Source organism: Henckelia pumila, chromosome 2, assembly GCF_033568475.1.
Source record: "Henckelia pumila isolate YLH828 chromosome 2, ASM3356847v2, whole genome shotgun sequence".
Lineage (NCBI taxonomy): Eukaryota > Viridiplantae > Streptophyta > Magnoliopsida > Lamiales > Gesneriaceae > Henckelia > Henckelia pumila.
This window is the reverse complement of record NC_133121.1, coordinates 77,120,052-77,264,230: the sequence shown is the minus strand read 5'-3', so window position 1 is coordinate 77,264,230 and position 144,179 is coordinate 77,120,052.

The window sequence follows — 144,179 nt, the reverse complement described above, 5'->3', positions numbered from 1 at the left end:
ATATTATCAATTTTAATCGTAGGAATTTGATACCCATATGGAATCATTCCATATAAAATTTTAAAACTTCCGCTGCACCGGGTATCACTTTCTTTTTCGATCCGGAGAACGACCGTGTTCCAACAGAGAGCAGTTCAATGGCATAAAGGTATACTGACTTCATGTACTACAGTTTGGTGATGAAAGTAGTTCGGTGACACGAGCAGTTCAGTGACGTGAGCATTTTACTTAGCCAGTTTTTCCCAGTTCGGTTCAGTGATGCATTTTGGATATGCGATTTGACTTAATTACGCAAAACACCGAAACTTAAATTCCTTATTCTTGGTGTTTGACAAAACTTAGCTCTTGAATTGTTTTTGTCTTTTAGTCAAAGCATCTTTAACACTTACTGAACTGTTTTCCCCTTTTTGACAAACACAGAATATACGATGAAGATCATTGGTCTTGGGAAAAATTTCATTAAAATCGTCAACAAAGATAATCCAACAGACAGGTGTAGATAAAATAATCGATGCTGAATTCCTATCGGTGACTGGAAGAATGTATATAAGTTCGAGGTCCTCGACTGGTAGGAGTCGGTCTGCTGGACTGGCCCTGATGGCTTCCTCTAGGTTGAGTAGATGAAGAACTGGTTTGATTAATCAGAATATGCTGTGTGAGAGAAGATAATGTCTTGATCTGATTTGAAACGACATTAAAATTATCAGTCATGGTTTCTTGCAGAATTTGAACTTGAGCGGAAAGATTATCCACTTTATATTCAAGCTTTTCATGAGACTGGTGCAGTTGAGGTAGAGAAGATGCAACTTGATTGAAACTGTTCAAAGATTTGAACAAGATGGTAAACTGTCTTTGCAGCAGCACTACCTCTTTGGTCAATGATTCTCGGATGACTGAAATTTGATTTCCCATTTGGCCTTCATCATTTGTGATCGCTTGAATATTCTCAGAGATGTTCTTTGATCGAAGATCATTGATATACTGAGCATTGATAATTTTGTACTTGTGAAGTGAAGTTGTCTGCTATAGACTAATGCCGAACTGATCTAGCAAATGGCTAATTTGAAGAGCTAGCCAAAAGATTGCTTGGTTTCAAGCATCATGTTCTGAAACACCTTGAAGAGAAAAACTACCCAATTAACCTTGATATTGTGAGGACCTCGGGTTACTAATCTCGTCTCAGAGCAAATCATGATTAATTAAACAATTAATCATATCAATTAAAAGAATAAACTGAACAAGAGCAAAAGAAATTTTTTTTTAAAAAAACTCAGATGTCTCGCTCGAGCGGTGAAACTTGCCCGCTCGAGCGAGCAACAAACCCTGCTCTCGGGTTTCTGGCAAAAATGGCCGTGCTCGAGCGGCTAAATTCACCCGCTCGAGCGCACGTGCCCTGTCCAGAATTTTACAAATTCATCTTTTGTTGTCCAGTTCTGAACTTTCAATCTCAACAATCCAAAACTCAACCTGAATCATGGTTGATCAATTTAGGAACATGCATATAATCATATATAAAGATTTGAGCATATAATCATGCGATTCTTACATCAAACGGATAACGTAAAAGGCATTAAATCACAAGCTACACCAAAAGTCATAAGTGAGCTTCAAGTATCAAGTCTTCTACTAGGTTTGATGTACTCTAATACATATTCGTTCAGCTATAACCCGAGTCCTCACGTGCTAAGTCTCGCTCCCAAGCTGTCAATGTCATCTCAGACCAGCTCCTGCCCCATCTGTTGTGATGCACACATACAAAACAAAACAACTGCCGGATAAACTCCGGTGAGAAATCATCTCAGTATAAGCGACATATAAAGCGTTAAATAAATCATAACGACTCTATTTAAATCGACTCAACAAATAGAGTAAATAACGCTTCTATCGATCGATCGAAAATTGATTCATTCAATTTCGTTGCCATCAAGATTCGTAAATGATCTTGACATGGATATCCATCTAACGTAGCCATTCTGGGCTAGAAAATAAGGTTAACCGCAACCTTGGCATAGAATCAATTCAATATAGCCTCGTATCATAATCGTATCAACTCAAATCAAAGATCCACTACCTGAGATGGATCGACAACATCAAAATCAAATCAAAGCAATAAATACGTATGTGATTTTGGCGGGACAACTCAAGAATAATCGATCTTGAGTTTCAAACTCCCTGACTCGCGATGTCGTCATTATACCTTCGTATTTCCTCTGTTTTGAATGCTTCAAATATGAAACATAGCATCAAAACATTCATATCAAGCTTCATTCTATTCAATCATTTTAGAATCGAGTCACAATCATCAATATATCTTCAATCAAATTCATTTCAAACCTCACTTCATCTTCTTTGGTTCGAAAGTCTTGAGCCGTTAGCCTTCAAACTAGTCTGAAACTGAGAAATAAAATTGCTATATCATCGATAACATCTAAAAGAACATCTTATCTCAGTCATAGGCTATCAAAACGGCTTCAAATCATCAATCGACGGCGTAGCGATTAAAAATCGGTAATCGACATAATATCGAATTCGAATCTCACTTATTTAACTTCATGAACGTGTGATATATCAGCACTATAACCTCATACACCAGCATATCAAACACAATCAGCTGCTATAACTCTGTATATACATGCTGGAAATCATAACAAGTTCATTCAATGATCAATCTTCGATTGGGTTTCGAATATACGAGGTAGAAACGTTCAAGAACATGAACATACAATCAAATTCTGATCTCTATCAAATTTCAATCTTCGAAACATGCCGAAATAAATCAAGACTTACATCAAATCGAAGTCCTCGTTGCAAGGATTCCAGAACTCTTTTTGGAATTGAAATCGGACGATCGGATCAAAAGTTACGGCAATTTGAAAAATCAAAATGCAAAGACAAGAAAGAGCTCTCGGCTCTCTGTTCGGAAATCTTCAAGTTTTCTGAATGAAATTATAAGTTATACACGTATCAACTCTGATTAAATCGGATAGTTATTGCATAAATTGCAAGTTAGTCCCTAAACCTTCGTAAATTGCAATTCAGTCCTCGGCCCTCTTTTTAATTCAATTTCAATACAAAATAATTTAAGAATATTAGAATTTAAATCGAAACTCTAAATATTCCCAAATTAAATATACTTGGATTAGAATTAAATAAATTCGGATTAATTAAATAATCCCGGCCTTTTGCATTTCAGCTCTTGAAACTTCGATATTTTCAAATCAATCCCTGATCGGGTTGTATCTTCAAAATTAATCTTCTTTAATTCCCGAAACATGGAATTTAATCTTAAATTCTATAAATATTCAAATCGCATATTTATTCTTTTAATTTAAGAATTCTCGGAATTTAATTCTCAAAATCCGTCAATTCTCAAATTAAATATTTTTGGCTCGGAAATTAAATCTATAATTCCCCTAACTTCTCAAATCAATATTAGCCCATAATATTGAATTTAATTCTCAAATCCCATAATTAATAATTTAATATTTCTGGGCCTTACAAATATACTTCATGATAGCTGTCATTACTCGAAAATTCTCCACTGTCAGTTTGGAAAACGACCCGGCTTTAGCAAGAAGGCTCTTGGCCACAACATTAGCTAAGATTTGAAATTCCATCTTCACTTCTCTCTTGAATTCGGACATGCTCACTGCTTGATCGAAGTTCGAAAAAAATGTATGCATCTCATTTAGATCATGATTTGAGATAGTGTTGAAGTCACAGATGCCTTCAGTTGGGAGATTGAACACTTGAGCAAAATAAGCTTCATCGATTGTGAGCTGGTGTCCAACAATAGAAAGTCTTGTCAGACATCATTCCATCCGTGATCCAGCAATAGAAAGTATTACTACTTGAACTGCTCAGAGAACTGTTTGAACTGCTCAAATTTGAACTGCTCAAGGTTGAACTGCTCGAATCCTTGAACTTCCTGAACTGCTCAACTGATTATTTGAAATACCAAAGCATTAAAGGTTTCTTGTCTTCTCAAGAAGATTATTAGTTATATATTAAGATTTCCAAGAGAGAATTTATTAATCACATTAATAAGCAGCAAGGATTAATTCTCATCTTGGACATTGTCTCACATTTATGAAGACATTTATGAAGACTCTCGAAAATATAACAAGACAGATCAGAAAGAGAAATCTAAGTCATCAGAAAGAACGTTGAAGAATATGACTATAAATAAGAGAGAACAACTTCAATCAGAAGTTAGTGAAGAAATTAAAAAGAACATAAGAAAGCTATCTCTCCGAGCACTTTGAAGTTACATAAATTATTTTCTCAAAAGCCCACAAATATAAGATACCTATCAGATCATCTCAAAGGATCATCATAGGGCGTCAAGACAACTTTCAACTGCTCATTCTTGAAGTGTTGAATAATATTTGCTCAACAGATTGAATCTACGGATTCATTTAAAGCTTATATTCGTTTCACTTGTTGCTGTTAAGACTTTGTGTCTTATTTGGTGATGTACTAGGAGTTTCAATCTAGGCAAATGATACGTCCTACGATTGAAGTGAGTTGTATACAAAGGAGTGTATAAACCAAAGTTTTCTAGTGAATCCCTTCCTTAAGTGGAATAAGGGAAGACGTAGAAGCAGTTTGCTTCGAACTTCCATAATATCTTGTCTTATTCATTTTATCTGCACAAGTTATTTTCAGTATCATATACATAGATATCACAAAAGTACTTGGACTGTTTATCCGCACTTTTCTAGTAGTCCAAACTGCTTTTGAGAATATTTGAATTAGTCTTGAAAACTAACATTGTTGGGACTGCTCGCGAAAATTCTTTAAAATTTATTGAAAAATTATAAGTGTGTATTCACCCCCCCCTCTACACACAAACCATATCCTAAAAAGTGGTATCAGATAGGGTTTTCTTTATTCATTGATATCACTGTATTCATCGTGACATCTGCATTTAACAAGATTCCTATGTTTTCTAAGAAAGATTATGATGATTGGAAAATTCGTATGCAGAATCATTTATCAGCACAAGATGATGACATGTGGTATGTTGTCATAGATGGTCCTATGAAAATCACAAAAATCAGCACTGCCCAACCATGTCTAGCGGAGAACCTCAAATTTTTGAAAAGCATATATCTGAATGGACAACAGAAGATAAAAAGAAAGAAAACCTTGATAATGTTTCCAAGGATATTCTTTACAAAACGCTGGACAAGAATATGTTTAACAAGATCAAGAATAGTACTACTGCAAAGGAAATTTGGGAGAAGCTTATTCAATTATGTGAAGGAAACGAACAGACCAAAGAAAATAAGGTCACTATTGCTAACCAAAAGTTTGACAATTCTAAAATGAAGCCAGGGGACACAATGGATGAGTTTGAGAACGATTTAACAATATTATTTGTGAACTTATTTCTCTTGATAAATGTTACTCTAATCGTGAAATTGCGTTGAAGGTTATGAGAGCTTTGCTTAGAGAATGAGATGTAAAGATAATCGCCATGCGTGAATCCAAGGATCTAAGCAAGCTTGAGCTACATGATTTATTTACAGATCTTAAGGCTTATGAGTTCGAACTTGGAATAAGAATTGAAGAAGAACCTTCAACTGCTCAACCTACAAAAGGACTAACCACAATTTTTGCATGTTCACCAGTTGAAGATGTTTCAACAAATAAGGCTACAAAAAAAATTAGTAATGAGGCTATGTCGTTCTTTGTCAAGAAGTTTGGTAAATTTATGCGTAAAAATCAGTCAAAATTTTCTACACTTTATTATAAAAAAGATCACATAGATGATGGTCCTTCGTGTTATAACTGTGGCAAGAAAGGTCATTTTATTGCAGATTGTACCATGCCCAGAACCAATGAAAAGAAACAACTAGTTGAGAAAAAGAAAGGAAAGGATGATAGAAGAACTTTCAAGAAGAAAAGAGAGCAAAAAGTTCTAGTGGTCGATGATTAAAAAAGCAAATGGGCTAAATCAGATTCAGAATCATCATGCTCAAAAAGTTCATCAGATGAGAGTGATGATGAAAGAATACAATGTATTATGGCCAAATCTCAACCAGAAGAAAAACGTAATGAGGTATTTGATTTTGGATCCTCTGAATTTATAAGAGAAGATTTAGTAAATGCTTTACACGAAATGACTAAAGATTACATGAATCTTACTAAATCATTCGAGGAAGTAATGACAGATAATTCTAATTTCAAAGATAAGTTAGGTGATTCTAGTTGCATGTAACTAAAATAATTTGACAGTCTATAAGAAGAGCTAAATCTGTTGATTACTGAGAAAGAAAATATGAGAAGAATGCTCCGAAATTCTCTAAAAGAAAACCAAAAGTTGCTTGCAACTATTAACTCTTGGAATAAGTCTTCTGTCTCTTTGGATAAAATTCATGAAAATAAAAAATAGTCAAATGATAAGACTGGACTAGGGTTTGATACAAATGCATGTGTTGTTACTGAGAACAATAAAAAACTGGAATCAGATAAAGGAAAAATAAAGTTTTTCAGATCTAGTACTGTATATGATCATGATATAACTAAATTTGATACTATATATGATCATATTATATTAAAAAAGAATGCAATATTTTATGAAATCAAGTCTAAACATAAAGGTATTGATTATGAAGAACCTAGAACATCTCAGTTGAATTCAGAATTGGTTAGAACTTATAATCTGTATGATCAGTCACATTTTGTTTTGAAAAAACCACTTATGTACAGATCAAGTGCTCATAAGAAATATCATGCACAGTTTTTTAATTGTCGACTGGTTCAGAAAAGGTACAGGCTAGATAATAAGAATCCAAGGCCTATGCATCATAATGTCAAATCTAGAATTGCATATGATAGTCGAGGAAACAATAAATCTATAAGAATTTTTTTGAAAAAAAAGGTAGATATGTCAAAGTAATCCAAATGTGGGTTCTGAAAAGACTAATCTATCAAGGACCCAAACAAGATGAGGGTACCAACGATGATTGTTGAATAACAGGTTGGAAAGACCACCTGGTTTTTAGACAGTGGATGCTCAAGACACATGACCGGAAATAAAGAGCTACTGTCTGATATAGTTGAAATCAAAGTTCCAAAGATTACTTTTGGGGACAACTCAAAAGATAAAGCTTGGGTACGGGTAAGCTTATCCATGGAAATATTGTTATCAATGACATCCTGCTTGTTGAAAATCTTTGCTACAATCTAATTAGCATTAGCCAATTATGTGATAATGGTTATGCTGCAAAATTTCTTCAACAAACTTGCATGATAAAATCTATGTATGGTAATGTTATATTAACAGGTTTGAGAGACCCAAATACTTATAAGATAAACTGACATCACAGTCGACCTTCTTCTCCTACATGTTTTATTGCACAAAAGGACAAACAGTGGTTATGACATAAGAGATTAAATAATCTCAATTTCAAGTCATATCTAATTTGAGCAAAAATGATTTAGTTAATGGGCTGCCCAAAGGAAATTTTATCAAAGAAAAGATTTGTACAGCTTGTCAATTAAGTAAGCAGATAAGATCCACTTTTAAAAATAAGGGTTGTAACTCTTCCTCTCAATGCTTAGGATTATTGTATATGGATCTCTTTGGTCCTATTCCTATAAAGATTTTAGGAGGAATGAGATACACTCTTGTCGTGGTAGATGATTATTCTAAATATTGGGTCATTTTTCTACAATCTAAAGATCAGACATGTGTTCAATTGATCAAACTCTTAAACCGACTGCAAAATGAAAAAAAATATATGATAAATAGAATTCGAAGTGATAGGGGTACCAAATTTATAAATAAAACCCTAACTTCTTATTTAGATAATCATGGTATCAGACATGAATTATCAACTGCCCGGACACCTCAACAAAATTGTATAGCAGAAAGAAGAAATAAAATTTTAAAAGAAGCAGCCCGAACCATGATTGCAGATTCTAATATATCTCAAAATTTTTGGGCTGAAGCAGCTAACACTGCTTTTTATACTCAAAATAGGTCAATGATTAATAAGAAACACAATAAAACTCATTCTGAAATCTGGAATGATAAGAAACCTGATGTTTCTTATTTCAAAGTGTTTGGTTGTCCTTGTTATATTCATAATAATGGAAAAACACACTTAACTTATTTTGATGCTAAATCAGATGAAGGCATATTTATAGGTTACTCAGCAGTTAGCAGAACTTATAGAGTTTTTAACAAAAAATTAACTGTCGAGGAAACTATTCATGTTGTATTTGATGAATTATCTTCATGCGCTACATCTAGAGATATTAATTTGCATGATCTAAGTCACAAACTTGAGAATACTATGATCGAAAAGGATGACGAAATCAATTGCTCAAAACAGTTATACAAAAATTTTTATATTCCAACTACTGAAGTTGAAGTTGAATCAGTGAAAATATGCCTCCACAAAATGATGAACCAATTATTATTGAAGAAGAAACAGTGCATCCTGAAGAACCTATTCTAAACAACCCCATTGAAACAAATCTTAGATGGACAAAGATCATCCATCTGAATTAATCATAGGTGATCCCACTGCTCCATTCAGAACACAAAGACAAAATATAGATGAATTCTTACATGCAACTTTTATATCTCAGAATGAACCTAAGAAGATTGATGAAGCACTAGCTGACGCAAGTTGGATTGATGCTATGCAAGAAATTAACCAGTTTGAATGAAGTAAGTATGAAAATTAGTACCTCGACCTGAACATCAAAATAGTATAGGTACTAGATAGGTATTTAGAAATAAACTGGATGAAAATGGAACAGTGGTGAGAAACAAAGCTCAACTTGTTGCTCAAGGTTATAAACAGGAGGAAGGTATCGATTTTGATGAATCATTTGCACCAGTTGCAAGACTGGAAGCTATAAGAATCTTTCTTGCTTATGCTTCATTCAAAGATTTTAAAGTTTATCAAATGGATGTCAAGGTAGCGTTTCTAAATGGTCTTATTCAAGAAGAAGTTTATGTTGACCAACAACCAGGTTTTGTCAATCCAACTCATTCTTATTTTGTTTATCAATTAGATAAAGCTTTATATGGTTTAAAGCAAGCTCCTCGAGCTTGGTATGATACTCTTCTTAAATTTCTCGTTAATCATGATTTTGTTATTGGTACTATCGATAAAACTCTTTTTAAATACACTAAAGGAGATCATATTTTGTTAGTTCAAATATATGTTGATGATATTATTTTTGGATCTACTAACCCAAATTGTGCCAAAATTTTTCCAAACTCATGAAGGATAAGTTTGAAATGAGCATGATGGGAGAATTAATATTCTTCTTAGGACTGCAAGTCAATCAACTAGACAATTGAATATTTATTAACCAGTAAAAATACTCTAAAGAGCTTATCAAACATTTTGGAATGGAAAACTGCTCGTCTATCAGTACACCAATGAGTGCATCCATTAAAATGGACAAATATGAAGGGGGAATTCTGGTTGATATTACAATGTATAGAGGCATAACAGGCTTTCTATTATACTTAACTACTAGTCGTCCAAATATCTTATTTGCCGTAGGCTTATGTGCGCATTTTCAAGCTGCTCCAAAACAGTCACATTATATTGCAACTAAACGTATTTTAAGATAATTTAAAGGAACTTCTAATGTGGGTCTTTGGTATCCCAAAGACTCAAGTTGTAATTTAATAGGTTACATTGATGCAAACTATGCAGGTAGTAAAATTGATAGGAAGAACACCAGTGAGACTTGTCAATTTCTTGGAGATAGATTAATCTCTTGGTCTAGCAAGAAAATGTTGGAAAACTGGCGTTCAGATCAATCACGATTGATACCCGGTGCAGCGGAAGTTTAAAAATTTTATTATGGAACAATTCCATATTGTGGGTATCAACCGTTCAACGATTAAATTATAAGTGTGTGTAAAATTAAATAACTATTATTAAATTTTACCTTCAATCTCGAATCGAGATTATTGGACTCCAACAGATTTCTCTGCTCTTGTTGTCTCTCCCTGGAACCGATGAACTCCTTCAATCAGGTCCACGAATGGAGGTTTAATCCCTCTGATAGATTGCACTAGAAAATCTATCAGAAGTTTTCTGCGAAGAGAATAACGAATTTGATTCGCTTATTCCAGACTGCAATTCAAAATCACAGACCGGAATTTCTCTGACAGAGAGAGGGAGGGGTCGGCCGAAATATTCTTGAGAGGAGGCTAGGGTTTCGAAATTTTGCTCTCAAAATTATGACCAGTTGTGTGTAATTTCTGTACTGCAATAACTTATTTATAATGCAGGCCACTAACACCTTAGGGCCCATTAGTCATAAGTTGAGGCCCGACAAGCAAAGCCCGCATGTTCAGAAATTAATATAAAATTCATCGTGACTCCAATTGATAAACCGATTTTACCAATGTGCACAGAAACCATTTCTGCACATTTTAAAGTCAAGATAAATTTTCCTGAATCCGAATTCAGTGGTTTCCAAAAATGTACATCCCCATGTCATTTTAGGAAATCCTACTCCCTTACTCTTATTTAAGAAGTCCAACTTCTTTATTCATTAAATTTAACTCTTTAAATTTAACTATCTCAACGGGGATTAAAACTCCATTACACTGTGTGACCCTCAATGGTTCAGGGATACAGCTAGCCGTGGGCTCACAACTCCTTGTGACTCGGAACAACGATTTCCGACTTGCCCAACGAATCATGGTAAAGCGCCTAGCAACATCGCCCCATGATTCCCTAGGTATCACTGATAGTGCCTACAAGAACCAGTAGATTTTGGTTAGCGTACAGTACGGTCCCTTCATCCATATATCCCGATCGAATCAACAACCATTGGTATATCGAGAGTCGCTCAAGATTCGATAACTATGCAATACATCTTGAAGATCAAATTAGTGACATCGCATGTGCTACTAAGAAACCATTTCTTAAATCACATCAAGTACTCTGGCCAGAGATTCGTCACACTAATATCTCCTCAGATCGCATAGGATATCCACACTCGCAAGTATGTGGTGAATCCTTGACAACAATGCATCGACTCCTATATGTGTTGTAACTGTACCCAATCCCGACACCTGATGACCCCCATAGAGTCGGTAAACGAGTCAAAGCACAGTACTAGCATATAGAGTCTCCATGATGTTTCAAGTAGTAAGGACTAATGGTGTACAACCAAAACCGCGGACTTTATCCACTCGATAAGTGATAACCACTTGGAAAGTCCGGATAGGGTAGTTCGATTATTCATCCTATGAATATCCATTTGCATGCTTCGAACATCTCCATGTTCCCTACCAATGAAACGTGGTACTCCGCATCGCAAATGCTAGTCTCAAACTCGAGCGATCCTTATCCTTATTATCGGACGGCTCAATCGACTAGGAACAGTTTAGAATATACAGTGACTATAAGATGTATTTCATGATAGACATCCCCATGTTCTACCACATCTTACATACACTATAGTATATTCAAGGTCTTTATCAAAACAACAATAGTATATCACAATATAACAATATGAAGAAAGATAAAGTCATTGCCATTAATAAAAGTGTAAATTATATTAAACAAAAGATCGTTTGTACAAAGAGTCATCAAAGCCCATAGCCACAAGTTGGCTCACTGGGCACCCACTCTTTCAATCTCCCACTTGCCCTATAGCCAACTAGTCATACTACGTAGACCCATTGCTTCGCGATGTTTGTCAAACAATGGTCCTGGCAAGGGCTTAGTAAGCGGATCAGCGATATTGTCTGCAGAGGCCACTCGTTCGACAGTGATGTCTCCTCTTTCCACAATCTCCCGGATGATGTGGTATTTCCTCAGTACGTGTTTGGATCTTTGATGAGACCTTGGTTCCTTTGCTTGAGCAACGGCACCCGTGTTGTCACAGTACACCGGGACTGGACCAACAAATTCAGGAATGACGCCCAACTCTTGGACGAACTTCCTCATCCAAACGGCCTCTTTAGCAGCAGCTGATGCTGCAATGTATTCAGCCTCAGTGGTGGAATCCGCTGTGGTGTCCTGCTTGGAACTCTTCCAAGAGACAGCACCGCCATTGAGCATGAACACAAATCCAGAGGTTGACTTCGAGTCATCCACGTCACTTTGGAAGCTAGAGTCGGTATAGCCTTCCAATTTCAGATCTCGTCCTCCATATACCATGAACATATTCTTAGTCCTTCGCAAGTACTTAAGAATGTCCTTCACGGCTTTCCAATGCATTTGACCAGGATTAGCCTGATATCTGCTCGTGACACTCAGAGCAAATGCTACATCCGGTCTGGTAGATATCATCCCATACATGATACTACCTATAGCTGACGCATATGGTACATGTGTCATATTCTCTATCTCTGCATCAGTCTTGGGACACATAGACTTGGATAAAGAAACTCCATGACACATGGGTAGATGTCCTCTCTTGGACCCATCCATTGAAAATCGTTTCAATATGGTGTCGATGTAGGTTGATTGAATGAGTCCTATCATTCTCTTAGATCTATCTCTATAGATCTGTATCCCAAGAATGTAGGATGCCTCACCCAAATCCTTCATCGAGAATCTACCTGATAACCATATCTTTGTTGACTGCAACATCCCTACATCATTCCCAATGAGTAGGATGTCATCAACATAAAGTACTAAGAATGTCACAGCATCCTTAACTACTTTCTTGTACACGCACGGTTCCTCCGGGTTCTTGATGAAACCAAAATCTTTTATTGTTTCATCAAATTTCTGGTTCCAACTTCTTGATGCTTGTTTTAGACCATAAATTGATCTCTGAAGCTTGCATACCTTATGCTCGCTTCCCATGGATGTGAACCCCTCTGGCTGCTTCATATAGATTTCTTCCTTAATGTCTCCATTAAGAAAAGCAGTCTTCACATCCATTTGCCATATCTCATAGTCATACCATGCAGCTATGGCAATAAGGATTCTTATGGACTTGAACATTGCAACTGGTGAAAAAGTTTCATCATAGTCAACTCCTTGTTTTTGAGTGTAACCTTTCGCCACCAATCGCGCCTTGTAGGTCAATACCTTACCATCAGGCCCAAGCTTTCTCTTGTAGATCCATTTACACCCTATTGGAACAATTCCATCATGAGGATCTACTAAAGACCAAACTTGGTTTGTATGCATTGAATCCAATTCAGACTGCATAGCTTCAAGCCATAAATTTGAATCCTCATCAGAAATTGCTTCCTTGAAGTTTCTTGGATCACATCCAATGTCGGGTTCATCTTGATCCCCTTCAAGAAGAAGACCATATCGAACAGGAGGTCTAGAAGTCCTCTCGGATCTTCTAGGTTCAGCCGTGTCCAGTAATGGTTCCTGAGGCGTAGGATCGTTATTTTGTATTTCGGGTTGTTCTCGAACTTCTTCGAGTTCCATCATCTCGCCTTTCTTATCCAATAAGAACTCCTTCTCCAAGAAGGTGGCATTCCTAGAAAAAAACACCTTTGTTTCAGCAGGATAATAGAAATAATATCCGATTGAATTCTTCGGATACCCTACAAAATAACATAAGCTGGATCGACTATCCAACTTATCTCCCACTGTCCGCTTCACGTAAGCAGGACATCCCCAAATCCTCAAGTACGAATACTTAGGAGCTTTGCCATTCCATAACTCGTATGGTGTTTTGTCCACTGCTTTAGTGTGGACGTTGTTCAACAACAATACCGCCGTTTCAAGCGCATAGCCCCAAAACGAAGGTGGAAGCTCAGTGAAGCTCATCATGGATCGAACCATGTCCAACAAAGTTCGATTACGACGCTCCGATACACCATTCAGCTGTGGTGTCATAGGAGGAGTCCACTGAGAGAGAATCCCATTCTCTTTCAGATAGTCCAAAAACTCGGTACTCAAGTATTCTCCACCTCGATCCGATCGAAGTGCTTTAATACTTTTACCTAGCTTGTTTTCTACTTCAGCCTTGAATTCTTTGAACTTTTCAAATGCTTCAGACTTATATTTCATTAAATATAAATACCCATACCTTGAATAATCATCAGTAAAGGTAATGAAGTAGGTGTGGCCATGTTGAGTCCCAACTCTAAATGGACCACAAACATCTGTATGGATCAAATCCAACAGATTTTGACTACGCTCAGGTTTCCCCTTAAAAGGAGATTTAGTCATTTTCCCTTTTAGGCAGGATTCACAAGTAGGTAGAGAGTTAATATCAGACATATCAAACATGCCTTCTCCCACTAGCTTGTTCATCCTCCTTGAGGAAATATGACCTAGTCTAGCGTGCCAAAGGTTTGCCGGGTTTTGACTATCGATTTTCCTTTTGTTTGTTGTCGCCGGTTTATCAATATAATTTATTGGAACGTCTTTTAGTTTTAAGTTGTATAGATCGTTTTCAAGTTGTCCATTTCCAATCAAACATTCATTCTTGTAAATATTGCAAATCCCATTCACAAAATTGCAAGAATAACCATCTCTATCTAGCATAGAAACAGAAATAATGTTTTTAATTAAATCCGGAACAAATAAAACATCTCTTAATAATAACTTAAAACCATTCTGCAAAGTTAAACAAACATCTCCAATGGCCGTAGCTTCAACTCTGGAACCATTCCCGAGCCTCAGCTGGGTCTCACCCATTCTAAGCCTGCGACTTCTTGTCATCACCTGCAAATCATTGCAAATGTGAGATCCACATCCGGTATCCAATACCCAAGAAGTAGTATTAAGTGAAATGTTTATTTCAATATAGAACATACCCTTTGCAGTTCCCAACTGCTCTAGATATTCCTTGCAGTTGCGCTTCCAATGACCCGGATTCTTGCAGTAATGGCAAACATCCTTGGATTTTTCCATTTTTGAAGCCTTTGTCTTGTGCTTCTTCTCGGGCTCGACTTTCTTGGGTGGGGCAGAACGTTTCTTGCCCTTCATACTTGGCCCCTTCTTAGCAGAAGATGAGGAGCCCACCAAGAAAGCTGGTTTATCCTTCTTTAGTGTGGATTCATATGTCACAAGCATATTGACCATCTCTTCAAGGGTGGCCTCTATCTTGTTCATATTAAAATTTACCACAAATCCGTCAAACGAAGAAGGAAGAGACAGAAGCAGTAAATCCACGTTGAGTTCATGCTCCAACACCAAATCAAGGGTCGCTAACTTCTGTATGAGCCAAATCACTCGTACCCCATGATCACGGACCGAAGTCCCTTCACGCATGCGACACGTCATTAGCTCCTTAACAGTGGCGAACCTTTCAGCCCTCGATTGAGCCCCAAAAAATTCCTTGAGTTGAGCGTGAATGTCAACAGCATTCACGGTGTCCTCAAATCGCCTCTGGAGTTCATCAGACATCGAGGCTTGCATATAGCATTTGGTCTTGATGTCATGGTCCCACCATGCATCAAGTTTGGCCAATTCCTCCGGACTTACGTCAGCTGGTGCTTCCTTAAGAGGTGATTTCTCTAACACGTAGAGCATCTTCTCCGAAGTCAAGACAATCTTCAACTTCCGGAACCATTCCGTATAGTTTGCGCCAGTTAACTTGTTTTGTTCGAGGATCGAGAATAAAGGATTACGCGAATTCATCGTATGAAATACTGAAAAGAAAAACAGACATATATCAATGATTGTTTAAGCAATTTACTAAGACATAAAATAGGCGAATTTAATTTTATAAATCTCACTCCCACTATTTTAACGATTTCACTACCCTCTAGTGAAAACGGGAAACTTTTTCCTTAGTGAGAACATGGAGTCCAATTGACAAACTTATGGTCCCGAATAATATCAGCCAACCATAATTCTCAAAAGGTAGAGCCCAATTGCTTCCAAAGCAACCCCCATGTGTTTACCTCATGTCCAATAAGGGCCCAATAATATGACGCCGTTTAAAGTGACATGTCAAGATGACCCATCAATATTAAGTTGTGATGGACGGTCGCCATGTGGATCCCCCAATAATATGAGCCGATCCCATGGGAGTTCCACCCAACTTACAACATTTGTCGATCCAATGTACAGCTTTCCGAGGAACGGGCCCCCCAATAATATGAGCCGGACCGTATCCGCGGGTAGCATCTTATACATTGACCGTTGATGGAAGGTAGGAATATTTAAACAAATTTAAATTTCCTTTATTTATCTTGATATCAATTTTAAATCATATTTAAAATGAGGGATTTTTTATTATAAAAATTTGTCTCATCAATTTCAAATTATTGCATGCTTGCCGGATTCACGCAATTATGTCTAAAACATGCATACAATCATAATATCATATATTATATAGGATGATCGATTCCATTTCTAATTGACCCGTGGTTGCCAATCACGAGTCTTAGTCCAATCCTAGGTAATATGCAGTATGCAATGCAATCCTATTACATGTGCTTCCAATTTACATTTCTTATGTCTTTATTGTCTGCTGGGCCCACCATCTTCAAATCTTGATCTCCCACTAAATCTAATGTATTTACAATAAATAGCAATGACAAGTAGGGGATACATTTTAGGGGGTGGGAACGGGCCATAAACCAAGCCCACTTTTATTACATATGACATTCATACTGGGCCATAAACCAGACCCATTAATAAAACCAACAACAATAAAAACAAATGTAAATTCCTAACATACACCTACAAAATTGGTCATGGCAATCGATCATCCTTATCCAATAACATTTAATTCAAAATTAATTTATTGGATAACATGCAGTGGCAATTCAAATTTAAACAGGATAAAATCATATTTTATATATAAAATCTCATTTTACATATAAAATCATATTTTATCTCTTTATCAAATAAAATCATATTTTATCTACAAAATCCAATTTTATGGATAAAATCATATTTTACTCAATATATTCATAAGATCAAATCTTATCATCAATTGTACCAAAATAATTGATTTCAAAATTCAATTTAAGGATAAAATATTAAAATTTTCCAAAAATTCAAATTTATCCAAAAATCAATTTTAAAGTTTACGGACTCGAACAATTCGATCCGAAATCTCGTGAACCAATCAAAAACAATTTTTGACCGGACCAAAAATAAAATTTTAACACATTAAAATTAATTTTAAATAAAAATTTAATTTTTCCCGCGGGCCGCCCGGGACACTCCCGGGCCGGCCCGCACCCGTGGGCGCGGGCCGGGGCAGCCCGGGACAGTCCCGGGCCGGCCCGCACCCGTGGGCGCGGGCCGGGGCAGCCCGGCTGCCCCTTTAGGGCAGCAACAGTTGCTGCCCTGGCGGCGCCTGGTGCCGCCCCTGGGCGGCGCCGTGCGCCGCCCTGGGCGGTGCCGAGCGTCGCCCATGGGCGGCGCCGTGCGCCGCCCTGGGCAGCGCCGAGCGCTGCCCTGCGCAGCGCCCTGCGCTGCGCTGGGCAGCGCCGAGCGCTGCCCCTGGGCGACGCCGTGCGCCGCCCGGGGCAGCAACAATTGCTGCCCCACCGGGCAGCGATCCAATCGCTGCCCGGGTTTTGCCCCGAAATTTTTTTTTTATTTTTTATTTAAAAATATTTATTTTGTTTCAAAAACCGAGACTCAAAAATTTTTGTACAATCGATTAATTTAATCGTTTGATCTGAGCAACCTGGCTCTGATACCACTGTTGGAAAACTGGCGTTCAGATCAATCACGATTGATACCCGGTGCAGCGGAAGTTTAAAAATTTTATTATGGAACAATTCCATATTGTGGGTATCAACCGTTCAACGATTAAATTATAAGTGTGTGTAAAATTAAATAACTATTATTAAATTTTACCTTCAATCTCGAATCGAGATTATTGGACTCCAACAGATTTCTCTGCTCTTGTTGTCTCTCCCTGGAACCGATGAACTCCTTCAATCAGGTCCACGAATGGAGGTTTAGTCCCTCTGATAGATTGCACTAAAAAATCTATCAGAAGTTTTCTGCGAAGAGAATAACGAATTTGATTCGCTTATTCCAGACTGCAATTCAAAATCACAGACCGGAATTTCTCTGACAGAGAGAGGGAGGGGTCGGCCGAAATATTCTTGAGAGGAGGCTAGGGTTTCGAAATTTTGCTCTCAAAATTATGACCAGTTGTGTGTAATTTCTGTACTGCAATAACTTATTTATAATGCAGGCCACTAACACCTTAGGGCCCATTAGTCATAAGTTGAGGCCCGACAAGCAAAGCCCGCATGTTCAGAAATTAATATAAAATTCATCGTGACTCCAATTGATAAACCGATTTTACCAATGTGCACAGAAACCATTTCTGCACATTTTAAAGTCAAGATAAATTTTCCTGAATCCGAATTCAGTGGTTTCCAAAAATGTACATCCCCATGTCATTTTAGGAAATCCTACTCCCTTACTCTTATTTAAGAAGTCCAACTTCTTTATTCATTAAATTTAACTCTTTAAATTTAACTATCTCAACGGGGATTAAAACTCCATTACACTGTGTGACCCTCAATGGTTCAGGGATACAGCTAGCCGTGGGCTCACAACTCCTTGTGACTCGGAACAACGATTTCCGACTTGCCCAACGAATCATGGTAAAGCGCCTAGCAACATCGCCCCATGATTCCCTAGGTATCACTGATAGTGCCTACAAGAACCAGTAGATTTTGGTTAGCGTACAGTACGGTCCCTTCATCCATATATCCCGATCGAATCAACAACCATTGGTATATCGAGAGTCGCTCAAGATTCGATAACTATGCAATACATCTTGAAGATCAAATTAGTGACATCGCATGTGCTACTAAGAAACCATTTCTTAAATCACATCAAGTACTCTGGTCAGAGATTCGTCACACTAATATCTCCTCAGATCGCATAGGATATCCACACTCGCAAGTATGTGGTGAATCCTTGACAACAATGCATCGACTCCTATATGTGTTGTAACTGTACCCAATCCCGACACCTGATGACCCCCATAGAGTCGGTAAACGAGTCAAAGCACAGTACTAGCATATAGAGTCTCCATGATGTTTCAAGTAGTAAGGACTAATGGTGTACAACCAAAACCGCGGACTTTATCCACTCGATAAGTGATAACCACTTGGAAAGTCCGGATAGGGTAGTTCGATTATTCATCCTATGAATATCCATTTGGATGCTTCGAACATCTCCATGTTCCCTACCAATGAAACGTGGTACTCCGCATCGCAAATGCTAGTCTCAAACTCGAGCGATCCTTATCCTTATTATCGGACGGCTCAATCGACTAGGAACAGTTTAGAATATACAGTGACTATAAGATGTATTTCATGATAGACATCCCCATGTTCTACCACATCTTACATACACTATAGTATATTCAAGGTCTTTATCAAAACAACAATAGTATATCACAATATAACAATATGAAGAAAGATAAAGTCATTGCCATTAATAAAAGTGTAAATTATATTAAACAAAAGATCGTTTGTACAAAGAGTCATCAAAGCCCATAGCCACAAGTTGGCTCACTGGGAACCCACTCTTTCAGAAAAAAACATCAATTGCAACCTCAACTGCTGAAGCTGAGTATCTCGCAACAGGAATTTGTTGTGCCCAAATTTTTTGGATCCAACAGCAGTTAAGGGATTATGGAATCCAGTCGGCAGAAGCTTCTATCTTGTATGATAACACTAGTGTTATTGCCATCACTTATAACCAAGTGTTTCACTCAAGGACAAAACACATTGATATTCGACATCATTTCATTCGAGATCATGTCATGAAGAAGGAGATCAGACTTGAACATATTTCCATCGACCTTCAGACTGCTGACATTTTCACAAAACCATTACCCGATGCTAAGTTTTCATTCTTTCGAAATGCTCTTGGCTTAATTGATTTATCTTAAATCACATTAATTTAGGGGGAATATTTTAACTTTATTTATTTTTGCAGAAAAGAAACATTCATACTTGCAAATAACAGTAAAGCACAAAACATAAATTTTATTTCATTCAATAGAAATAGTGGAGATTGCTCTCTCCACATTACGTTTCCACATATTTATGAAGGCAGAAAATCCACCTACATAAATCTGGGAATACTCATCGGAAGCACAAATTTTATTGAGCTCCCTCTGCTCTCAAAGGAGCATCAGGAGCAAGACTCCATTAGGCTTGAAAATGTCTTCAGAATTGGCTGTGCCTAGTAGCCTTTTGAATCTTCTTTACCTTGCCCTCAGCATCCTGGTGATAGCACGGGACTCAAATGGAAATGGATGGGATCGGAATAGTAGTAGCCTTTCAATCTGGCACCAAGTTAGCACTGTCTTCACAAAGACAAATGCTTGGTATCGAGCCTTTCGGCTCTCCAAAACTGTATGGTTAAACGCCGCAGCAAGATCATCAGAAGGGGCACCTGCACCATTCATTCTCTTTTGTGTTTATTTAACAAGGGTTTTCAAGATAATGATCTTCGAAGGAGTTGTGTTGTTTTATAACCAAAAAATTGGAATACAAAGAGTCTCATGCCTGTCCCATCCTCTTTATGTCTCTTCAAGACTGATTATTTCGAAGAGGCACATTGATTTTCGAAAAGTATTTCGATAACTCGTTTTTAAATGATTTTCATATTAAAGGATAATTGCAATTTACCCAATAATAATTTTAACATCAAGTACAATAATTTATTTAATGATGGGAAGGTTTTAAAATCTCTTTTAAGTGCCTATTTTCAAAATTTTAAAATTTTTGCACACGTCATTGTGTGTGGCCCACCAAATCCTCTATATATTCAAAATGTATCTCATTCATAGATCATGCTCACAAATTCTCATTGCAACTATTTTTCTTATCTTGTCATTTTATCAAACACTTTGTGTGCATTATCTAAGTTCAACTACATGACATCTTCAAATGGATTTCTATTCCAATGCATTATCTTACGATTTTGAGGCTATATGAAGTGTCACCAATGACTCCATCAACAAGATTTTGGATATTCTTAAGGCTTCAGGGCTCCAACATTTTCTGTCCTGTGAATCCAATTATTCGACAGAGGTGGTAACCGAGTTCTTAAAAAATGCCTCAATCAAACATGGAAGTGTTTGCAGCAATGTTCTGGGAGAAAACACTATTTCTCAGAAATTTTTTGAAGATTCACTTCATCTGACTGCTGCTAGAGTTCAAAAATTCTCTTATGTTCCTAATGGCAACATGGACATTTGGACTAATAAATTCTCCATTACTGGAGCTCCATTCAAGGCTCCAGGATACAAGATGGACTTAAAAATGGAATATCGATGGCTAGCAAATATTGTCGCCAAAAGTTTATTGGAAAAGGCTGGCACATTTGAAAAGGTCACTCTTGAAAAACTTCAAGCCATGGTGCTCATTGCTTAAAAATTCTAGGTCAACTGTTCGGATATTCTCTTCCACATTCTTTTTGAAATGGTGCGAGGTAATCATCAATCTCAGGGCTTTGCTATTCAAATATTCTATTTGTTGAAATTGTTAGGTGCAAATGTGATTTTGGATGAACCACTCAATCACTCAAAGATTATGAATGATGCATTCATAACAAGTTTTATAAAGAAATACACTATTACTGATGAAGAACTACTCCAAATTAAAATTGAATAGGGAGAATATCAAGAAGCAGTTTCATCGGGTAAATCTAAGTCTCTTAAAAAGCAGAAGGGACCAATTAAAAGAAAATTGGTTATTGTTGAATCCGATGATTAAACCATCTCAGATGAAGCTCCTCTTATTTCTGTTTTTACAAAGTAAAAATCTCCAAATACTACTTCAACCCTTTATGTTCTTGCAAAAGATGCTACTATCGTTATACCTGTTGATCAACCAGTTCAAAAGAAGTCGTTTGCTAAAAGGCTCAAATTGGTCAAGCATATTTGAGAACCAATTCGCCCTGCTCCAATTCCTACCAGCTCCAATCTTTCAGGGATCAAGATTGTTGAATCCAACATTTCTACTTTGACTTCTGGTATTCCAGAATTAAAAGGAAAAGGAAAAGAAAAATTTGAAGAAACTCCAATTAAACCCACTGCCATCCAATCTGAAATTGATCTTACCATCTCCATGGTTGATCAAATTGTTGAAAATAGGATGATTCTTTTTTAATCAATGGACAGATCACAGGACAAACACTCCATTTTCTACCATTTTACAGAAAAGGATTCTTCGAAAGTTGAGCAACTTAGAAAACACAATTCTTAAATGGGCTGAAACCAAGAAGATAGCTGAAGCTATGACCAAAAGAGATTTTATTCATCAACAGCTCGTGGAAAGTCTTTTAATACATTCTCCAAAGCAAGAGGGAAAATTTTGTTCCAACTGCTCCAACTACTGTTAATGATGGAGCTGTGATTTCTCAACTAGAAATGTATGCTCATCATATTTCCATGGTTATTCAAGTGATGAGAGGTGATTTCCAGTTACCTTTGTTGAAAATTGTAGAACACATTCATGTTGTTCATGATGAAGGAGAAGAAATGATGAAAGAATTTGAAGAATGATTTTTAGACTCTGAAGAAATTGATTCGGTTATAGTTCCATCTGAACAAAATGATGATCTCAAATCATCAAATCCAAATTCATCTGTTTCAAAATCTATTGGTCAGGAAAACATTGCATTTGGTGTTATTGAAGAAAGATCTTCAAAACGAGATATTTCAAATGTTGAAAATCTCATTGCTGGAACATCAACTGTTGAAATTTTTTACCATAAGTTTCAATGTATTCTGTTGATGAAGTTGTTCAATATTTATTTAAATTATATCTACCTGGAAAGAATAATGTTGACAGTATGGAGATCCATACAGTGGAATATATTCTTATTTCCACTGCACAGAAGTCAGACAAATCTCCATCCAGTCCTACCAAGATAATTGATGATCCCAAGATTATTCAATCTCCCGTACTTGAAATAACATGTAGTAGCCCGAACCCTAATTGAGTAATTAAAGGATTAATGCTAATTAAATAAATTGGGGATTGGACGGATCGGAAGCTCCGAAGGGACGATCGGAAGCTCCGATCGGGATCGGAAGCTCCGATGAGGATCGGAGGCACCGATGATATTACGTCATCCATGACGTGTGGCTGGATCGGAAGCTCCGATCAGGACCGGAGGCTCCGATCACCCCTATCCGGAATCAACAAGTGATATTTTGACACGTGGCAGATCAGGATCTTCGGAAGCTCCGATGGCAGGATCGGACGTTCCGATCCAGGTTCGGACGTTCCGATCGAGGATCGGAGGCTCCGATCGTTGTCTATAAATAGAAGGCCGAGACTTCATTTCTCCTTGCCAATTCCGGATTTCCTCTCTATTTCTAGTCATATTCGAGCTGTTCTAGTCTTCTTAGGCTTGGTCCGGAGGTCGGAGAGACGTTCGGTAGTCGTAGCGGAGTTGTGCCCAAGTTCTGGAGGCATCGACATCAAAGGGCTAACGACGGACGAAGGTATAGCTTTTGCTTCCTATAAATATTTAGGAGTATGCAATAGCTTAGTTAAGGCTTTTAGAGCACTGTAATGATAGTAGTATCATTTCGCTATGTAGGCGGACTTTAGGCTTGGACTTAGAGCTGGTAGTGCCTACCTGGTATTTTGAGGTACGAAAGTACTGTTCGAGATATCCTGACTGAGTATGCATGTATTATATGACTGCATGATTTATATGCCATGATATTATGCTGCATTCATTTGCATCTTGCTGTATCTCCTTCGAGATGTCTGTAGTAGGGTTGTACCCTATCCTGTTAGTGGATGGACTTCCATCGATTTGGGTCCGGCGTATCCACAGTTATCTCGGTATGGGAGCCACCTCCTGAAGCGACGGCACAGCGTGCTACATACCAGGGCCCGGTCTGTCTCTGTTATCTGATCCTTGACCTCGAGTCTATAGGGAGTTCACTTTGCATGCATGTATACTCATACTCTCGCACTGAGCGTTTTATGCTCACGTCTCGTACTTTGTATTTTCTGGACACCCTATTCCATGGGGCAGGTTTGCGATTGGACGAGGAGGGTGGATCCAGGAGGGGCTAGTCAGTGGTTGGCCAGCTGGAGCTTCGTCTAGGCTTTATTACTGTTGTTTGGGTTTATACAGCTATTCGATTTGGTTGTATATTATTGGATAATTACAGATTCCTTTTCTTGGGATTGTATAATGTTATTGGTTTCCGCAGTTTTATTCTGATATCTATTTTATTAAGTTAATTGCATGCATAAGTTCTGTTTAGTAGGTGATCCGGGTAAGGGTCACTACATAACAAGAGATCCTTCTCCAATAATTCCATATCCTCCTAAATCTGCACATTTAGAAAGACCAGAGACTTTAGATCAACAGGGTTATCTCATCAATCAGAGAATCTTGAATTAGAAAATCTACAAGATAAGGTACCTATTTTAATAGGTAAAAAATTGCTTTCTTGCCGCCTTTTTACAAAACATGATTCTTCACCTGAAGAAATTCCAATGTCAAATCATGATGTGTATTCTTAATTGGAGACCATTTGACTATTAGTGAAAGAAATAGAAACAAGAAATACTTCTGATTCTTATGCTATGGCCAACTTTCTTCACAACATTGAGAGAGAGCTCACCAAAATAGTGACCATGGCAATTGACAGTAGAGCCAAGCTTTGACATCTTGCTCATCAAATGGCTGTCACTGTTGCTGATTTATCTTCCCAAATTCAGCAATCAAAAAAACAAATTGAGGCTAAGATAAATCAGATGGAAGCGAATTTCGGTACTCAACTTCATGAAATTATACTTCATCTACAGAAGGGTGTTGACAAAAAGGGAGAAGAGAAATCAAAGAAAAAGGCTAAAGACGGTAAGAAGAAAGATGGAAGTAGTTTCGAAAAAATCAAAGCTTCATGGTTTCGGAATTAACTATTTTGATAAAACTGCTTGATGATATAAACTACTTGATAATATATATAATTATTTTTAAAATGATTTTATATAAACTGTTTTGTCTCTTAATATCTTAGAAGGGGTTCACAGGTTTTGTCATCGCCAAAAAGGGGGAAATTGTTAGAACCTTAGTTTTGGTGATCACAAATTGAATTGCCAAATCTTTTAAAACAAGTATAAGTACTTGAACTGCTTGAACTGCTCGGATTGCTCAAATTTGAACTGCTCAATGTTGAACTGCTCGAATCCTTGAACTGCCTGAACTGCTCAACTGATTATTTGAAATACTCAAAGCATTAAAGGTTTTTCGTCAGCTCAAGAATATTATTAGTTATATTTGAAGATTTCCAAGAGAGAATTTATTAATCACATTAATAAGCCTGAAGGATTAATTCTCATCTTGGACATCGTCTCGCATTTATGAAGATTCTCGAAAATATAGATAGATCAAAAAGGAAAATCTAAGTCATAAGAAAGAATGTTGAAGAAGATGACTATAAATAAGAGAGAACAACTTCAATCAGAATTTAGTGAATAAATTAAAAATAACACAAGAAAGCTATCTCTCCGAGCACTTTGAAGTTACATATATTTACATATATTATTTTCTCACCTAGCCCACAAATATAAGCTACCTATCAGATCATCTCAAAGGATCATCAAAGGGAGTCAAGACAACTCTCAACTGCTCATTCACGAATGGTTGAAGAAGATTTGCTCAACAGATTGAATCTACGGATTCATTTAAAGCTTATATTCGTTTCACTTGTTGTTGTTAAGACTTTTTTTCTTATTTGGTAATGTACTAGGAGTTTCGATCTAGGAAAAGGATAAGTCTTACGATTGAAGTGAGTTGTATACAAAGGAGTGTATAAACCAAAGTTTTCTAGTAAATCCCTTCCTTAAGTGGAAGAAGGGGAGAAGTTAAAGCAGTTTGCTTCGAACTTCCATAATATCTTGTCTTATTCATTTTATCTGCACAAATTATTTTCAGTATCATATACCTAGATATCACAAAAGTAATTGGAATATTTATCTGCACTTTTCTAGTAGTCCAAACTGTTTTTGAGAATATTGGAATTAGTCTTGACAACTAACATTGTCAGGACTGCTCGCGAAAATTCTTTAAAAATTATTGAAAAATTATAAGTGTGTATTCACCCCCCCTTCTACACACATACCCGATACTAACACTCTCAACTGTTGTTGTATCCAGAGTAGTTGGACACAACAACATCCTACAACTAAGTACTCTGCTTCAGTTGTGGAAGTTACAATGAACATTTGTTTCTTGCTAAACCACGAGATCAGTCTGTCTCCAAGAAACTGACATGATCCACTTGAAATTTTCCTGTCAAATTTGCACCATGCATAATCTGCATATGAATATTCAACTAAATTGAAAGAGTTATCCTTAGCATACCATAACCCAACATTTTGGGTTCCTTTGAGATATTTTAAAATACGCTTGTCTTCTAATTAATGAGACTGTCTAGGGTCAGACTGAAATCTAGCACATAGGCTAACTGCAAAAACAATATCATGTCTGCTAGCAGTTAAGTAAAGTAGTGAACCTATGAGACATTGATACAACTGGAATTCCCTTTTCATCTTTGTCAAGCTTAATCGATGAGCTCATAGGGGTAGTAGAAACTGAGCAGTTTTCCATGCCTAACTTCTTGAGAATTTCTTTGGTGTATTTGGTTTGACTAATAAATATCTCATTCCCCAACTACTTAACTTGAAATCCAAGAAAGAACATCAATTCACACATCATGCTCATCTCTAATTTGTTCTGCATTAACTTAGAAAACCTTTTGCACAGTTTGTATTTAGTTGACCCAAATATAATATCATCAACATAAGTTTTAACAAGAAGATTATGATTATCTTTACTGAATTTAAACAGCGTTTTATCTTCTGTGCTCATGGTGAAATCGTGTTCAAGCAGAAACTTAGTTAGAGTATCATACCTAGCTCTCGGAGCCTGTTTCACTCCATAAAGATATTTTTTTAAATGAAAAACATGATCAAGAAACTGATGATTCACAAAACCAGGAGACTGCTTGACATAGAATTCTTCTTGAAGATTGCCATTGAGAAAGGCGCTCTTGACATCCATTTGAAAAATTTTAATGTCCTTGAAGGATTCATAAGCGAGGAATTTTCTAATTGCTTCCTGTCTAGCTACTGGAGCATAAGTCTCGTTGTAATCAATTCCTTCCTACTGCATATGTGAGACCTCGGTTCTAAAAAACTAATCTCAGACTAAACAACGATTAAGCATACAAGATCCAAGATTAAAAGCAATTAAAAGTTTCTCTTTTTTTCTAAAACGCCTCGCGCTCGAGCGAGATAAATATTTTGCGCGCGCACAGGCTACACATCCAGAGCCCCGGCCGAAGGATCGCGCCCGGGCGAGATACATCTCTCGCGCGCGCGCGGGGTAACAAACCCGAGCCTCTGGGACTTCCTCGCGCGCGCGCCAGGTACCCCCCTCGCTCGCGCGCAGAAGGCCTGGGCAGAAATGCGTAACCTAACAAAATTTATTCCCGTGCTCTCTTTCAACATGAATTCAAATACATACACAAAATGGGGTGTAGATAATACACGCAATATCAAAATATGCTTTCATAAGGCCTAAAATAAGCAAGGAGTCTAGATCGATAAAAGTTCCAAACATGCTTTGATTCATGATTACAATCCGAATACAAAACAAATTTGAATTACAAAACATAACAAGTTCGAGTTCTAACATGCTTCAATCTTAAACTAGATAAACATGCTGATCGACTTCTAAACCAATTCCCACAACTAACTCTCCCTCTTGATGCTAACCAGGTCTTCGCTGACTTGATCCTGCTCCTCCTGTTGCCAAGTACACATACAAAATAAAGCAACAACCGGATAACTATGGTGGGAATGATACTCTCAGTAAAAGCAACATAACAAGCAATACATGTAATATAACAACAACATGCTTTCAAGAAAACATAATCAAATCAAAACGAATGATATGCATGTCTTTAAAATAGGAATATCAACTCTGATAAACGAGGGATTGCTGCTGTGCTTTTGGAATCCCGAGGATGAGATCAAGTAACAACTCACCGACTCTCCCAATCGAGGTGGTGCCACGTATCCCACTCCCCTAGACTTTGGTTTTACTATAAGGAGTATGCTGACACTAGGTGAACCTCTACACCCAGGCCACTCACAGTATAGCCCCCAAAACATCTAAACAAAAAGGGGCTGTTCTGCCCGATGAAATCAAAGGTTTGGCTCAATATGAATGCATAATAAAAATAAAACATTAAGCCACATAACAAAAGCTCAATCAATCAAAAAAATACAAGTTACACATGTTAGAACAAGTATTGATGCAAGTATGTGATTTTAAGGGAAAACTCGAGAACCAACTGTCCCGAGTATGCTATCCCGCTAACGATGACTTCTTTTTACCTTTCAATGCAACTAGCTCCAACTCTGGATACGCTACAAAAGAGATTGTATCAAAAACTATACAACCTAAACAACAACAAGTCTCAAGGTAAACTCTTTACCGTTCTTCGTCCAACTCTTCGACGATCCAATGCTGCTAAAACAGGGCTCGACAAACTCCAAATGAATCTGTACTGAGGCAAAGAAGATCAAAAACAACGATCAACTCACAAGCCAAGGTTCAACAACACAAAACGGCTCAAAATCTCTAAAACTCAAACCGGCGGCATAACGGCTATAAACTGAACAAACCAGAAACGCAGACAGCAGTTCAATATCGATATCAACTCATATCAATGCTAAGACAACAATAACAAAACAAATCCAACACATCTCAAAATCTCATTTTTGAAAATAGGCTTCCAAAAATCATAACAATTCCGAACGTCGCTCTATTTCAAAACCGACAGAGACTAAATGATCAGAACTCCGCCAAGAACAACATAATCGAAACTCAATCGATTCTAACAACATCCAAAAAATAGAATGTATCTGATCGTAGAAAAACTCACGATATAATGGAGCTCTCGCTGCAGTGATCGCTAATATGCCTTTAGAATTAAATTCTAAGGGACGGATCGAGCTCGGACTGAAATCTGGAGGCTTGGAACTCAAAAGGGGAGGCTAACAATGGAGGGAGGCGTGCAAGGGAGGAGATGAAGAAGATAGACCAAGTCAACTATGAGTGGATAATATATAAAATCCATAATTTGCATTTTAGTCCCTGAAATTTTGAAAATTTGCAAAATAGACCCTGATTAAAATCAAGTCGGCTCGTGAACTCTGTAATCTCTGATTAAGTCAAATAATCTTAGTTAAGATAAAATCGGGGCGTTACAATTCTCCCCCTCTAAGAAGAGATTTCCTCATCGAAATCAATAAGAATCACAACTCATAAGATAGAATAAAGAACTAAAGACAGTAAGAAAAACTCACGTCATCCGAATAACTCAGGAAAACGTTGTCTCATGTCGGATTCTGTCTCCCAAGTCGCTTCTTCGACTCCGTGATGGATCCACTACAGTTTCACCAACGGAATCAACTTGGTTCTGAGCTGCTTCTCCTTCCGATCAAGGATCTGAATTGGTCGTTCAAAATAGCTCAGAGTCTCATCTAACTCGGCTTCGTCAGGCTGAAGAATATGAGAAGGATCTGGATGATACTTCCGCAGCATAGAGACGTGAAAAACGTCGTGAATACCAGATAAAGACGGAGGAAGTGCAAGTCTGTAGGCAAGATCGCATAACTTCTCGAGAATCTCGTACGGCCCGATGAATCTCGGAGATAAATTCTCTCTCTTACCAAATCTGACAGTGCCTCTGAAAGGAGAAATCTTAAGGAATACTCGGTCTCCCTGCTCAAAACTCAGAGGTCTACGTCTGACATTCGCATACTTTGCCTGTCTATCCTTAGCTGACTTCATTCTCGTCTGAATGATTTTAACTTGCTCGGCCATATCTCAAAGCATATTACGTCCCAAATCAGGTGACTCGGACAATTCATCCCAAAAAAATAGAGATTGGAACTTCTTACCGTACAAAACCTCAAAAGGCGCCATACCGATACTCGCTTGGAAGCTGTTGTTGTAAGAAAACTCAACAAGAGGCAAATAATCTTGCCAACTAGTGCCAAAGTCTAGCACTACCGCTCGCAGCATATCCTCTAACGTCTGGATAGTCCGCTCTGAATGTCCATCGGTCTGAGGATGATAAGCTGTACTCAGATTTAATCGAGTACCAAGTGCCTCCTGAAGACTGTGCCAAAAGTGCGAAGTGAATCTAGGGTCTCGGTCTGAAACGATCGACTTCGGCACACCATGCAATCTCACAACGCTGCTAACATACAACTCAGCCATCTGATCGTGACGATACGTCATCCTGTATGGAAAGAAACAAGCAAACTTTGTCAATCGGTCGATCACTACCCAAATAGCATCGCATCCTCGAACAGATCGCGGTAGCTTCGTGACGAAATCCATATAAATGTGATCCCATTTCCATTCAGGAACAGATAGACTGTGCAACAGACCACCCGATCGCTTCCTTTTTGCTTTCACTTGCTGACAGTTCAAACATCGAGATACAAACCTCGCAATGTTGCTCTTCATTCTCTTCCACCAGAACTGGTTCTTCAGATCGTTATACATCTTACGGCCTCCAGGATGAACACTGAACCGACTGCAATGAGCCTCTCGGAGAATACGCTGTCTCAACTCCGAAATATCAGGCACAACAATATGGTTATTCACAATCAAAACATCATCTCTAACCTGGAATTCAGACTGATGCCCAGATCTGACTTTCTCTACTGAAACCTGAATGCTCGGATCATACTTCTGTGCTTCTTTGATCAATACAAATAACTCTGGCTCGGCTTGAATAACACGTACTCTGATAGTCTTCCTATCTGTTTCAAACTCTAAACCAGAAGTGCAACAATCATCGATCAACTAAGAAACACCGATAGTAGAAAGAGATAAAGAACAAAGATTTCGGCTCAAGGCATCTGCAACTGCATTCGACTTTTCGGGATAATACTTGATTTCGCAGTCGAAATCCTTCAACAGATCTAACCATCTTCTCTGTCTCATATTCAGCTCCGCCTGTGAAAACAAGTACTTAAGGATCTTATGGTCAGAAAAGATCTCAAAAGACTTACCATACAGATAGTGACGCTAGATCTTCAGAGCAAATACAATTGCAGCGAGTTCAAGATCATGAACAGGATAACGAGTCTCGTGCGGCTTCAGCTGCCTCGATTCATACGCTATCACATGCTTATGCTGCATAAGAACACAACCCAAGCCTCGGTTAGAAGCATCACAATAGACTGTGAAACCTCCAGTACCTTTCGGAATATAAATAATCGGAGAACTGGTCAGTCTCCTCTTCAGATCAACAATTCTAGCCTCACAATATGCAGTCCAGACAAAATACGCATTCTTCTGAGTCAGCTGGGTAATTGGCTTGACAATAGAAGAGAAACCCTCGATGAATCGGCGATAATAACCAGCTAAACCCATAAAGCTTCGGATCTCAGGCACTGATATCGGTCTAGCCAATTAATAACCGCTTCAATCTTGCTGGGATCGACAGAATCCCATCTCCTGAAATAATATGACCTAGAAAAACAACTTGATCCAACCAGAACTCACACTTAGATAGCTTGGCAAACAACTTCTCAACTCGCAAAATCTGCAAGACGGTCCTCAAATGCTCTGCATGGTCAGTACGGTTCTTTGAGTAGATAAGAATATCATCGATGAAGATAATGAAAAACTCATCTAAATAACGCTGAAAGATACTGTTCATCAAACCCATAAAAACCGCTGGAGAGTTAGTCAAACCGAACGGCATGACTAGAAACTCAAAATTACCATACCTCATTCTGAATGCGGTCTTAGGAACATCTTCCTCTCGCACTCTCAGCTGATGATAACCTGACCTCAGATCAATATTAGAATAGAAAGAATAACCCTGCAGCTGATCAAAAAGGTCATCTATTCGGGGTAAAGGATACCTGTTCTTGACTGTAGCCTGATTCAGTTGACGGTAGTCAATACAGAGCCGCATAGAACCATCCTTCTTCCGAACAAACAGAACAGGAGCACCCCAAGGCGATACACTAGGTCTGATGTATCCCTTGGCAATCAAATCCTCAAGCTGCTCCTTCAACTCTCTCAATTCAACCGGTGCCATACGATACGGAGCTTTGGAAATAGGTTGAGTACCTGACACCAAATCGATGCTGAATTCGATCTCTCGAATATGCGGCAATCCAGGAATCTCTTCCGGAAACACATCAGCAAAATCTCTAACCACTGGTATATCAACCAATTCAGGGCTAGATTTCAGTACATCAACTGCATAGACCAGAAATCCCTCTGCACCTCTCTGTAACAAACGAGTCATAGATAACATTGAAATCAAAGGAATTCTAGATCGAGAAACCTTACCAAAGAATTTCCACTCGTCTGCCATTTCAGGTCTGAATCTGACAACCTTTAGAAAACAATCGACGGTTGCCCTGTACTTGGTTAAAGCATCTATACCAACAATACAGTCAAAATCTGACAGCCCAAGTACAATACAATCAAACTCTAACAAATTTCCCTCAAAACAAATTTCACAGTTCCTGACTAATCTGACAGAAACAATTCCTCCACCCAAAGGTGAAGTAACAGCTACTACAGTAGGTAACAACTCAGTAGGAAAATCATGCAACAACACAAATTTCTCAGAGATAAAGGAATGGTAAGCACCTGTATCTATCAAAACATGAGCAGAATAACCAAGAATCGAACAGTTACCTGCTATAACATCGTCAGGTGCTGCCTGAGAATGACCCTATGTCAAAGCAAAGACTCGTGCCTGCTATCTCGGAGGCTGGTTCGCACTAGTATTACCTCCCTGTCTGTTGTGCTGTTGAGGCTGGAAGGAGTGAACTGCAGAAGACTGTCTCTCAAGCTGAGCTGTAGGACTAAATGAACTCCCACTCTGAGCTCGATCTCTACTACGCTGAGGCACACCTTAGAAAAGTGTCCCGGTTGCTGACAGGTATTGCAGTTCCCATAGATTCCTACACAGTGATCCGGTGAGTGTCTACCTGTTGGAAAAAACTGGCGGTCAGATCAATCACGATTGATACCCGGTGCAGCGGAAGTTTAAAAATTTTGTTATGGAACAATTCCATAGTGTGGGTATCAACCGTTCAACGATTAAATTATTGTGTATGTAAAATTTAAATAACAGTTATTAAATTTTACCTCCAATCTCGCAACGAGATTAATGGACACCAACAGATTTGATCTGCTCTTGTTGTCTCTCCCTGGAACCGATGAACTCCTTCAATCAGGTCCACGAACAGAGGTTTAATCCCTCTGATAGATTGCACTAGAAAATCTATCAGAAGTTTTCTGCGAAGAGATTACACGAATCTGATTCGTTATTCCTGACCGCGATTCAAAATCACAGACCGGAATTTTCTCGGGCAGAGGGGAGGGGTCGGCCGAAATTTTCTTTTAGAGAGACTAGGGTTTTCGATTTTTTTTGCTCTCAAAAATTATGACCTGTTGTGTGTAATTTCTGTACTGAAATAACTTATTTATAATGCAGGCCACTAACACCTTAGGGCCCATTAGTCATAAGCTAGGGCCCGACAAGCAAAGCCCGCACGTTCAGAAATTAATATAAAATTCATCGTGACTCCGATTGATGAACTGATTTCACCAATGTGCACAGAAACCATTTCTGCACATTTTAAAGTCAAAATAAATTTTCCTGAATCCGAATTCAGTGGTTTCCAAAAATGTCCATCCCTATGTCATTTTAGGAAATCCTACTCCCTTACTCTTATTTAAGAAGTCCAACTCCTTAGTTCATTAAATTTAACTCTTTAAATTTAACTATCTCAACGGGGATTAAAACTCCATTACACTGTGTGACCCTCAATGGTTCAGGGATACAGCTAGCCGTGGGCTCACAACTCCTTGTGACTCGGAACAACACTTTCCGACTTGCCCAACGAATCATGGTAAAGCGCCTAGCAACATCGCCCCATGATTCCCTAGGTATCACTGATAGTGCCTACAAGAACCAGTAGATTTTGGTTAGCGTACAGTACGGTCCCTTCATCCAAATATCCCGATCGAATCAACAACCATTGGTATATCGAGAGTCGCTCAAGATTCGATAACTATGCAATACATCTTGAAGATCAAATTAGTGACATCGCATGTGCTACTAAGAAACCATTTCTTAAATCACATCAAGTACTCTGGCCAGAGATTTGTCACACTAATATCTCCTCAGATCGCATAGGATATCCACACTCGCAAGTATGTGGTGAATCCTTGACAACAATGCATCGACTCCTATATGTGTCGTAACTGTACCCAATCTCGACACCTGATGACCCCCATAGAGTCGGTAAACGAGTCAAAGCACAGCACTAGCATATAGAGTCTCCATGATGTTTCAAGTCGTAAGGACTAATGGTGTACAACCAAAACCGCGGACTTTATCCACTCGATAAGTGATAACCACTTGGAAAGTCCGGATAGGGTAGTTCGATTATTCATCCTATGAATATCCATTTGCATGCTTCGAACATCTCCATGTTCCCTACCAATGAAACATGGTACTCCGCATCGCAAATGCTAGTCTCAAACTCGAGCGATCCTTATCCTTATTATCGGACGGCTCAATCGACTAGGAACGGTTTTAGAACATACAGTGACTATAAGATGTATTTCATGATAGACATCTCCATGTTCTACCACATCTTACATACACTATAGTATATTCAAGGTCTTTATCAAAACAACAATAGTATATCACAATATAACAATATGAAGTAATATAAAGTCATTGCCATAAAAGTGTAAATAATATTAAACAAAAGATTGTTTATACAAAGAGTCATCAAAGCCCATAGCCACACAGTTGGCTCACTGGGCACCCACTCTTACAATCTCCCACTTGCCCTATAGCCAACTAGTCATACTACGTAGACCCATTGCTTCGCGATGTTTGTCAAACAATGGTCCTGGCAAGGGCTTAGTAAGCGGATCAGCGATATTGTCTGCAGAGGCCACTCGTTCGACAATGATGTCTCCTCTTTCCACAATCTCCCGGATTATGTGGTATTTCCTCAGTACGTGTTTGGATCTTTGATGAGACCTTGGTTCCTTTGCTTGAGCAACGGCACCCGTGTTGTCGCAGTACACCGGGACTGGACCAACAAATTCAGGAATGACGCCCAACTCTTGGACGAAATTCCTCATCCAAACGGCCTCTTTAGCAGCAGCTGATGCTGCAATGTATTCAGCCTCAGTGGTGGAATCCGCTGTGGTGTCCTGCTTGGAACTCTTCCAAGAGACAGCACCGCCATTGAGCATGAACACAAATCCAGAGGTTGACTTCGAGTCATCCACATCACTTTGGAAGCTAGAGTCGGTATAGCCTTCCAATTTGAGTTCTCGTCCTCCATAAACCATGAACATATTCTTAGTCCTTCGCAAGTACTTAAGAATGTCCTTCACGGCTTTCCAATGCATTTGACCAGGATTAGACTGATATCTGCTCGTGACACTCAGAGCAAATGCTACATCCGGTCTGGTAGATATCATCCCATACATGATACTACCTATAGCTGACGCATATGGTACATGTGTCATATTCTCTATCTCTTCATCAGTCTTGGGACACATAGACTTGGATAGAGAAACTCCATGACACATGGGTAGATGTCCTCTTTTGGACCCATCCATTGAAAACCGTTTCAATATGGTATCGATGTAGGTTGATTGAGTGAGTCCTATCATTCTCTTAGACCTATCTCTATAGATCTGTATCCCAAGAATGTAGGATGCCTCTCCCAAATCCTTCATCGAAAATCTACCTGATAACCATATCTTTGTTGACTGCAACATCCCTACATCATTCCCAATGAGTAGGATGTCATCAACATAAAGTACTAAGAATGTCACAGCATCCTTAACTACTTTCTTGTACACGCACGGTTCCTCCGGGTTCTTGATGAAACCAAAATCTTTTATTGTTTCATCAAATTTCTGGTTCCAACTTCTTGATGCTTGTTTTAGACCATAAATTGATCTCTGAAGCTTGCATACCTTATGCTCACTTCCCATGGATGTGAACCCCTCAGGCTGCCTCATATAGATTACTTCCTTAATGTCTCCATTAAGAAAAGCAGTCTTCACATCCATCTGCCATATCTCATAGTCATACCATGCAGCTATGGCAATTAGGATTCTTATGGACTTGAACATTGCAACTGGTGAAAAGGTTTTGTCATAGTCAACTCCTTGCCTTTGAGTATAACCTTTAGCCACCAATCGCGCCTTGTAGGTCAATACCTTACCATCAGGCCCAAGCTTTCTTTTGTAGATCCATTTACACCCTATCGGAACAATTCCATCGGGAGGATCTACTAAAGACCAAACTTGGTTTGTATGCATCGAATCCAATTCTGACTGCATAGCTTCAAGCCATAAATTCGAATCCGCATCAGAAATTGCTTCCTTGAAGTTTCTTGGATCACATCCAATGTCGGGTTCATCTTGATCCCCTTCAAGAAGAAGACCATATCGAACTGGAGGTCTAGAAGTCCTTTCGGATCTTCTAGGTGCAGGCGTGTCCAGCAATGGTTCCTGAGGTGTAGGATCGTTATTTTGTATTTTGGGTTCTTCTCGAACTTCTTCGAGTTCCATCATCTCGCCTTTCTTATCCAATAAGAACTCCTTCTCCAAGAAGGTGGCATTCCTAGAAACAAACACCTTTGTTTCAGCAGGATAATAGAAATAATATCCGATTGAATTCTTCGGATACCCTACAAAATAACATAAGCTGGATCGACTATCCAACTTATCTCCCACTGTCCGCTTCACGTAAGCAGGACATCCCCAAATCCTCAAGTACGAATACTTAGGAGCTTTGCCATTCCATAACTCGTATGGTGTTTTGTCCACTGCTTTAGTGTGGACGTTGTTCAACAACAATACCGCCGTTTCAAGCGCATAGCCCCAAAACGAAGGTGGAAGCTCAGTGAAGCTCATCATAGATCGAACCATGTCCAACAAAGTTCGATTACGACGCTCCGATACACCATTAAGCTGTGGTGTCATAGGAGGAGTCCACTGAGAGAGAATCCCATTCTCTTTCAGATAGTCCAAAAACTCGGTACTCAAGTATTCTCCACCTCGATCCGATCGAAGTGCTTTAATACTTTTACCTAGCTTGTTTTCTACTTCAGCCTTGAATTCTTTGAACTTTTCAAATGCTTCAGACTTATATTTCATTAAATATAAATACCCATACCTTGAATAATCATCAGTAAAGGTAATGAAGTAGGTGTGGCCATGTTGAGTCCCTACTCTAAATGGACCACAAACATCTGTATGGATCAAATCCAACAGATTTTGATTACGATCAGGTTTCCCCTTAAAAGGAGATTTAGTCATTTTTCCTTTTAGGCAGGATTCACAAGTAGGTAGAGAGTTAATATCAGACATATCAAACATGCCCTCTCCCACTAGCTTGTTCATCCTCCTTGAGGAAATATGACCTAGTCTAGCGTGCCAAAGGTTTGCCGGGTTTTGACTATCGATTTTCCTTTTGTTTGTTGTCGCCGGTTTGTCAATACAATTCACTGGAACGTCTTTTAGTTTTAAATTGTATAGATCGTTTTCAAGTTGTCCATTTCCAATTAAACATTCATTCTTGTAAATATTGCAAATCCCATTCACAAAATTGCAAGAATAACCATCTCTATCAAGCATAGAAATAGAAATAATGTTTTTAATTAAATCTGGCACAAATAAAACATCTCTCAACAATAATTTAAAACCATTCTGCAAAATCAAACAAACATCTCCAATGGCCGTAGCTTCAACTCTGGAACCATTCCCGAGCCTCAGCTGGGTCTCACCCATTCTAAGCCTGCGACTTCTTGTCATCACCTGCAAATCATTGCAAATGTGAGATCCACATCCGGTATCCAATACCCAAGAAGTTGTATTAAGTGACATGTTTATTTCGATATAGAACATACCCTTTGCAGTTCCTAACTGCTCAAGATACTCCTTGCAGTTGCGCTTCCAATGACCCGGCTTCTTGCAGTAATGGCAAACATGTTTAGACTTGTCCAATTTTGCATGTAACATTTGGCCTTGAGATCATGGTCCAACCATTTCTCTAATTCGGCCAACCTTTCGGCAGTTACATCAGCCGGGGCTGTTTTCGGAGAAGCCTTTTCTAACACTTAGAAAATCTTTTTCCGAACTTAGGACAATCTTAACTTATGGAATCATTCTGTATTGTTTGCGTCAATAAGTTTGTTTTGTTGGAGAACAGAAACATGTGGATTACTGAGATAAAACAGACAATTATCGATGATTGTTTAAATAATTTACTAAGACATAAAATAGGCGAATTTAATTTTATGAATCTCACTCCCACTATTTTAACGATTTCACCACCCTCTAGTGAAAACGGGAAACTTTTTCCTTAGTGAGAACATGGAGTCCAATTGACAAACTTATGGTCCCGAATAATATCAGCCAACCATAATTCTCAAAAGGTAGAGCCCAATTGCTTCCAAAGCAACCCCCATGTGTTTACCTCATGTCCAATAAGGGCCCAATAATATGACGCCGTTTAAAGTGACATGTCAAGATGACCCATCAATATTAAGTTGTGATGGACGGTCGCCATGTGGATCCCCCAATAATATGAGCCGATCCCATGGGAGTTCCACCCAACTTACAACATTTGTCGATCCAATGTACAGCTTTCCGACGGACGGGCCCCCCCAATAATATGAGCCGGACCGTATCCGCGGTAGCATCACATACATTGACCGTTGATGGAAGGTAGGAACATTTAAACAATATTTAAATTTCCTTTATTTATCTTGATATAAATTTTAAATCATATTTAAAATGAGGGATTTTTAATTATAAAAATATTTGTCTCATCATATTTAATTTATTGCATGCATTGCCGGATTCACGCAATTTATGTCTAAACATGCATACAATCATAATATCACATATTATATAGGATGATCGATTCCATTTCTAATTGACCCGTGGTTGCCAATCACGGGTCTTAGTCCAATCCTAGGTAATATGCAGTATGCAAATGCAATCCTATTACATATGCTTCCAATTTACATTTCTTCAGTCTTCATTGTCTGCTGGGCCCACCATCTTCAAATCTTGATCTCCCACTAAATCTAATGTATTTACAATAAATAACAATGACAAGTAGGGGATACATTTTTAGGGGGTGGGAACGGGCTATAAACCAAGCCCACTTTTATTACATATGACATTCATATCGGGCCATAAACCAGGCCCATTAATAAAACCAACAATAATAAAGACAAAATGTAAATTCCTAACATACACCTACAAAATTGGTCATGGCAATCGATCATCCTTATCCAATAACATTTAATTCAAAATTAATTTATTGGATAACATGCTGTGGCAATTCAAATTTAAACAAGATAAAATCATATTTTATATATAAAATCTCATTTCACATATAAAATCATATTTTATCTCTATATCAAATAAAATCATATTTTATCTATAAAATCCAATTTTACAAATAAAATCATATTTTACTTAATATATCATAAGATCATATCTTATCATCAATTGTACCAAAATAATTGATTTCAAAATTCAATTTACGGATAAAATATTAAAATTTTCCAAAAATTCAAATTTATCCAAAATCAATTTTAAAATTTACGGACTCGAACAATTCGATCCGAAATCTCGTGAACCAATCAAAAACAATTTTTGACCGGACCAAAAATAAAATTTTAAATATTAAAATTAATTTTTAAATAAAAATATAATTTTTCCCGTGGGCCGCCCGGGACACTCCCGGGCCGGCCCGCACCCGGGGCGCGGGCCGGGGGCAGCCCGGCTGCCCCCTTAGGGCAGCGCCTGGCGCCGCCCCTGGGCGGCGCCGTGCGCTGCCCTGGGCGGCGCCGAGCGCCGCCCCTGGGCAGCGTCGAGCGCTGCCCTGCGCAGCGCCCAGCGCTGCGCTGGGCAGCGCCGTGCGCCGCCCTGGGCGGCGACGGTCGCCGCCTTGGGCGGCGCCGTGCGCCCCCTTTGGGCGGCGCCGTGCGCCGCCCGGGGCAGCAACAATTGCTGCCCCACCGGGCAGCGATCCAATCGCTGCCCGGGTTTTGCCCCGAAAAAAATTTTTTTTTATTTAAAAATATTTATTTTGTTTCAAAAACCGAGACTCAAAAATTTTGTACAATTGATTGTTGGACAACTGGCGAGTTCCCAGACCAATTACGATTGATACCCGGTGCAGCGGAAGTTTAAAAATTTTTCATGGAACGTTTCCATGGTATGGGTATCAACCGTTCATTGATTGAATTACGTGTGTGTATAAAATTTAAATAACAATTAAATAAATTTTACCTCAAATCTCGCAACGAGATTAATGGACACCAACAGAACAATTCTGCTCTTGTTGTCTCTCCCTGGAACCGATGAACGCCTTCAATCAGGTCCACGAACAGAGGTTTAATCCCTCTGATAGATTGCACTAGAAAATCTATCAGAAGTTTTCTGCGAAGAGAATACACGAATTTGATTCGTTATTCCTTACTGCGATTCAAAATCACAGACCGGAATTTTCTCGGGCAGAGGGGAGGGGTCGGCCGAAAACGTTTTTGAGAGGGGTAGGGTTTCGAAAATCCTGTCTCAAAAATTATGACCTGTTGTGTGTAATTTCTGTACTGAAATAACTTATTTATAATGCAGGCCACTAACACCTTAGGGCCCATTAGTCATAAGCTGGGGCCCGACAAGCAAAGCCCGCTTGTTCAAAAATTAATATAAAATTCATCGTGACTCCGATTGATGAAACGATTTCACCAATGTGCACAGAAACCATTTCTGCACGTTTTAAAGTCAAAATAAATTTTCCTGAATCCGAATTCAGTGGTTTCCAAAAATGTCCATCCCTATGTCATTTTAGGAAATCCTACTCCCTTACTCTTATTTAAGAAGTCCAACTCCTTAGTTCATTAAATTTAACTCTTTAAATTTAACTATCTCAACGGGGATTAAAACTCCATTACACTGTGTGACCCTCAATGGTTCAGGGATACAGCTAGCCGTGGGCTCACAACTCCTTGTGACTCGGAACAACACTTTCCGACTTGCCCAACGAATCATGGTAAAGCGCCTAGCAACATCGCCCCATGACTCCCTAGGTATCACTGATAGTGCCTACAAGAACCAGTAGATTTTGGTTAGCGTACAGTACGGTCCCTTCATCCATATATCCCGATCGAATCAACAACCATTGGTATATCGAGAGTCGCTCAAGATTCGATAACTATGCAATACATCTTGAAGATCAAATTAGTGACATCGCATGTGCTACTAAGAAACCATTTCTTAAATCACATCAAGTACTCTGGCCAGAGATTTGTCACACTAATATCTCCTCAGATCGCATAGGATATCCACACTCGCAAGTATGTGGTGAATCCTTGACAACAATGCATTGACTCCTATATGTGTCGTAACTGTACCCAATCTCGACACCTGATGACCCCCTCAGAGTCGGTAAACGAGTCAAAGCACAGTACTAGCATATAGAGTCTCCATGATGTTTCAAGTCGTAAGGACTAATGGTGTACAACCAAAACCGCGGACTTTATCCACTCGATAAGTGATAACCACTTGGAAAGTCCGGATAGGGTAGTTCGACTATTCATCCTATGAATATCCATTTGCATGCTTCGAACATCTCCATGTTCCCTACCAATGAAACGTGGTACTCCGCATCGCAAATGCTAGTCTCAAACTCGAGCGATCCTTATCCTTATTATCGGACGGCTCAATCGACTAGGAACGGTTTTAGAACATACAGTGACTATAAGATGTATTTCATGATAGACATCTCCATGTTCTACCACATCTTACATACACTATAGTATATTCAAGGTCTTTATCAAAACAACAATAGTATATCACAATATAACAATATGAAGTAATATAAAGTCATTGCCATAAAAGTGTAAATAATATTAAACAAAAGATTGTTTATACAAAGAGTCAACAAAGCCCATAGCCACACAGTTGGCTCACTGGGCACCCACTCTTACATTGATTAATTTAATCGTTTGATCTGAGCAACCTGGCTCTGATACCACTGTTGGAAAAAACTGGCGGTCAGATCAATCACGATTGATACCCGGTGCAGCGGAAGTTTAAAAATTTTGTTATGAAACAATTCCATAGTGTGGGTATCAACCGTTCAACGATTAAATTATTGTGTATGTAAAATTTAAATAACAGTTATTAAATTTTACCTCCAATCTCGCAACGAGATTAATGGACACCAACAGATTTGATCTGCTCTTGTTGTCTCTCCCTGGAACCGATGAACTCCTTCAATCAGGTCCACGAACAGAGGTTTAATCCCTCTGATAGATTGCACTAGAAAATCTATCAGAAGTTTTCTGCGAAGAGATTACACGAATCTGATTCGTTATTCCTGACCGCGATTCAAAATCACAGACCGGAATTTTCTCGGGCAGAGGGGAGGGGTCGGCCGAAATTTTCTTTTAGAGAGACTAGGGTTTTTGATTTTTTTTGCTCTCAAAAATTATGACCTGTTGTGTGTAATTTCTGTACTGAAATAACTTATTTATAATGCAGGCCACTAACACCTTAGGGCCCATTAGTCATAAGCTAGGGCCCGACAAGCAAAGCCCGCACGTTCAGAAATTAATATAAAATTCATCGTGACTCCGATTGATGAACTGATTTCACCAATGTGCACAGAAACCATTTCTGCACATTTTAAAGTCAAAATAAATTTTCCTGAATCCGAATTCAGTGGTTTCCAAAAATGTCCATCCCTATGTCATTTTAGGAAATCCTACTCCCTTACTCTTATTTAAGAAGTCCAACTCCTTAGTTCATTAAATTTAACTCTTTAAATTTAACTATCTCAACGGGGATTAAAACTCCATTACACTGTGTGACCCTCAATGGTTCAGGGATACAGCTAGCCGTGGGCTCACAACTCCTTGTGACTCGGAACAACACTTTCCGACTTGCCCAACGAATCATGGTAAAGCGCCTAGCAACATCGCCCCATGATTCCCTAGGTATCACTGATAGTGCCTACAAGAACCAGTAGATTTTGGTTAGCGTACAGTACGGTCCCTTCATCCAAATATCCCGATCGAATCAACAACCATTGGTATATCGAGAGTCGCTCAAGATTCGATAACTATGCAATACATCTTGAAGATCAAATTAGTGACATCGCATGTGCTACTAAGAAACCATTTCTTAAATCACATCAAGTACTCTGGCCAGAGATTTGTCACACTAATATCTCCTCAGATCGCATAGGATATCCACACTCGCAAGTATGTGGTGAATCCTTGACAACAATGCATCGACTCCTATATGTGTCGTAACTGTACCCAATCTCGACACCTGATGACCCCCATAGAGTCGGTAAACGAGTCAAAGCACAGCACTAGCATATAGAGTCTCCATGATGTTTCAAGTCGTAAGGACTAATGGTGTACAACCAAAACCGCGGACTTTATCCACTCGATAAGTGATAACCACTTGGAAAGTCCGGATAGGGTAGTTCGATTATTCATCCTATGAATATCCATTTGCATGCTTCGAACATCTCCATGTTCCCTACCAATGAAACATGGTACTCCGCATCGCAAATGCTAGTCTCAAACTCGAGCGATCCTTATCCTTATTATCGGACGGCTCAATCGACTAGGAACGGTTTTAGAACATACAGTGACTATAAGATGTATTTCATGATAGACATCTCCATGTTCTACCACATCTTACATACACTATAGTATATTCAAGGTCTTTATCAAAACAACAATAGTATATCACAATATAACAATATGAAGTAATATAAAGTCATTGCCATAAAAGTGTAAATAATATTAAACAAAAGATTGTTTATACAAAGAGTCATCAAAGCCCATAGCCACACAGTTGGCTCACTGGGCACCCACTCTTACACTACATCCACACTTGTTGCAAAACAAAGATGATGATCCAGAACTCTGTCCTGAACCGAACTGCTTGGAACCACTGGAACTAGAAGAACTGTTCCCCTGCCACTTGAAATGTTTCCCTCTTTCTTTGTAATGATCCTTTCTGTTTCCCCTACTGCTTCCACCTTCATACCTCTGCTGTTGGTTTTGATACTGAGGTGGATGATTCTGATACTGAGATGGTTGGTTCTGAGACTGTCTCGACTGCTGAGGTACCATCTGATTACCTCTCTGTCTCCACAAACCCGCTTCAGCTCCCTTTGCGTGATTCATGGCATCCGCAAACTTATCAGGCCTAGCAGTGTTTACCAACGTGAAGATGTCGGGATTCAAGCCGTTGATGAACTGATCGGCTTTGGCTTCTTCACTATCGGAATGTGCAGTGCAAAATGCAACAAGCTATCAAACTTGGCTACGTACTCCTCAATTTTCAAGTTCCCTTGCCTAAGATTGGCAAACTCTGCTCCCTTGTCCTTTCGGTACGAAACAGGGAAAATCGCTTATAAAACTCAGTTTTGAAAAGAGACCAAGTAACAACTGTACCTCGATTCTCCATGGATCTCTTTGTCGTAATCCACCAGTTCTTAGAAACATCACGAAGCTGATGAAAGAATAACCTAGTTCGGCGGTCGTCAGAGTAATCAAGGGAATCGAACAACTGATCAATGTCGTCCAACCAGCTTTCACTGTCAACCGGATTTTCTGTACCCATCAACAAGGGCGGATTAAACGACTGAAACCTCTTCAGCAAGGTTTCCATAGGCGTTGCTGTGGCATCCAATTGATCGAATTCAGTACTAGCTTGCTCATTCGGAGGAATAACTGGCGGTGAGTTTCTGTTAATAACTCGACAAGGACCCATCTGATAATCAAAGTTTAGGACCCAAAATATCTCTTTTGCTACAAACGGTGCCCTTTACAACCTCTCAGAAAATCGGATACCCGCCGATAACAAAAACAGTTATATGTCAAATAGTCCATGTTTTATAAATTAAATCACAAAATCATGTAATTCAATTTATTCTCAACTAATAAAGCATGCTCGCATGTAGTTTAAATAAAAAGTTAAATAACTCAATCACATGCAAGGATCCAATACATGCGGACTCGAACTACCCCGTTCACTCTAGTTCAACCAAGAATCTTATCTCTCTGATACCACTTAATGTGAGATCTCGGTTCTAAACAACTAATCTCAGACTAAACAACGATTAAGCATACAAGATCCAAGATTAAAAGCAATTAAAAGTTTCTCTTTTTTTAAAAACGCCTCACGCTCGCGCAAGATAAACATCTCGCGCGCGCGCAGGCTACATATCCAGAGCCCCGGCTAAAGGCTCGCACCCGCGCGAGATACATCTCTCGCGCGCACGTGGGTTAACAAACCCGAGCCCCTGGGACTTCCTCGCGCGCGCGCGGAAGGCCTGGGCAGAAATGCACAGCCTAAAAAAATTTATTCCCGCTCTCGCTTTCAACATGCATTCAAATACATACATAAAATGGGGTATAGAGAATACACGCAATATCAAAACATGCTTTCATAAGGCCTAAAATAAGCAAGGAGTATAGATCGATAAAAGTTCCAAACATGCTTCGATTCTAGATTACAATCCGAATACAAAACAAATTCGAATTACAAAACATAACAAGTTCGAGTTCTAACATGCTTCAATCTTAAACTAGATAAACATGCTCATTCGACTTCTAAACCGATTCCCACTACTAACTCTCCCTCTTGATGCTAACCAGGTCTTCGCTGACTTGATCCTGCCCCTTCGTTGCCAAGTACACATACAAAACAAAGCAACAGCCGGATAACTACGGTGAGAATGATATTCCCAGTAAAAGCAACATAACAAGAAATACATGCAATATAACAACAACATGCTTTCAAGACAACATAATCAAATCAAAACGAATGATATGCATGTCTTTAAAATAGGGATATCAACTTTGATAAACGAGGGATTGCTGCTGTGCTTTTGGGATCCCGAGGATGAGATCACGTAACAACTCTCCGACTCTCCCAATCGAGGTGGTGCCACATATCCCACTCCCCTATACTTTGGTGCGACTATAAGGAGTATGCTGACACTAGGTGAACCTCTACACCCAGGCCACTTACAGTATAGCCCCCAAAACGTCTAAACAAAAAGGGGCTGTTCTGCCTGATGAAATCAAAGGTTTGGCTCAATATGAATGCATAAAAAAAATAAAAAATTAAGCCACACAACAAAAGCTCAATCAATCAACAAAATAAAAGTTCCACATGCTAGAACAAGTATGTGATTTTAAGGGAAAAATCAAGAACCAACTGTCCCGAGTATGCTATCCCGATAACGATAACTTCTTTTTACCTTTCAATGCAAGTAGCTCCAACTCTAGATACGCTACAAAAGAGATTATATCAAAAACTATACAACCTAAACAACAACAAGTCTCAAGGTAATTAGACTCTTTACCGTTCTTTGTCCAACTCTTCGATGATCCAATGCTACTAACACAGGGCTCGACAAACTCCAAACGAATCTGTACGGAGGCAAAGGAGATCAACAAAGACAATCAAATCACAAGACAAGGTTCAACAACACAAAACGGCTCAAAATCTCTAAAACTCAAACCGGCGGCATAACGACTATAAACTGAACAAACCGAAAACGCAGACAGCAGTTCAATATCGATATCAACTCATATCAATGCTAAGACAACAATAACAAAGCAATTCCAACACATCTCAAAATCTCATTTTTGAAAATAGGCTTCCAAAAATTATAACAATTCCGAACGTCGCTCTATTTCAAAACCGATAGAGAATAAATAATCAGAACTCCGCCAAGAACAACATACTCGAAACTCAATCGATTCTAACAACATCCAAAAAATAGAATGTATCTGATCATAGAAAAACTTACAATATAACGGAGCTCTCGCTGCAGTGATCGCTAATCTGCCTTCAGAATTAAATTCTAACGGACGGATCGAGCTCGGACTAAAATCTGGAAGCTTGGAACTCAAAAGGGGCGGCTAACAATGGAGGAAGGCGTGAAAGGGAGGAGATGAAGAAGATATACCAAGTCAACTATGAGTGGATAATATATAAAATCCATAATTTGCGTTTTAGTCCCTGAAATTTCCTAAATTTGCAAAATAAACCCTGATTAAAATCAAGTCGGCTCTTGAACTCTGTAATCTCCGAATAACTCAAATAAGCTCAGTTAAGATAAAATCGGGGCATTACAACATATATCCTTGAGCAACCAATCTAGCTTTGTTTCTCACCACAGTTTCGTTTTCATTGAGTTTATTCCTGTACACCCATTGAGTACCTATGACTGATTGATGAGAAGGTCTTGGAACTAGGTTCCATACTGAATTTCTGGTAAACTGTTTAAGCTCATCTTGCATACTTCAACCCAGCTACTGTCGATTAGTGCTTCATCAATTTTCTTAGGTTCGATGTTGGAAACAAAGGTTGCATTCAAAAATAAATTAAGAATTTGTCCTCTTGTTCGAACTGGATCAGAGGTGCTACCTATCACCAAATGTTGCAGATGATTTCTATTCCATCTATAATCTCGTGCATCAGGATTTGCCTGTGAAACTGAATCAGGTGGAGTATCATCGATCTGAATGGGCTCAACTGGATGCCTATCAGTTGGAGTAGCTACAGTTCCATTTTCCTCAACTTCTTGGTCAACTGGATCATCACCCTTGTAACGCCCCAAATTTATCTTAATTGAGTTTTTTGAGATAATCGGAGATTACAGAGTTCAAGAGCCGACTTGTTTTTATCAGGTTCTATTTTGCAATTTTTGGAAATTTCAGGGACTAAAATGCAATTTTGAGGTTTTATATAATATATAAAGCTCCTTTGACTATTCCTTCTCCTCCCCATCACCTCCTCCATCTCGTTACCTCCATTGAAGCCGCCCATTATCTATTTCAAGCTTTCAGATTTCAGTTTTCGGTCGATCCGTCCGGTAGAATTTATTTCTGAAGGAAGATTAGCGATCACAGCAGCGAGAGCTTCGTTCTATCGTAAGTATTTATCCGATCAGTTGTACTTCTATTTTTGGATGTTGTTAGAATCGATTGAGTTTCAGTTATGTTGTTCTTGAACGAGTTCTTATCGTTTATTCTCAGTTGGTTTTGAAATAGAGCTTCGTTCAGAATTGTTATGATTTTTGGAAGCATATTTCGAAAATGGTGATTTTGAGATGTGTTGGATTTGTTTTGTTGTTGTTGTTTTAGCATTGATTTGAGTTTTTAGCAATGCTGTCCTGCTGCCTGTGTTTCCGGTTTGATTAGTTTATAGCCGTTATGCCGCCGGTTTGAGTTTTGGAATTTTTGAACCGTTTGAATTGTAGAACTTTGGCATTGGGATTGTTCGTCGTTGTTGATAATATTTTGCCTCCGTAAAGATTCTTTTGGAGTTTGTCGAGCCCAGAGTTAGCAGAAGTCGATCGTCGAAGAGTTGGACGAATAGCGGTAAAGAGTTTACCATGAGCGTTCGTTGTTGTTAGGTTGTATAGTTTTTGATATAGCCTCTTTTGTAGCTTATACAGAGTTGGAGCTATTCAAGTTGAAATGTACAAGCAGTCATCGTTTTAGCGGGATAGCACACTCGAGACAGTTGGTTCTTGAGTTTCCCTTAAATCACATACTTGCATAAATACTTATCTAGAATGGGGAACTTGTATTTTGTTGTTGAGCTTTTATTATATGGCTTAAATGCTTTATATTTTTCTTATGCATTCATCTTGAGCCAAACCTTTGATTTCAGAGGGCAGAACGACCCTTTTTGTTTAGACTTTTTGGGGGCTATATTGCGAGTGGCCTGGGTTGTAGAAGTTCACCTAACGTCAGAATACTCCTTATAGTCGCACCAAAGTTGTTGTGAAAATTCCTCGCAAGCGTACGAGTGTCAAGTTTTAATATAGTGAATAATTCAGATATCGATCCCACAGGGAGTAAAATGAAAATATTTAGTACTTGTAATTAAAATAGTCCAAACTTTATCTAGAAAATCAAACTTTGAGAATTTTGCAGAAAATAAAATAGCAAGATATTTTTGATAAGCACGCACACAACTTTCAGATAATATCAATCAAAGAAAAATGGTCTAGAGGTATAGATTTCACCTGGTTTCAACAACAATCAATCCTAATTAATTAATTTTCATGAATTCCAATCAATTAATAGCCAAGAACACTTACGTGTATTATTTCCCTCTCCCGAGCAACAAATAATTTTTATCAACTAAAATTAAATTCCAATATCCCTATTAAGAATTTATCGTAGTGATCTATCACAAAACAATGTTCTCTTTAAAAGCTCTGTTAAAATCATACACTCTCCCGAGCTGTATAAATAATTAACAGTGTAGTTTCTAATGTCCTATTCAAAATCCCCTCTCCCGAGCAATGATTTCAAATAAATATAACAAATCAATTATTGATCAGATAATTGAAAAGACAATCAATTCTAGAAAAAACAATTAATCTAGAAGAAACTCAATTCAATAAAATCAAAAATTCATGAAAGCGTCTACACCAGGTTCCATCTGACCTCTAGACTCTAAAAATTTAGTTCATAATAAAATTATGAATAAACCAAAACATGTTCAGAATAAAATAAATAAAAATAAAAGAAACAAATCCGTCATCGACGCCGTGTCCGGTCTATCGAACTCCGTCTTCGTTCTTCAATTAAGCTCCAAAAATCTCCTTCAAAAATCACGTTCCAGCCTCTCTGATTTTCTGTATGTGTGTGTGGCGGCTCCCTCTCTTCTCTCCGATAAGAATTCCTTTAATATCATGCACAAAAGCCCACTCAAAAGCCCATAGAATAATTGCCTGAAATAATAAAATCTTTCCAAACAACAACAGGGCGGGCGCTCAAGTGAAGGCACGGGCGCGCCTTCAGCTCGACTTCATTTCTCTCGCTTCAACAAAAACCAAGCGCGATTGCACTTTCTTAACGCTAAAGAGAAGCGCTAACAAGAATTCTTTTGCCCAATGAAAAGCCCATTAAGAAATCTTATTTCTTGTCTGTACGTTTCTTCTCTTCTTTATTATTTCTGTCCAAATAAATCTTATTTCTTATTTTCTTCAACAATAATTCTTCTTTTTTCATAAATTTCTTCTTTTCTCCACCAAATCTCCATAATTCCCTACGAACACAAAAACAACAAAACTCACACATAAATCTGCTCGAAACAAATATTTAACAATTAAAATCATATATAAATTAAGTGTATAAAATACACTTATCAAATACCCCCAAACTTATACTTTTTCTAGTCCCGAGCAAAACTATTCAATTCAAAAATTCTAAAACTCAAATCATAAGAAATAGTCAAGAAATATTATGGAGCAATGACATCAGCAATGATTTCAAAGAATTTTCAAATCCAATCTCATCTAACCCAACTAACAATTGAAAGTTTTAAATCATAACAAAATAACCGCATAAACTCACAATCTCTGCAACTCACGTTCAAAACACCCTTATCCAAGTTCAATTCACACATTCATAGATCATGAGGTCTTTTCAAGGATAGCATAGGATCAAATATAGGATATTAATAAAAAACACTCACAAATAGGTAAATGCAAAGAATAATAGTGTGTGCGTGTTTCGATCAAAATTCATAATCATTAAAAGTATCAATCAACTGTCCATATGCTAAATTCTCGCAACTCTTCTCCACTAGTATATTGGGCAACTGAGACTCAGTCAATAAGACTTAATCAGCTTATAATGTAAGGTCTGGCTCATAGCTACAAACAAAGGATAAGAATTCAAAAATAAGGAGTAATTTATAATTTTATGCTCAATTATGACTCCTTTTTCATTCACAATTCCACTTCTATTTCAATTCACTTCATTTCTCAACTTTTTCACAACTCTCTCACAAATTTTTTTCTTTCTTTCACAACTTTTTCAACCACATTTTTCAACTCTTTTTTCTACTACCTCTTTTTATCTTTTCAATTCATCTACCACACCATTCCATTTTTCACAAATAAAACTAGGAGCATATACCATTTTAGCATTCAAATTACTCCCTTAAAGATAGGAATTAGTGTTTAGGCTAATTAGGTAGTCAATGTAGGACCTTGAAATAATGACGAATGGGGGTTTATTCACACATTTACACGCATGCCATTCGGTTTTTAATAAAGCTCAAACAAGGTACTAGGGATAACATGTATTAATGGGTAGCTTGAAAGGCTCAAACAAATTCAGAAAAATTGCCTAAATCATTCCTAATCACAGTTTTGCTCGTATTTCACCTTGAAGAGTGTTTGAACTAGTTCTTTTAGTGACCCTTACCCGGATCACCTACTAAACAGAACTTATGCATGCAATTAACTTAATTAAACAGATATCAGAATAAAACTGCGGAAACCAAAAACATTATACAATCCCAAGTAAAGGAATCTGTAATTTATCCAATAATATACAACCAAATCGAATAGCTGTATAAACCCAAACAACAGTAATAAAACCTAAGCGAAGCTCCAGCTGGCCAACCACTGACTAGCCCCTCCTGGATCCACCCTCCTCGTCCAATCGCAAACCTGCCCCATGGAATAGGGTGTCCAAAAAATACAGAGTACGAGACGTGAGCATAAAACGCTCAGTGCGAGAGTATGAGTATACATGCATGCAAAGTGAACTCCCTATAGACTCGAGGTCAAGGATCAGATAACAGAGACAGACCGGGCCCTGGTATGTAGCACGCTGTGCCGTCGCTTCAGGAGGTGGCTCCCATACCGAGATAACCGTGGATACGCCGGACCCAAATCGATGGAAGTCCATCAACTAACAGGATAGGGTACAACCCTACTAACAGACATCTCGAAAGAGATACAACAAGATGCAAATGAATGCAGCATAATATCATGGCATATAAATCATGCAGTCACATAATACATGCATACTCAGTCAGGATATCTCGAACAATACTTTCGTACCTCAATACAGTGCAAGCTCTACCAACTCTAGGTCCACGCCTATAGTCTGCTCTACACTGCCAAATGATACTACTATCATTAAAGTGCTCTAAAAGCCTTAACTAAGCTATTGCATACTCCTAAATATTTATAGGAAGCAAAAGCTATACCTTCGTCCGTCGTTAGCCCTTTGATGTCGATGCCTCCAGAACTTGGGCACAACTCCGCTACGACTACCGAACGCCTCGCCGACCTCCGGACCAAGCCTAAGAAGACTAGAACAGCTCCAAAAGGACTAGAAAGGAAAGGAGAACTCGGAATTGGCAAATGAAAGTGAAGCCTCGGCCTTCTATTTATAGACAACGATCGGAACTTCCGATCCTTGATCGGAACGTCCGAACCTCGATCGGAACGTCCGATCCTACCATCGGAGCTTCCGAAGATCCTGATCTTCCACGTGTCAAAATATCACTTGTTGACTCCGGATAGGGGTGATCGGAGCTTCCGGTCCTGATCGGAGCTTCCGATCTTGCCACACGTCATGCCTGACGTAATACCGATCGGAGCTTCCGATCCTGTTCGGAGCTTTCGATCCTGATCGGAGCTTCCGATCTTACCTTCGGAGCTTCCGAACTCTACCCAAGTAATTATGATTAATTCGTGTAATTACTCAATTAGGGTACGAGCTACTACAGTTCTAGATAAGTCTCAATCCACAATTAAATCATACAAATTCAATCAGTGCAGAAAAGATAATCATCAGCAGTAAACGATGATTTTCACAAAAAATTTCAGATTTTTCTCGTACCTCAACGTACTAATATACGTGTAGCTCAAATGGGCAACTAAGGATAAAATTTTTCAATGAAAATTAAGCCCAAAATTTCAAACAATGCCTCAATCATCTCTATATTTGTATGTTTCAAAAATCAGATTCAAGTATTAATCACAAAGTATATAGGAAATTGTTTATTCACGTGGTTCCATTTTTTTTCAAAAATATTTGTCAGATAGGCAGACAATCATGGATTTCAGTTATAGCACAAAAAATATTTTTTCATCAACAGCCATGCATCCAATTCTTTTCCGACTTCTTTTCAACTCAATTCAACAAAACTCAACAAAAATTTTATCTATGAAGCACACAATACAATTCAACTACTCAACTATCAACCAAACAACTAAATCACTAAATCAAAAACTAATTCACCCCCCAAACTTAATGTAATCATTGTACCTAATGATTAAAAACAATAAAAGAACAAAGGACACGTACCTTCGACACCGAGCATCAGTACTCGACGTTATCAACTTCATCTCCATATTCATGGAAAATAATTTTTGCAGCCGCAATGCCAAGGTTAAAATGGTTGAGTAGCACCACATGAACATCCAAATGATCCTGAAAAATAATACATGCACACCATAACTCACAAAAGTAAAATCATAACAAGCAAGATAGTAAGAAAAAGCATAGCAGGCTGCTTGAAGTGCACTATCGCATGGTGTAGCACTATAGGGATGCGCAATAACGCAACAGGGCATGATAATGGAGATGTGGATGGGAGCGTTATTGCAAGAAAGGAGCGCTGTTTAGAAATTTTTAGTGCATGAGTTTGGCGCTGCAGAAGAGGAGGGCGCGATAGCACTTAGAAGCTGCGCAGATGGTGTCATTGATGAAGAAGTTGGCGCATGATTTCGACAAGGCTGCTGATGAGTCGCAATCATTCATGGTTTAGCAGCTGGTGAAAGGCAATGCGAGTTTGCTCAAGATGATGCGCTGGGACAAGCAAATAGCATGCATGATGGACTTGGTTGGTGGAGGAAATTCGCAACATCTTGGAGTTCTTGCGCGTTTGCGCAGCGCAGATGAAGAGTGTGAAGGCGCGATAGCGCTAGATAAGGCACTAATGGAGAGGGTTGTATGCGCAAGGAAGGAGGCGTGATAGCACGAGATTAAGCGCAGATGATGAGTGGTTGGCGCTTCCTGTTGCGCAGATGGAGGATGGGGATGCGCGATTGCGCTAGTGTGAGCGCTAATGGAGAGCGCGGATGGTGAATGTTAGCGCTAGGAGGTGGTGTGCGATAGCGCTTTTCGTTGCGCGGATGTGATGCGCGATAGCGCTTGTTGTTGCGCCGTTCGTAAATCACTGAAACGAAGGGTAGGCACGGGCGCTCGAATTGAGTGGCGCGGGCGCGCCTATTGCTCGCAAATTTCTTTAGGGTAAGGCGCGGGCGCTCGATTAATGGGGCGGGCGCGCCCTCTCCTCGACTTTGAGATTTCTGGAGCCTGCAAATTTTTGAAAATTATGAAAAATTAGCTTAAAAATTTAAAATAAATAAAAAATACTTAAAACAATTAAATAACAAAAATTAAATAAACTAAAAATTAAAACAAACAAAATAAAATAAAAGAAAATGCTTGGGTTGCCTCCCAAGTAGTGCTTGGTTTAAAGTCATCAGCCCGACTTTCACCGGTGTTAGATCTTCCCTTTCTCTTTGACACGCCAAATAATTTCCACGAACCGCCTTTTAAATTTTTCTCTCTTTTTCGTGGCCTTCTTTGGTGGTAAATTTTGCGCTTTCTTCTTTGACGATTCAACCGCAATATTAGCTCTTTGACAGCTCTCGAACTTCACAACCGGTTCAATTAAGCATAATTCTTCGATGGGTGGATTATGTGCTTTCGTAAATAAGTTGATGATTACTCGTTCGCACTCCACACCCATTGACAACTCCCCTTTCATCACTTCAATTTTTGCATCCGCCGTGGCCAAGAATGGTCTCCCAAAAATTAGCGGAGCACCATGATCTGCTTCTATATCTAATACCACAAAATCCGCTGGGAAGATGAATTTATCCACCTTGACTAGAACATCTTCAACAATTCCTAGTGGATATTTAATGCTTCTATCCGCCAATTGTAATGAAATCTTAGTCGATTTCATGTCTCCCAACTCCAAGGCCCTGTAAATAGATAATGACATTAAATTAATACTGGCCCCTAAATCACAAAGTGCATTATTAAAATAAGAACCACCAATAGAACAAGGAATAGTAAAACTCCCTGGATCCTTAAGCTTTCGTGGCATCTTTTTTTGAAGCACCGCACTGCACTCTTCTGTTAAATTGACCACCTCGTTCTCTAGCAGTCTCCTTTTCTTGGAAATCATCTCCTTGATGAATTTTGCGTAGTTCGGTATTTGCTCCAAAGCTTCAGCAAAGGGGATGTTGATGTGAATTTTCTTGAAAATCTCCAAGAATTTGGAGAACTGCTCATCCAACGCCTTCTTCTTGAACCTCTGCGGGTAGGGAAGTGGAGGCTTGTACATCGGTTTCGGCTCAGTTTTAAGCTCCTTCTCTTCGACTTTCTTCTCAAATTTCTCCTCTTCAACAGCAGGTTCTTGGACTCCAACTTCTTTCCCACTCCTCAACTCTATGGCATTACACTGCTCTTTTGGATTTACCTCAGTATTGCTAGGGAATTTGCCGCGGTTGTTGTCCTTCAGTGTGTTCGCCAACTGTCCAATGCTAGTCTCCATGGATTGCAACACCGCGCCCATGTTGGCCATGTGCGTCTCCAAACTGTCAAGGCGAGACTCAGTTCTCGCCATCCTCTTACCTGATTCCTGCACAAAAGTACTAACCACATCCTCCAAAGATGGCTTACCATCACCCTTATTAGTATTGTTAGCATATGAAAAATTTTCATTATTCCGCAAATTAGGGTGAAAAGTATTGGGAATAGTGTAAGCTCCATAACCTCGGTAGCCATTAGGATGGATATAATTAACTTCCTCTGGGTTATGTGATCCTTCAACTCCAAAGGAATCTGCAACAGTGATCTTATTCAAAGAAGCTACCTGTGTAGTCAGTGCAGATAATTGGGCCGTGATAGATGTGAGAGGATCTACTGCATACACTCCAGCTGGCTTCTTTACTCCCACACGCTCAGATGGCCATTGAAAACTGTTTATCGTCATTTGTTCCAGCATATCATAAGCTTGAGCGGGGTCCTTTGCAAAAATAGTTCCTCTAGAAGCAGAATCCACGTTCATCCTCGTAGGCGCATTCAGTCCGTTGTAAAACCACTCGATCTGTTCCCAATCTGAAAAATTGTGGTTAGGACAATGTCTAAGTAGTTCTTTGTACCTTTCCCACGCCTCGTAAAGCTTTTCAGAATCCATCTGCCTGAAAGTGCTAATCTCGATCTTCAACTGGGTGGACTTGGCAGGTGGAAAATATTTAGCAAGAAATTTTTCTGCCATCTCCTCCCAAGTAGTGATGCTTCCAAGCGGCAGTGATTGCAACCAACTTCTGGCTTGATCCCTGAGAGAAAAAGGAAACAAGCGTAAACGAATAATATCCTCAGGAACACCGTTAAATTTTACCGTATCAGTAATTTCTAAAAATGTCCTGAGATGCAAGTGAGGATCAGCTGTGGCACTCCCATTAAATTGGTTCGATTGAACCATGTTGATCAAGGCCGGCTTTAGCTCAAAATTCTTGGCATTGATTGTTCCTCGAGCTATTCCAGAGTAGTGAGCCTGGATCGTCGGCCTGAAGTGATCTTTGATAGGAACCAGGGGAGCTTGATTCACATTCTCTTCAGCCATGTTATTAATTTCTTCTCTTCTCGCTCTTCTCAAAGCACGTGCAGTTCGTTTGATCTCCGGATCAAAAAGTAGAGAATTCTCACTTTGAGATCGTCGCATAAACTGCAATTAAAATTAAGAAGAATTTAATTAGTAACTTCAAAATAAAATTAAAAAAAACTCTAAATTAAAATCTAGACTAATTGGTAACAAGAATAAAAAAAATAATCAAAATTACTCCCCGGCAACGGCGCCAAAAACTTGTAGTGAAAATTCCTCGCAAGCGTATGAGTGTCAAGTTTTAATATAGTGAATAATTCAGATATCGATCCCACATGGAGTAAAATGAAAATATTTAGTGCTTGTAATTAAAATAGTCCAAACTTTATCTAGAAAATCAAACTTTGAGAATTTTGCAGAAAATAAAATAGCAAGATATTTTTGATAAGCACGCACACAACTTTCAGATAATATCAATCAAAGAAAAATGGTCTATAGGTATAGATTTCACCTAGTTTCAACAACAATCAGTCCTAATTAATTAATCTTCATGAATTCCAATCAATTAATAGCCAAGAACACTTACGTGTATTATTTTCCTCTCCCGAGCAACAAATAATTTTTATCAACTACAATTAAATTCCAATATCCCTATTAAGAATTTATAGTGTAGTTTCTAATGTCCTATTCAAAATCCTCTCTCCCGAGCAATGATTTCAAATAAATATAACAAATCAATTATTGATCAGATAATTGAAAAGACAATAAATTCTAGAAAAAACAATTAATCTAGAAGAAACTCAATTCAATAAAATCAAAAATTCATGAAAGCGTCTACACCAGGTTACATCTGACCTCTAGACTCTAAAAATTTAGTTCATAATAAAATTATGAATAAACCAAAACATGTTCAGAATAAAATAAATAAAAATAAAAGAAAAAAATCCATCGTCGACGCCGTGTCCGGTCTATCGAACTCCGTCTTCGTTCTTCAATTAAGCTCCAGAAATCTCCTTCAAAAATCACGTTCCAGCCTCTCTGATTTTCTGTATGTGTGTGTGGCGGCTCCCTCTCTTATCTCTGATAAGAATTCCATTTATATCATGCACAAAAGCCCATTCAAAAGCCCATAGAATAATTGCCTGAAATAATAAAATCTTTCCAAACAACAACAGGGCGGGCGCTCAAGTGAAGGCGCGGGCGCGCCTTTAGCTCGACTTCATTTCTCTCGCTTCAACGAAAACCAAGCGCGATTGCACTTTCTTAACGCTAAAGAGAAGCGCTAACAAGAATTCTTTGGCCCAATGAAAAGCCCATTAAGAAATCTCATTTCTTGTCTGTACGTTTCTTCTCTTCTTTATTCTTTCTCTCCAAATAAATCTTATTTCTTATTTTCTTCAACAATAATTCTTCTTTTTCATAAATTTCTTCTTTTCTCCACCAAATCTCCATAATTCCCTACGAATACAAAAACAACAAAACCCAGACATAAATCTGCTCGAAACAAATATTTAACAATTAAAATCATATATAAATTAAGTGTATAAAATACACTTATCAAAAGTCTAGGGGTATGAGATACGTGACACCACCTCGATTGGAAGATTCGGTGAGTCGTTACGTGATCTCATCCTCGGGATCCCAAAAGCATAACAGCAATCCCTTGTTTATCAGAATTGATATCCCGATTTTAAAGAAATGCATTTCATTCGTTTTTGCATTGTATATGTTCTCTGGATAACTTGTTGCTATATTCTTGTATTGCATGTTATGTTGCTTTTACTGGGAATATCTTTCTCACCGGAGTTATCCGGCTGTTGCTTTGTTTTGTATGTGTACTTGAAAACAGGTGGGGCAAGATCGAGTCAGCAGAGACTTGGTTAGCATCAGGATCGAAGAGTAGAAGTGAGACTCGGTTTAGAAGTTGAATCAGCATGTCAATTTAGTTTATGTATTGGAACATGTTTATAACTTTAACTTCGTTGTTTTGTTGTATTGATTATGCGAGTATTGAGGTTTGTATGCTATTGTTGCATGTTTATTATACCTCATTATGTATTGAATGAATTATTGGAGTTTATTTGGTATGTTAAATTTCTGGATATTCTTGTTCAGAGCTGGCCGCTCGATTTGTAGAGTTTAACCGATCGAGCGAGGAAGCTGCAGTCTGTTCTATGTTTTTTAAAATGGTTGCCCGCTCGATCGGATGAACTTTACCGATTGAGCGGTGCTGGTGTTTTCAGCCGGGCAGAAAGTTTTGGAAAACTTGCTCGCTCGATCGGTTGAATTCTACCGATCGAGCGAGGAACTATTCTTTTAAATTTTTTTTTTACTTTTATTGCTTTTAATCTTGGATCTTGTATGCTTTATTATTGTTTAATCCGAGATTAGATGTTTAGAACCAAGGTCTCACATTAAGTGGTATTAGAGCGATAAGTTCTTGGTTGAACTAGAAGTGAGCGGGGTAGATCGAGTCCGCGTGTATTGGCTCCTCGCATGTGATTGAGTTATTTTATTGTTTATTTAATTCCATGCGAGCATGATTTATTATTTGAGAATTATTCGAATTACATGATTGTGTGATTTAATTTATAAAGCATGGACTACTTGAGATATAAATGTTTTTGTTATCGACTGGTATCCGATATTCTGAGAGGTTGAAAGGGGCACCGAATTGTAGCGATTGAGATATCTTGTGTCCTAACCTTAGATTATCAGATGGGTCCTCGTCGAGTAATTAACAGAAACCCACCGCCAGTTACTCCAAATGAGCAATCTAGTAGTGAAACTGATCAGATGGATGCCATAGCAACACCAATGGAAAACTTGCTGAAGAGGTTTCAGTCGTTTAATCCGCCTTTGTTGCAGGATACAGAGAATCCTGTTGACTGTGAGAGCTGGTTGGATGACATTGATCAGTTGTTCGATTCCCTTGATTCAGATGACCGCCGAACCGGGTTAGTCATTCATCAGCTTCGTGGTGTTGCTAAGAACTGGTGGATCACGACGAAGAGAGCCATGGAGAATTGAGGTATAGTCATTACTTGGACTCTTTTAAAAACTGAGTTTTATAAGCGGTTTTTTCCAATTTCGTACCAAAAGGATAAGGGAGCCGAGTTTGCCAATCTGAGACAAGGAAACTTGAACATCGAGGAGTATGTAGCCAAGTTTGACAGTCTGCTGAGATTTGCACCGCACATTGCCGACAATGAAGAAGCGAAAGCCGACCAGTTCATTAATGGTTTGAACCCCGACATCTTCACGTTGGTAAACACTGCTAGGCCTGATAACTTTGCGGATTCCATGAATTATGCAAAGGGAGCTGAAGCAAGTTTGTGGAGATAGAGAGGAACTTCGTTTGTACCTCAGCATCCGAGACAGTATCAGAATCAACCATCGCAGTATCAGAACCAACCACAGAGGTATGAAGGAGGAAGCAGTGGGGGTAACAGAAAGGATCATTTCAGAGCCAAAGGGAAACAACTCAAGAAGTAGGGGAACAGTTCTTATAGCTCCAGTGGTTCCAAACATTTTGGTCCTGGACAGAGTTCTGGATCTTCATTTTTGTTTTGCAACAAGTGTGGAGGTAGACTGCAATATTTTTCAGCAGCCAGGACACTTTGCTAAGGTGTGCCCTCAGCGAGGTAAAGATCGAGCTCAGAGTTGGAGTTCTTCTAGACCTGCAGCTCAGCCTGAGAGGCAGAATTCTGCGGTTCACTCCTTCCAGGTTCAGTAGCAGAACAAACAGGGAGGTAACCTGAGTACGAACGAGCCTTTGAGACAACAGGCACGAGTCTTTGCTTTGACTGAGGATCAGGCTCAGGCATCACCTGACGATGTTATAGCAGGTAACTATTCGATTTACGGTTATTCTGCTCATGTATTGATAGATACAGGTGCTTCTCATTCCATTATCTCTAAAAAATTTGTGTTGATGAATGCTTTGCCTACTGAGATTTTTCCTACTCTAGTAGCTGTTACTTCAACTTTGGGTGGAGGAATTGTTTCTGTCAGATTAGTCAGGAACTGTGAACTTCGTTTTGAGGATAATTTGTTAGAATTCGATTGTATTGTACTTGGGCTGTCAGATTTTGACTGTATTGTTGGTATAGATGCTTTAACCAAGTACAGGGCAACCGTCGATTGTTTTCAGAAGGTTGTCAAATTCAGGCCTGAAATGGCAGACGAGTGGAAATTTCTTCGGTAAGGGTTCTCGCTCTAGAATTTCTTAGATTTTTGTGTTATCGATGACTCGTTTGTTACAGAGAGGTGCAGAGGAATTTTTGGTTTATGCAGTTGACGTACTGAAATCTAGCACTGAATTGGTTGATATACCAGTGGTTAGAGAATTTGATGATGTTTTTCCAGAGGAGATTCCTGGATTGCCGCCTATTCGAGAGATCGAATTCAGCATTGATTTAGTGTCAGGTACTCAACCTATTTCCAAAGCTCCTTATCATATGGCACCGATCGAATTGAGAGAATTGAAAGAACAACTTGAGGATTTGATTACCAAGGGATAAATCAGACCTAGTGTGTCGCCTTGGGGTGCTCCTGTTCTATTTGTTCGGAAGAAGGATGGTTCTATGCGGCTCTGTATAGATTACCGACCACTGAATCAAGCGACGGTAAAGAACAGGTATCCTTTACCCCGAATAGATGACCTTTTTGATCAACTGCAGGGTTATTCTATCTATTCTAAGATTGATCTGAGGTCAGGATATCATCAGCTGAGAGTGCGTGAGGAAGATGTTCCTAAGACCGCATTCAGAACGAGGTATGGCCATTTTGAGTTTATAGTCATGCCGTTCGGTTTGACTAAGGCTCCAACGGTTTTTATAGGTTTGATGAACCGTATCTTTCAACGCTATTTATATGAGTTTGTTATTATCTTCATAGATGATATTCTTATCTATTCGAAAAATGGTACTAACCATGCAGAGCATTTGAGGATCGTCTTGTAGATTTTGCGGGTTGAGCAGTTGTTTGCCAAGCTGTCTAAGTGTGAGTTCTGATTGGATCGAGTTGTCTTTCTCGGTCACATTATTTCAGGATATGGGATTTCTATCAATACCAACAAGATCGAAGCGATTATGAATTGGCCTAGATCGACATCAGTGCCTGAGATCCGAAGCTTTATGGGTTTAGCTGGTTATTATCGCCGATTCATCGAGGGATTCTCAGCTATTTTCAAGCCAATTACCCAGCTGACTCAGAAGAATGTGCCTTTTATGTGGGCTGCAGATTGTGAGGCTAGTTTCGTTGATCTGAAGAGGAGACTGAACAGTGATCCGATTATTTCATTCCATCAGGTACTGGAGGTTTTACCGTTTATTGCGATGCTTCTAACAGAGGCTTGGGATGCGTTATTATGCAGCATAAGCATGTGATAGCTTATGAATCGAGGCAGCTGAATCCGCACGAAACTTATTATCCGGTTCATGATCTTGAACTCGCTGCGATTGTATTTGTTTTGAAGATCTGGCGTCACTATCTTTATGGTAAGTCTTTCAAGATCTTTTCTGATCATAAGAGCCTTAAGTATTTGTTTTCACAGGCAGAGCTGAATATGAGACAGAGAAGATGGTTAGATCTGTTGAAGGATTTTGACTGTGAAATCAAGTATTACCCGGGAAAGTAGAATGCAGCCGCAGATGCCTTGAGCCGAAAGCTTTGTTCTTTATCTCTTTCTACTATCGGTGTTTCTCAGTTGATTGATGATTGTTTCACTTCTGGTTTGGAGTTTGAAACAGATAGGAAGACTATCAGAGTATTTGCTATTCAAGCCGAGCCAGAGTTATTTATTTTGATCAAGGAAGCACAGAAGTCTGATCCAAGCACTTAGATTTCAGTAGAGAAAGTCAGATCTGGGCATTAGTCTGAATTCCAGGTTAGAGATGATGTTTTGTTCATGAAAAACCGTATTGTCGGTTCAGTATTCATCCTGGAGGTCGGAAGATGTATAACGATCTGAAAAATCAGTTTTTGGTGGAAGAAGATGAAGATCGATGTTGCGAGATTTGTATCCCGATGTTTGAACTGTCAGCAAGTGATAGCAGAGAGGAAGCGACCAGGTGGTCTTTTGCATAGTCTATCTATTCCTGAATGGAAGAGGGATCACATTTCGATGGATTTCGTCACGAAGCTTCCGCGATCTGTTAGAGGATGCGATGCTATTTGGGTAGTGATCGATAGATTGACGAAGTCTTCTTGCTTTATTCCGTATAGGATGACGTATCGTCACGATCAATTGGCTGAGTTGTATGTCAGCAATGTTGTGAGATTGCATGGTGTGCCGAAGTCGATCATTTCAGACCGAGACCCTAGATTCACTTCACACTTTTGGCACAGTCTTCAAGAGTCACTTGGTACTCGACTGCATCTGAGTACAACTTATCATCCTCAGACCGACAGACAGTCAGAGTGGACTATCCAGACGTTAGAGGATATGCTTCGAGCAGTAGTGCTAGACTTTGGCACTAGTTGGCAGGATTCTTTGCCTCTTATCGTGTTTTCTTACAACAACAGTTATCAAGCGAGTATCGGTATGGAGCCTTTTGAGACTTTGTACGGCAAGAAGTGCCGATCTCCTCTATTTTGGGACGATGTGTCCGAGTCACCTGATTTGGGACCGTATATGCTTAGAGATATGGCAGAGCAATTAAAGAGCATTCAATTGAGAATGAAAACAGCTCAGGATAGACAGGCAAAGTATGCAAATATCAGAAGCAGACCTCTGAGTTTTGATCAGGGAGACCGAGTATTCTTGAAGATTTCTCCTTTCAGAGGCACTGTTAGATTTGGAAAGAGAGGGAAGTTATCTTCGAGATTCATCGGACTATACGAGATTCTCTAGAAGTTGGGCGATCTTGCCTATAGACTTGCACTTCCTCCGTCTTTATTTGGTATTCAAGACGTTTTTCATGTCTCTATGTTGTGGAAATATCATCCAGATCCTTCTCATATTCTTCAGCCTGACGAAGCCGAGCTTGATGAGACTCTGAGCTACTTTGAGCGACCGATTCAGATCCTTGACCGAAAGGAGAAGCAGCTCAGAATCAAGTCGATTCCTTTGGTGAAAGTTTATTGGAGCCGTCACGGAGTCGAGGAAGAAACTTGGGAGACAGAATCTAACATGACACAGCTATTTCCTGAGTTATTCGGATGACGTGAGTTCTTCTTACTGTCTTTTGTTCTTTATTCTATCTTATGAGTTGTGATTCTTATTGATTTTGTGGACGAAATCTCTTCTTAGAGGGGGAGAATTGTAACGCCCCAAATTTATCTTAATTGAGTTTATTTGAGATAATCGGAGATTACAGAGTTCAAGAGTCGAATTGTTTTTATCAGGGTATATTTGCAATTTTCGGAAATTTCAGGGACTAAAATTCAATTTTGAGGTTTTATATAATATATAAAGCTCCTTTGACTATTCTTTCTCCTCCCCATCACCTCCTCCATCTCTTTACCTCCATTGAAGCCGCCCATTTACTTTTTCAAGCTTTCAGATTTCATTTTCCGATCGATCCGTCCTGTAGAATTTATTTCTGATGGCAGATTAGCGATCAAAGCAGTGAGAGCTTAGTTCTATCGTAAGTATTTCTCCGATCAGTTGTATTTATATTTTCGGATGTTGTTAGAATCAATTGATTTTCGGTTATGTTGTTCTTGAACGAGTTCTTATCGTTTATTATCAGTCGGTTTTGAAATAGAGCATCGTTCGGAATTGTTATGATTTTTGGAAGTTTATTTCAAAAATGGGGATTTTGAGATGTGTTGGATTTGTTTTGTTGTTTTTGTTTTAGCATTGATTTGAGTTGTTTGCAATGATGTACTGCTGCCTGTGTTTCCGGTTTGATCAGTTTATAGCCGTTATGCCGCCGGTTTGAGTTTTGGGATTTTTGAACCGTTTGAATTGTAGAACTTTGTCATTGGGTTTGTTCGTCGTTGTTGATCATCTTTTGCCTCCGTACAGATTCGTTTGGAGTTTTTCGAGCCGAGAGTTAGTAGAAGTCGATCGTCGAAGAGTTGGACGAATAGCGGTAAAGATTTTACCTTGAGCGTTCGTTGTTGTTACGTTGTATAGTTTTTGATATAGCCTCTTTTGTAGCTTATCCAGAGTTGGACCTATTCAAGTCTAAAGGTACAAGCAGTCATTGTTTTAGCAGGATAGCACACTCGAAACAGTTGGTTCTTGAGTTTTCCTTAAATCACATACTTGCATCAATACTTGTTCTAGAATGGGGAACTTGTATTTTGTTGTTGAGCTTTTATTATATGGCTTAAATTCTTTATGTTTTTCTTATGCATTCATCTTGAGTCAAATCTTTGATTTCAGTGGGCAGAACGACCCTTTTTGTTTAGATGTTTTGGGGGCTATACTGCAAGTGGCCTGGGTTGTAGAAGTTTACCTAGCATCAGCATACTCCTTATAGTCACACCAAAGTCTAGGGGTATGAGATACGTGGCACCACCTCGATTGGGAGAGTCGGTGAGTCATTACGTGATATCATCCTTGGGATCCCAAAAGCATAGTAGCAATCCCTTGTTTAACAGAATTGATATCCCGATTTTAAATACATGCATTTCATTCATATTAGCATTGTATATGTTGTCTGGATAACATGTTGTTGCTATATTCTTGTATTGCATGTTATGTTGCTTTTACTGGGAATATCTTTCTCACCGGAGTTATCCGGCTGTTGATTTGTTTTGTATGTGTACTTGGCAACAGGTGGGGAAGGATCGAGTCAGCGAAGACTTGGTTAGCATCAGGATCGAAGAGTAGAAGTGAGACTCGGTTTAGAAGTTAAATCAGCATGTCAATCTAGTTTATGTATTGAAACATGTTTAGAACTCGAACTTCGTTGTTTTGTTGTATTGATTATGCGAGTATTGAGGTTTGTATGTTGTTGTTGCATGTTTATTATACCTCATTATGTATTGAATGAATTATTGGGGTTTATTTGGTATGTTAAATTTCTGGATATTATTCTGATCAACGAAGTGTCATCCTCACTATCATCCTCCAGACTAATCTCTTGAAAATGATTATTCAGTTGAGTGACATCACTTGGTTTCTCAGAGGAAACTGTTTCATTAAAGACAACATGCATGGTTTCTTCAACATTTAGCATTCGTTTATTAAAAAATCTATAAGCTTTTCTAATTGAAGAATAACCAAGAAAGATACCCTCATCTGAGTTTGCATCAAATGTAGTCAGATTATTTTTACCATTATTGTGGATATAGTACTTGCATCCGAACACCTTAAAGTAAGAAATTACAAGATGCTTGCCATTCCAGATCTTATATGGAGTCTTCATATGTTTCTTACATATCATCAATCTGTTGTGAGTGTAGCAAGCTGTGTTCACTTCCTTTGCCCAAAACCTCTGAGACACCCCAGAATCAGCCAACATCGTTCTAGAAGCTTCCTTAAGAGTTTGGTTTCTCCTTTCTGCAACACAATTTTGTTGTGGTGTTCTAGCCGCTGAGAACTCGTGTCTGATTCCATGGTGCTCTAAAAAAGAAGAAAAAGTTTGATTGACAAATTCAGTTCCCCTGTCACTCCTAATTTTGTCACTCCTATTTGATTTTTCATTAAAAAGTATTTTGAAAATATTGATCAGTTGATGAGCAGTTTGATCTTTTGATTTTAGAAAAATGACCCAGGTGAATCGAGAGCAGTCATCAACAATCACAAGAGTCTTCATTCCCCCTAAGATCATGACTGGGATAGGACCAAACAGGTCCATATGCAACAGTTCTAATAATTGAGTTGATGAATTACATCCTTTGTTATTAAAATATGACCTAACCTTCTTCCCAAACTGACAAGCTGAACAAAATTTGTCTTTAGAAAAATGAATTTTCGGCAAACCAGTGACCAACTCGAGCTTACTCAGACTGTCAATATCCTTGAAACTAAGATGATTCACTCTCTTGTGCATAGTGGGATGTCGTTGAGCCAGCAAACTTAAATTCTTTCTCCCAAATAAAATGAGTGTAATAGCAAGCATAGTCGAATCCACATGGAACAGAGATTTATCTATTTCGAGGAATAACAAATAAAAGGGGGGATTTTTGGTATTTTATACTAATGATAAATAAATAAAATATCAAATGAGAAATAAATAATTGATGAAGTATATAATTCAATCATACCAAACTCTGATTCAAGGGGTTCCAATATTCAATTGTATCATTGTTCATCGGCTGATGAATAATTTATTCATGCAGTTTCTAGCAATTAACTTTAGAATCATATGGATAACCACTAAAATTCTTGTGTTTTCCTAATTTAATTTACCAAATCCAGCATCTAGTCAAAACCTATCGATAATAAACTGGGCACAATAACATTCCATATTGATTAAAAATAGTTTTTCTCTTTGAGAAAACAGTTAATCCTAAAAAAATAACAATCGAGATAAATGCAATTGATAAATCCAGATTCATTAATTTATTTACATCAAATATGCTATGATAGAAAAACACACCTAATATATTGCTACTCAAGTACCAATCGTTCATGAAAATTACGGATCACTGAATTCATGTATAGCAATAGAAAGACGCAAACCAAATTAATTTGTTAGATTAATCGACATACACATTTCTTAACAATAAATCATAAATCAACAAATACTTGAAAAAAATAACAATCTTATTTTAAACACGTAACCTCACAATGATAAAATTGAAATAAAACAAAAAGTTCCTTGAATCAGAAATAGAATCTTAGCCAAGCATAGTGTAGTGACCCTGCATTGAATCACCTAATAACTGGTAACTAATATCATGGATTAAACTTAATAAAGCAAAAATGCTTAACAGAGTAAAACGTGCGGAAACATAATCCATAAATTACATACCAGCTTAGTAAAACAAGTCCAGGCTTAATTCTATAGTGATACAACCATATCGAAAAACTTAAAATTAAACATTATACAGCTATATCGAATCCTGTTGTATAAATAACTTCTCCAGTCTCCTGCACCCTAGTCCTGTCTTGAAATAACAGCTTCGTCCATCCTGCGACCTGCCCCGTGAAATACGGTGTCCAAGATAATAACTAGGACGTGAGCGCTAACTCTAAGTGCATAAAAATGAGTAAACGTATATATATGATGCATGCAACATGATGACTGGTAAATGGTCATCTGAAAATTCATGCTCAGTACCGGCGCCACATGAGTGCTGCCACCGCACGGATCAACCTCTGGGTGCAACCACAGTCGTCTAGTACACCATAGTAGTCAGACATACATGTTCCCGCCGTCGCGGTACTCTCAGCGACATACTATCGAGTATAGAGCTGAGCGGCTCTATAATCAGGTATAACAAGGTATAGGCTCAACGTGTATGTGCACATGATATATGAATATAAAAAACTGTAAAACATACATCATGCCACATAATAATGCCAAATAAATGCAACATATAAACAAATATACTCGCTGGCAATCTCAGTCAATGTGTACGTACCTCTAGGCTAGTTCAAGTATAGTAGGATCCTAGGTTCCAAGCCTATATTCAAAAGTTCACCGTATCACTACACAAGTTCTATAATCCTTAACTAAGCTAATAAGTACTCCCAAAACTTAAATAGATTCCCGAACCATACCTTCGTCCGTAGTAAGCCCTTTGGAGTCGCTAGTCCCGGATGACTATAACCACACCTTGGTTATTCCAGAACCTCTATAATATCAGATAGGGCCCTCAAGTGTATAACTCACACTATATAACTGAAGAAGAAAACTCGGGAATTCGTAATTCAAAATGAAATTGAATGAGCCCTATTTATAGGAAAATTTCCGGTCCAATTCGGACCCTCCGAACTCGGGTTCGGGTTGTCCGATCCAACTCACTGCCTGCATGCGAGACACGTCGAGTTCGGACCGTCCGATCGCCACTTTGGGCCGTCCGAAGTGTCCTAAACCGACACTTGTCAAAAAACATGGCTGAGTAATCCTACCTGCTTGGCACAGGAGAAGTTCGGGCCATCCGATCTTGGTTCGGACCGTCCGAATGTGCCTTAACTCCGAAGTCAATTAGCCCTACTTCAGAGCCTCCGGGTGCTGAGTTCGGATCGTCCGAAGTCCTCTTCGGACCGTCCGAACTGGCCAAAACATTGGAAGCCCAATTCATAGTGCTGAAGTCCGATTGAACCCTGGAATTGGTTAATTACTAACTCTTAATCATGTTTATCATATCATTATCTTAAAATAGAATTTGGGTTACTACATTCTCCCCACCTTTAGACATTTCGTCTGTGAAATAAAATCTAAAGACAAATCATGATAACAATATGAAACATCAAACCATGTTTTATTACAACAACTTGTAATTACATCTTTACATGCTAATCAAAAGTACAAAGCAAACAACTCAGGATATTCCGTTCTCATACGACTCTCGGTTTCCCAAGTTGCTTCTTCAACACCTCGGCACTGCCACTGTACCATCACAAGTGATATAGTCTTGTTCCGAAGAACTTTCTCTTTCCTATCTAGGATACGGTGTGGTCGTTCCACATACGACAGATCTGGCTCTTGCTGAACATCAGTAGGCTGGATAATATGATATTCATCAGCTATGTACTGTCGAAGTAACGACACATGAAAAACATCATGGATACTGGAAAGATATGGCGGTAACGCCAAACGATATGCAACATTTCCGATCTTCTCCAGTATTTGGAAAGGCCCAATGAAACGAGGTAATAACTTTCCTTTCACACCGAATCTCATCAACTTCCTGAAAGGTGACACTCGCAGAAAAACATATTCACCAGGCTCGAATTGCAATGGCCTACGGTGAATATTAGCATAACTGGCTTGTCTATCTTGAGCAGCTCTAATCCTCCTCTTGATCAAATCTACCTTGTTTATAATCTGCTGTACCAACTCAGGACCCTCGACTAGTCGTTCTCCTATCTCATCCCTGAATAACGAAGTACGACATCGTCGAACATACAATGCCTCGAAAGGTTCCATATTAATACTACGTTGATAGCTGTTATTGTAGGCAAATTTGATCAAAGGTAACTGATCCTGCCAAGATAAACCAAAGTCCATAACAGAAGAACCTAGCATATCCTCCAACGTACGAATCGTCCGTTCCGACTGCCCATCAGTCTCCGAATGATATGCAGTGCTCAAACTCAGAGTGGTACCCAACGCCTATTGAAAACTACCCCAGAAACGTGAGGTAAATCGCGGGTCTCTATCACTGACTATGCCCACTGGAATCCCATGCAATCGCACTATCTCCTGGATGTATAAGCGTTCCATGCAATCATAAGAATACTCCCAGTTGTAAGAAATAAAGTGTGCTGATTTCGTAAAACGGTCAACAACGACCCAGATAGCATCACACTGACGTGAAGTCATAGGCAAGTGGGTGACAAAATCCATAGTCACGTGCTCCCACTTCCATTCGGGAATCTCAAGATTCTGCAGTAATCCACCTAGTCGTCGGTGTTCAGCCTTGACCTGTTGACAAAAAAGACATCTAGAAACAAATTGATATACACTCCGCTTCATCCCTTTCCACCAGAATCTAGTTCGCAAGTCCTTATACATTTTCATACTTCTAGGATGAACTGACAATCGACTTTTGTGAGCTTGAGAAAGAATATCATTCCTGAGTTTCGCAACATCAGGTACAACCACTCGATTCGATAAGCACAATAAACCATCTGTCTGATAATGGAATCCAGATGTATTAACCCCATTGGCTAGATGTGTCAAACGCTGAGTCTTAACATCAGATATCTGAGCTTTCCTAATCCGAGAATACAATGCCGGCTCAGATAAAATAGTATACAAACGATTTCCATTTCTTCCTTTCTTGTTCTTGAGCGTAAAATCAGTGAACAACACTCCTGAACCATATGAGATATTTAACTAGTCTGAAGTGCAGAAAGTTTCACCTGCCGACTCAAGACATCAGCAGTAAGATTAGAAGAACCTAGATGATATTTGATTTCACAATCATAATCCTTCAGGAGATCCATCCAGCGTCTCTGTCGCATATTCAACTCCGCCTGAGTGAATAAATATTTCATACTCTTGTGATCCGGGAATATCTCTAATTTCTCTCCATAAAGATAATGCCTCCAAATCTTGAGCGCAAATATAATGGCGGCTAACTCGAGATCATCCACTGGATAATTATTCTCATGCGTCTTCAACTTTCGAGAATCATAGGCAATAACATGTCCATGCTGTGTCAGAACACATCCCAACCCCTGACCAGAGGCATTAGTGTAGACAACATAACCTCCTGATCTAGAAGGTAGAGCTAGCACAGGTGTAGTAGTAAGACGTCTACGCAGCTCGTGAAATGATTCCTCACAATCCGAGGACCATATAAAGGCAACATATTTCCATGTAAGCTAAGTCAAAGGCCTGGCCAAATGTGCAAAATTCTCGATGAACCGACGGTAATAAACAGCTAGACCCAAGAAACTTTGAATCTCAGCAACCATCGTCGGACGAGACCAGTTCAGCACTGCCTCTATCTTACTAGGATCAATAGATATTCCTTCATTAGAAATCACATGACCGAGAAATACTACCCGATCAAGCCAAAATTCACACTTGCTCAATTTTGCATACAACTGCTTATCTCGTAATGTCTGCAAAACAATCCTCAAACGCTGTGCATGCTCATTCTTGTCATGAGAATAGATAAGAATATCATCAATGAATACGATGACGAATCTATCCAGATATTCTCGAAATACCTGATTCATCAGATTCATAAAGACTGCCGATGCATTCGTCATACCGAATGGCATCACCAAAAATTCATAATGCCCGTATCTGGTTCTGAAAGCAGTCGTAGAAATATCTGAGTCTCGTATGGTGGTATTCAGATCTCAGATCTATTTTGGAGTAGACAGAAGTACCCTGTAATTGATCAAAGATATCATCAATTCGTGGAAAAGGATACTTATTCTTGATGGTGACACGATTCAGCTTCCTGTAATCAATACATAATCGCATCGATCCATCCTTCTTCTTGACAAACAACACAGGTGCTCCCCACGGAGAAACACTCAAATGAATATATCCCTTATCAATCAGATCGTGCAACTGATGTTTCAATTCCCTCATCTCTGACAGTGCTAGACGATAAGGTGCTCGGGATATAGGCGTAGTTCCTGGTACGAGATCAATACCAAATTCAACCTCTTGAACTGGACGAAAACCAAGAATCTCATCAGGGAAATCATCAAGAAACTCTCTAACCACCGATAGCTGATCAATACCCGAACTACTCGTGGACATATCAACTGCATAAATGAGGTAGCCCTCCCCACCTGACTCTAAGATATGACATGCCTTAAGAGCCGATACAAGTGGCATCGGAGGTCGCGAACCCTTACCATATAAGTACCAGCTATCACCCTCATCCGGATGAAACTGTACCAGACGCTGATAACAATCCACAGTAGCGTGATACAAAGTCAGCATATCTATTCCCAAAATACAATCAAAATCTTCTATCGCTAAGATCATCAAATTAGCCGACAACACGTGACCCTCAAACTCTTGAAGGCAACCCATCACTAGACGCTTAGTTACTACCTCCTGCTCCAGCGGAGTAGATACAACTAAATACAGGTCTAATGATACATGAGGTAATCTATGTCTCTTAACAAAGCGACTTGAAATAAAGGAATGCGATGCTCCAGTATTAAGCAAAACAAGTGCAGGAATACCGCATAACAAAAAGGTACCTGCCAACATGCGATCGCTTCCCTTAGTAGCCTGCTCCTGAGATAGAGCAAACACCTGCCCTTGAGTCTGTGGAAGGTAACCAGTAGAACTCTGTGGTGCTGGCTGCTGACGTGGAAAAGCAGAAGCTTGAGATCCAACTTGTGATCCCGATCCACTAGCAGAACCCATACGCTGAGGACAATCTCTCAGAAGATGTCCCTGCTCACCACAAATATAAAAAGCACCAGTAGCCTTCCGACACGAAGCTGCAGGATGCTTCCCACAACACTGACTGCAAAAATCCTCCTCCTTCTTCTTCTTCCCAAAATGGAACGTACCTCGGGAGCCACGAGAACCAGACGAAGTAGCAGTAGAAAAAAACGTAGTACCAGACTGTACAACAGATGGAGCCCTAGGCCCAAAAGATCCACTAGGCTGTCCTGGCATCATCAACTGTGCCTGCCTGTTGCTATTCTCCACTTGACGGCAACGGTTCACCAAAGTCTCATAAGATGTTGGATCATCACAGACGACAACTTGTGAATAGATATCTTGATTCAAGCCTTGCAGAAAGATATCATACTTGGACGCATCACTGTCGTTGATATGAGGACTGAAAGGTAGAATATCTAGAAATCGTTTCTGATATTGATCAATAGTCATTGATCCTTGCCTCAGAGTCAGCAACTCCAAAGATCATGCCTGTCAAAATGCTGGAGGAAAATATAGTTTCCGAAACTGCTGACAGAAATCCTCCCAAGTCACCTGTCCTCTCTCCGTACGTGCCTGAGTAGCTTTGGCATCCCACCATAAGCGTGCTCGATCCTCTTGAACAAATTCTAGAACTTCCAGTTTCTGCTCTTCAGTGCAATCGAAAGCTCGAAAAGCACTTTTGAGTTTAGACATCCAACCTCTTGCTTGTTCAGGATTTTCGCCACCTAATAAAGGCTTCGGTCCTACTTGCATAAACTTATTGATAGTATAGCGACGTCTGCCCTCATGAGGATGATATCGATCCTCATGATGATGGCGATGGTGATGATGATGACCACCTCCCTGGCCAACACTACCGCGACTTTCGTCAGCCATATCCTGAAAATAATTGCACATTAAAAATCCCAAATGCGCAAAATTCAAGACTAGACTAATCCCAAGTACTAATCCCAAAATCTAAGCATGCTCTGATACCAAAAATATAGTGACCCTGCATTGAATCACCTACTAACTGGCAACTAATAACATGTATTAAACTTAATAAAGAAAAATGCTTAACAGAGTAAAACGTGCGGAAACATAATCCATAAATTACATATCAGCTTAGTAAAACAAGTCCAGGCTTAATACTATAGTGATACAACCATATCAAAAAACTTAAAATTAAATATTATACAGCTATATCGAATCCTGCTGTATAAATAACTTCTCCAGGCTTCTGCACCCTAGTCCTATCTCGAACTACCAGCTCCGTCCATCCTGCAACCTGCCCCGTGGAATAGGGTGTCCAAAATAATAACTAGGACGTGAGCGCTAACGCCCAGTACATAAACATGGGTAAACGTATATATATGATGCATGCAATATGATGACTGGTAAAGGGTCATCTGAAAAGTCATGCTCAGTACCGGCGCCACATGAGTGCTGCCACCGTACGGATCAAACTCTGGGTGCAACCACACTCGTCTAGTACACCAGAGTAGTCAGACATTCATGTCCCCGTCGTCGCGGTACTCTCAGTGACAGACTATCGAGTATAGAGCTGAGCGACTCTATAATCAGGTATAACAAGGTATATGCTCAACGTGTATGTGCACATGATATATGAATATAGAAAACGGTAAAACATACATCATGCCACATAATAATGCCAAATAAATGCAACATATAAACAAGTATACTCGCTGGCAATCTCAGTCAATGTGTACGTACCTCTAGGCTAGTTCAAGTATAGTAGGATCCTAGGTTCCAAGCCTATATTCAAAAGTTCACCGTATCACTACACAAGTTCTATAAGCCTTAAATAAGCTAATAAGTACTCCCAAAACTTAAATAGATTCCCGGACCATACCTTCGTCCGTAGTAAGCCCTTTGGAATCGTTAGTCCCGGATGACTATAACCACACCTTGGTTATTCCAGAACCTCTATAATATCCGATAGGTCCCTCAAGTTTATAACTCACACTATATAAATGAAGAAGGAAACTCGGGAATTTGTAATTCAAAATGAAATCGAATGATCTCTATTTATAGGAAAATTTCCGGTCCAGTTCGGACCCTCCGAACTCGGGTTTGGATCATCCGATCCAACTCACTTCCTGCATGCGAGACACGTCGAGTTTGGACCGTCCGATTGCCATTTCGGGCCGTCCGAAGTGTCCTAAATCTGACACTTGTCAAAAACCATGGCTGAGTAATCCTGCCTGCTTGGCATAGGAGAAGTTTGGGCCGTCCGATCCTGGTTCGGACCGTTCGAACGTGCCTTAACTCCGAAGTCAAAAAGCACTACTTTGGAGCCTCCGAGTGATGAGTTCGGATTGTACGAAGTCCTCTTCGGACCGTCCAAACTGGCCAAAACATTGGAAGCCCAATTCATAGTTCTAAAGTCCGATTGAACCCTGGAATTGGTTAATTACTAACCCTTAATTATGTTTATCATATCATTATCTTAAAAAGGAATCTGGGTTACTAGTAGGCTTCATAATCTCCATGAAAATTCAAAAGATAAAACTCAGGTTATGGAAGAGAAAAGAAGAAAAGAAAAAATCTATGCGGCTCTTCTGTGTTTCACGTTTTAATGTGAAACTTAGAGTCCAAAAGAGAAGTCCAAAAAGATAAAATAAAAAATCTAATCAAATATAAAGTATATCAATAAGGAAATCTAGAGTTTTTATGGAATAAAACTCTCTAAATTATTTTCTTATCCCAATAATATTATCCTCTCTTCAATACTTTTTCATAGATTGAATACCATAATTAGGACTCCGAAAATATGGTATTATCCTCTAAAATTTCGAGCTCGCAAGTGTGAACTTTTTGCTGGTCAGTAGCCATAAGGCGTGGCGTGTTCACGTCTTATGCCGAATCCTCTTCTAGTTTGACTTCTTCAGCCTCTTTCATGAGGTGTGCTCACGCCTTATTCCAAATCCTCTTCTGGTTTGTTCTCACTTCAAGTGTTTGTCTTGTGTCCTCCAAATATAACCAAAATCAACTTTTTAGCTAAATCTTGCTCCAAGATCATAAAACTTGCTCTTATATTAAAATAACAAAAAAAACATCAATTAAGCATATTAAAAAGTTAGAACACGAGGAATATGATAATTAAAACATAAAATATTACGAGCCTATCAAAATCCCCCACACATAAGCCATGCTTGTCCTTAAGCATATAATAGCTCAATTCATTATCTAAACTTTTCATCCTCCTTTCACTTCCTCAACTCATCCCAAAAAAATTTCATGCATAAAAAAAAGCCCAAAAGATGAAATTCTCATATACCAACATCATAAGCAATCAACTCAGTCAATTGTATTGAAATTAAAATGCAAAGGATCTAACAACTTCTCATGTGATTCACTCACTGCACTCAAAAGTGTTTATGGTATATATCAAAGGACTCTCATGTCAAAACATAGAAATTTTTTACCATATGCTTGAAAATATATCACGCCTTTTCCACCAAATGAATGAATCAATATGAATGATCAAAAGGGTTTAAATTTGATTGTAACGGGGCTAGGGATAAGGTAGGATAAGAATGAAAAAAATGTTTCATTGAATTGAAGTTATCATGTAACTTTTCACCAAAACTCATCCAGACAACATTTAAAATCTACTTGAACCTCAATATAATTTCCAAGAATAAAATGTGCATCTCTCTGTTTTTTTTTTTTAATTTGCCCTTTCTCTTCTCTTCTCTTCATTTTTATTTTTGTGTGTTCCCCGAATTTATTTTTGTTTTTATTTTTCTACTTTCATTTTTTTCTTTTTCTTTTTTTTTTGGGAATTGAAACATAGAGAAGAGGGTTACAAAACTCAATCTTAACAATTTGCACTGTCTTGGATCCAAGTGGTGCTCTATGTGAAAAATTTACATGATTCTTCAATTCAAGGTTCAAAAAGAGGGGTAACCAATTATAAAAAGGATTTCATGGCTTGTAATGTGGTTATTCTCCAAAGAAAAAGGCTCAAGCTCAAAGTTGGTTTACTAAAGTTATATGAATCAGGGTAGGCTCAAATCAGGGGTAATGAACATTGGTTTAAAACTAGTGTCTTTATTTGAACAATGCACTCAATCCACCATAAGGGGTTAATTATGACATGTATAACAATTCAAGTTCTAGAAAAATCAACAATGTTTGATAAACACACAACCAAGAAAACGGAGCATGATATAGTGATTTCTCATTGGCTCAAATCTCACCAAAGAAAATGGTTATATGTGTTAGACCCATACATTTATCTTTTCAACTAATCATCAAGAGTAACTACCCATAATGCAATAAAGAGAATGCAATATTTTTTTTACACACAAAAATCATCATTTTTTTGGACCATCGCTAGAAGGATCAATGACTCAGAAGAGAGAAGAAATGAATAGAAACTGTATATTTTTTGATTTTTTTTAGGAAATAAAATAAAAACAAGGAAATTTTTTAAAAGTCTCTCCCCCACACCTAAATCATACATTGTCCTCAATGTAAGCTAAAAATATAAGAAAAGATTTGAAAAAATGCAATAAACATAAAATAAAGGAAACTAACTCCCCTTGAGTTGCCTACCAAGCATCGCCTCTTTTTATTGTCGTTGGATCGACTCCATGTTTCCTTGTGCTCATGGTGGTTCATAAATGGTCACTTTGTCCACCTTCCCTCATTTGAGTATTTTCATAGCAAATTTCAGTCTATGCTTGTTCTTCTTGAATTTTTTTTTGGAAATCCCCATCTCCTGATAAATTCTTTCTTTTTCCATGGGTATTTTCTTAGGTCGATCTTGAGGAAGTTTTCTCTCAAATTTAGATGCCTGCAAATCAAAGATAAAAAATTTAGTATTAGAATTTCAGTAGATCTTGCAAAATCTCCTCTAAATTATTTTCGTCCACAAATTTCGTATTTTCTTCTGACAAGTGATAAGTGATATTGTGGGGACCTCGGGTTGCTAATCTCGTCTTAGGGCAATTAACGATTAAATAACAATAATCGTACAAGTTAAGAGTAATCAAACAAAAACCCAAAGACATAAAAAATAATAAAAAAAATTTAAAATTGAGCCTCGCTCGATCGGTCAAATATGACCGATCGAGCGGGCTCAAAGATTGCAAGTCTCGGGTTTGAGTTTTCATTGGCTCCGCTCGATCCGTCATTTATGACCGATCGAGCGAAACTAGATTTACTCAAAAAAGAACACAAGCTCTCGACCTCTCGCTCGATTGGTAGGAAATGGCAGATCGAGCGAGTCAGAGCTAGAAAAAAATCTGCTCTTCATTTTGCTGTCAAATGCCATTTACTCAAGTATACCATCATCAAAACATTTCATATCAAATCTTGACTAAGTTGTATACATACTTTAAGACATCAACATGAATCTCAACATGCTTTTCTATATCAAAAGTTATTACAACAAGATCTTAATACAACTTGTTCAAGAATCACAACAAGATATGAACGACAAGATCTCCAATTCCTATCTAAATGCGGAACATAAATATCCTCAACATGATATTCTTTTACATATGTTCTTCTGAAATACATTTCACAATATAGCATACTATGACATATTCTTCAATATTACTAATTCTCTGTATACTAGAGTCATAGCATACAATATAATCCAACTAGTTCTCAAGTTGTAACAACAAGTTCTTGACAGAAATTTCTAGTCTTAAGCCCGAGTCTCCACGTTAATCTTGATCTCTCACATTCTTCTCTGCCATGTTCGTGTCCTACTTATTGTCATGCACACATACAAACAAGACAATAGCCAGAAATATCCGATGAGAATATAATTCCCAGTATAAAAGACATATACATAACTGTTCATATCTTCAAATCAAAGCTTTAAATCAACAATTCAAATCATACTTCAAATCAAAAGATTTATATAGCGCGCTAAGGAATTGATTCATAATAAATCAATGCCATAAAGATTCTTATACGATCTTGACATGGATATCCATCTATCGTAGTCGTCTGACTCGAAAATAAGGTCGCCTCAGATCTTGACAATAGAATCAATATATTTTTCATATCATATCATAACATATCAAATCAAAGCGAAGATCCACTACCTGTGATGGATCAATAACATGAAATTCTAATCAAAGAACAATAATCAACAAGTATGTGATTTTCTTCGGAAATACTCAAGAATTTAATCGATCCTGAGTATCATATCCCTTTCAATTGATGTCGTCTTATACCTGTCACTCTGAATTCTGAAAGTGCTCCAAATCTGGATACATCTTCAAATTCTGCTCAAGTTCATCATCTAGTCTTCAAAGTAGAATAACTTCAACCGTGATCACATCGTTCTCAGTTCGAATCCCAATTCTCAAATTGTCGAACTTCATTAACAATCTTGGTTAATCTTCATAGATTCAAATTCTGAATTCTCGAGCTCGTCAAGCTTCAATCCAAATTTGGAAAATGGATTATACCAAGCTATAATATCAGCCTTTAACTCATCTCAATATATCTCAACCACAAGACATCAAAACGGCTTCAAATCGTAAACTGACTGCGTAACAACTGAAAACCGATAACAGAAACTCAACTCCATCAAGTCTATCATTCAAACACTTCATAAAAATCATATATCAGCAGAATATTAACAAATTCAGCAGCTTATAATTCCTTCAACTCATCCAGTCACAACTATAAATCTTGTTCGATTGGCCGGAATTCAAACCAACGATGTAACGACTTCGAAATGGAAATTCCAAAAGAGTTAACATCATTTACATATTGATCTAAATCCAATATCAACATCAATATATCATCCAAAATTTGAGAATGGCAGCCCAACAATTTCAGAATTTCATATCAATTCAAAGTCTTTAACCGACGGCATAACAGACGAAAATCGATAATTCTAAAAGCATAAACACCATTACTACAACTATATTAACTCATATCCAAACTCAATTCCACAACCTAATCACGTTTTCAACAGCCAAATATTTTCAGAATTCTTAAAAATATTCAAAAATTCATAAACATGTTCAAACGACGATCTTTTCTCAATCCATCTTAGATATGATATCGTCGTCTATACTAGAACATATTTATCCAATAAAATCTTAATTCTAAAAATATCATAAAATTAAGACATGGTAGAATTGAGCCAAACTTACGTCAAAATGTAGCACTCGAAGCCGTGATCGCAAATATATGATTTATTTTGAATTCTACCGGGCGGATTGAATTTAATCAAAGTTTGAAATTTAGAAAACTCCTCCTTTTCCATTTCCTTCGGCTTCTCTGTTCTTAATCTAATGGAATTAATATCTATGACACCTATATGCATGCATACACGTATGATGTCCCACTTGACAGAGAAATTGCACTTTGGTCCTTAAAAGTTTCAATAATTACAATTTAGTTTTCGGCCAATCTATTTAATTTAATTTCAATCCTAAATAATTTAAGAATATTAAAATTTAGTTCTAAACTCCAAAATTCTCAAATTAAGAATTCTTGAATTAAAATTAAAAAGATAAATTGCATTCTAGCCCTTGAAACTTTGATATTTGCAAAACAACCGCTGATCGGGTTGTATCTTCAAATTAGATCCTCTTTAATTCTTGAATCTCGGAATTTAATATTAAATCTCATAAATATTTAATCCAAATATGTTATTTTTTTAATTTAAGAATCCCAAAATTTAATTCTCAAAATTCGTAAATTCTCAAATTAAATATTTTCGGATCAAAAATTATATCTCTAATTTCCATAAATACTTCAATTAATATTTTCCCAAATTATAGAATTTAAATATCAAATTCCATAATTAATAACTTAATATTTTTGGGCCTTACAGATATCAAGAGTATTAATAGTACTTTTACAACTAGGATATTTCATGGTATCATAAATATTAAACTTAACAATCTCACCATCAAATTCCATAGTTAGAGTACAATTATTAACATCTATGATAGACTTTGAAGTTTTTAGAAATGGTATTCGTAGTAAAATTGGTCTATTTAAATCACTATTTTTCATGTCAATATCAGCAGGAATAACCAAATTATTAACCTTCACAAGTACATCCTCAATTACACCCATAGGATAAATAGTGGATCTATCAGCCATCTGAATCACAATTGCAGTTTTATTCAGAGGTCCATGTTTCAAATAATTATAAACAGAATAAGACATGACATTGATAGAAGCACACAAATCAAAAATATAATTTTCAAGTTTAGTACCGCCAACTGTACAAGGAATAGAAAACATACCTGGATTACTACATTTGATAGGAATATTTCTTTGAGAACAGCATAAACATTTTCTCCTAACTTTACCCTTTGACACTCCTTCAAATTCTATCTTCTTTTCATATTACAAAATTATTTTAAAATTGTAGCACAACGAGGTACTGATTTAATACCATCTAATATAGGAATATTTACCCCGCATCTGCGAAAAGTTTCATTCAACTCCTTAAAGCTTTCACAATTCCTATTCAATGAATGTGGCATTGGGGGAACATGTTTATACTAAAAAAGATGCGGAAACTTACCTTTCGGTACAACATCTTGATTGACTCCTTTTTCCTCCACTATTATCTTATTCTATTTGTTTTTACTGGCTGTTTCTGGTACTACATTTCATGATCCTCCAATTCTTTACCATTTTTTTTTAAAGTAATTGCACTAACATTCTCCCTTGGATTCACCACAGTATGAGAATTTCGACCACATGAAGTTGGTGCTTCCAACTTATTGATTGCAATTTCCAACTGACCCACTTGAGTGCTCAAACTCTGAATGCTGGCCCTTGTTTCTTATTGAAATTGTAAAGTATTAGTGGCTAGGTCCTTAACAATATTTTCTAGATACTCAATTGTATTGGAAGCTAGTAAAGGTAGTGATCTAGGAAGATATGATGTCATTTGAGGTATAGACAGATTCATTTGTGGATTAGCATATCTTAAATTCTGATGATCCTTCAATCCTGGATTTTAGGCTTTAGAATATGGATCATATCGACGTTGTGGTTGTCCAGGAAATCCACCAATTGCATTAGCTTGCTGCACTTGATCTTCTTGTAGTGCGGACACATATCTGTCGGATGTCCAAGACCCGAGCATACACCACAATCTTTGACCTGTTTTACTTGTCCTGCAACCAACCTTTCCAAAAGAGTAGTCAATGAATCCAAATTTTGATCAATAGGAATAGCACTTTTATATGTCGACATTTTCCTATGTTTACTTGGATTAAATTTTCAGGATTAGGTGCGTTTTGATTGATTAAATTCATTTTATAGTTCCTAATTATTGTATGTGATTTGATGAAGGTAAATAGAATAAATGAAGCAAAGGATGGAAGAAAAGCGCAGAAAAATGAAGAATTTGGAGTAGGAGAAGAGCCGCAAGAATGAATTACGGAGCAACAATGGTCAAAAATTACTTTTTAATGCTAGAGAGATCTAAATCCAATCTTCACCATTCAAATTAAATTTCATAATGTTTTGAAGCTGCTGTCCAAATTTCGGCTCAATCCGACGGCTATAAATTGATATATGAATTTTTCAAGAAAACTGTGCGGTGGAAGGGATGTATGCATGAACCAAGGAACGGACATGGCACGGGGTCCGTGCATGTCGCAAAATTTTTAAATTTGGGACAGAACTTTGCTCTCTCGATCGGTACGTTTCAACCGATCGAGCGAGACGGAAAATTCTAGAATTATATTTTTAAAAGGAAACTTTCTTGGGAAGGACTCTATACTTTAAATAACTCTTAGAACCCGATTTTTAATCAGTTTTTGGACGGCTGAAGAAGGGAGAAACATCTTGGCGGCTAGGTTTTATCTTCCTTGTTCTTAAATTTAATTTCTTTCTTCAATTCTTGTAACTTTTAATTCTTGGTAGAGGAAGACAAACCCTTTGAAGTTTATTTATCTCGTGAGATTTTGATTTTTATTGTTTGATTTTTATTTGAGTATCAAGAGTTGTTTGGAATCGATTGATATGCTTGTATGTTTAATTATTGGCTTGATCGTCCTTTGATTTTATCATACAATCTACTTCTAAATTAGAAATCAAATCCGTAATTGTTTGATCCATCTAATTTGTGAAGCAACTATGATTAATATTTTCCGCTTGTGAATTTGTTAATTCGTAGGAACAACAATTGACTAGATTAAATACAACCGCTTGTGCTTGTGTTGTCTAGATTCATCAGTCTCACTAGTTTGAATGCTACCATAGATTTAAATCTTGATCGCTTGTATCTTGGTTGATTTATTGGTAAGGGTTATTCTAGAACGCTTGTGTCTAATTAACTAAAATTAAGGTGAGATAGGAATTAAATTTCCAATGATGAATATTCAATGAGAATTATTTATTTTTAGGGAATCGATGATCGAGTGAATAACTTCAAGGGTGTAGTTGACCGATACCAAGTCTTGTTTTAATTGATTAATTTTTTATTATTTTAATTATTGCATGCTAGTTGATAAAATTTATTTTAATTTTCTTTTAATTTTCGGTAGTTAATTTCAAAAACCCAAAATCGCCTTTTATTTATTTTCAGTATTTTTAAGAACACAATAAATTGCACCTTTCTCTTGGGAATGATCCCTACTCTCGCTACTACATATTTATTTGTTTGAGTTGCGTTGAGTTAATTTGGGCGCGATACGACTAAGCGTTACCAAATTTTGGCGCCGTTGCCGGGGAAGGCGTTTAATTTATTTGTGTTTTTGTTTTTATTTTATTCACCGTTTTCTAATCTGTGTTTTTTTTGGAAGAATTTTTATGGTGTAATACTTTGAGATGTCAAATCGACATGTATTCACAAGTTTTATCCAGCAACAAGGAGATCCATTCTATGCAGCATGGGAGAGATTCAAGAATTTGGCAACCAGCTTACGGTATCATGATTTTTCTAACTATTCTATCCTTAAATTTTTTCTTGATGGTTTGGATGCAGTGACAAGAAGATGGGTAATTGATGGAGCTTTCACAACCGACACTCCACTATTTTGCCGATATGATGATAGTATGATACACCTGTTGGATGATATGGAAAAATTTGACTATTACCGATATTGAGATCTTACACCACAAGTTTGGAGCCACCAATACCCACAAGATACTCAATATCCGGATTTTACAAACCAACCATTCGAGCTTCAAAAGGAGAAGGGAAGTTGTTCTCGATTGATTTTACATCCGCTAAAGGAGATAATGAGAAAGTTTGTGGCATCGACTGAGTCAGATATAAAAGATCTAATCAATTCTATATGTCAACTTGTGGAGCACATAGAGAATATGAAGAGATCAATTATCCATGAACACCAAGAACAGGAAGTGAAGCCAGATACTCAAGCAGTGACCAACCTAATTTGGTTCAATGATGATGACTCAGAGAACCACGATTGGGAGTGCGAATCAAATCATGCTGAAGATTTAGAGGTGTTTGAGCCTTCTCTTCTTATTGAACCTCAGTCGGAAGATGTTCTGGAAGAAATAGGGTATGATGGAAATATGTTGCCACTCAAGTTTGGGGATGACGGAGTTCAAGAGTATGTCGATTTGAGCTTATCGATAGTATTATCATACACACATCCCCAAGATCCTTCCCTTCCATCAATACTAGTTTCAAAATATTTTAGCTTTCGAGAGCCCACATAGATGTTCTCTTCCCGTGTTTATCAGCTACTATGGAGTGTTGTTGAGGTGAAGAGCTTAAAATATATACATCTAGCCAAGCTTGAGGGCACATGGAACAAAGACCTGTCATATGACACTTATTTTGTGCGTCTGCCGCTCTTTGAGGAGTGCTTATGAGGGTCAGCTGAATACTGAAAATCAGGCGCTGCTTGGGAGGCAACCCAAGGGGAGTATTTTCTTTTCATTCTTAGTATTTTTTTTCTTTTTTGCATTTTTACTTACATTGGGGACAATGTAAGATTTTAAGTATGGGGGAGAGGACATAGCCTATCATTGAGAGGATTCAACAGATTTTACTTACATTGTGTTATGTGTTTTGTTGTTGTTGCTAGAGCATTGAGGGCAATGCTTTAAATAAGTGTAGGGGGTTGCATGTCAATCGTCAGTTTGTTAGTGTTTGTCTTGTTTATATAAGTAGGATGAAGATTGATAGTTGTTTTTTTGTTGCATTTGTTAATGTCTTTTTGTGGTTGTTTTGCATTTGTTTACGTGTTTTATTTATGTATTTTGTTCGTATTGCATATTCCGTGTTTGCATGATTGGTTTTCCGGTTTTGTGGTTAGGTTGTACATTTTTGCGGATACATGGAAGGAATCTTTGAAGCAATGGAAAAGCTGGAATTTGTCTGAAGAATTGTGTCGCTCGAGCTGCAGCTTTCTACCGATCGAGCGAAGCATATATTGCGAAGACAGTGGGCTAAAGAATTTTCGCTCGCTCGAGCGGCAACATTCTACAGATCGAGCGAGCATGGCTGTTCGGGAAGGATTTTATATTTTTGAAAAATCTTTTATTTTGGACTCTAGACTTCTATTAGGTTTTTATTCCGTTTTTCAGTTGATTATTATCAGATTTTGAGACTTTGGAAGGCGGCTAGGTTTTGGTTCTTATAATTTTCTCTCAAGTTTTCTTATTTTCTTTTGAATTTTTCTTAAGTTTTTGGATGAATCGTTGTAACTAACTTTTAAAATTGGTTGAGGGAGACGAAACCTTGATATAATTTATTCATGAGATTCGATTTTCAGTGTTTAATTCTTATTGAGTATCGATTTTTGATCTGTTTTATTTTATGTTTGTGTGCGAGATTTTAGGATTGACCATCTTAGGATTTTGCTATGCAAACTATAGCTAAATTAGAATTCAAATTCGTAATTGTTTGAATCAACTAATTTGCGAAGCAATTACGTTTGATATTTTCAGCTGTTGAATTTATTAAATCGTAGGATCAACTATTGACTAGGCTAAATACAATCGCTGGTGTTTGTGTTGTCTAGCTTTATCAGTTTCACTCGTTTGAATGCTACCTTAGATTTAAATCTAGATCGCTGAAATCCAGGTTAATTTATTGGTAAGGGTTAATCAAGAACGCTGGTTTCTAATTAACTAAAATTAAGGTAAAACAGGAATTAGTTTTCCAATGATGAATATTTGATAGGATTAATTATTTTTAGGGAATCGATGATTGAATGAACAAATATCAAGGGTGTAGTCAACCGATACCAAGTCTCTTCTCTTATTGATTTCTCCAGTTGAATTTTCATTCTTGCATGATAGTGATAATATTAAATTTTTAATTGCTTAAATTGTCAGTAGTTAATCTCAAATATCAAAACCCCCTTTTATTTACTTAGAAAACATTAAATTTACCTTTTCTCATGGGAACGATCCCTACTCACACTACTGCATTATTTGTTTATCAGATTGAGTCGGATAATTTGGGCGTGAAACTATTAAGCGCTACCATAGATTGATAGCTTATGATGATGAAGTTTTGTTAAAAAAAATTTTTTGTGAAAATTTTTCCTCTGGATGATTAGTGAAACCATAGGTTGATTAGTGAATAATTTTAAGCACAGATGTTAGACCAGTGAAATGTAGCGAAGTAATTGTTGATGTTTGTGTCTGTTGGACCATTGCACGATAATAGGTGTTTTTTGATCTTTATAGTGTCTTTTGAGTTCTAATGATTTTTATGAAATTGTATGTACGATTTTGAGCGCACCTGTTAAAACCTTTTAATGAAAATTTTTGAGAAAAATAAAGTTGGCTCCATCCGGGTTATGAGCAAGGAATAGAAATCCTAGTCACCTTGTTCTTGACTAAGTATGCGGATTAAATGGGGTTAAAATTTTGAAAAATTTTAAAATAACAATTTCATCCGGGCTTGGAAAGTGATTGAAATTCTATTTACTGTTTCATGGCTAAGTTTGCAGATTCAATGGGATTGTAGCTCCATCCGGGCTATAGACGAGGGGATTGAAATTCAAATTCTATCTTAGTTATAGATAAGTTTGCGGATAATTATTGGGGCTTAAGAAAAATCGAATGCAAAATCCGGAGGTGTGTAATTATATCTCAAGAGATCAGTTGCGTTGTGTTTAAATATTGTTGGGAGGAAGGGCTCTTGATGGTAATACTATTGTGAAAATTACTCGCAAGCGTACGAATGTCAAGTTTTAATATAGTGAAAAAAAATCAAGTATCGTTCCTACAGAGAGTAAAATGAAAATATTCAGTTCTTGTAATTAAAATAGTCTAAACTTTATCTAGAAAATCAAAATCTCAGAATTTTGCATAATAATATAATCAATGAGTTTTTAATAGCACACACACAACTTTCAGATAAAAATCAATCAGAGGAAAAATGGTCTAGAGGTTTAGATTTCACCTGGTTTCAACAACAATCAATCCTAATTAATTTAGTTTCATGAATTCCAGTCAATTAATAGCCAAAAACACTTAAGTTTATTATTTCCCTCTCCCGAGCAACAAATAATTTTTATCAACTACAATTCAATTTTAATATCCCTATTAAAAATCTTTTTGCAGTGATCTATCACAAAACAATGTTCTTTTTAAAAGCTCTGTTAAAATTATACACTCTCCCGAGCTATATAAATAATTAACAGTGTATTTTCTAATGGTCCTATTCAAAATTTCCTCTCCCGAGTGCCAGATTTCAAATAAATATAACAAATCAATTATTGATCAGATAATTGAAAAGACAATCAATTCTAGAAAACACAATTAATCTAGAAGAAACTCAATTCAATAAAATAAAAAATTCATGAAAGTGTCTCAACCAGGTTTCATTCGACCTCTAGACTCTAAAAAATTAGTTCATGATCAAAAATAGATAAACACAATTCATGTTTATGAAATTAAACATCAATTCCAATTAAGAAAGATAAAAATAGAAGAACAAATCCGTAGTCGCTCTTCCGTGTCCGGTTGATCGATCTTCTTGTTCTTCCTTTGATGTAGTGCAGATTTCTCCTCCAATCTTTTCTCTCAAATCTCAAGTTTAAGCTCTCAGAATTCTTTGATGTATTGTGGCGGCTCCCCCCTTTTTGATTGTGTCCTTGAAGTCCCTTTTATATGTCCTCGAAGCCCGCTGAATAAAGCCCGAAAAAGTCTCAAAATTTCCTTCCCAAAAAATTACAAAATCTGACTTTCGGACGGCGCGGGCGCGCAGTAGAGTGGCAAGGGCGTGCCAGAGCCTCGTCTTTGGCTTCCATTTTTCACGTCCAGGCGGCGCGGGCGCGCCCTCCTCTCGCATGTCCAATTTTGCAATGCGCGACAATTTTCAAAAAATCATATCTCTCAAACTAACCGTCGGATTGAGCTGAAATTTTGACAGCAACTTCAAAACATCCTAATATTTAATATGAATGGTGGAGATTGGATTTTTATACTTCAATAATTCCCAGTAATTTTCTGAAGTTGATACTCCATAATGCATCCTTCCGCTTCTTCTTGCTACTTTTGCATCAATACTTGCAACTCACAAAAACAACAACAAATATTCATAATACCCACTCAATACATCACAAAAGCCAAGTCAAATCATATATAAATTAAGTGCATAAATTGCACTTATCAAATTCCCCCAAACTTAGACTTTTGCTAGTTCCGAGCAAAACAATAATGAGCAATATAGTCGGCCTCCGAATTTTTACATTCCAAGATTAAATACACATGTAAGCTAATTTTATCAAGAGTTCTCGTGTGTGTGTGATTTGCTAATCTTGTCTATCCTCCTCGCTTTCGATACACTAATGCAACAAGTTTGTTTCACAGAATCATCAATTCCGCTCTCTAGTTTCAAAACACTCTCCATCAATTTCAACTTCTACTCGCTAAGTTCACGACATATCATTTTTTTTCATAAAATCACCTGATTTTGCATCCGGTTTTATTTTATTTAGCCCCAATAATTACCCGCATACTTAGCTATAACTAAAGACAGGATTCGAATTTCAATCCCCTCTTCTATAGCCCGGATGGAACATCAACCCCATTATTTTTTTCCGCAAACTTAGCATGGAACAGTGAATAGAATTTCAAATACTTTCCAAGCCTGGATGGAGTTTGTTTTAACAAAAATTTTCTATGTTGCTTTGGCAACTTTTCATCATTCAATAAAATTTTTGCCTAAATCATTTTTAAGCTTGTAGAAGTCTACCTCGGTTTCAAGTATAAATCACCAAAGTTAAGAATCAAATCATCCAATTCACTCACAATATCACAAAGTTTCTCTAATCACTAGGTTCTAGACAATCAAGGCATAGTGCATATGGGTGAGAACTCAAGATTAAATATAGCTAACATTGACATTTTTAACACCAAAAATTATTTTCATCATAGGCCAAAACAATTACACATCATGCATTTAAATCACACTAACTCATAAAAAAATTTCATAATTTTCAGAATTTTTTAAACACCTGCCAAACTTAAATTGTGCATTGTCCTCAATGTACAAAAAAAATTAAAATAAAACCATGAACACATACCTTGGGAACCGAGCGTCAGTGCTCGGAATCATCTTAATCACTCAAAGATCTTCATGCAGGGGTGGCATCTAAACTTTCACCGCTTCAACTTTTTCACCTACACAACTCAAAATTATTATTGATGTCTAGTTTCTACATGAAAAAAAATGAAACAAAAATAACTAAAATTAAAAAAATAAAAATAAAGCAAATAAATAAAAATAACTTGGGTTGCCTCCCAAGAAGCGCTTAGTTTATAGTTCATAGCCCGACTGTATTCCAATTCTAGCCCGGTTCCGCTTTGTTGAGGGTCTTCCCTTTCGCTTTCACCCTCCAAATATATTCAACAACCTTTTTAAACTTCGATTTTTTTTTCTTTTTCTTCTTCTTCTTTGGCACCTTCGGATCATTCTTCTTTGAATCTACCTCATGAACAAGTTTGGGATGACCATCCAGCTTCACAACTCTCTCAATCATGCATAATTCCTTGATGGGTCGATTACTTGATTTCTTGAATATGTTAAAAATAACTCTTTCGCCATCCACACCCATCGACAACTCACCATTCTTTACCTCAATCTTGGCATCAGCAGTGGCCAAGAAAGGTCTCTCCAATATCAGTGGCATATTTGCATCCTCCTCCATATCTAGCACAACAAAATCCATCGGAAAAATAAATTTATCTATTTTTACCAAAACATCTTCAATGATTCCAAGAGGATATGTGATAGATCTATCAGCTAGCTGCAATGCGATCATTGTGGGCTTCACCTCACCAAGTCCTAAGCTCCTGAAAACAGAAAAAGGCATTAAATTAATGCTAGCTTCTAGATCGCAAAGTGCATTATTAAAATAAGAACCACCAATAGAACAAGGAATAGTAAAACTCCCTGGATCCTTAAGCTTTTGTGGCATCTTCTTTTGTAGCACCGCACTGCACTCTTTTGTTATATTGACCACCTCGTTCTCTAGCAGCTTCCTTTTCTTGGACATCACCTCCTTGATGAATTTTGCATAATTCGGCATTTGCTCCAAATCATCAGCAAATGGGATGTTGATATGAATTTTCTTGAAAATCTTAAAAAATTTGGAGAACTGCTCATCTAATGTTTTCTTCTTGAACCTCTGTGGGTAGGGGAGTGGAGGCTTGTACATCGATTTTTCTTCAAGTCCAGGCTTCTTCTCTTCGTCTTGCTTCTCTTTCTCTACATCAGCTGCATGTTCCTGGACTCCAACTTCTTTTCCACTCCTCAACTCTATGGCCTTACACTGTTCTATGGGATTCACCTTAGTATTGCTTGGGAATTGACCGCGATTATTATCTTTCAGTGCGTTTGCCAACTGCCCAATGCTAGTCTCCATGGATTGAAGTACAACACCCATGTTGGCCATATGCATATCCAAGCTGTCAAGGCGAGACTCAGTTCTCGCCATCCTCTTACCTGATTCCTGCACAAAGGTACTAACCACCTCCTCCGAAAACAACTTACCATCACCCTTATTAGTATTGTTAGCATATGAAAAATTTTCATTATTCCGCAAACTAGGGTGATAAGTATTGGGAACAGGATTACCTGTGTAAGCTCCATAACCTCGGTAGCCATTAGGATTGATATAATTAACTTGCTCTGGGGTATGTGATCCTTCAACTCCAGTTGAATCTGCAACATTAATCTTATTCAAAGAAACTACCTATGTAGTCAGTGCAGATAATTGAGCAGTGATGGATGTGAGAGGATCCATTGCATACACTCCAGCTGGCTTCTTGACTCCTATACGCTCAGATGGCCATTGGAAACTATTGATTGTCATCTATTCCAGCATATCGTAGGCTTGTACATGGTCCTTTGCAAATAGAGTACCTCCAGCCATAGAATCCACATTCATCCTCGTAGGCGCATTCAGTCCATTGTAAAACCACTCGATCTGTTCCTAATCTGCAAAATTGTGGTTAGGACAATGTCTAAGTAATTATTTGTACCTTTCCCATGCCTCGTATAGCTGTTCAGTGTCCATCTGCCGGAAAGTGCTGATTTCTATCTTTAGTTGGGTGGATTTAGCAGGTGGAAAATATTTTGCAAGAAAATTTTCTGCCATCCCCTCCCAAGTAGTGATGCTCCCTAAAGGCAGTGATTGCAACCAACTCCTTGCTTGATCCCTGAGAGAAAAAGGAAACAAGCGTAAGCGTATTATATCCTTAGACACACCATTAATTTTTATCGTATCGGTTATCTCCAAGAAAGTGCGTAGGTGTAGGTGAGGATCAGCATTGGCGCTCCCATTAAATTGGTTCTGTTGAACCATGTTGATCAAAGCCGGCTTCAGTTCAAAATTGTTGGCGTAAATGGTACCTCGAGCGATTCCAGAATAGTGAGCCTGGATCGTCGGTCGGAAGTGATCTCTAATGGCACCAGGGGAGGTTGTTGTGCTTCTTCTTCAGCCATTCTTTCAATTTATTCTCTTCTAGATCTTCTTAAAGCACGTGTAGTGCGCTCGATCTCCGGATCAAAAAATAATGAATTCGCACTTTGAGATCGTCGCATAGACTGCAATTAAAAATAAGAAGAAATCAATTAGTAACTTAAAATAAAATAAATAAAACTCTAAATTAAAATCTAGACTAATTGGTAACAAGACTAAAAAATAATCAAAATTTACTCTCCGGCAACGGCGCCAAAAACTTGTTGTGAAAATTACTCGCAAGCGTACGAATGTCAAGTTTTAATATAGTGAAAAAAATCAAGTATCGTTCCCACAGAGAGTAAAATGAAAATATTCAGTTCTTGTAATTAAAATAGTCTAAACTTTATCTAGAAAATCAAAAACTCAGAATTTTTCATAATAAAATAATCAATGAGTTTTTAATAGCACTGATAGTATTATTTTGTTTGCATTTTTAGTGTCATTTTGTTAAGTGTTTTGCATGCATTTTGTGTCATTGTTCATGTTTTATTCTAGTTTTATTTTATGTCATGCATTGAGCTTCTTAACTTAGTTTTGATTTATTGTGTAGGAATTACCATGTTTTGATTAAAGAAATCTAAGTGCGTCCATGCGTCCAAAGAAAACATCAAAGAAGATTTTTTCATCATAGAAGCATGCACTCGATCCTGGAATTTTCCCAGATCGAGCGCGGTCATGAGATTTTCAAGACAGTAGGATGCCTCAACTCGCCCGCTCGATCACACATTCTTCTCGGATCGAGCGCGGCCAAGGAATTTTGAAGGCAGAAAGTTGGCCGGTATTGCGCGCTCGATCAGGTATATATCTAGGATCGAGCGCGCGGGTCTGTTGCGGGAAGAAATTTGTAATTTTGGAAACTCTTTTAATTAATGCCCTAGACTTTTATTAGACTTTTAATTCCATTTTGGAGACATTATCAGTAGATTCTAGATGCGGAGAACGTGAAGAACTCTTTTTGGATGGCTAGGTTTCATCTATCTTTTCTTAATTTTAATTTCTTTCATGAATTTTTGTAGAAAATTCATGAGTATTGTTGGCTAAACTTTTAATACTTGGTTGAGGGAGACAAAACCTTGATATATTTTATTCATGAGATTCGATTCGTAGTGTTTAATCTTTATTAAGTATCAATCTTTGATCTGTTTGATTTCATGTTTGTATGCGAGATTTTAGGATTGGCCATCTTAGAGTTTTGTATTGCAAACAATAGCTAAATTAGAATTCAAATCCGTAATTGTTTGAACAATCTAATTTGCGAAGAAACTACGTTTGATATTTTCTGCTGTTGAATTTATTAAATCGTAGGATCAATTATTGACTAGGCTAAATACAACCGCTGGTGTTTGTGTTGTCTAGGTTCGTCAGTTTTACTAGTTTGAATGCTATCGTGGATTTAAATCTGATCGCTGGTATTGGGTTAATTTATGGGGTAAGGGTTAATTTAGAATGCTGTTTTCTAATTAACTAAAATTAAGGTGAAACAGGAATTTTATTTTCAATGACGAATATTTAATAGGATTAATTATTTTTAGAGAATCGATGATTGAATGAATGAATATCAAGGGTGTAGTCGACCGATACCAAGTCTCGTCTCTTATTGAATTTTTTAATTTTTATTATTCAATCTTGCATGTTAGTGAATTTTCATTCCTGAAAGTTTTTAGTAGTTAACCTCAAACCTCAAAACCCCCTTTATTTATTGAGAACGGATTAAATTTTCCTTTCCTCGTGGGAACGATCCCTACTCACACTACTGCATTATTTGTTTATCTGATTGAGTCGGGTAATTTGGGCGTGACACGATTAAGCGCTACCAAATTTTGGCGCCGTTGCCGGGGAATCGGTGTTAATTTATTGTGTTCTTTGTTTATTTTATTTTATTTTATTATTTCTTCGTAGTGCTACTCTGGTTTGTTCATGCTTTCAGGTGAATCTTCGGGAGAAGAAGAATTTCCATACGACCCAGAGATAGAAAGAACCTTGCTTAAGCGATGGAGAGAAGCTCGTAGGAGTCAAGAAGAGGACGATTTTAAGACTGAAATTTCTGAGGAAGATATGGCGGCGAATGCGAACTTGAGTTTGAGACAACTTGGCACTCATAATCTCGCTCAGCAGCCTTTATGCATTACTTTTCCTACTCTAGAAAATAATGCTAATTTTGAATTAAAATCTGGACTGATACATCTATTGCCTGCTTTTCATGGTCTTACAGGTGAGGATCCGCACAAGCACTTGATGGAATTCCATGTCGTATGCACCAGCATGAAACCACATGGAGTGACAGATGAGCAGATCCAACTCAGAGCCTTTCCTTTCTCTTTGAAGAGTACTGCAAAGAATTGGCTATACTACCTACCTTCTGGATCCATCACCACTTGGACAGAACTGAAGAGGATTTTCTTAGAGAAATATTTTCCAGCTTCAAGAGTGGCAAACATCAGAAAGGAAATTTATGGCATCAAGCAGCAGATGGGAGAGTCACTGCATGAGTATTGGGAACGTTTCAAGAAACTATGCGCCAGCTGCCCGCAGCACCAGATAAGTGAAAATTTATTAATTCAATACTGCTATGAATGGTTGTTGTCTCATGACAGGAGCATGGTGGATGCGGCCAGTGGTGGAGTTTTCGTCGATAAAAATCCAGTACAAGCAAGGAATCTAATCGAGAGTATGGCTGCCAATTCTCAGCAATTTGGCACCAACAGAAGTGATCCTGCGCCAAGAAAGAGTAGTGAGGTAAATGTTTCTTCCTTTGAACAACAACTGAGTGAACTGACGTCTCTTGTGCGTCATATGGCTGTAGGGAATGGACATATTGCAAGGGTATGTGGAATTTGCCGCAGGAGGATTTCCAGGGCCACCTCAGCAGAAGTATGATCCTTACTCTAACACATACAACCCAGGTTGGAGGGATCATCCAAACATCAGATATGGCAATCCTCCAGCGAATCAATTTGGACCTCAAGCACAATCGCACAATCAAGCTTATAGGCCACCGTATCATCCTCCACCACAGCGCCCACAAATTCCAACTCCGGGTAAGTTTTTGGAAAATATAGTTAAGGATCTTGCAACTAACACCATGAGTTTTCAACAGGAAACGAGAGCAAGTATCCAACACTTGAACACTCAGGTGGGACAGTTGGCAACTGCAATCAACAGATTGGAAGCACAATAGTCTAGCAGTCTGCCATCACAGACAGTAGTGAATCCAAAGGAAAACGTGAGTGCTATTACGTCGAGGAGTGGACGGGAGCTGCATATTCGTGAAGGAATGATCCAAGAACCGGTAGGGACTAAAAATGACAAGGAGTCAAAGGTGGAGGAGAGTGAACCTATTCCAAAAGATACACCAAGAGGTAAGTTCCCTCCTCTATCTGAATGTAAGCCTGTTGCCCCTTTTCCCATGGCACTAAAGGATTCTAGGAAAGATGAGGGGATTAAGGAGCTCTATGAAACTTTTCGTAGATGCGAGGTAAATATTCCACTGTTAGATGCTATTAAGCAAGTACCTCGATATGCTAAATTTTTAAAAGAATTATGTACTGCGAAAAGAAAACAAAAGTTGAAGGGATGTAAGAGAGTTGAATTGGGAGAACAGGTCTCTACCGTCATTCAAAGAAAGGTACCTACAAAATGCAAGGACCCAGGTATGTTCTCGATTCCATGTAAAATAGGAGATAGTCAGCTTGATACGGCCATGCTAGATTTAGGAGCATCTATTAATGTCATGCCATACTCTGTTTATGCTTCCTTAAAACTAGGGCCTTTGAATGAAACTGCCATTGTTATCCAGATGACTTATAAATCTACTATTTTTCCAAAAGGATTGTTAGAGGATGTTCTTGTACAAGTTGGTGAATTGGTCTTTCCTGCTGATTTTTATGTTCTTGACATGAAAAACAATGAGTTGAATAGTCCTATTTTGTTAGGAAGATCATTTTTGAAAACTTCAAAATCCATTATAGATGTTGATAACGACACTCTCACTATGAAATTCGATGGGGAAATTGCGAAGTTTAATATTTTTGATACCCTGAAAACTCCTAAAAGTGAAAGTGTTGTTAATTTTCTTGATGTCAATGACCACGTCTCACAAGGAAAGAAGAAGCTTGTACTTGAAGATAAGTTGAAAGAGACTATTGCAACGCCTGCTGAAATTTTTCTTTCTGATATGCAGGTACCTATAACTGAGACAAAACATCCTCCTGACCGAGGGAAAAGAATCCCCAAGAAGTCGAAGCAGAAAAAGCATGGGACATTGACTGGAAAAATTCTGAAGTGTGTGAAGGTGGACAAAGGAACCAAATTTAAACTACCCTGAGGATCTGCAGCATTCAGTCAAGCCAACGACCGTAAACAAAGGCGCTGACTGGGAGGCAACCCAGTATTTCTATTCCTTTTTAGTTTTTGTTTTTGCTTTGTGTTTTGTTGAATTTTGTTTTTAATTGATTTTCGGTTTTTTTTTAAAAAAATTAGAAAAGTAATTTTTGAAGTATCGCCCGCTCGATCCTGGCATTTCACCGGATCGAGAACGCAGAAAATCCCGAGCCCACTGCCCCAAGTTTTTAAGAGGCGCGCTCGATCCTGGAATTTCACCGGCTCGAGCGCGCAATTTTCCCTCGGCCTTTAGAACCCTTTTTTCCCCAAAATTTTGAAATTGCATAATTGTTCATAATTTGTTATCAATCTATTACAGGATCATTCAAGGGCTTGGAATCTTCATTTCTTCCCTCCTCTCTACTTCTCCACAACCATATTTTGCTAGAAAGCCGGAATTGTTGGTATCCACAAGGTGTTCGACGAATTGCTTCATTTACCAATTCTTGCAAATTTTTGGGTGCTCATGGGTCCAAAATGCACTACAGCGAGAGGCGAATCTTCTCGCCAAGGTACACGAGCTACAACCGCAACCTTAAACTTAGCCGGTCGTTTTGTCAATCAAGCAGCCCGGGATCGCTATGACCACGCCAAGAACCATCGCTCCCCTATTACTGAGAGGGGTTTTGATCTAGATGTGAATGTAAACAAAGTGGCGGTTCAAGTTTTGGCACGTGGGTGGGGAACGTTCTGTAAGCAACCCGCTCCAGCCGTCGTACCTCTTGGTAGGGAGTTCTACGCCAATGCTGCGGAGAGGACGGATGGCAAAGCCTTTGTCCGGGGCACTTTGGTTTCCTACGCAGCTTCTGAGTTGAATGCCATGCTAGAGACACCAGATGTCGATCACAGCATATTCCAAAGCGCTACTCTTTACCCGGATGTCCACGAGATCCTTAATCAGCTGTGATTTACCGGGGCTGCTTGGTTGAATCCGGTTACTTACAAGTGCTTCAAAGAGAAATATCTTTTTGTGAGTCCGACATCCTGGTATGCATTCCTATGCCGCCGTCTAATGCCAATCTCACACAAGAGTGAAGTTCATGTCGACCGTGCTGTGTTGCTATACGCTCTCGATGTCGGATTCCTGGTCAATGTGGGTCGAGTTGTTCATGATCAGATACAGCAGTCGGTCACTTCTAGGACATCCGGTCTTTTCTTTCCCATGATCATTACACAGTTATGTATGCGAGCTGGTGTGCAAGCTAGAGCAGACGAGGAATGGTTGCAACCGATGCGACCCATTGACCAAGCAGCTGTTGATGCAAAAAGGGCTTATAGGCGGAACCTATTTGTGGTGGATGACCAGTTTGTGGCGGTACACGATCCGATGCGTCCTATTCCACCTCTACGCCGCCCTACTGCAGTTACTGTTCAAGAGATGGCCACTTTCACTCAGCATCAGATCACGTTCAATGCGGCCACAACTGCAAATTTTCAGGTGTTAGACTACATATCTCGTGGCATCTCCGAGAGACTAGGGATTGATCCCACCACGCTCCCACCAGCGGTTCCTTTCCCGCCACCTTTTGAGTTTCCATGGGTCAACCCAGTGCCACCACCAGAGCATGATGAGGATGGGGCGGACGCCAATCCATAGATCTGGGGAGTTTTCTTTTTACTTTTTGCATTGCATCGTTTTGTTTTTTTTGTTTTGTTTTTATTGCTACTTGTTTTGTTGTGTGCTTTTGTTTAGTTTAGTTCTCAATTATTGAGGACAATGTTTCATTTAAGTGTGTGTGTGTGTGGGGGGGGGGGGGTGCATTCATGCATTGCATTTCATTTGCATTGTTGTTTTTGTTGCATTGTTGCATTTATTTCATTTTAGGATTTTAGCATTCTGTTGCATTTTGTATTGATTTGAGAAAGAAACGGGTAGCCTGGCCGATGATGAAGCTTTGTTTGTGAATTCCATGCCTATCTGACAAGTTTTTGCACTGATGGAACTCAGTAGACGAGTGAACTCCTACATACTCTGTGAATTATACTCAAATCTAAATTTTGAAACATACAAACGTGGATAGGATTGAGGCATTGTTTGGATTATTTGGGCCTACATTTTATTGAATCTTTTGTCCTTAGATGCCCTTTGATCTTTCACATATATATGAGCACATGAGGTGCATATTTCTGAATTTTGTGCAAAATCATCGGTTACTGTTGATGATTTCTCTTTTCTACACTGATTAATATTTGTATGAGTTGATTGTGAATTGAGACATGTCTAGAACTTGTTCAAACATCCCTCGAGGCGCAATACGGGTACACTGTGACTTAGGAGTGATGTAGGCAATTTTTTTGAATTCGTTTGAGCTTTTCAAGCCACCCACTTTATTAATTATCCCTAGTACCTTTTTTGAGCCTGATTGAAAAACGAATGGCATGCGTGCAAACGAGTGGTAAACCCCCATTCGGCATTATTTCAAGGTCCTACAACTACTACCCATAGCCTAAACACTGTTTCCTACCTTTAAGGGAGTGAGTTAAATGTTAAAATTATTTTATGCTCCTGCGTTGAATGGTTAATATGGAATGGTGTGATGATAGCTTGAAAGGAAAAAAAAAATAGTAGTGAAAAGGGGATAGGAAAAAAAATGATGAAAAAATGGTGAAAAAGAAGGACAATTTAATGGTGAAAAGCATTAGAAAAGAAAGAATGGAGATCAATGAAGTGAAAAGCGGTGTGAAAACTGAATGAAAAGGAGTGAACTCCAAAGATAGACATAATTTACTCCCTCTTTGAATTATTTTCCTTTATTGTAGCTATAAGCCAAGCCTACATTATAAGCCAATTAAGACCTATTGACCGAGTCACAGTCGCCCAATATACAAGTGGAGAGGGGTTGCGAGAATTTTGCCTATGGACTGTCGATTGACACTATTGATGAGTATGAATTTTTTTTATCAAAACACGCACACACTAGATTTCTTTGTGTTTAACCGATTGTGAGTGTGTTGATTTGATTTCTATTCATTATAATCCTGTGAAACCATAAAAAGTCCTCATGATCTATGAATGTATGAATTGAATTTGGAGGCGAGGGTTTTGAACTTGAGTTGTGGGGTTTATAAGTTTGTGAAGTGAAATTCGTCTGGTTTTAAAGTGTTCAAAACAATGTGAGTTGGATGGATGGATGGATGTGAAAATTTTGAAAGATGAACTGAGGCCAGTGCTCTGTAGTATTTCTTGATTCTTGTTTGCATATTTTTTTTTGCATAACTTGCTCGAGGGCGAGCAAGGTTCAAGTGTGGGGGTATTTGATAGTATTATTTTGTTTGCATTTTTAGTGTCAGTTTGTTAAGTGTTTTGCATGAATTTTGTGTCATTGTTCATGTTTTATTCTAGTTTTATTTTATGTCAAGCATTGAGCTTCTTAACTTAGTTTTGATTTATTGTGTAGGAATTACCATGTTTTGATTAAAGAAATCGAAGTGCGTCCATGCATCCAAAGAAAACAGCAAAGCAGATTTTTTCATCATAGAAGCATGCGCTCGATCCTGGCATTTTCCCAGATCGAGCGCGGTCATGAGATTTTCAAGACAGTAGGCTGCCTCAACTCGCCCGCTCGATCGCACATTCTTCCCGGATCGAGCGCGGCCAAGGAATTTTTAAGGCAGAAAATTGGCCGGTATTGCGCGCTCGATCGGGTATATATCTAGGATCGAGCGCGCGGGTCTGTTGGGGGAAGAAATTTGTAATTTTGGAACTCTTTTAATTAATGCCCTAGACTTTTATTAGACTTTTAATTCCGTTTTGGAGACATTATCAGTAGATTCTAGACGCGGAGAACGTGAAGAAATCTTTTTGGACGGCTAGGTTTCATCTATCCTTTCTTAATTTTAATATCTTTCATGAATTTTTGTAGAGAATTCATGAGTATTGTTGGCTAAACTTTTAATATTTGGTTGAGGGAGAAGAAACCTTGATATATTTTATTCATGTGATTCGATTCGTAGTATTTAATCTTTATTAAGTATCAATCTTTGATCTGTTTGATTTCATGTTTGTATGCGAGATTTTAGGATTGGCCATCTTAGAGTTTTGTATTGCGAACAATAGCTAAATTAGAATTCAAATCCGTAATTGTTTGAACAATCTAATTTGCGAAGTAACTACGTTTGATATTTTCTGCTGTTGAATTTATTAAATCATAGGATCAATTATTGACTAGGCTAAATACAACCGCTGATGTTTGTGTTGTCTAGGTTCGTCAGTTTTACTAGTTTGAATGCTACCGTGGATTTAAATCTGATCGCTGGTATTGGGTTAATTTATGGGGTAAGGGTTAATTTAGAATGCTGTTTTCTAATTAACTAAAATTAAGGTGAAACAGAAATTTGATTTTCAATGACAAATATTTAATAAGATTAATTATTTTTAGAGAATCGATGATTGAATGAATGAATATCAAAGGTGTAGTCGACCGATACCAAGTCTCGTCTCTTATTGAATTTTTCCAGTTTATTATTCAATCTTGCATGTTAGTGAATTTTCATTGCTTAAAGTTTTTAGTAATTAACCTCAAACCTGAAAAACCCCTTTATTTATTGAGAACGCATTAAATTTGTCTTTCCTCGTGCGAACGATCCCTACTCACACTACTGCATTATTTGTTTATCTGATTGAGTCAGGTAATTTGGGCGTGACACGATTAAGCGCTACCAAGAACACACACAACTTTCAGATAAAAATCAATCAGAGAAAAAATGGTCTAGAGGTTTAGATTTCACCTGGTTTCAGCAACAATCAATCCTAATTAATTTAGTTTCATGAATTCCAGTCAATTAATAGCCAAGAACGCTTAAGTTTATTATTTTCCTCTCCCGAGCAACAAATAATTTTTATCAACTACAATTAAATTTCAATATCCCTATTAAAAATCTACTTGCAGTGATCTATCACAAAGCAATGTTCTTTTTAAAAAATCAGTTAAAATTATACACTCTCCCAAGCCATATAAATAATTAACAGTGTATTTTCTAATGGTCCTATTCAAAATCTCCTCTCCCGAGTGCCAGATTTCAAATAAATATAACAAATCAATTAGTGATCAGATAATTGAAAAGACAATCGATTCTAGAAAAAACAATTAATCTAGAAGAAACTCAATTCAATAAAATCAAAAATTCATGAAAGTGTCTCAACCAGTTTTCATACGACCTCTAGACTCTAAAAAATTAGTTCATGATCAAAAATAGATAAACACAATTCATGTTTATGAAACTAAACATCAATTCCAATTAAGAAAGATAAAAATAGAAGAACAAATCCGTATTCGCTCTTCCATGTCCGGTTGATCGATCTTCGTGTTATTCCTTTGATGTAGTGCAGATTTCTCCTCCAATCTTTTCTCTCAAATCTCAAGTTTAAGCTCTCATAATTCTTTGATGTATTGTGGCGGCTCCACCCCTTTTTGATTGTGTCCTTGAAGTCCCTTTTATATGTCCTCGAAACCCGCCGAATAAAGCCCGAAAAAGTCTCAAAATTTCCTTCCCAAAAAATTACAAAATCTGACTTTCTGACGGCGCGGGCGCGTAGTAGAGTGGCGAGGGCGCGCCTAAGCCTCGTCTTTGGCTTCCATTTTTCACGTCCAGGAGGCGCGGGCGCCCCTAAAAGTGGCGCGGGCGTGCCCTCCCCTCGCATGTCCAATTTTGCAACGCGCGACAATTTTCAAAAAATCATATCTCTCAAACTAACCGTCGGATTGAGCTGAAATTTTGACAGCAACTTTAAAAATCCTAATCTTTAATATGAACGATCGAGATTGGATTTTGATACTTCAATAATTCCCAGTAATTTTCTGAATTTGATACTCCATAATGCATCCTTTCGCTTCTTCTTGCTACTTTTGCACCAATACTTGCAACTCACAAAAACAACAACAAATATTCATAATACCCACTCAATACATCACAAAAGCCAAGTCAAATCATATATAAATTAAGTGCATAAATTGCACTTATCAAATACTCACACTGATGTGTCATAGGTCGGCGAACAGTCTTGAAACTATGTCTTTTGAAGTTGCATGTAGCTGGAATAACATGACACACACAGACGTTCACACTTGACTGGAGGTGTATCATGGAAAATCAAGAGTAGTCGTAAGTTTGTTTTTGTAAGTTGGAATTCTCTGAGGCTATGATATTCATGAATCATCCTTGCTTATGTTTTTTGTTATGGTTGCATGTTATTTTTGCATGACTTGCTCGAGGGCGAGCAAATGTTAAGTATGAGGGAGTTTGATTTGTCGACATTTTCCTATGTTTACTTGGATTAAATTTTTAGGATTATGTGCATTTTGATTGATTAAATTCATTTTATAGTTTCTAATCATTGTATGTGATTTGATGAAGGTAAAGAGAATAAATAAAGCAAAGGATGGAAGAAAAGCGCATAAAAAGGAAGAATTTGGAGTAGGAGAAGAGCCGCAAGAATGAATTATGGAGCAACAATGGTAAAAAATTAATTTTTAATGCTAGAGAGATTTAACTCCGATCTCCATTGTTCAAATTAAAGTTCAAGATGTTTGAAGCTGCTGTACAAATTTTGGCTCGATCCGACGGCTAGAACTTGAGATATGAATTTTTCAAGAAACTGCGCGGTGGAAGGGATGTATGAACGGACCAAGGAACGAACCTAGCACGGGGTCCGTGCAGGTTGCGAAATTTTTAAATTTGGGAAATAACTTTTCTCGCTCGATCGGTAAGTTTCAACCGATCGAGCGAGACAGGAAATTCGGGAATTATATTTTAAAAAGGAAACTTTCGTGGGAATGACTCTATACTTTAAATAACTCTTAGAACCCGATTTTTAATCAGTTTTGGATGGCAACAAAGCAGAGAAAATCTTTGGCGGCTAGGTTTTATCATCTTTGTTCTTAGATTTAATTTATTTATTTAATTTTTCTCAGTTTTAGTTCTTGGTATAGGAAGACGAATCATTGAAGTTTATTTATCTTGTGAGATTTGTTGGAAAAAACTGGCGGTCAGATCAATCACGATTGATACCCGGTGCAGCGGAAGTTTAAAAATTTTTATCATGGAACAATTCCATGGTGTGGGTATCAACCATTCAACGATTAAATTATTGTGTGTGTAAAATTCAAATAACAATTAATTAAATTTTACCTCCAATCTCGAAGCGAGATTAATGGACACCACACAGATTTCTCTGCGCTTCTTGTATCTCCCAGGAACTGATGAACTCCTTCAATCAGGTCCACGAATGAGGTTTAAATCCCTCTGACATATTGCACTAGAAAATCTGTCAGAAGTTTTTCTGCGAAGAGATTAAACGAATCTGATTCGTTATTCCTGACTGCAATTCAAAATCACAGACCGGAATTTTCTCTGACAGAGCAAAGGGGGGCGGCCGAAAATATTAGAGTGAGAGCTAGGGTTCGAAAATTTTGTCTCTCAAAATAATGACCTGTTGTGTGTAATTTCTGTACTGAAATAACTTATTTATAATGCAGGCCACTAACACCTTAGGGCCCATTAGTCATAAGTTAGGGCCCGACAAGCAAAGCCCGCACATTCAGAAATTAATATAAAATTCATCGTGACTCCGATTGATGAACCGATTTCACCAATGTGCACAGAAACCATTTCTGCACATTTTAAAGTCAAAATAAATTTTCCTGAATCCGAATTCAGTGGTTTCCTAAAATGTCCATCCCTATGTCATTTTAGGAAATCCTACTCCCTTACTCTTATTTAAGAAGTCCAACTCCTTAGTTCATTAAATTTAACTCTTTAAATTTAACTATCTCAACGGGGATTAAAACTCCATTACACTGTGTGACCCTCAATGGTTCAGGGATACAGCTAGCCGTGGGCTCACAACTCCTTGTGACTCGGAACAACACTTTCCGACTTGCCCAACGAATCATGGTAAAGCGCCTAGCAACATCGCCCCATGATTCCCTAGGTATCACTGATAGTGCCTACAAGAACCAGTAGATTTTGGTTAGCGTACAGTACGGTCCCTTCTGTAAGAGTAGGTGCCCAGTGAGCCAACTGTGTGGCTATGTGCTTTGATGACTCTTTGTATAAACAATCTTTTGTTTAATATTATTTACACTTTTATGGCAATGACTTTATATTACTTCATATTGTTATATTGTGATATACTATTGTTGTTTTGATAAAGACCTTGAATATACTATAGTGTATGTAAGATGTGGTAGAACATGGAGATGTCTATCATGAAATACATCTTATAGTCACTGTATATTCTAAAAACGGTTCCTAGTCGATTGAGCCGTCCGATAATAAGGATAAGGATCGCTCGAGTTTGAGACTAGCATTTGCGATGCGGAGTACCACGTTTCATTGGTAGGGAACATGGAGATGTTCGAAGCATGCAAATGGATATTCATAGGATGAATAATCGAACTACCCTATCCGGACTTTCCAAGTGGTTATCACTTATCGAGTGGATAAAGTCCGCGGTTTTGGTTGTACACCATTAGTCCTTACGACTTGAAACATCATGGAGACTCTATATGCTAGTGCTGTGCTTTGACTCGTTTACCGACTCTATGGGGGTCATCAGGTGTCGAGATTGGGTACAGTTACGACACATATAGGAGTCAATGCATTGTTGTCAAGGATTCACCACATACTTGCGAGTGTGGATATCCTATGCGATCTGAGGAGATATTAGTGTGACAAATCTCTGGCCAGAGTACTTGATGTGATTTAAGAAATGGTTTCTTAGTAGCACATGCGATGTCACTAATTTGATCTTCAAGATGTATTGCATAGTTATCGAATCTTGAGCGACTCTCGATATACCAATGGTTGTTGATTCGATCGGGATATATGGATGAAGGGACCGTACTGTACGCTAACCAAAATCTACTGGTTCTTGTAGGCACTATCAGTGATACCTAGGGAATCATGGGGCGATGTTGCTAGGCGCTTTACCATGATTCGTTGGGCAAGTCGGAAAGTGTTGTTCCGAGTCACAAGGAGTTGTGAGCCCACGGCTAGCTGTATCCCTGAACCATTGAGGGTCACACAGTGTAATGGAGTTTTAATCCCCGTTGAGATAGTTAAATTTAAAGAGTTAAATTTAATGAACTAAGGAGTTGGACTTCTTAAATAAGAGTGAGGGAGTAGGATTTCCTAAAATGACATAGGGATGGACATTTTAGGAAACCACTGAATTCGGATTCAGGAAAATTTATTTTGACTTTAAAATGTGCAGAAATGGTTTCTGTGCACATTGGTAAAATCGGTTTATCAATCGGAGTCACGATGAATTTTATATTAATTTCTGAACGTGCGGGCTTTGCTTGTCAGGCCCTAGCTTATGACTAATGGGCCCTAAGGTGTTAGTGGCCTGCATTATAAATAAGTTATTTCAGTACAGAAATTACACACAACAGGTCATAATTTTTGAGACAGAGAAAATTTTCGAACCCTAGCTCTCTCTCTCTGTTCGGCCGACCCCTCCCCCTCTGCCCGAGATTTTCCGGTCTGTGATTTTGAATTGCAGTCTGGAATAGCGAATCAGATTCGTTTATTCTCTTCGCAGAAAACTTCTGATAGATTTTCTAGTGCAATCTATCAGAGGGATTAAACCTCTGTTCGTGGACCTGATTGAAGGAGTTCATCGGTTCCAGGGAGAGACAACAAGAGCAGATAAAATCTGTTGGTGTCCAGTAATCTCGTTGCGAGATTGGAGGTAAAATTTAATAGCTGTTATTTAAATTTTACACACACAATAATTTAATCGTTGAACGGTTGATACCCACACTATGGAATTGTTCCATAACAAAAATTTTAAACTTCCGCTGCACCGGGTATCAATCGTGATTGATCTGACCGCCAGCGTTTTCCAACAGTGGTATCAGAGCCAGGTTGCTCAGATCAAACGATTAAATTAATCAATTGTACAAAATTTTTGAGTCTCGGTTTTTGAAACAAAATAAATATTTTTAAATAAAAAAAAAAAAAAAATTTCGGGGCAAAACCCGGGCAGCGATTGGATCGCTGCCCGGTGGGGCAGCAATTGTTGCTGCCCCGGGCGGAGCACGGCGCCGCCCAAGGCGGCGACCGTCGCCGCCCAGGGCAGCGCTGTGCGCTGCCCAGCGCAGCGCTGGGCACTGCGCAGGGCGGCGCTCGGCGCCGCCCAGGGCAGCGCACGGCGCCGCCCAGGGGCGGCGCCAGGCGCTGCCCTAAGGGGGCAGCCGGGCTGCCCCCGGCCCGCGCCCCGGGTGCGGGCCGGCCCGGGAGTGTCCCGGGCGGCCCGCGGGAAAAATTATATTTTTATTAAAAATTAATTTTAATATGTTAAAATTTTATTTTTGGTCCGGTCAAAAAAATTGTTTTTGATTGGTTCACGAGATTTCGGATCGAATTGTTCGAGTCCGTAAATTTTAAAATTGATTTTGGATAAATTTGAATTTTTGGAAAATTTTAATGTTTTATCCGTAAATTGAATTTTGAAATCAATTATTTTGGTACAATTGATGATAAGATATGATCTTATGATATATTGAGTAAAATATGATTTTATTTGTAAAATTGGATTTTATAGATAAAATATGATTTTATTTGATATAGAGATAAAATATGATTTTATATGTGAAATGAGATTTTATATATAAAATATGATTTTATCTTGTTTAAATTTGAATTGCCACTGCATGTTATCCAATAAATTAATTTTGAATTAAATGTTATTGGATAAGGATGATCGATTGCCATGACCAATTTTGTAGGTGTATGTTAGGAATTTACATTTTGTTTTTATTGTTGTTGGTTTTATTAATGGGCCTGGTTTATGGCCCGATATGAATGTCATATGTAATAAAAGTGGGCTTGGTTTATAGCCCGTTCCCACCCCTAAAAATGTATCCCCTACTTGTCATTGTTATTTATTGTAAATGCATTAGATTTAGTGGGAGATCAAGATTTGAAGACGGTGGGCCCAGCAGACAATAAAGACTGAAGAAATGTAAATTGGAAGCACATGTAATAGGATTGCATTGCATACTGCATATTACCTAGGATTGGACTAAGACCCGTGATTGGCAACCACGGGTCAATTAGAAATGGAATCGATCATCCTATATAATATTTGATATTATGATTGTATGCATGTTTAGACATAATTGCGTGAATCCGGCAAGCATGCAATAAATTGAATATGATGAGACAAATAATTTTATAATTAAAAATCCCTCATTTTAAATATGATTTAAAATTGATATCAAGATAAATAAAGGAAATTTAAATTTGTTTAAATGTTCCTACCTTCCATCAACGGTCAATGTATGTGATGCTACCCGCGGATACGGTCCGGCTCATATTATTGGGGGGGCCCGTCCGTCGGAAAGCTGTACATTGGATCGACAAATGTTGTAAGTTGGGTGGAACTCCCATGGGATCGGCTCATATTATTGGGGATCCACATGGCGACCGTCCATCACAACTTAATATTGATGGGTCATCTTGACATGTCACTTTAAACGGCGTCATATTATTGGGCCCTTATTGGACATGAGGTAAATACATGGGGGTTGCTTAGGAAGCAATTGGGCTCTACCTTTTGAGAATTATGGTTGGCTGATATTATTCGGGACCATAAGTTTGTCAATTGGACTCCATGTTCTCACTAAGAAAAAAGTTTCCCGTTTTCACTAGAGGGTGGTGAAATCGTTAAAATAGTGGGAGTGAGATTCATAAAATAAAATTCGCCAATTTTATGTCTTAGTAAATTATTTAAACAATCATCGATAATTGTCTGTTTTATCTCAGTAATCCACATGTTTCTGTTCTCCAACAAAACAAACTTATTGACGCAAACAATACAGAATGATTCCATAAGTTAAGATTGTCCTAAGTTCGGAAAAAGATTTTCTAAGTGTTAGAAAAGGCTTCTCCGAAAACAGCCCCGGCTGATGTAACTGCCGAAAGGTTGGCCGAATTAGAGAAATGGTTGGACCATGATCTCAAGGCCAAATGTTACATGCAAAATTGGACAAGTCTAAACAAGTTTGCCATCACTACAAGAAACCCGGTAATTGGAAACGTAACTGCAAGGAATACCCCAAGCAGTTGCGAACTGCAAAGGGTATGTTTTACATTGAAATAAATGTTTTTCTTAATACTACTTCTTGGGTATTGGATACCAGATGTAGATATCATATTTGCAATGAGTTGCGAATGATAACAAGAAGTAATAGGATAAGGATGGGTGAGACCCAGTCAAGGCTCGGGAATGGTTCCAGAGTTAAATCCATAGCTATGGGAAATATTTATTTTTGCAGAACGGTTTTAAGTTACTTTTGATAGATGTTTTATTTGTTCCAGATTTAATTAAAACATTATTTCTGTTTCTATGCTAGATAGAGATGGTTATTCTTGCAATTTTGTGAATGAGATTTGCAATATTTACAAGAATGAATGTTTAATTGGAAATGGACAATTTGAAAACGATCTATACAACTTAAAACTAAAAGACGTTCCAATGAATTATGTTGATAAACCGGCTACAACAAACAAAAGGAAAAACGATAGTCAAAACCCGGCAAACCTATGGCACGCTAGGCTAGGTCATATTTTCTCAAGAAGGATGAACAAGCTAGTGGGAGAGGGCATGTTTGATATGTCGGATATTAACTCTCTACCTACTTGTGAATCTTGTCTAAAAGGAAAAATGACTAAATCTCCTTTTAAGGGGAAACCTGAGCGTAGTCAGAATCTGTTGGATTTGATCCATACAGATGTTTGTGGTCCATTTAGAGTAGGGACTCAACATGGCCACACCTACTTCATTACCTTTACTGATGATTATTCAAGGTATGGGTATTTATATTTAATGAAATATAAGTCTGAAGCATTTGAAAAGTTCAAAGAATTCAAGGCTGGAGTAGAAAACAAGCTAGGTAAAAGTATTAAAGCACTTCGATCGGATCGAGGTGGAGAATACTTGAGTACCGAGTTTTTGGACTATCTAAAAGAGAATGGGATTCTCTCTCAGTGGACTCCTCCTATGACACCACAGCTTAATGGTGTATCGGAGCGTCGTAATCGAACTTTGTTGGACATGGTTCGATCTATGATGAGCTTCACTGAGCTTCCACCTTCGTTTTGGGGCTATGCGCTTGAAACGGCGGTATTGTTGTTGAACAACGTCCACACTAAAGCAGTGGACAAAACACCATACGAGTTATGGAATGGCAAAGCTCCTAAGTATTCGTACTTGAGGATTTGGGGATGTCCTGCTTACGTGAAGCGGACAGTGGGAGATAAGTTGGATAGTCGATCCAGCTTATGTTATTTTGTAGGGTATCCGAAGAATTCAATCGGATATTATTTCTATTATCCTGCTGAAACAAAGGTGTTTGTTTCTAGGAATGCCACCTTCTTGGAGAAGGAGTTCTTATTGGATAAGAAAGGCGAGATGATGGAACTCGAAGAAGTTCGAGAAGAACCCAAAATACAAAATAACGATCCTACACCTCAGGAACCATTGCTGGACACGCCTGCACCTAGAAGATCCGAAAGGACTTCTAGACCTCCAGTTCGATATGGTCTTCTTCTTGAAGGGGATCAAGATGAACCCGACATTGGATGTGATCCAAGAAACTTCAAGGAAGCAATTTCTGATGCGGATTCGAATTTATGGCTTGAAGCTATGCAGTCAGAATTGGATTCGATGCATACAAACCAAGTTTGGTCTTTAGTAGATCCTCCCGATGGAATTGTTCCGATAGGGTGTAAATGGATCTACAAAAGAAAGCTTGGGCCTGATGGTAAGGTATTGACCTACAAGGCGCGATTGGTGGCTAAAGGTTATACTCAAAGGCAAGGAGTTGACTATGACGAAACCTTTTCACCAGTTGCAATGTTCAAGTCCATAAGAATCCTAATTGCCATAGCTGCATGGTATGACTATGAGATATGGCAAATGGATGTGAAGACTGCTTTTCTTAATGGAGACATTAAGGAGGAAATCTATATGAAGCAGCCTGAGGGGTTCATATCCATGGGAAGCGAGCATAAGGTATGCAAGCTTCAGAGATCAATTTATGGTCTAAAACAAGCATCAAGAAGTTGGAACCAGAAATTTGATGAAACAATAAAAGATTTTGGTTTCATCAAGAACCCGGAGGAACCGTGCGTGTACAAGAAAGTAGTTAAGGATGCTGTGACATTCTTAGTACTTTATGTTGATGACATCCTACTCATTGGGAATGATGTAGGGATGTTGCAGTCAACAAAGATATGGTTATCAGGTAGATTTTCGATGAAGGATTTGGGAGAGGCATCCTACATTCTTGGGATACAGATCTATAGAGATAGGTCTAAGAGAATGATAGGACTCACTCAATCAACCTACATCGATACCATATTGAAACGGTTTTCAATGGATGGGTCCAAAAGAGGACATCTACCCATGTGTCATGGAGTTTCTCTATCCAAGTCTATGTGTCCCAAGACTGATGAAGAGATAGAGAATATGACACATGTACCATATGCATCAGCTATAGGTAGTATCATGTATGGGATGATATCTACCAGACCGGATGTAGCATTTGCTCTGAGTGTCACGAGCAGATATCAGTCTAATCCTGGTCAAATGCATTGGAAAGCCGTGAAGGACATTCTTAAGTACTTGCGAAGGACTAAGAATATGTTCATGGTTTATGGAGGACGAGAACTCAAATTGGAAGGCTATACCGACTCTAGCTTCCAAAGTGATGTGGATGACTCGAAGTCAACCTCTGGATTTGTGTTCATGCTCAATGGCGGTGCTGTCTCTTGGAAGAGTTCCAAGCAGGACACCACAACGGATTCCACCACTGAGGCTGAATACATTGCAGCATCAGCTGCTGCTAAAGAGGCCGTTTGGATGAGGAAGTTCGTCCAAGAGTTGGGCGTCATTCCTGAATTTGTTGGTCCAGTCCCGGTGTACTGTGACAACACGGGTGCCGTTGCTCAAGCAAAGGAACCAAGGTCTCATCAAAGATCCAAACACGTACTGAGGAAATACCACATAATCTGGGAGATTGTGGAAAGAGGAGACATCATTGTCGAACGAGTGGCCTCTGCAGACAATATCGCTGATCCGCTTACTAAGCCCTTGCCAGGACCATTGTTTGACAAACATCGCGAAGCAATGGGTCTACGTAGTATGACTAGTTGGCTATAGGGCAAGTGGGAGATTGTAAGAGTAGGTGCCCAGTGAGCCAACTGTGTGGCTATGGGCTTTGATGACTCTTTGTATAAACAATCTTTTGTTTAATATTATTTACACTTTTATGGCAATGACTTTATATTACTTCATATTGTTATATTGTGATATACTATTGTTGTTTTGATAAAGACCTTGAATATACTATAGTGTATGTAAGATGTGGTAGAACATGGAGATGTCTATCATGAAATACATCTTATAGTCACTGTATATTCTAAAAACGGTTCCTAGTCGATTGAGCCGTCCGATAATAAGGATAAGGATCGCTCGAGTTTGAGACTAGCATTTGCGATGCGGAGTACCACGTTTCATTGGTAGGGAACATGGAGATGTTCGAAGCATGCAAATGGATATTCATAGGATGAATAATCGAACTACCCTATCCGGACTTTCCAAGTGGTTATCACTTATCGAGTGGATAAAGTCCGCGGTTTTGGTTGTACACCATTAGTCCTTACGACTTGAAACATCATGGAGACTCTATATGCTAGTGCTGTGCTTTGACTCGTTTACCGACTCTATGGGGGTCATCAGGTGTCGAGATTGGGTACAGTTACGACACATATAGGAGTCAATGCATTGTTGTCAAGGATTCACCACATACTTGCGAGTGTGGATATCCTATGCGATCTGAGGAGATATTAGTGTGACAAATCTCTGGCCAGAGTACTTGATGTGATTTAAGAAATGGTTTCTTAGTAGCACATGCGATGTCACTAATTTGATCTTCAAGATGTATTGCATAGTTATCGAATCTTGAGCGACTCTCGATATACCAATGGTTGTTGATTCGATCGGGATATATGGATGAAGGGACCGTACTGTACGCTAACCAAAATCTACTGGTTCTTGTAGGCACTATCAGTGATACCTAGGGAATCATGGGGCGATGTTGCTAGGCGCTTTACCATGATTCGTTGGGCAAGTCGGAAAGTGTTGTTCCGAGTCACAAGGAGTTGTGAGCCCACGGCTAGCTGTATCCCTGAACCATTGAGGGTCACACAGTGTAATGGAGTTTTAATCCCCGTTGAGATAGTTAAATTTAAAGAGTTAAATTTAATGAACTAAGGAGTTGGACTTCTTAAATAAGAGTGAGGGAGTAGGATTTCCTAAAATGACATAGGGATGGACATTTTAGGAAACCACTGAATTCGGATTCAGGAAAATTTATTTTGACTTTAAAATGTGCAGAAATGGTTTCTGTGCACATTGGTAAAATCGGTTTATCAATCGGAGTCACGATGAATTTTATATTAATTTCTGAACGTGCGGGCTTTGCTTGTCAGGCCCTAGCTTATGACTAATGGGCCCTAAGGTGTTAGTGGCCTGCATTATAAATAAGTTATTTCAGTACAGAAATTACACACAACAGGTCATAATTTTTGAGACAGAGAAAATTTTCGAACCCTAGCTCTCTCTCTCTGTTCGGCCGACCCCTCCCCCTCTGCCCGAGATTTTCCGGTCTGTGATTTTGAATTGCAGTCTGGAATAGCGAATCAGATTCGTTTATTCTCTTCGCAGAAAACTTCTGATAGATTTTCTAGTGCAATCTATCAGAGGGATTAAACCTCTGTTCGTGGACCTGATTGAAGGAGTTCATCGGTTCCAGGGAGAGACAACAAGAGCAGATAAAATCTGTTGGTGTCCAGTAATCTCGTTGCGAGATTGGAGGTAAAATTTAATAGCTGTTATTTAAATTTTACACACACAATAATTTAATCGTTGAACGGTTGATACCCACACTATGGAATTGTTCCATAACAAAAATTTTAAACTTCCGCTGCACCGGGTATCAATCGTGATTGATCTGACCGCCAGTTTTCCAACACCTTCATCCAAATATCCCGATCGAATCAACAACCATTGGTATATCGAGAGTCGCTCAAGATTCGATAACTATGCAATACATCTTGAAGATCAAATTAGTGACATCGCATGTGCTACTAAGAAACCATTTCTTAAATCACATCAAGTACTCTGGCCAGAGATTTGTCACACTAATATCTCCTCAGATCGCATAGGATATCCACACTCGCAAGTATGTGGTGAATCCTTGACAACAATGCATTGACTCCTATATGTGTCGTAACTGTACCCAATCTCGACACCTGATGACCCCCATAGAGTCGGTAAACGAGTCAAAGCACAGCACTAGCATATAGAGTCTCCATGATGTTTCAAGTCGTAAGGACTAATGGTGTACAACCAAAACCGCGGACTTTATCCACTCGATAAGTGATAACCACTTGGAAAGTCCGGATAGGGTAGTTCGATTATTCATCCTATGAATATCCATTTGCATGCTTCGAACATCTCCATGTTCCCTACCAATGAAACGTGGTACTCCGCATCGCAAATGCTAGTCTCAAACTCGAGCGATCCTTATCCTTATTATCGGACGGCTCAATCGACTAGGAACGGTTTTTAGAATATACAGTGACTATAAGATGTATTTCATGATAGACATCTCCATGTTCTACCACATCTTACATACACTATAGTATATTCAAGGTCTTTATCAAAACAACAATAGTATATCACAATATAACAATATGAAGTAATATAAAGTCATTGCCATAAAAGTGTAAATAATATTAAACAAAAGATTGTTTATACAAAGAGTCATCAAAGCCCATAGCCACACAGTTGGCTCACTGGGCACCCACTCTTACAAGATTTTGATTTTCATCGTTTAATTTTTATTTGAGTATCAAGAGTTGTTTGAAATTGATTGTCATGCTTGTGTGTTTGATTATTTGCTTGATCGTCCTTTGATTTTATCATAAAATCTACTGTTAAATTAGAAATCAAATCCGTAATTGTTTGATCCATCAAATTTGTGAAGCAACTATGATTAATATTTTTCGCTTGTGAATTTGTTAATTCGTAGGAACAACAATTGACTAGATTAAATACAACCATTTGTGTTTGTGTTATTTAGCTTTATCAATTTCACTAGTTTGAATGCTACCTTGGATTTAAATCTTAATTGCTTGTATTTTGGTTAATTCATTGGTAAGGGTTAATTTAAAATGCTTGTGTCTAATTAACTAAATTAAATTAAGGTGAGATAGTAATTAAATTTCCAATGATGAATATTCAATGAGAATTAATTATTTTTAGGGAATCGATGATCGAGTGAATAACTTCAAGAGTGTAGTCGACCAATACCAAAGCTTATTTTAATTGATTAATTCGTTATTATTTTAATTCTTGCATGCTAGTTGGTTAAATTTATTTTAATTTGCTTTTAATTTTTGGTAGTTAATTTCAAAAACCCAAAATCCCCTTTTATTTATTTTCAGTATTTTTAAGAACACAATAAATTGCACCTTCCTCGTGGGAATGATCCCGACTCTCGCTACTACATATTTATTTGTTTGAGTTGAGTTGGGTTAATTTGGGCGCGATACGACTAAGCGTTACCACATTTACATCATTAACTTGTCGTGGAGCGCTGTATTGCCTAGTTCCGAACTATTGTGCATTGACAGCCATGTTGGCGATAAGATCTCTTGTCTCTTGAGGTGTTTTGTTTACCAATGCACCTCCACTTGCAGCATCTATCATGTTTCTATCAAAAACTGAGAGGCCCTCATAAAAATACTGAACTAGGATTTGTTCAGAAATTTTGTGTTGAGGATAGATCGCACACAATTTCTTGAATCTCTCCCAATACTCATATAAAATCTCCCCATGCAGTTGTTTGATCCCACAAATATCCTTCCTAATATTTGCTGCACGCGACGTTGGAAATAACTTTTATTGAAATTATTGCTTCATATTGTCCCACATCATTATTGCTCCAAAGGGCAAGTAGTAGATTCAATCTTTAGCCTTTTCAGCTAGAGAGAATGGAAAATCTCGCAATGAAATTTGTTCCTCGGTAATTCCTTGAGGTTTTATGGCTGTGCACACGATATGAAACTCCTTCAAATGCTTGTGTGGATTGATAAGTGCATTTTGTGTGCATTATTTTGTGTTATTTTTATGTCTATTTTGTGTGTATTTATATTATTTTATGTGTGTTTTTATGTGTTTTATTGCATGTGTGTGTATTTCACTCTCTTGTTTTAATTGTAGGAAATATGAGAAATTAAAGGAGTTTTGTGCAAAAGAAAAGAAAGAAAGAATGAAGCACAGCGTCATGAAGATGAAGAAGTAGAGCTGTTGTGAAACGACCCTAACTACTAATATTTAAATAAATAAAGAAAATATGGAAAATTTTAAAAAAAATTTGGCATGGCCTATTTGTTTGAATAATAAAACCACCTGTCTCAAACAACAGTTTAAAATAAACCTCAACCCGAGGTAAACATCCCACAAAGCAATACGTGAATAGTAACTAGTTTGACGCCGGACGAAAGGAAACATAAAGTGTCTACATGCCAACATAATTGCAGGGAATAGCACATCCTGCTACTGAAAAGTAAACGACATACGACAAAGTATAATTATTACAATGACATAATGTGGAAAGAAAAGAGCGGCAATGGTCAGGGCGTGCCACCGAACACCTAAGGACCCTGGAAATCCTGCCTCGCAGCCTCGTCCGCATACTCACCTGCACCAAGCATATTAGTGAGCCTAAAAGCCCAACAAGATTTAAATAATACAGCAAGGGTTCAAAATAATTCATAATACTAAAAATAGTACTCAGTACACTAATGAATCTCACACGAAAGGGGAAAAGTCAAAACATGCCCGAAGTAGTAACAATAGAAATATGCGATGAAAAACACATTCATGAATCAATTATCCTTTACTTTTACTTTGAATTTGGATCCTCGATTGTGACTATGATTTTGATCGATCAATGGCTATAGTATACAATGCCGGAAAGGATGCCGAGATTTTTCCCGTTAAACACCACATTGCCCCTCTGAATTTGATAGGGATGCCGAGATGTCTCCCGTTAAACACCGTACTACATGTCTCATTTGGCAAGTGAGTCAGGGCATCCCCCAACTCATCATTGCACGTCTAAGTCACAACCAATTCACATCATACTTTAACTTTTCATTAATTTAACTATTCTCATTTCAACTCATACTTAATCATGCCTTCTTTAATATAAGACTTCGGGAGTAGATCTTTAATTAACTTTGAAGTCACACACACGAATAAATGACGTTGAATAATTTAGATGACATAAACTCAAAAGATAGCATGACATAAATTTTATGGATGATCGGAGTATAGGGGAGCACCCTTGGCTTTAAGGCTTTTCTCCTACCACTTAAGTTTACGCTCACAAGTGCCTAACCCGAGCGGCTAACCCATAAAATCCATAACTCATCCTATTTAAATTCAAAAGACTTCCCATTTGAACCAGCACCTCAATCACACTTTAAAATACTCCTAAAAATCAGTATTCACATTTTATAGTAGCCCAAACCAACTTGACAACTTAGATTCCTGGACAGCCCATAGACAATAGAAAAATCTGCATGCGTCACCCCAAATTAAAACGCACATAACCTAATCGATTTTTATCCGAAGTAGGCCCAATTTACAACGACACGATCCTAACATCCTAGAAATTATGAAAATCAGGGGTAGCCCCTGTCCAGACTTCCATAACCGACCTCACCAGACCTGTTTCCCAAGACTTGACGCGATGGTAAAAATTCTGGTTTTGGACCTCTTGACACTATGGACTCCCGAGCTCATCCCTCAACCTATTGCTCCTCAAAAACCCATTAAAACAACTTGTAAACATGCCTAGCTAGGGCCCTTGGACAAAGCCCTAGCCCATCACAACTTTACTTCACTCTTTTTGCCCCTAGCCCAACGCCCTCCAAAACTCTACTAAACGACCATCCAACTTAGTAGCCCCATGACCAGCCCTATAGCCTATCTATAACACATCAAAATACCCATGTTTAACCCCATGAACTTCCCATGGCTGCCCCTCAACTCCATTCATCCAATCACACAAAAAATTCCAATTCAACGCCGCAACTCAATTCGATTTACATCATTTCAAGGCATATGCATTAACTAACTTGCTCACCATTTTGTGAGACTTAAAATCCACAAATACACACGAATAAGGATAAAACTCAACATAACCATTTCTGAGTTTTCAAATCACATCATGCAAAACTTCATTTAAGTGTATGTGAATCATCCATATGTGCTCAAAATCTGAGCTAGAATTTAAAATACCCAAAGCCAACCCCAAGCCACCTTGAACCCCCTAAGAACGAACACATACATAGATACATAATACACAAAATGGTTTGTCCAAAAACATTAAAACAACAAGGTAACCAAGAAAATATAGCCTATGCTTGGGTTTAAAAGAAGAATGAAGGTAATCTTGCCTTAAAATTGCAACAAGCAAGGAAGAAGAAGGGCTGGACACTCTAAACCCACGGCTTACAGCTGGAAAACCACTTATGAAGTCCTCCAAGGCGACATCAAGGCGGCACCTGGCTGGGAAGGGCGGTCGGCGGCAAGGGAAGTGGAGGAATGGGGTGGCCAAAGTGATCCTTGAGGAGGAGAGGGAAGTTGGCGTGAGGGAGAGAGAGAAATGGGGTGAGAGGCGGTTAGTGTGTGTTTAGGAGTGCTAGAGTTTAAGTTGTAGTATGGTATAATATGTATGTGTATGTATAGGTGTGAGGGTAGGGCAAGTCAAAAAGTGCTATTTGAATAAAAAAAAGTGCTAGTTTTGATTTTACAACACTAGCTTGTAGAATTGCCCCTAATATAAATTTCAAAGTCTAGAATCTTAAATTTTAAATGCCAAGAATGAAATTTCACTTGTCCGGGTCCAAAAAGACTTGTTTGGGAAATTTAGAGAATTACGCGCGAAAAATGCGTTTACGCGATTTTTCTTAATTGAAAAATCTAAAAATAAAGGTTTTATTTTATTTTATTCACCTTTCAAGAAATTTAGGTCACCTAAATTTAAAAATGAAGGATTTTTCCGCCGTGTTCGTCTTTGCCGTGTGCCGAAGCTGAAAGTCACCAATACAAGCAATTTAAGCAATTAAAATTTTAATATCATACAAATAAATTCTAAGGAGACTTAATTACCATGAATTTTGAAATTTTAAATATTAAAACTAATTTAGGCATGAAATTTAATTTATGGATTTCAGGCGTCATATGTTGTATAGAGCTACAACTCTATACAACGGCTCTAGGAGAGATAACAAGTGAAGAAAGTAGCGCTATTGCGCCCTAAAAGTGAAGAAAGTAGCGTAATTGTGCTTTGAAGAGAAAAGAAAATTAGCGCAATTGCGCATGCCAAGTAGCGCAGCTTCGCCAATTTGGAGAAAAAGGTAGCGTTGTTGCGCTTAAAACTAGAGCAGTTGCGCTTGGTATGTTCATGAAGGTATATGGAAGCAGAAGATCTCTTGCTAGAGCGGCAACTTATTACCGCTCGAGAGAGGTGGAAAAATAAGAAGAGGCAGAAATTTTATCGCTCGAGCGGGAAATTTCTACCGCTCGAGCGAGACGGGCGTGCAGAGTTTTATTTTGGGAAAATTCCTTGGTCATGAAGGATTATATCTTTTGAAGATTTGGGCGTATATATAGGCTTTCTATCATCAGATTGAGGTTTCCGGACGTGATTGGCAAGCAAGAAAGGCGGCTACAATCTCCCATCTCGTTCTATTCTTCTTCTTCATTTATTTTTTTATTTTGAATTTTGAAAAAAACTTGATTGTGAGTTATGCTAAAGTTTGAGTAGTAGTTTATTTCAATCAAGGCCGCGTGATTGTGCCGAACAAATCTATGTACAAAACTTGAATGTTTATTTGTGATTTTTCAGATTTAGTTTTATATTATTGATTTTTGGATTTAATTTTTTCTTGTGAATAATCTGGCCAATTGTTTGCTTGCATGTTAATCGATTCCAAGTCGACAGAGGAGGAATTGATTTTGATCACTTCATTAATCAACACAAGGTTAAATTGACTAGAAATAGTATTCGATTTCATTGTGCGGTATTAGGTGAAAACTGGATTATCACAATTCCAAATGCATTTGAATTTGATTTGAATTATGAAACATTGATCCGTCAATATTTGAATAGGTTTAACTGTTTAAAAAATAGAATATTAAATAAATTAGGGGAATTCGCCGTAATTTAAGATTGAATCTGAGTCCTAAATCAGCTACTTGTTACATGAGTTTTTGGGTACCTACGTGAGTCCTTGATCGAATCTTTTCGTCATTGAATTACACTTTAAAATTCTTGCTGCAGTTTATTTTATTGCTTTTATTTATAAATTTATTTCTTAGTTAAAAATCTGAAATCACTTTTATTCACTAGTCTAGATTAAGTAGAAATAATTACATTTTGGTAATTGCAAAATAACAGTCTTTGAGGGTTCGACATCTCGACTTTAATCCTTATACTATTACTTGACCTAGTACGCTTGCCAGTATATTTATACCACACCGATTTTAGCGGTCAATTTTTTAGGCGCCGTTGCCGGAGACTGTTTGTGATATCAAAATTTTTATTTTACTTGATATTAGATTTTATTTTTTCTTTATATAATTTCTGAAATTCTTTTCTTTTCTTTGTGATTTTCAGGTACTATCCGTTGTGCATGCATATAATTCGATCTAAGGAGCTCGTACCACTTGATTTAGAGATCGAACGCACGCTCAGCAGAATCCAAAGAGCTAAAAGAGATATCAATCTTAAGCTTGAGATAGAATCTAAACCGGAAGAAGAAATGGCGGACAATAGAACTGTTCTTGATCTTATTCGTCCACCAGTTGAAGGCTATGGATCTAGCATAGTTTGCCCTACTGTCGAGGCAAACAACTTCGAGTTAAAGCCTATTATTTTTCAGATGATTCAGCTACAAGCTCGATTTGGAGGCACATCTGTGGAAGACCCCTACGCTCATCTGGAGCATTTTTTGTCGATCTGCGACACGTTCAAATTCAATGGGGTAACATCTGATGCAGTGAGACTGTGGTTATTCCCATTTTCTCTACAGGGGATGCACTTGAGTGGCTAGATGATCTACCTACTGGTTCTATCACCACCTGGACTGAGCTTGTTCAAACTTTTTTGAACAAGTATTTCCCACAGACGAAAATTGCAGAACTGTTCTATGATATTATATGTTTTAAGCAGAAGGATGGGGAGTATTTGCATGCATCCTAGACCAGATTGAAGAAGATGTTTAGGATGTGTCCTCAACATAATCTTACCCAAAGCCAACAGACCTAGACGTTCTATAATGGAGCTGACCAATCAGTGAGTTCTATGTTGGATGCTGCGGCGAATGGAAGTTTATTCAGGAAGACGCCGACAGATGCTTGGGAGATAATTGGAATTATGGTAGATAGAAATATTGGGTGGTCGGATATGAAAAAGGAGAAGAAGGTTGGAGTTCTAGAGGTTGGCGCTTTGACATCACTGAATGCAAAGATAGATGCCCTTACGCACCAGATGGCACTTATGAAAGCAGCGCTAGTGAATCAAGTGCAGCAGAATATGCAAGAAGAACAACAGTTGTTTGAGGTTGAGACTGCTAATTTTGCAGGAAATCAAGGAAGACAGCCATACAACTCATACAACAATAATTATAATCAGAACTAGCAGAATCAACCTAAAACAACAGAAAGGAAGCCTAGCTTTGAGGAAATCATGATGAAGTACGTTGCTGGGACGGAAGTTAGGTTGCAGAATGAAGAGGCAATGCTGTAGAAGTTGGAGACGCAGATGAGCCAATTAGCTACTCAATTGTCGGCTAGACCAATAAGAGCCAAGCAATACTGAAAAGAACCTAAGGGAGGTTAATTATATCATGGTCGTGATGAGGTCACAAAAGAAGGAGCCAGAGAATAGGGACGAAAAGAAGATTATGGAGAGACTGAAAACTTAAGAATTCAAGGAGGATACAAGTGGTGTTGAAAATTCTGAGACGACAAGTAAGAAAAATAAAGATGCTTTAGCTCATATGCCAAATTATGCTAAATTTCTGAAAGACTTGCTGAAAAACAAAAAGAAGCTTAATGATCTGACGCAAGTCACAATGAATGAGGAGTGTTCGGCTATGCTGCAGAATAAACGGACTCCAAAATTTCAGGATCCAGGGATTTTTTCGATACCCTGCAAAATTGGAATTTCTTCATTTGAAAATGTTTTGTGTGACTTAGGAGCAAGTATAAATTAAATTCCCTATGCACTTGCTAAGAAATTGGGTATAAGCAACATTGAACCAGCAAATATTTATCTTAAATTTGCTGATAGATCCATTAAATACCCAAGAGGAGTTGTGGAAAATATTTTAGTCAAGATAGGCAAATTTATTTATCCTGTAGATTTTGTTATTCTTGACATGGATGAAGATTGTGAAGTTCCTCTGATTCTAGGGCGTCCTTTTTTAGCTATGAGTAGAACATTAACTGATGTGGAAAATGGAGAGTTAGTTATAAGGATGAATGTCGAGCAAGTCATTTTTCATATGCTTAAGTCGGCTAGCGATAGTCCTAACTCTGAATCTTGCTCTACTGTAAATTTGCTAGATGTGGTCCGTGATTTTCTTGATAAAAATATGCAGGCTCAGCGGTATGAAAGCATCAATCCCTTGCACAATTTTTATGGAAGTGAAGCACGTAGCAGTTGCGGGATTGATCAGACGTTATTCAAGAGGGTGGATGAGCCACCATGATTTTTGCCAATAATAAGGGAAATATAGTCGGGATATAGACTATAAATTTAGCGATGACTGAGAGGAAACCCAGTGTTCTTTACCTTGATTTTTCGTTTATTTTTTATTAGTTTTGTTTTGTTTATATTATTTTTGCTCCTTTCCCATTCCAGTTTGTCGTGATCGCCCGCTAGGCCCAGCTTGTTGCTGTCGTACATCAGATGCTGTCGTACATCAGATGCTGTCGAGGAATAAAAGGATACTTCGACCAGGGGAGTGTTGTTTTTCTTTTGCATTTGTTTGTTTGTTTTGCATTTTGTTCATGGTATCTAAAACATTGAGGGAAATGCTTTGGATAAGTATGGAGTGGTAGACTATTTTATTTCATTGTTTGTCATGTTTTTGTTGGATTCGTAATTGTTTATTTTACTTGCATATAGTTTGTTTCATTAATTGTTTGCATGTGTGCTGAGTAGGATGATGAATGGGAGCCGATGATGATATTAATTTTTTAATTTTGTGGAATATATATTTTTTCTCTTGACTTGACATGAGAAATTGTAGGTTGACATGTGAATAATTTTAAGCACATATGTTAGACCAGTGAATTGTAGCGATATCATTGATGATGTTTTTGTCTGTTTGACCATTGCACCACAATAAGTGTTTGTTGATCTTGGTAGTGTCTTTTGAGTTCCAATGATTTTATGACATTGCACTTACGATCTTGGGCGCACCAAATAAATTTTTATGAAAATTTTTGTGAATCAATTAACTCCATCCGGGTTATGAGAAAGGGATTGAAATCCTAATCACCTTGTTTTTGACTAAGTATGCGGATTAAATGATGTTAAGAATTTAAAATTTAAAAATTTAAAAATCAAAATTTTTGAAAATCAATAACAATTCCATCCGTGCCTGGAAAGGGATTGAAATTGTAATCACCGATCCATGGCTAAGTTTGTGGGTTCAATGGGATTTTAGCTCCATCCGGGTTATAGACGATGGGATTGAAATGCTAATCCTATCATAGTTATAGCTAAGTTTGCGGATAATTATTTGGGCTTAAGAAAACCAAGTGTAAAATCCGAAGGTGCGTAATATATCTCAAGAGAGTTGTGTTCGTGTTAGATTTTTTTGGGATGAAGGAGCACTTGATTGTGACACTTGCACTGATTTTTCATAGGTCACTAAGCAGTCTTGAAGCTGATTCTTTTTAAGTTACATTAACTGGAATAACATCTCACACACACGTTTACGGTAAACCGAAGGTGTATTATGAACGGTTGAGAGCATTCGTGTTTAGTTGACAATATAACTTCTCTGAGGCTGTAATTTCCATGACCCATCCTTACTTATGTTTGTGTTTGCATTTCATGTGTCTTGACCATTCACACTCTAGATACCAAACCGATTTCTGAAAATCTTCGATTCCTATTACCTAAATTCACAGAGTTGATTGATTTTGATACCCATATCTATTTGGGTCTACAAGATATTAATCCTTTAGGTACCTAGATCTGGATCAGTCTCACTAACTTACCAATCTCTGTGTTCCTAAAAGTTTGTGCAGATGCAGATGTTCGTGATCGTGCTATGTGACAAGCAGTCGAAGTGTTGTTTACCTTTTACCACATCATTTAATTTTATGTATCTTTTCTGAACGAGTTTTTTGTTATAGTTTCGATTTTGATTTCCTCTCATAGAATTGTTCCATACCCCACTGAACCAATTAGGGATCCAGTTTTTGCTTGGTTATAGAATTCTCAGTAACAAAACTGATTCCCAACTTCTTCCTATTCATCTTCTCGACTGGCCTTTCTACTTGAGGGATTGGTTTTTCATGAATTTCTCCATGTTCATGTCTCATAATGGACTTTACAAAGTGTATGTATTTACCTTTGCACATGTTCAGTTTTGGGAGAGCACTAGACTCACCGATGCAATTATTTTTTTCCAAACACGAGACCACTCTTGTCTCCAACGGATTTTTAAAAATCTCGAATTTTAGTTCGAAAGTTTGAATATTTGTTCCATGATCTTACCAAATCATTTAACTTTTGATTTTCAGTAGTAAGCTTCAAGCAATTTGTCTTCAGTTGCTCATTATCAGTTTTCAGTTTAGCAATCTCTGCTTCAAGACTGATTCTCTCGACTGATTGTTCCCAGTTGGATTCAATCGAGATGTTTCGCATATAATGTTGCTTCCCCTTAACTTCCTCAAATGCTATTGATAATTTCTGGTACTCATCTCCCATCTCATGAAGTGCATGTATTAGATCATCCCGTGTAAATTCCTCAGAACTAAAGTCAAATACATGTTCACTGGTAGGCTCCGGTTATTGATCATTGGTCATCAAACAGGTAATATCTTCATCATCACTCAAGCTAGAGGAGTAGTCTGACTCGGATGAGTCACTATCAGTTTCTGCCCATTTGGCCTTGCTCTTCTCAACAACTAGGGCTTCATGTTTCTTCTTAGATGATCTTCCGTCCTCCTTCTCTTCTCGTAGGCTTTCTTTCCTTTTTCAATTGATCTATTTTCATCCTTCTTGAGTTTTGGAAAATCTGCTATGAAGTGTCCAGTTTTCCAAAAATTAAAGCACGCTTGGGACTCATCAACTGAATCCTTCTTCGGATAACTTCTCATGTGGGATCCTCCTTGATTCTTTCGCAAAAACTTTCCAAACTTCTTCACAAACAATGACATGACATTACTGCTCAACTACTTCATTGTCCACTCAACTAAAACTGATGGTTCCAGTTTGACTGCTACAAGAGCTTTGGTCAACTGAGGGGTAGAGTGATCTTCCTCTCTGGTTTTTGAATTAAACTCATAAGCCTTTAGATCAGCAAAATAGGTCATGGATTTCAAGTTTGTTTAAGTCTTTTCATTCTTGCATTGCCATGATTTTGACATCCCGCTCCTTGGGAAGTCCTCTTATGACCTTGAAGATAACCTCTCGGTATGGATATGTTTTGCCAATTGAATTGAGCTCGATGATGTTGCTGCAAAATATTTCATCAATTCTGACATGGATTCTATAGTCTTCATCCTAATGTTATCACATTTCTGTGTTGTCACTCCTTTCACAAAGATGAATGAGTTTTTCCCAAATTTCCTTTGCGGTTTTGCACATCTTGATTTTGTTGAAGGTATTCTTGTCAAGGTTTTATACAAGATGTCCTTAGCCACATTGTCTAGATTAGCCTTATTCTTATCCTCCATAGTCCATTCACTTCTGGGCTTCTCAACAGTTTGGGAAGCTCTTTCTGTAAGTGCAATTTCTTATTGGTCTTTGTGATGGTAATTGGACCATCAGTGATGACATACCACATGTCATCACCCAAGGCAGACAGACGCTCTTGCATTCTTATCTTTCAATAATCAAAGTCTTCTCTAGAGAACATGAGAATCTTGCTGAATGATGTCATTTTGATAGAGTGTTCAGAGGCAAGAAAGATCATGCGCTCTGATACCACTTGCTAGGATCGGTTGAGGTTTTGAGGGGGGGGGGGGGGAAGCGGTGAATACACAACAAAAATTTCTCTTCAATGATAATTTAGAATTCAATCGGGTTGGCGATTGAATTCTCTCTTTTTTGGATGTCGATGATAATTAACAAACAAATGAAATATGTGGAAAATCCCAACTAACAAATTCTGAACATTAAGTGATAAAATTAAGTGCAAGACGGAAAATTAGGTGGTAAACTGAAATGAAGAGCACGAGAAAATGTTTCTGGATGTTCGGAGATTTAAATACTCTTACGTCATCCATTCTTTCTTGGTAGGAAGGTTTACACTAGAAAAATTTGAATTTTACAACTCTTTGTAAAACCCCGATCCAAAACTAGGTCTTACCACACTGCCTATCTCATAACTCCTAGTAACTCAAAAACAAAAACAGTCCTAGACTGAATTTAATACAAATTGTTTATAACTTTATTACAAATGCACAAAGTTATCCTTCAATGATAAGATAATATCTATGAATGTGTGCTTCGAGTTCTTGATCAGTTTTGCTTTATAAAATGTGAAAGCTTTTGGTATACTAGTCTCCAAAAATGATCTTGATGCCTATTTATTGGCTTTGGTTCCAACGGTCATAATTTTTAAATAATATATGTTGTCTTCATGTTTTACCCGTTGCATTGTTTGTATTTCCATGTTAACATTCCCTGCTGCAATAGTACACTTTGAGTGTGCAGAGGTGGTTACAGAATATCAGAGTACGGAAGGCTTTAACCGCTGAGGTAGACTGACTTTAACTGATTATTCCTAGAATGTTGGTAGACTAACTGCGCGTACTTCATCTTGGTGATGAGATCAGTTCAGTGTAAGAAAGGTAGACTGACTTCATGTACTATAGTTTGGTGACGAGAGTAGTTCATTGACATGAGCTGTTCAGTGACGTGAGCAGTTCGATGAGGAAAACTGCTTGACTAAGTAGTCTGTGTAGTGACACATCCCGGTATCACTAATTTAAACAATAATTAAATCCAAACAGCGGAAACTTAATCAATCCAATTGAAAACTATCGGCATAATACAACCGGTTTCGAATCAATTAAGTGTTCTACGACCCAATCGAAAATAATACTAAATCCCACAAAAAAAAAAATCTGGTACAGTACAATCCATCCTGCTACTGTTCAACGACCGCTACGACCTGGTTCGTCCAACCTAAGTCCTGCCCCGTGGAATGGGGTGTCCAGAACAAAACCGAGGACGTGAGCAAATAACGCCTAGTACGCATATATGAGTATACACATGCTATGAATGCTATATGCAAGTGAAAAGTACCAGGAACTATCAATGTAGAATACTGCTCAGTCAAAGGCGCGATGGTATATAACAACGCTGGGTCGACGCATCAGGAGGTGGCTCCCAAACCATAAACCGTGGAAATAATCGGATTCAAAACCATGGCATCCATCGAAAAAATATAATGGGGCTGAGCGACCCCTCTACTGGTTATAACAAGGTATAGACTTAAAGTGATAATGCATGCAGCATAATATCCGTGACATAAGTAATGTACATAAAATAATGTCACATAAAACATGCAAACATAGAACATGCATACTCAACTAGGGTATCTCGAATAGTACGTCCGTATCTCAGAATAAGCAACCTAGTGATACTTGCTCTCTAGTCCAAGCCTATAAATAGATAATCACCGTATCACTAAAAGTCCATTAAAATTCTAAACTAGACTAATAGCTACTCATTGAAACTAACCAGGGTCTAGCAACAAACCTGCGTCTGTAGTCAGCAATTTTATGACGATGGCCTCATAACTTAGGCACAACTCTGCTGCAACCCCGTCAGAGCTTCGTCGCCACTTGTCCCTCGAATATGAAGCCCAAAATACCTTAAAAGCTAGCTACATAGAGGGAGGGAAAATTGGAATGAGCAAATGAAAGTGAGCTCTCGACCACCTATATATAGACCACGTTTGGAAGCACCGATCTCATGATCGGAACGTCCGATCGTACTTTGGAGCTTCCGATCGTGCTTTCGAACTCTCTCGTCCAAACATGTATCCTTAGATTAGACAACACAGTTGTTGACATAGTTCGGATCCACCAAACTCTAGTTCGGAACTTCCGAACTCTGTCTTGTCCAATCAACCAATCAAAATCCATATCTTTGACTGTCTGAAGTATGATTGGATCTTCCGATATCAAGTTCTGGTGTTCCAAACTAACCGGAGATTCCAAACTCCAACTCTAGCTACCGAAGGGATCGGAACGTCTGATCTTGCCCTTGCTCAAGTTCGGATCTTTCGAATGTCCCGAACACTTGACATCCTCCGGACCATTTCCGAGCATTCTGAATCCGATTTTCAACTTCTTATACTCATTTGATGATCCCTTAATCATGTTTAAGCAGTTGGTTAGCTATATTAGTAGTCGGGCTACTACATTTCCCCAACTTAAGATAATTCGTTCTAAAAATCTAGACTAGGATAATCGGAACAAAGCATAACTAAAAACAACTTTATTACAATGCTGCAGTAGCAATTACAACTGAAATTCACACAAAAAATAATTACAATAAAAACAAATCCGGACTCAGAACGCATACTACTATCTAACTCCCATGTCGCTTCCTCGGTGCCTCGACGCTGCCATTGAACCATGACTAGAGGAATGTGTTTATTTCAAAGTACCTTGTCCTTCCTGTCGAGAATCTTCAACGGTCATTCCACTTACGACATATTGTGATCAAGCTGAAGCTCTGTCGGATGCAAAATTTGAGACTCGTCTACAATATACTGACGGAGTAATGATACGTGGAACACATTTTGAATGCTGGAGAGATATGGTGGTAACGCTAAGCGGTAAGACACATCTTCAACCTTCTCTAGTATCGCGAATGGACCAATGAATCTAGGTGCTAACGTGCCCTTCAGACCGAATCTCATCACCTTCTGGAAAGGTGATACTCGCAGGAAAACATATTCTCCCACCTCAAAATGAAATGGTCTACGCTTAGTGTTGGCATAACTGGCCTATCTGCCATGTGCTGTTTTGATCCTTTTCTTTATCAACTCTACTCTGTCAACGATCTGTTGGATCAGTTCTGGCCCTTCAACCTGTCTTTCCCCTACCTCCCTAAATAAAGGCGTTCGACAACGTCGTCCATAAAGAGCCTCGAATGGTGCCATGCCAATGCTACGTGATAGCTGTTGTTGTAGGAGAATTCTATCAACGGTAAGTGATCCTACCAGGATAACCCAAAATCCATCAAAACAGTCCTTAGCATATCCTCCAACATCCGAATAGTTCTCTCAGACTTACCGTATGTCTCTTGGTGATAAGCAGTACTCAAACTCAGAGTAGTACCCAAATATCGCTGAAAACTACCCTAAAACTGTGAGGTAAATCTCGGATCTCTATCGCTGACTATGCTCAAAGAAACTCCATGCAATCGTACAATTTCCTAGATGTATAACCTCGTCATACGGTTGAAAGTGAACTCATGGTTATACGGAAGAAAATGAGAATATTTGGGCAACCTGTCCACGACAACCCAAACAACATCACACTGCCTGGAGGTCATTGAAAAATGGGAAAAAAATCCATCGTTACATGTTCCCACTTCCATTCCGGAATCTCCAAACTCTGCATCAGACCACTCGGTCGTCGATTGTAGCGACCCGACCCGGATCCACTACCTAATCAGAGTTAAGAGCATAATTAAGCATGCATTAAATCAAATTGCTGCGGAAGACTAAATACAAGTAGACCGGAAGAATACAACCGGCTAATCAAACTTGATTTATACAACCCAATCAAATTACTTTAAATAAAACCTACAGCTAATTCTGCTTTCTTCAAGGTCACTGGCTACTCCAGGCTCCTGGTGCTCAATCCTGCACCTATACCTGCCCCATCGAATAGGGTATCCAGATACACAGAAAATACTGGATGTGAGCTCTAAGCTCAATATGAAAGCACGGATAAACATACAAATATGATGCATGCAAATGACCGGGTATCCATATCTGGGATAACTGTATACAAACTGCTAAAACTGGCGCCTGGGATATAAGCTCGTCACATCGGGGTAGCTAACCACTGTGTGTGACCACTCATTCCCGAATCCCGGACGCGGACCGTGGAGTCCTCGAGGTATCAGTACCTAAGGGTACTCGATATCAAATGTCCTAACAGGGCTGAGCAACCCTAACTGGCTCATCTCGAAAGATATACAGATGTACAGGCACAAGATGATATGCACATGCCGCATAACAATAATAACATGCAAACACATAAATGCAACATATAAGCATGTATATCCGCTGGCAATCTCAGTCAGTACTTACGTACCTTTCTAAGGCAGTCCTAGTAGTTCCACTTTAGGTTCCATGCCTATTATCAAGTCTACAATGCAAATACCCATGCATCATTCAATAAGCGCTAAAAGCCTTAACTAAGCTATTGCATACTCCTAAATAATTAAAGGAGACCATAGCTATACCTGCGTCCGTCTTCAGCCCACTGATGGCGACTATCCCGCAACTAGGGCACTCCCTTGCCGCGAATTCACAGCCTCGAACACGGCTCTACAACACGAGCGCTGCTCTGTTACTATGTCAGACACTGTCTGACTATACTAAAATATGTTCCCTACTCCAACTCTAAAATAAGAGTACCCAAAGCCCTAAAATAGAGCCACTAGGGCGAAGGAAAGGAACTCGGAATTGGCAAGAATTGAATGCCTCGGACCTTATATTTATAGGCATCGATCGGAACCTCCGATCCTCGATCGGAACTTCCGAACCTTGTTCGGAACGTCCGATCCTGCCATCGGAGCTTCCGAACATCCTTATCTGCCATATGTCAAAATCTCACTGGTTGACTTCGGATAGGGCAATCGGAGCTTCCGATTCCGATCGGAGTTTCCGATCCTACCACACGTCATGCATGACGTAATATCGATCGGAGCTTCCGATCCTGCATCGGAGCTTCCGATCCTGATAGGAGCTTCCGATCTCACCTTCGGAGCTTCCGATCCTTCAGATACCAAATTGGTTTAATTAACATAATTAATCTCTTAATTACCAATTTCGGTTACGGGGTACTACATTCTCCCCCACTTAAGATATTTCGTCCTCGAAAATAGATCTTAAGTACCGAATGCAATACAAGGTACAGAAACATTCCTTATTCAAATCAAATGTTACAACCGAATACAACTCAAAACTGAAATCAAAACAACTCATGATGGTCTTCACGCATCCTTTCTTCAAGTTCCCAAGTAGCTTCCTCAGTGCCTCGGCGCTGCCACTGAACTAAAACCAAAGGAATGACTTTGTTCCGTAATAACCTTATCCTTATAATCCAGGATACGAATAGGTTTCTCAGCATAGGTCAAATCCTTGCTCACTTGAACCTCAGACCGCTGCAGAATATGAGACTCATCCACCACGTACCGTCGCAACAGTGATACATGGAACACGTCGTGAATACTGGAAAGATGCGGTGGCAAAGCTAGTCGATAAGCGAAATCGCCAATGTTCTCCGAGATCTCAAACGGACCGATAAACCCGGGAGACAACTTGCCTTTAAGACTAAATCTGAGAATCTTACGAAAAAGTGACATTCTCAGAAATACTGTCTCCCCCACTTCTTTCTAGAAGAATGGAGTACGACAAGTCGCCCGTACAACGCCTCAAAAGGTGTCCTCCCAATGCTATGATAGTACCTATTGTTGTACGCGAACTTAATCAATGACAACTGATCTGGCTAAACTGAACCAAAAATCCATAGTACACGCCCAAAACATGTCCTCCAAGGTATGGATAGCGCTCTCCATCTGACCATCTGTCTCTGGATGATATTCAGTATTTAAACTGAAAGCAGTGCTCGTAGCACGCTGGACACTGCCCAAAATATGGAAGTAAACCTGGGTCTCGATCGCTGACAATGCCCACCGGCATCCATGAAGTAGAACGATCTTTTGGATGTATAACCGAGCCTTATTATCAATAGAGTGCTCTCGACTGCTCTTCGAATACCCACTGTTCCTACGAACTTTAGCAGTGATAGTTCCTCGTCAAGTATACCACTTGATACCGACTATCCCTCTTGCTAGAATCAGTTCGTACTAATGAGAAGACCAGATACAACCAACCTGTATCTCCACTGGTATAACACTGACATCAAATCCCAGAGGTAACCGCAAGTGTTAACCAATCGATTCCCACTTGACGTCCTGCCACAGATAACAACCAATCCCGAAAGTTCCTAGCATCAACAGACTTACATTCCGTACTTATTTTCTTCGATGCTGACTAATATTCTCAAAGAATGTCACCGCTATAATGCTGAACACATAGATGGGACCGCAACATCTACAACATTAGTAGTCTAGATTAAAGATCACCACTATCTCGTCACTCGAGATATCAATTGAATTCGCAAAACTGGTTATCCAACCATAGATAACAATCCCAAGTCACACTTGACTTGCTACCAAGATGAACAAAACTAGTTCATCTCAACCCTTCGCGCAATCCATGACACATGCGGTAAACCAACGAATTTACCCGATAGATCTCGGTCGATCCCAACACTTCAATGGCATAGCACATCAGAACATACTGGGAAATCACCGACAACAATCTCACTAGACTCTGAACACAGTCTCAGCTGTCGTATCATCCCACAAACAAACAACTGATATCGGCCTGCTAATGCTCATTGAATTCCGCAACACTCGTCGAATCACAATTTAACAAAAATCCTCCGAGAAAACTGCTGGAAATGCCTAAACAAGTATTCGGCTAACAGTTCCCAAAACTGTAATCCAATAGCATGGAACAATTCTATTTCCAAAACTGGGTCAACCATTGCTAATACAAAGCAATGTTTAGATCAATTACGTCTTCTCTTACCATTGATAACTTTACCCGAGTTATCGAACTAGCCATGACTTACCAAAGTCAAAACATGCAATCACCTCCCGTGATCTATCGAACTTGAAAGTCCAAACGACTGCACTCCGAAATCTCAACCACCCGAGAATCCTGAATGCAAATAATTTTCTTACTGTTCCGAGACATTTACTTAAAGGATCCAAACTCATAAGCACGATGGCTTATAGTATCGTCCCAAGTATCTCTCGGTTCATGATATCTTAATTACTGATCTGCTCAACCAATCGACCTCGTCGATAAGTTGTGACTATCACACAACTTGTCAGTACCAACCAATTTATGGCAACCATCCGCCAGGTCTTGGTCATTTGAAATCTCACATGGCTCGATCAATAATCATGATCTCACGGCCATACGTCCGCATATCCCCAAATACTTGGAATCAAAAGAATCACAGCTGATTCAACTCACCTATCTCTGACAAAGTCAGACAATAGCTATTAGTAGTCTCCAGTACCAATCTTGCATCGATACTGACTCACTACCAACTGTCGCGAAACTTGCTCCTGATAACTATATCTTTTGCTAAGACTGCAACAAATCGAGACTGAGGTTACTTGCCGCGGTGTCCCACCTGAAATCACCACCAAGTGTACACTGGCATAAATCACGCTATCCTCACGCCTCAAATAGTCATGTACAATCCTTAGCGTCGGATATAATCTATCACTGAAGGAAACCATTAATGCTGAAAACTTACTCATCTCCGAGTCAAATATTTCAGGAATTTCACAAACCAAAAATCCTGGATAGCCCCTATCACAAGAGCATCCAAACCCCGACTAGATCCACTAGTCTCGCAGTATCCAATAGACTAAAACTATCTGTTCAGAGTACGTACTCGTCAAGGAAAATCCCTCCAAGACTGGTCCTTGTGACAAAACTGCAAACCAATATCTCTGACGACAGTCAAACGATATCTAAACCACTGACACCTAACCAGGCATCCAATCCAATGTCATACCCCGTCGTGACTGTTACCAAAACTCTAGACTAAGTAGCCTTCCCACCGCCAAATCCTGAAGCACGAAGGCTTCCAGGCATTCTCCGAAGTACGAAAGACTCCCAGAGTAACACTGGCATAGGGTCGCGCTCCATCATGTCTAGTCATGGTCCTAGTCCACAACTCTTGGTATATACCCGACTTGGTATCCCGATGAAATCCCATCATCACGAAGTCTCAACCTATGCAGGTCAATCAGACTACTGTCCTAAGAAAACAACTTAGAACAAAAACTCAAAATTTCCAAACAAGATCGATATTTCCATGCTCCCAGATGAATTACCTCATCAATGGCACTAACTCAGTAAAACGACTAATTAGGTCAGCCTTAGGAAGACACCTAGACTAACCCCATGTCAATCCGTTACCGTTGACTTACTCAAAATCCATGAGCTATCCTAGTTGATTAGTCAACTAATTCCAAGCCAAACTTAGTAACATTACTTGTAATCAAACACGAATCTTTGAATAAGTAAAACATGTATCATTACTTCAAGTTATGTACAATTTCCTTTATTACAATCCCATGTAATACATACAGTATTCAAAATACAACAAAATGTACATCCAATAACTTGAACTGATACAACCAATTTCTGATGATTCATTACAACTGAAATACTGTTTACAAATACATCAATACAGTATTTAAAGTCGTCGAACTTGTCTTCACTCCTTGAGCATGAAGCTTCCAATCGACACACGCATCGATACAAGCATACTTCTGTCCATGTCTCTCTACCTGTTCTCCAGCGAAGAACTCCGGAGAAATGGCACGTGATAGCTAACCAGCTATGCTCTGCGTCAGTGCATGTCAGTCGACTTCTTCTGCTCACGATCTACCATCAGCATTCTTCTTGTATCTAAATCATGCTTTTGAACATGAAGTTTTCCGTATGCCTACCAAAAGCATCGATACAAGCATACTGGCAAAACCATGTTCTGCACGAGGATAAAGACCTCACTCTCGAAACCTGTCATGTTTTAAGCACTCGAGGCATTCTCTGGTGAAGGTCTATCTGACAATCTCTCCAACTACAAGTGGAGAATCTTCAAGGACTGAAACCAAATGGATTACTAAACACCATTCGTTCCAAAAAGCCCTCAGAGGTATTTGACGCGATATAACCGATCTTCTCTTCCAGTCTTCCCTGGCTGGAATCCATATGTTCTTCGATCAACATCCCAATGCATCGAATGATGAACCGTCCACAACAGTCAGTCTATCTATCGATATGCTACTACTGGTGTTCTCATCACTGTTGCATTCCTTATAGTAAAAACTTCTGCCGCAAACCTTGGCACTGAAGAACCAAATCTTCTTTCTCTAGCCTCAATCAATCCTACAAGGATAATCAAGAGGTCGTATTATCAATTTCCTAAGTCCCTTGCATGCAGTTGCTCTGATACCATAAATGTAGCGACCCGACCCGGATCCACTACCTAATCAGAGTTAAGAGCATAATTAAGCATGCATTAAATCAAATTGCTGCGGAAGACTAAATACAAGTAGACCGGCAGAATACAACCGGCTAATCAAACTTGATTTATACAACCCAATCAAATTACTTTAAATAAAACCTACAGCTAATTCTGCTGTCTTCAAGGTCACTGGCTACTCCAGGCTCCTGGTGCTCAATCCTGCACCTATACCTGCCCCATCGAATAGGGTATCCAGATACACAGAAAATACTGGACGTGAGCTCTAAGCTCAATACGAAAGCACGGATAAACATACAAATATGATGCATGCAAATGACCGCGTATCCATATCTGGGATAACTGTATACAAACTGCTCAAACTGGCACCTGGGATATAAGCTCGTCACATCGGGGTAGCTAACCACTGTGTGTGACCACTCATTCCCGAATCTCGGACGCGGACCGCGGAGTCCTCGAGGTATCAGTACCTAAGGGTACTCTATATCAAACGTCCTAACAGGGCTGAGCAACCCTAACTGGCTCATCTCGAAAGATATACAGATGTACATGCACAAGATGATATGCACATGCCGCATAACAATAATAACATGCAAACACATAAATGCAACATATAAGCATGTATATCCGCTGGCAATCTCAGTCAGTACTTACGTACCTTTCTAAGGCAGTCCTAGTAGTTCCACTCTAGGTTCCAAGCCTATCATCAAGTCTACAATGCAAATACCCATGCATCATTCAATAAGCGCTAAAAGCCTTAACTAAGCTATTGCATACTCCTAAATAATTAAAGAAGACCATAGCTATACCTGCGTCCGTCATCAGCCCACTGATGGCGACTATCCCGCAACTAGGGCACTCCCCTGCCGCGAATTCACAGCCTCGAACACGGCTCTACAACACGAGTGCTGCTCCGCTACTATGTCAGACACTGTCTAACTATACTAAAATATGTTCCCTACTCCAACTCTAAAATAAGAGTACCCAAAGCCCTAAAATAGAGCCACTAGGGCGAAGGAAAGGAACTCGGAATTGGAAAGAAATGAATGCCTCGGACCTTATATTTATAGGCATCGATCGGAACCTCCGATCCTCGATCGGATCCTCGATCGGAACTTCCGATCCTTGTTCGGAACGTCCGATCCTGCCATCGGAGCTTCCGAACATCCTTATCTGCCACATGTCAAAATCTCACTGGTTGACTTTGGATAGGGCGATCGGATCTTCCGATCTCGATCGGAGTTTTCGATCCTGCCACACATCATGCATGACGTAATATCGATCGGAGCTTCCGATCCTGATAGGAGCTTCCGATCTCACCTTCGGAGCTTCCGATCCTTCAGATACCAAATTGGTTTAATTAACATAATTAATCTCTTAATTACCAATTTCGGTTACGGGGTACTACATCGATGCTCTGCCTTGACCTGCTGAAAAACAAGACATCGAGAGACAAACTCGTAAACACTACGTTTCATACATTTCCACCAAATTCTAATGCGTAGATCCTTATACATCTTTGCACTACCTAGGTGCACAACGAATTTATTACGATGATCTTGAGACAGAATCTCGTCTCGCAAGGTTGAATCGTTAGGTACCACAACACTATCAGACAAACACAACAATCCGTTTGTCTGAAAGTGAAAACCGAATGTGTTTGTGAAATGCCACAATAACATCACCCTCATCGTTCTGAATCAATCCCCCAATTGCCGAGCTCCCATTATCTTTAGAGCAACCATTTGTATTAAGTTTGTATGAACCAGAAAGAGGCTTCTTCCAGTGCACAACTCTGACAAAAGAGAACCTGGTAATTTTTAAAGGCAACCCCCAATCAGTATCAATATCTCCAAATCCAATCCAACGACTCAATGAAAGAATACCAGCTCTCCAAACCTCTAGAATATGGCTGTTAATTCTTCTAATAATTCGAACTGGATTGCATCTGATATTTTTGTGTTCTTGGTCATTCCTAGCACACCATAGGAAACAGATGATGAGAAATGGGATCAATTCTCGAACATGCCCTCGTCTTTTCCATTCCGAATCAATCTTCCAATTGATAAGTATTTTATGAACTCGAAAAATGGACCCAAAGAAGCTCCAAACCGAATTTTCTACCGAGCTTGAGAAAAAAACATGATCAAAAGATTCTTGATAACTACAACATTGACACTTCAAAGCAAGGTGTCGCCCTCGAGTCTGTATAATATCATCTAGAGGTAGCCGCTTATAGAACCATCTCCAACAAAAAATATAGAGATAGATGGTTTAAGCAAATTAGTCCAGCAACCATTGAACCAATCAATCTATTCCCCCCTCCGCCTAATCAAATTCCACGCTGAATTTACAGAAAAGTAACCATTATTGGTGTGTTTCCAAACTGCCTTGTCTGATACAGCAGGGAGAATTGGAACTCGCGTAATCAAGGAAGCCACATCATGCGGTACAACAAACAAAAATTTCTAAAAATTCCACTGTCTTCCGTCCAAAAACCAGTTCACCCAACAATTATCTGGAGCAGTATTAGGAAATATGTTCAAAAGAGTGCCATCAGGGAGCCAAGAGTCATACCAGAAACTCACGTGTTCCTCTCCTATACTCCAAGCGATATCACTTTCCACCTTGTTTCCAATTTTCAACATCCAGCGCCAAGTTGGGGAAATATTTTTGTGAACTTGAATAGCAGCAGGTGGCAAACTACAACAATATTTAACATGCAAATATTTGCTCCAAAGAGAATCAGCAGTATGAAAACGATACCAAAGTTTAACTGAGAAGGCATTGACAGAATCCTTAAGCCTCTTGATCCCAAGCCCACCTTCTTATACAGGTTGGAAAAATTTCTTCCAGGTCATCCAATGTGTTTTAGCATCACCTGATTTCGAGCCCCATAAGAACATCGCACAAATCATCTCAAAGCGATGCAAAACTTTGCCCGGTGGTTGAATGCCCTGAAATAAATAAAATGACATAGAGCACAATACACTTTTAATCAACACTAACTAACTCCCATAAGATAGAACATGAGTCTCCCAACCCTGGGGTTTTCTACAAGCACTGGAAAATATACTGTCAAAATAAGTTGTTTTCCTAGCTCCCATAAAAAGAGGAACTCCCAAGTATTTAATTGGCAGCTTCCCTTCACTAAATACAGTAATGGAATAATACTTCCCACGTAATGCTTCTGCACAATTATCTAACTTCCTCAGTAATTGGTCGAAGAATAGAAGCATTATCCTCATCACCCACCACCAAGGGAATGTGATTGAAATTAGTGCGGTTAAGGGCAGTGTACTCACCAACTAAGAGATACTCGAAAAATTTTGCGCCTGAATTCCGAATAAGATTTTGACCCTCCAACAAAGAACCATAATCCCAAATACAAAAAATTTTATTCCCTGCTATGCGCCTGTTAACTGTATTATGAAACAACTTTGTGTTTTTCTCTCCATCAACCATCCACCTAGCTGAAGCCTTATGTTTCCAGAATATCTCCTCCATGGCTAAGCAATGCGCAAGAGACGCTTGGGCAAGAGACATAGCCACCCGATTACAGACAGAAGGACCCTGATCAAAGTTTGACTCTGCAATATCAACCTTTCGGACATAAGTCTAACTTGATCATGAATATTACCAAAGACATCTTGATTCCACCATTGCAAATAACTTTTAAGGCGCTTCAATTTGATAACCAAACAAGTGAGTCCCTAAGCCTCACAAGGGTTGTTCCAATTCAATCTGACTGTTTGAAGAAAGCCATGATGGTCAACCCACATATTCTGAAACCTGAAAGAATACATCGAAATTGGCAATAATGGAGTAGAAAACAATAGAGGACAGTGATCAGAGGACCCCCTATGTAGATGTTCCACTTTGAAGGATTCAGAAAATGAGCTCCAATTAGATAAAATGAGAACTTTATCCAACCTTTTCCAAATCTTCGAGTTAGTCCAAGTGAATTTAGATCCTACAAAACCAGGATCCGAATGTCCAGCAGCAACAATAAAGTATGAGAATTCATACATACCACCCGGTCTATTAACCACTCCCAGAGAATGTTCCGAAGATTCTGTGATGACATAAAAATCCCCTCCTACCATCCAAGGAAAACCATCCAGAGGCTTACAACTCAGAAGCCCATCCCATAACTCATGCCTATCTCTCCTGTCACATTTAGCATACATCACTGAGAGATAGAAGGAGGATGGAAGACACGCAAATGTTACCTTCACATGAATAAACTGAACATGATCAAAGATTATACCAAAAGTAAAATTACTATCCCAATACAGTCAAATTTTATTGCTACATTTCCCATACACTAAAGCAAAACCATATTTATTAATCAAGAACTCATTCGCCAGATTATTTTTTGGCTCCAGCACCCCCAAAAATTGAATTTTAGCATCAATTTTAGTAATTTCAACCTCCTTTGGAATGCTTTATTTCCGATACCCCGAACATTCCAAAAGAGCCCCTTCATTGATTAAAAATATCCTCCTGGGTGGTATCCTGATTGAGAAGTAATCTGCGATCCTCAGAGGAGGTACATATACCGTTCTCTTAGGTGGACGTCCAAATTTCCTCTTAAGAATAATTTCAGCCTGTTCCTCTGTGATATTGTGAGAGAACTAAATAGCCATGCTCACCTTATCTTTGCATGAATTCGGTTCTACAGTATTTGCAACAAAAAGCTCCACAGAATCAACATTTTCATCCATTTCTTGCCCTTTACCATCCATGTTTGTCTCATGAGTCTGATCCATGCAATCATCATTAGCTACCAACCCCTTAGAGTCATTTTTTTGTAGTTCACCAACAACAACCATAAATCCATCATGATCAATAAATTGCTGATCATTCCGCTGTACCCCCTTTTGAGATTTTGATATATGATCGCCCATTTCCGAAGCCATATCACTGTTATTCTCCTGGTTATTTTTAGAAGATATTTGTTCCATCCCCTCTTCGATGAACACACCATCAACCCAATGTCCCTTCCATAAACCAACATATTTAGGTTTAATGAGATTACCCTTCTCTGAACCAACCTTAAGATCCTTTGCTATCAATGCATCCTCATGCAAACCCACTCTCAAAGTAATAAATCTATACGAGCTCGAAGGCCCCGTTTCTTTAGCTGGGCTTGAAGCCTTTGGAGAATTAACATCCACCTTTTCCTTGCCCTTTCCGGATCCCACTTTAATCCATTCCAACCTTGGAACCTCATCTAGTTTTTTGAAACGTTATCCCCCTCCATCTGTCTTTTATTATTGATGATGTCTCAAAGATCGCCTTGCTGTTTGTAGACTCGAGACGGTGGTTTAGGGTTTTTCCCATAAGCATAGCATTCCGTCGATGCATATCCCACATGGCAGCATTCCGAGCAGTAGCTAGGTAAATTCTCATATACCACTCATTGCTCTATGACTTTCTTGCCCAAACCGACGCATACTTTCTCATGCAATGGTTTAAGTATATAAAACTCTACACAAACTCTTGCCATCATCAATCATTCACCCTTAGAAGTTAACTCATACTTTCTAGCCTCAAGTGTTGTGCGCTCGTTAATACTACGAGAGTAGAATAAAATGTTGTCAATAAAGACTACGACAAACTTGTCTAGATAATCGCAAAAGACTCGGTTCTTCAGATCCATGAACACCGCAGGTGAATTCGTCAATCCAAAAGGCATCACTAAAAACTCGTAATGACCATACCTGGTACGAAATGCTGTCTTTGAAATGTCTGCATCTCGAACACGCAACTGATGATACCCTGACCTCAAGTAAATCTTTGAATACATGGAGGTACCCTGAAGTTGGTCGAACAAATCATCAATCCGTGGCAAATGATACTTGTTCTTTACTGTCGCTTGGTTCAATTGTCTGTAATTGATACAGAGACGCATAGAACAATCATTCTTCTTGACAAAAAGAACTGTTGCTCCCCAAGGTGAAATGCTCGGTTGGATATATACCTTATCCAACAAATCTTGCAACTGCTGCTACAACTCCCTCATCTCTGTTGGTGCTAGACGATAAGGTGCATGAGAAATTAGTGCCGTCTTTGACACAAGTTCAATCCCGAACTCGTCTTCCCTAACTGGAGGAAACCATGGAATATCATCTAGAAAAAAATCTGGGTACTCGCAAACTACTGATAACTCCTCTACAGTCTACTCCCTGTGGATGTATCAATTGCATAGATAAGGTAGCCTTTCCCACCCTTCTCTAAAGCCTGACAAGCCCTCAGAGCTGAAACCAAAGGCATAAGAAGTCGCGTTCTCTCACCATAGAAAAACCAACTATCACCCTCAACCGGAGGAAACTGAACAATCTTTTGATAACAATCCACAGTAGCTCTATAAGAGGTTAACACATCGATACCCAAAATACAATCAAAATCCTCCATCGCTAGAATAATAAGATTCGCTAACAACTCAGAGCTCTCAAACTCTAAAGTACAACCCATGACTAAATTCTTGGCCAAAGCCGTATGACCAGTTGGGGTAGACACTGACAGTATTACGTCTAGGGATATGTACGAAAATCTATGACACTTAGAAAAATGTGCCAAAACGAATGAATGTGATGCACCAGTATCTATGAGAACGAAAGCAGGAATTCCACACAAAATAAATGTACCCACGATAATTTCCTAATTCTCCTTCTGAACCTGGTCTTGGCTCAGTGCAAAGACTTGGCCTGGAACACGTGACATGTAGTTGGTACTCCCAACCGACTGTCCAGCTGGATTCTGCGGAATTGATGTTTGAGAAACAAAGCCAGATGCTGATCCTCCAACCTTCTGTGGACAATCCCTATTCATGTGACCCATCTGGTGTAAGAGTGGGTGCCCAGTGAGCCAACTGTGTGGCTATGGGCTTTGTTGACTCTTTGTATAAACAATCTTTTGTTTAATATTATTTACACTTTTATGGCAATGACTTTATATTACTTCATATTGTTATATTGTGATATACTATTGTTGTTTTGATACAGACCTTGAATATACTATAGTGTATGTAAGATGTGGTAGAACATGGAGATGTCTATCATGAAATACATCTTATAGTCACTGTATATTCTAAAACCGTTCCTAGTCGATTGAGCCGTCCGATAATAAGGATAAGGATCGCTCGAGTTTGAGACCAGCATTTGCGATGCGGAGTACCACGTTTCATTGGTAGGGAACATGGAGATGTTCGAAGCATGCAAATGGATATTCATAGGATGAATAGTCGAACTACCCTATCCGGACTTTCCAAGTGGTTATCACTTATCGAGTGGATAAAGTCCGCGGTTTTGGTTGTACACCATTAGTCCTTACGACTTGAAACATCATGGAGACTCTATATGCTAGTGCTGTGCTTTGACTCGTTTACCGACTCTATGGGGGTCATCAGGTGTCGAGATTGGGTACAGTTACGACACATATAGGAGTCAATGCATTGTTGTCAAGGATTCACCACATACTTGCGAGTGTGGATATCCTATGCGATCTGAGGAGATATTAGTGTGATAAATCTCTGGCCAGAGTAATTGATGTGATTTAAGAAATGGTTTCTTAGTAGCACATGCGATGTCACTAATTTGATCTTCAAGATGTATTGCATAGTTATCGAATCTTGAGCGACTCTCGATATACCAATGGTTGTTGATTCGATCGGGATATATGGATGAAGGGACCGTACTGTACGCTAACCAAAATCTACTGGTTCTTGTAGGCACTATCAGTGATACCTAGGGAATCATGGGGCGATGTTGCTAGGCGCTTTACCATGATTCGTTGGGCAAGTCGGAAAATGTTGTTCCGAGTCACAAGGAGTTGTGAGCCCACGGCTAGCTGTATCCCTGAACCATTGAGGGTCACACAGTGTAATGGAGTTTTAATCCCCGTTGAGATAGTTAAATTTAAAGAGTTAAATTTAATGAACTAAGGAGTTGGACTTCTTAAATAAGAGTAAGGGAGTAGGATTTCCTAAAATGACATAGGGATGGACATTTTTGGAAACCACTGAATTCGGATTCAGGAAAATTTATTTTGACTTTAAAATGTGCAGAAATGGTTTCTGTGCACATTGGTGAAATCAGTTCATCAATCGGAGTCACGATGAATTTTATATTAATTTCTGAACGAGCGGGCTTTGCTTGTCGGGCCCCAGCTTATGACTAATGGGCCCTAAGGTGTTAGTGGCCTGCATTATAAATAAGTTATTTCAGTACAGAAATTACACACAAAAAGGTCATAATTTTTGAGGAGAAAAAAAATCGAAACCCTAGCTCTCTCAAATAATATTTCGGCCGCCCCTTGCTCTGTCACAGAGAAATTCCGGTCTGTGATTTTGAATCGCAGTAAGGAATAACGAATCAGATTCGTTTATTCTCTTCGCAGAAAACTTCTGATAGATTTTCTAGTGCAATCTATCAGAGGGATTAAACCTCTGTTCGTGGACCTGATTGAAGGAGTTCATCGGTTCCAGGGAGAGACAACAAGAGCAGATCAAATCTGTTGGTGTCCATTAATCTCGTTGCGAGATTGGAGGTAAAATTTAATTAACTGTTATTTAAATTTTACACACACAATAATTTAATCGTTGAACGGTTGATACCCACACTATGGAATTGTTCCATAACAAAATTTTTAAACTTCCGCTGCACCGGGTATCAATCGTGATTGATCTGACCTCCAGTTTTTCCAACAGTGGTATCAGAGCCAGGTTGCTCAGATCAAACGATTAAATTAATCAATTGTACAAAATTTTTGAGTCTCGGTTTTTGAAACAAAATAAATATTTTTAAATAAAAAAAAAAATTTTTTCGGGGCAAAACCCGGGCAGCGATTGGATCGCTGCCCGGTGGGGCAGCAATTGTTGCTGCCCCGGGCGGCGCACGGCGCCGCCCAGGGGCGGCGCCAGGCGCTGCCCTAAGGGGGCAGCCGGGCTGCCCCCGGCCCGCGCCCCGGGTGCGGGCCAACCCGGGAGTGTCCCGGGTGGCCCGCGGGAAAAATTAATATTTTATTAAAAATTAATTTTAATATGTTAAAATTTTATTTTTGGTCCGGTCAAAAATTGTTTTTGATTGGTTCACGAGATTTCGGATCGAATTGTTCGAGTCCGTAAATTTTAAAATTGATTTTGGATAAATTTGAATTTTTGGAAAATTTTAATATTTTATCCGTAAATTGAATTTTGAAATCAATTATTTTGGTACAATTGATGATAAGATATGATCTTATGATATATTAAGTAAAATATGATTTTATTTGTAAAATTGGATTTTATAGATAAAATATGATTTTATTTAATATAGAGATAAAATATGATTTTATATGTGAAATGAGATTTTATATATAAAATATGATTTTATCTTGTTTAAATTTGAATTGCCACAGCATGTTATCCAATAAATTAATTTTGAATTAAATGTTATTGGATAAGGATGATCGATTGCCATGACCAATTTTGTAGGTGTATGTTAGGAATTTACATTTTGTCTTTATTATTGTTGGTTTTATTAATGGGCCTGGTTTATGGCCCGATATGAATGTCATATGTAATAAAAGTGGGCTTGGTTTATAGCCCGTTCCCACCCCCTAAAAATGTATCCCCTACTTGTCATTGTTATTTATTGTAAATACATTAGATTTAGTG